Source organism: Macaca nemestrina, chromosome 10 (assembly GCF_043159975.1).
Source record: "Macaca nemestrina isolate mMacNem1 chromosome 10, mMacNem.hap1, whole genome shotgun sequence".
NCBI classification, from domain to species: domain Eukaryota; kingdom Metazoa; phylum Chordata; class Mammalia; order Primates; family Cercopithecidae; genus Macaca; species Macaca nemestrina.
Window position 1 is genome coordinate 107,785,347 of NC_092134.1, and position 144,179 is coordinate 107,929,525.

At 36.2% G+C, this 144,179-nt stretch overlaps 1 long non-coding RNA gene across 3 annotated transcripts; it reads left to right on the forward strand.

The window, feature by feature from the left end:
• Positions 1–4,617: 4,617 nt before the first annotated feature.
• LOC105496898 (uncharacterized) lies at positions 4,618–112,989 on the forward strand. Of its 3 annotated transcripts, none has more exons than XR_011608574.1 (6): positions 4,618–4,740; positions 5,911–6,092; positions 11,675–11,790; positions 108,037–108,172; positions 111,097–111,213; positions 112,529–112,989. It is a non-coding gene; the product is annotated as an uncharacterized lncRNA (long non-coding RNA). The 3 variants fall into 3 exon arrangements; XR_011608575.1 differs by lacking the exon at positions 108,037–108,172 and adding an exon at positions 25,451–25,501 and having other exon boundaries at positions 112,529–112,988; XR_011608576.1 differs by lacking the exon at positions 108,037–108,172 and having other exon boundaries at positions 112,529–112,985.
• The last annotated feature ends 31,190 nt before the right edge of the window (positions 112,990–144,179 follow it).

The window sequence follows — 144,179 nt, forward strand, 5'->3', positions numbered from 1 at the left end:
AAAGGAATGGAGTACTAATACATACTACAACATGAATGAACCTTAAACATGTTATGCTATGTAAAAGAAGCTAAACACAAAGGCCATATTTGAAATGATTCCATTTATATAAAATGTCCAAAATAGGTCAATTCATAGAGACAGAAAGTAAATTCGTGCTTGGCCAGAGTTGACTGGTTGAATGGCAGTGACTACTAGTATGTATGGTGTTTCTTCTTGAGATAATGAGAATTTTCTGGAAAAAAATTCTGGTGACAGTTGCAGAAGTTAATGACTATACTAAAAACCACTTGATATAGTTTGGTTGTGTCCCCACTCAGATCTCATCTTGAATTCCCATGTGTTATGGGAGGGACCTGGTGGGAGGAAAGTGAATCATGGGGGCAGGTCTTTCCTGTGCTGGTCTTGTGATAGTGAATAAGTCTCATGAGATTTCACGGTTTTAAAAATGTGAGTTTCCCCACACAAGCTCTCTCTGTCTGCTGCCATCCACGTAAGATGTGACTTGCTCCTCCTTGCCTCTGGCCATGATTGTGAGACTTACCCAGCCACATGAAACTGAGTTCTCCATTAAACCTCTTTCATTAGTAAATTCCCCAGTCTTGGATATGTCTTTATCAGCAGCATGAAAATGAACTAATACCTTAAATTGGTACCAGTAGAGTGGGGCACTGCTGAAAAGATACCCAAAAACGTAGAAGTGACTTTGGAACTGGGTAACAGGAAGGGGTTGGACCAGTTTCGAGGGCTCAGAAGAAAACAGGAAAATGTGGAACAGTTTGGAACTTCCTAGAGACTTGTCTAATGGCTTTGACCAAAATGCTGATAGCGATATGGATAATAACGTCCAGGCTGAGGTGGTCTCAGATGGAAAGGAGGAACTTGTTGGGAACTGGAGCAAAGGTGACTGTTGTTATGTTTTAGCAAAGAGACTGGTGGCATTTTGTCCCTACCCTAGAGATTTGTGGAACTTTGAACTTGAGGGAGATAATTCAGGGTATCTGGCAGAAGAAATTTCTAAGCAGCAAAGCTTTCAAGAGGTGACTTGGGTGCCATTAAAGGCATTCAGTTTTAAAAGGGAAACAGAGCATAAAAGTTCAGAAAATTTACAGCCTGACAGTGTGATAGAAAAGAAAATCCATTTTCTAGGGAGAAATCCAAGCCAGCTGCAGAAATTTCCATAAGTAACGAGGAGCTGAATGTTAATCACCAAGGCAATGGGAAAAATATCTTCAGGGCATGCCAGAGACCTTTGCAGCAGGCCCTCTCATCACAGGCCTGGAAATTTAGGAGGAAAAGTATGGTTTTGTGGACCATGCTCAGGGTTCCTCCACTGTGTGCAGTCTAGAGAGTTGGTGCCCTGCATCCCAGCCACTCCAGCTGTGACTAAAAGGGGTGTTGATCCTGCCAGGGCACAGAAGTCAAGAATTGAGGTTTGGGAACCTCTGCCTACATTTCACAGGATGTATGGAAATGCCTGGATGCCCAGGCAAAAGTTTGCTTTAGGGGTGGGGCCCTCATGGAGACACTGCTAGGGCAGTGTGGAAGGGAAATGTGGGATTGGAGGTCCTACACAGAGTCCCTACTGGTGCACTATCTAGTGGAGCTGTGAGAAGAGATCCGCTGTCCTCTAGACCCCAGAATGGTACATCTACCAACAGCCTGCACCGTGTGCCTAGAAAAGCTACAGACACTCAATACCAGCCCATGAAAGCAACTGGGGAGGTCTGAGGGGCTATATCCTGCAAAGTCACAAAGGCAGAGCTGCCCCATGCCGTGGAAGCCCACCTCTTGCATCAGCATGACCTGGATGTGAGACATGGAGTCAAAGGAGATCATTTTGGAGTGTTAAAATTTGACTGACTCGCTGGATTTTGGACTTGCAAGGGGCCGGTAACCGCTTGGTTTTGGCTAATTTCTCCCATTTGGGATGACTGTTGTTATCCAATTCCTGTACCCCATTGTATGTAGGAAGTAACTAACTTGCTTTTGATTTTACAGGCTCCTAGGTGGAAGGGATTTGCTTTGTCTTGGATGAAACTTTGGACTGTGGACTTTTGAGTTAATGCTTAAATGAGCTGACACTTTGGGGGACTGTTCGGGAGGCATGATTGGTTTTGAAATGTGAAGATTTGAGATTTGGGAGGGGCCAGGGGTGGAATAATACAGTTTGACTGTGGCCCCACCAAAATCTCACCTTGAATTTCCACGTGTTGTGGGAGGGACCTGGTGGAAGGTAATTGAATCATAGGGGTGGGTATTTCCCATGTTGTCCTTGTAATATTGAGTACGTCTGAGATCTGATGATTTTAAAAATGGGAATTTCCCTACACAAGCTCTCGCTTTGCCGGCCGCCATCTATGTAATATATGACTTGCTCCTCCTTGCCTTCTGCCATCATTGTGAGGCTTCCCTAGCCATGTGGAACTGTGAGTTCTCCATTAAACCTCCTTCCTTGATAAATTACCCAGTCTTGGGTATGTCTTTATCAGCATCATGAAAACAAACTAAGATAGTAAATTGGCACCCGTAGTATGGGGCACTAATATACCATTGATGTGTACACTTTAAAATGCTGAATTATGTATGTGAATTATATATCAAGAAAGCTGCAATACAGAAATAAAGGATAAAGAGCAATGATATAACTCAAGTTAAAGAATGAATAATGAGTCGGAAAAGCAAAGGGAAACTTTCCTGGACATTGAGGGCATGTACTGAGGCATGAGTCACGAAAAAATATGAAAGTTCAAGAATAATGAGAAATGTAGCAAGAGTTGTTCATGGGATGAGGGAAAGGAAAGGAAAGGTGAGAAGATGAAGGTAGGGGAGCTAAGTTCAGAAAAATATGTATGCTCTTACTGGTAAAGGCTCCTGAGATCATGAGAAAGGGTTTGGATTTTAATTTGTCATAGAGTACAATGGGAAATACACAATGATGAGGAAATGACTAGGAGTAAGAACCAGTTGAACCTCTTTAAAAGTTCCTGGATAAACTAAAGAGAGTGTGCATTGCGGCACGAGGTAAAGAGGTAAACGGGTGTCAGGGCATATGGTTTAGAGGACTATGTATTTATGACGTTAGAGTAAGAGATGGTTACAACGGAATTCCTGAAATAGAAATAGTATGATAGAAGAATAGTTAAAATTGGGAAATGAAGAGGGAAAGACAAAAGATGACGGAGGTTTCTAGCTAAAAAAAGGAAATAAAATTTCAGATTATAGGAAGAAGAGAAGACTTAAGGATAACAAGTTTATTTTGGAGGATGTTAAGTTTGAGATTCTGTGAATTTTCCAATGGAGATTTTTCCTTCATGTCTTCAGCATATTTTGATTCACAAGTTTTTACTAAAATGAGGGAAGCTTTTCTTCAGAATATGAGTAAATGGGTATAAATGAGACAGAAATAAATGATCTTTCATTCTTCCGAAGTCTCATGCACTTTAACACTTACTGTAGAACTCTCTACATCTGTATTGTAATTATGTATTGACGATTACAGGATGTCGGCTTGAAGTTTTGAAAATTTAGAATTCCTCGTGCAGAAAATCATCATATAAAAATGAATTTATGTCTCATTTAGTATTTTGCCACAGTAGGGATTCTACTTGTGCAAGGAAGCTGGAGTACTGAAAATTCAAATGCATTTCCCAAGGTTATCCATTTAGTCAGGGAGAAAACCAAGACTCAAAACAAGTTGTTTTGTTTTGTTTGTTTAATCTGCTAGACTAGTGATATTTTTACTGTGTTTCTCTGCCTCTTTCAAAAGGCAAACTACACTGGATAAAGAGTCGCGAAAGAGGTGGTACAAAATGTACATTTAATGCTGAGGTTTGATAATATGTCACTTTTGGTAACTGCTTCGGCCTTCTGAGCATCAGTTTTCTTCCATTAAAATGAGAATGTTTACCTAACCAATATTGACGAGGAACTCTGAGATTCTTCTTAATTAGCTTTTTAATTCGAGATCTCTTTTTTTTTCTAGTGAATGACTAGCAAAACAAGAACAAACCAAAATGAAACAAAATAAAAATTAGCAACTCATATCAAGCACACATGTGGCAGATATATTTTGTGATAGATGACCATTCTTATATAAAAACATACAGGTATGTATAGGTACTAAAATGTCCTGGACAGAAGCAAATCCCATCCCTTTCCCTCATGTCCCACCATCTTTATTACATGCATCTCTTTTTTACATTCATTTTTAAGATTTTGTCTTATTCATGCTGGCATTCTTTTCTCTAAGACAAAACATTTTTAAGCAAAAATGAGAGCATTTGTGTGTTTTTTTTTTTTTTTTAGTTTTACAAATTCATATAATTAATATTTTTCAATACTAAAGGCTTTTTTTGTATTTAAAAAGATTTTCATATTTCTTGTTAGATAGTCAACGAGATATTCTGAAGCCATATTGTGGATCTGTTTGGCAACTGTGGAATGATATGTAAGCACTTTGGTGCTTTAATAGCAACATTGACATCAGTACCTGGAAAATTATTTTTAGCTAGATCTTCTTCTTCAATATTTAGAACATTATGACAACGCAAGAAGCAGAACTACCATTATGACATCTCATTTCTCTAGTTCTAACATTTAGCATTTTCTTAGCACACAGGGCAAGTGAAACATGACATGGAGGTGGAACCTATATACAGATTGAAATGGAGAAATTGCCTCCAACCAAAGCAGAAACAGATGGGAAAGCCCCAGAGGAGCTGTATCCTAAAGGGAAAGGTACAACCTGCCAATCCCACTTACTGTTGCAAAATTGAATGCTAATTAGGATAGACTATTTTTTTTGCAAAAGCTTTGTAACAAAAAATAACTATTTTGAGAAAATTATTTTCATGTCCTTTTTATAGCATTTTATTTTAAAAAAGTGTCTAAATTTGTTTATGACCATGAGAAAAGGATTCAATACCACCACACATAAAAATGGTTATTATTCTGATTCCTATAGATTTTAATTTTATATCTTGTTAGATTAGACAGATATATAATGAGAACATTGTTTCAACTGATACCTTTTGACACGTTTTGGGGCCCAGATTTCATAATTTATTTTCTGTATCTTCTGATCTGTTCTCCCCATTATTTTTATGTCTACCTCCTTCCAAATATCTTTCCCTTTTGCTAGAGTGATCTTTTAAAAACAAAAAGCTAGTCATGGGCTTTTTATGTCTTGCTTTTATAAACCATCATAAATTTATTGACTCAATTATTTATTAAATGCCTCCAACTATTAGGATTCAGCTAGGCAATGTAGAAGACACAAATATTGGTAGAATACAGTATTTTTTTTTTTTCCAAAAGATACAACATACTAATAAACACACAAGAGATACCCAGGTCAACATTAACCTTTACATTATGTAGTACTTCATTATTACAAATGTCTCTTGTATATTATTATATGTGATGGTTACAATCTTTGAGGTAGGCAGGGCGAACAGATGTATTCATTTAGTTTTCCTGCCCACCGATATTGTGAGCACCCACAATGTGCCAGGAATTAAGGTAGATTCTTGGGATGGAGAAAAGGCAGAATCCACATTCTTTATGAGTTTAGAGATTAGCTGAGAGAAAGAAGAAAAGGACAATGACAGTCCTCCGTGGCAAGGGCTCAATAGGGGGTGCAGCATCTTGTAGGAGCATGCAGAGGCTCTGAATTCTCATCCAGAATTGAAACAGGGCTCTGCTCCTTAGGAATCACAAGACTTAAAACAGGACATTTCACTTCCTCCAGCCTCAGTTTCTTATCTGTAAAATGTACCTATTTCATATAGCTACAATGAGGACTAAATAAGGTAATCTAGGCACAGTACCTGATATATGAGTTAGAACCAGCTCATCGTATCTCAAGGAACCTGTTGATCTACTTGAACTCTCTCTCTCTTTCTCCAGCTCCATCTAGCTCTAAGTGCTTTGTCTCTGCTCTCAATTGTCAGACATTTTGCAAGATAAACAGCAGCATGCAATGGGCTGGAGAAAGAAACAGCAGAAAGCAGAGTCGGAAGAGCCCAGGGAACCATCCATCACAAAGCCATCCTGCCTTAAAGTGAAAAGTGCAATTCCCTAAGACTCTGGTAACACCCATGACTGCACAGCCTGCTAATTTTAGCAAAATAATAAATATGAATAAGTCTTGTTTATGAAACTGACTGCAGCCAAATGAGAGTGGGAAACGTTAGCTTGCAAAGAAATAAAAACCGGAAACTCTTCCCTTTCAATTGAAACCATGATTAACAAACATTTGTGAAATCCAAGTTGCTCTCGAAAGATCAGAACTGGTATGATTCAGTGATGGTAGCTTGCTATAAAATTTATTTTGTGCTTACAAAACCAGTGTCAATGAGGTAGGAGAGTTGAAAGAGGCAGAGAGGATTAGTGAAGGAGACAATTTGTTTAGGCTGGTATGAGCTAAAAACCCAATGAAATAAAAATTGTAACCAAGGAAGAACAACAGAATATTAAAGGAAAGCATTTTCTTCAATGTTACTGTCTGCTCAGCTTCTTGGAGAAAAAAAAATGAATATTTTTAGATCAGATTTAGAGAAATGAGTAATAAGAAAATGGATAACGATTTCTTTTTTAAGTGATTGTATCTTCTTTCTTCAACTGTGTTATAAGTTCCTGGAGGATTGGGTTTACAAATTTCTTTCTCTGTTCTTCTGTAGTGCCTGGAATAGGCCTGACATACAGTAGGGGTTCAACAGTAAGTCCAGCTTGGCAGACAGCTATTAATAGAAGATAAGCAAAGCACTGGACATTGAATATTATCCTTTTATATGAATTTATATTGATGTTACGTTCTTTTCATTGAAAAGGAAAGAGGACAAGAAATAGAAATGAAGCTATGTCTTGTTACTTTATTTCACTTAGCACAGAGATCGGCCCACAGTGAATGTTGAGTAAACATTCATTGAAGGAGTTAATAAGGTAAACAACAGTATGCAGATAAACAGACAAGAAACACTGCATTTCTGTTGCTTTGGTAAAAAGACAAATCCTCCTCTCATTTCAGCAGGTGGACTGGCAGCAACAGCAGCAGCAGAGGTAAATGCAGCTGCATATTCTTAAAATAGGACCATGGGTCTCCAGGTTAGAAACTGTGACCTCCTGAAGGGTGTGAGTCACCAGTTCTGCCAGTGGCTAGCACCCAGCTGGGTTCTTGACAACACCTGTGGAGTTGATTGAGTCATTTATTGTAGTTCACCTTTCCTCATCTCATTTCTTATCTGCCCACGTTCATTCTCCAGGTTTACCTGAAAATTTCTCCATTTACTCCAGTAAAAGCAATCAAACAAAAATTTCAACTTTTTAATATTATATCCTTGTAGATTTATTGTCTTTCTTTCCTGATCCTAATATGATCTTTTGGAAAGGAAGCCTTTTGTGAGATATGGAACATGGACCTCCCATCCACTTTCAAAGCCTCACACAGCAAAAGCCTTGGATTTATGATGTGTTCACCCTGGATTTCAGGCATGTCTGGGAATGTCAGGAGGACTTTTTGTTTTGTTAAAAACAAAGATCTACTTACATGAGTTATCATGTCTTTCTGATCAGAGAGTTCATTCACTCAGTAAACAAGTATTTATTGAGTATCAACTAGGTAGCAATGTGCTAGGCTTAGAAAGCGATGACCTCTACCCTCAGAGAAGATATAAAATGAACGAGTAAAGTAAGTATTTCAAAGAATTATGAAATACTATGGAAGCATATTACAAGACAATCTAAGCTAGTTTAGGGCAGGGGGTCAGAAAATACTTTCCTAGGGAAATGATATTTATGCCGAAACCTGAAGAGTGAACTGAGTCTCACAAGTGTGGGTCAAAGAAAGGGCAGTGCGCCATGATTAAGAGATGAGATGTGGTTTTGAGGGCAGGATGATGTCTGTCATGTCGGTCCTATCCTGGATTAGTTTATTTCAATTGACACCTGAGACCAAGTGCAATGTCAAAATAAAGAGGGTGAGGGCAGGGAAGCTGGGGGCTGGGACTAAATCTGTAAAAACTAGAGACTCTCCTCTGAGTCCGGTGTCTATGGCTTCCATGTTGAAAAGAAATTATTGCAATGACTTTTGTAACTCAGAGACACAGTGCACATATTAGTGGGCAGGAGGGCTCACCTTTTGTAAGCACCAATTATAATACATTTACCACAGCAGCAAGTCAAACAAGTGCAGGGAAACAGACAAGACGGTAGTGTGATGATCACATACTTCAAGGCGATCATTCTCACATGCTCCACATTGCAGTCACTGATATTTTAAAAGCACAGATGTGATAACAGATACATTGTCATGCACCTGCTTATTTGCCCTCTCTTTGCTCTAAGAATTAATTCCAAACATGGCTTATAGTTCTCTTTATAACTTGGTCCTTTGATACATTTATAAATTTGAATATATTTAATATATATTCATAATAATATAAATATATTCCTTTTATGTATTAAATAATATATTAATATATTCAAGTATGTAAATATCAAGATTTATTATTTATTAATTATCTTCCACTTTTCTATCCATCCACCCAACATACACACACACACACACACACACACACACAAAGTATATCCTGTATTTCATTATTCATCCGTTTTTAACTCTGTTTACTTCTCTGGAATCACCATACTCTCTCAACTGCAGACTTGTATTTGTTGCCTCCTTTCCTTAGCGTTTCTCTGTCCATCCTCCCCTCTGGCCCCTCTGGCTTGACAAACAACTACTTGTTCTTTAAAATCTCCTCCAGAAATCCTTTCCTTCAGCCCCAATATTAGATATGGTACCCTCTTCCTGCTTTCAAAGCACCCTGCACACATTTCTCATAATGTGTATGTTACATCATAGTAATTGTAGGATTACTTGTCCATATCTCTCATAAGACTATAAGCTCCCAGAGGACAAAGGCAGTGTCTTATGATTCACAGCATCATTCCTGTCACATGGTAAGTGCTTCCTATATATTTGTTGGATACATGTCTGACTGACTCCCCCTACTTTTATGACAGTTACTGCCATGCCCCATATCTGACTTGATTCCATTTGTATCTGCTTGTATTTGCTGCCTGCTTGTCCATGTTGGAGAGAGGGAGCCCAGAGCTTTGTTTGCCTAACAGAAAGATGGGTATAGTTTTAGTTGTTTTTCTAAAACTGGCATCTAGTTCTGCCAAGTTATCTTAGACATTCTGTCAGTGCTTCAGAAAACATTTCTTTGTTGGAAATTTGACCTCATCATCAACAGATATATTTAGCTCTCAGATCTGATAGATGTCTTTTTGAAGGACTATTGAGCAAAGATAACTGAAATCTCCAGGTGTGCCTCTCCCAAAAAGACCTACTAAATAAATCTGTTAGCTGGTGGAGCTTCTTCCACTTGTGCTTCCTGGGGGATGCTTCTTGCCTCTCTTTGTGGCCACCACCCCTGAGGAGCTGGGGTGACTCACTTAAGTGGTAAATTTGGGAAGAAAAACCAGGATACTTGGTTAACTGTGACTGTTTTCCTCTTGGGTGCAAGCTGCTCATAAGGAACAAAATGCTCACAGGAAACAGAAGCTCTGTTTTTCATGGGGCCAGGCCCTGTCTCTGAGCTGGTGGTAGTAGAGTTGGCTTGGGTGAGAAGTCTGTTAAATTCTGAGATTTGCTATTAGAAAGGCCACTGGATGTCAAAGTAAGCTATGTGCTCCAACTTGGCCTTTACCAAGGTTGTGCTTCAGTTTCCCAGCTGCCGTTTGTCTTGTTTCTCAATTTGTTTAAAATATAAATGAGAAAGACACTTTCTCAAAGACCCCAAGTAAAGTCCAATCTTTAAAAAAAAGTGCTTGGGAACTCTGATGATTTTGCTCCTAAGCTGCATGTCCTTTCTTCGGAAAGTTACTCATGAACAGACATCGGACTTCCTATATCTGGGAATTTATTCCAGCTTCAGCAAAAGGCAAACATTTGGCTTATGGTGTATACAAAAGTAGGATTTAATTTCATTGACTCCAGCGTCTGCTGGCTTGATGGGTATCAGATTCTTTGCCTTTACTTAAACTTCAAGGTTTGTATGCACCTAGTACATGAACACTTGGCTGAGTTCTAACTCATTGCCCTGTCTTTATTACTGATCTCCCGGCAAGTCTCAGGTCCCGACCACCTCCGTATTTGCTCCAAACATTTGTTCTGAGTATTTTCCTAGTCCTCCTGGAACTGACTTTCCACATATCTGTATTCCATCACTCCCACACACCTGGCATAGTGAAATTAGAGACATCAGCTGTTATGTTGCTTTTTATAAAAGATAGCATGGCATAGAGAGAAATACCAGGGACTGCACCACCAGAAACATCTAGTTTGAATTATATTCCAACATTTACTTGTTCCACGATCTTACACAATAGTAATGGCAACCACCAATTACTGACTGCTTACTCTGTGCTGGGCATTTTCTGAGATGTGTTATGTCTAATATCTGTCAATCAGATATGCCAGCTTTGCAATATATTTATATCATCACCATTTAAAAATGAGAAAGCCAGAGAGGCTATGGATTACATATACAAAGTGTTTTAGCATAGCTCCTGCCACATGATAGGCATTCAAAAGAACAAAAAAGATTGCTTAACTTTCCTTCTTGTTTTATTTTTATAATAGTTTTACATGTAGCAAATTCAAAAATCATAATCGTAAGCAATATATGTCCTAAGAAATTTTGATCCCTTCCCTGTCCTCATTTATCCTATTCTCTTTCATTCCCTTTACATAATCATTTTGTATTTTAACCATTTTGTATTTTTTGTTTATACTTATACTATTTATTTATGCAATATAGGAAGATATATGTGCATACACACATATATTTTCCACCTTTGAAATAAGTTGCAGCACAATATGTTCTCTATAAAATATCACTGTTTTTTCACTGGAGAAGTCCAGTATCTTTGTGTTAACCCTGATTTCTCTTTTCCCTCATTCCCAACATACAATCTTTTAAAAATCTTGTCTACCTTCAAAATGTAAATTCTATGACCATTTGTCACTTCCTCCACTCTGGGCCAAGTCACCACCTTCTCCATCCTGGATTGTTGCAGTAACATTCTCCTTCACTCTGGTCCAGTTCACTCCCATCTCTATCCTGGATTACTGCAGTAACATCCACAACAGTCGCCATGGGTGTGCTTGGCCTCCACAGTTATTCTCACAGTAGTCAGAATAACTGTTTCAAACTCAAAGACAGATCATGTCACTATTCTCCTAAATCTGACAGTAAAATGTACCCCATTAAACTCAGAGTAAAATCTAAAGTTATTACACTGGTATGCCTGTTAGTTATTGCTGTGCAAAAAACCACCCCAAAATTTAGTGGCTTTAAACAGCAACCATATGTTTCTTCATGATTCTTTAATTTGGGTTGGATTTAGCTGGGTTTAGTCTTCTGCTGGACTAACACAAGGGCCCCATGGGGCTGCCAGGAGTCACTTGTCTAGGATTCACCTGGAGCTGATGATTTCAGAATAGTTTTATTCATATATATGGCAGTTCTCTAGGGTTGTTGGCTCAGATGCCTCAGTTCTTTCTTACATGGGCTTTCCAGTAGGATAATCTCTAGTAGGATCACTTCTTTGTATGGCCTTCTTAACTTCTTCATAACTTTTTTTTCCCCATAACTTCTTCTTTCAGGAGTGAAAACATGAAAGTAGCAAAGTCTCTTGAGCCCAGGCTTTGGAACTCAGATAACATTACATATGCCACATTCTATTTGTAAAACCAAGTCCAAACTTCCAGCTACAGTCAAGGTTTGTATAAATATGCTTCATATCTCGAAGAGAAGTTTCAATCTACCACAACTAGCCTATGAGCACTTCATGATCTGCCCCCTGTGACCTCATCACATATTCTCAGCCACACTCACTCTGTGCTAGCCACACAACTAGCCTCACCGTTGTTCCTCATAATGACCAGGGGTACTCCAGCCTCAGGTAAGTTTCTTCTGCATGGGCCGGGGTTTGTCTGCACATGGCTAACTTCCTCATTTCCTTTAAGTCTCTGCTGATATGTCCCCATTCAATGAGGTAAACCGTTTTAAATCATAGGCGTCATTCATTGAACATCCTATATACATGTTCTTTATTTCTTTTTTATTCATAACACCTACTGTTTTCTTTTATGTAGGATAATAGCTTACTTATTATGCCTACTTTTCATTTTTTCCTCTTCCTGGAGAGTGTGAATATTTTTTAAATTTTACTTTAAGTTCCAGGATACATGTGCAGAATGTGCAGGTTTGTAACATACACATACATGTGCCATGGTGGTTTACTACACCTATTGACCCATTCTCTAAGTTCCCTCCCTTTACCCTCTACCTCCCAACAGGCCCTGGAGGGTGTTCCCCTCCCTGTGTCCATGTGTTCTCATTGTTCAACCCCCACTTATGAGTGAAAACATGCAGTGTTTGGTTTTCTGTTCCTGTGTTAGTTTGCTGAGGATGACAGCATCCAGGTTCATCTATGTCCCTGCAAAGGAGATAATTTCATTCCTTTTTATGGGTGCATAGTGTTCCATGGTGTCTATTTACCACATTTTCTTTATCCAGTCTATCATTGATGGGCATTTGGGTTGGTTCCATGACTTTGCTATTGTGAACAGTGCTGCAATAAACATACATGTGCATTGTCTTTATAGCATATGATTTATATTTCTTTGGGTATATACCCCGTAATGGGATTTCTGGGTCAAATGGTATTTCTGGTTCTAGATCCTTGAGGAATCGCCATACTGTGTTCCAAAATGGTCGAACTAATTTACATTCCCACTAACAGTGTAAAAGTGTTCCTATTTCTCTGCAACTTCACCGGCATCTCTTGTTTCTTGACTTTTTAATAATCCCCATTCTGACTGGGATGAGATGGTATCTCATTGTAGTTTTGATTTACATTTCTCTAATGATGAGTGATGTTGACCTTCTTTTCGTATGTTTATTGGCTGCGTAAATGTCTTCATTTGAGTAGTGTCTGTTCATATCATTTCCCTGCTTTTTGATGGGGTTGTGTGTTTCTTTCTTGTAAATTTGTTTAAGTGTCTTGTAATTTCTGGATATTAGACGCTTGTCAGAAGGTTATGTTGCAAAAATCTTCTATTCTGTAGGTTGTCTGTTCACTCTGATGATAGTTTCTTTTGCTGTGTAGAAGCTCTTTAATTAGATCCCATTTGTCAATTTTGGCTTCTGTTGCAATCGTTTTTGACTTTTTCATCATGAAGTGTTTGCCCATGTCTATGTCCTGAATAGTATTGCCTAGGCTTTCTTCTGGGTTTTTATGGTTTGGGGTTTTACATTTAAGTCTTTAATGCATCTTGAGTTAATTTTTGTATAAGGTTTAAGGAAGGGGTCCAGTTTCAGTTTTCTGCATATGGCTAACCAGTTTTCCCAGTACCATTAATTGAATAGGATATCCTTTCCCCATTGTTTGTTTTTGTCAGGTTTGTTGAAGATCAGAAGGTTGTAGATGTGTGGTGTTATTTCTGAAGTCTCTGTTCTGTTCCATCGGTCTGTATGTCTGTTTTGGCAGCAGTATCACGCTGTTTGGTTACTGTAGCCTTGTAGTATGGTTTGAAGTCAGGTAGCATGATGCCTTCAGCTTTGTTCTCTTTGTTTAGGATTGTCTTCTTTGATTCCATATGAAATTTAAAGTAGTTTCTTCTGATTCTGTGAAGAACGTCAATGGTAGTTTGATGGGAATAACACTGGATCTATAAATTACTTTGGGCAGTACGACCACTTTCACAATATTGATTCTTCCTATCCATAATGATGGAATGGTTTTCCATTTGTTTGTGTCCTCTCTTATTTCCTTGAGTGGTGGTTTGTAGTTCCCCTTGAAGTGGTCTATCACATCCCTTGTTAGCTGTATTGCTATGTATTTTATTCTCTTTGTAGGAATTGTGATTGGGAGTTCATTCATGATTTGGTTCTCTGCTTCTCTACTGTTGGTGTATAGGAATGCTTGTGATTTTTGCACATTGATTTTGTATCCTGAGACTTTGCTGAAATTGCTTATCAGCTTAAATAGTTTTTGAGCTGAGTTTTGGGCTGATGGGGTTTTCTAAATATAGAATCATGTCGTCTACAAACAGAGACAATTTGACTTGCGCTCTTTCTATTTGAATAGTCTTTATTTCTTTCTCTTGCCTGATTGCCCTGTCCAGAACTTCAAATACTATGTTGAATAGGAGTGGTGAGAGATGGCATCCTTGTCTTGTGCCAGTTTTCAAAGGGAATGGTTCCGGCTTTTGCCCATTCAATATGATATTGGCTGTGGGTCTGTCATAGTTAGCTCTTGTTATTTTGAGGTTTGTTCCATCAACATCTAGTTTATTAAGATTTTACATGAAGGGCCGTTGAATTTTATCAAGGCCTTTTTTTTTTTTCATCTATTGAGATAATCATGTGGTTTTCATTTTTGGTTCTGTTTATGTGATGGATTATGATTATTGATTTGCATCTGTTGAACAAGCCTTGCATCCCAGGGGAGAAGCTGACTTGATTGTAGTAGATAAGTTTGTTGATGTACTGCTGGATTCTATATGCCAGTATTTTATTGAGGATTTTCACATTGGTGTTCATCAGGGATATAGGTCTGAAGTTTTCTTTTTTTGTTGTGTCTCTGCCAAGTTTTGGTATAAGGATGACGCTGGCTTCATGAAATGATTTAGGGAGGAGTCCTTCCTTTTCAGTTGTTTGGAATAGTTTCAGAAGGAATGGTACCGGATCCTCTTTGTACCTCTGGTAGAATTCGGCTGTGAATTTGTCTGGTCCTGGGCCTCTTTTCGTTGGTAGGCTTTTAATTGCTGCCTCAATTTCAGTACTTCTTATTGGTCTATTCAGGTCTTTGACTTCTTCCTGGTTTTGTATTGGGAAGGTGTATGTGTCCAGGAATTTATCAATTTCTTCTAGATTTTCTAGTTTATTTGTATAGAGGTGTTTATAGTATTCTCGTATGGTAGTTTGTATTACTGTGGGGTGAGTGGTGATATTGCGTTTATCATATTTCATTGTGTCTATTTGATTCTTCTCTCTTTTCTTCTTTATTCATCTAGCTAGTGGTCTATTTTGTTAATTTTTTCAAAAAACCATCTCTGGGATTCATTGATTTTTTTGGAGGGTTTTTCATGTTTCTGTCTCCTTTAATTCTGTTCTGATCTTAGTTATTTCTTGTCTTCTGCTAGTTTTTGGATTCATTGGCTTTTTCCTATCTCTTTTAATTGTGATGTTAGGATGACGATTTGAGATCTTTCTGTCTTTCTGATGTGGGCATTCAGTGCTGTAAATTTCCCTCTTAACAATGCTTTAGCTGTGTCCCAGAGATTCTGGTACATTGTCTCTTTGTTTTCATTGGTTTTAAATAACTTCCTGATTTCTGCCTTAATTTAGTTATTTTCCAGAAGTCTTTCAGGAGCAGGTTGTTCAATTTCTATGCAATTGTTTGGTTTTGAGTGAGTTTCTTAATTCTGAGTTCTAATTTGAATGCACTGTGGTCTGAGAGACTGTTTGTTATGATTTCAGTTCTGCATTTGCTGAGTGTTTTGTTCTGCATTTGCTGAGTGTTTTACTTCAAATTATGTGGTCAATTTTAGAATAAGTGCCACGTGGCACTGAGAAGAACATACTCTGTCGATTTGGGGTGGACAGTGCTGTAGATCTCCATTTGATCCAGAGCTGAGTTCAAGTCCTGAATATCCTTGTTAATTTTCTGTCTCATTGATCTATCTAATATTAACAGTGGAGTGTTAATGTATTCCATTATTATTCTGTAGGAGTCTAAATTCCTTTGTAGGTCTCTAAGAACTTGTTTTATGAATCTGGGTGCTCCTGTATTGGGTGCATACATATTTAAGAAAACTCTTCTTGTTGAATTGTTCCCTTTACCATTATGTAATACCCTTCTTTATCTTTTTTTCATCTTTGTTGGTTTAATGTCTGTTTCATCAGAGACTAGGTTTGCAACCCCTGATTTTTTTTTTTTTTTTTTTTTTTTTGCTTTCCATTTGTTTAGTAAATGTTCCTCCATCCCTTTAATTTGAGCCTATGTGTGTCTTTGCATGTGAGATGGGTCTCCTGAATACTGCACACCAATGGTTCTTGACTGTTTATCCAATTTGCCAGTCTGTATCTTTTAATTGGGGCACTTAGCCCATTTACAATTAAGGTTAGTATTATTATGTGTGAATCTGATCCTGTCATCATGCTGCTATCTGGTTATTTTGCACACTAGTTGATACAGTTTCTTTATAGTGACATTGGTCTTTGTATTTTGATGTGTTTTTGCAGTAGCTGGTACTGGTTTTTCCTTTCCATATTTAGTGCTTCCTTCAGGAGCTCTTGCACGGCAGGCCTGGTGATGACAAAACCCCTCCACATTTGCTTGTCTGGAAAGGATTTTATTTCTCCTTTGCTTATGAAGCTTAGTTAGATAGTGAGGATGGGAGATTCCAGTTAAACTGAGTTAGCAGGATTCTTGCTAAAACTGGACAATAGAGAGACAAACACAGAAGGCCAAAAGCCAAGTCCTAGTTACAAAGATAACCCAGAAGAGCCTGATCAAAGTTTGATTTAGGGGAGAATCTTTGTTAGTAGTCAGAAATATTGAAGCTAAGTAAGATTTCCAGAATGCATATGCATGCCTAGCCACCTAACTGAAATGATGTCATTTACTACAATATTTTCCACAGTTCAGCTTTTAGAACATATTTGTTTAATTTGTGATGCTCTTCTTAAAGATTTAGGAAACTGAAGCCAAACAGTGTTTTTTGGGGGAGTGGGGGTCTTTCTAGTTGTGTTACTAGACAGAGGCTATGTAAAACACTGATTATGTTTACAGTATTTTTACTGATTATTCTTTCAAAGACAGGAATGTAGCATTTTCTATAGGTCATAAATGCATGCACTTCAGAATAAGCCGAGGAATAAATTTATATTGTATAAATGAGGTAGTCAAAGCCACTGTGCAGCCTACCCTGAAACTTGTGGAACAAAGAGCATAATTCAGGGCAGAGGTGATTCTAAAGGAGGCACCAGCCCCAGAACATTTCATCAAAGAGAATGCTATGTGAAAGGCTAAGTACTCTGTTGAAAAAAGCACAACTGAAAATACTAATTAATTCACTCTAAGATTAAAAAGAGTACTGATGATTTGTTGTTCAAATTGATTGAACTTAATACAGCTAGGACATTTTCAAGCCCTGGGAAACTAGCTTCATTTTTAAAAATTATTGTGCATGATTTTTTTTTTTTTTTGGCCATTTCTTTAATGACTAAGAGCAAAGGGATTAGACTAGAGAGATTTAGAGAAAACAAGTTAATATCAAACTGAGAGGCACCACTTTTCTTCTGTACTTGTTCTACAGGTTTCTGGGAAATTAACTTCAGCAATTCACTAAAGCCCTAAACACAGTAGGGTTTTTCACAAGAGCAACCATAAAGCCACACCTTAAAGAAGAATGGAGTTAATAGGGCAGACTATTGAACATCTTAATTTACACTAAAGATTTCCCTTTGTGAATAAAAATGTACTGATTAATTAACTGGCTATGTTGAACAAAAAAGAAATAGAACCGAGTGAGAGAATTAGGTGTGGAGATACCAGATCAGAACAAATCCATAAGACAGTCACACAAGCACAAGCCTGCTAGTCACACATATCTAGCATATGAGTTCAAATAGATATTATTATTTTCATATATATTAACATTACTAAGAAATAATTTATCTTTAACATTAAAAGTAAAACATTTTATAACACATTTTTGAGGATTCTGGGATTACTTAAAGTTGGATTCTGTTGTTTATGTTTTTTAAGTTGAAAGGTTCAATACAAGAGTCAATAAAATACATAAAATATAAAATAAAAACCACAACTCACCCATTTAGTGACTGTCATAGAAGTACACTACAACATTGAAATGTGTTACCAGTGTGGTGATCTAAGATGCCTACTCTTTGATACATTGATATAAACTATTTAAAAAATTAAGATACAAGAAACTGAAACAAAAAGAAGGCAGAAAATGGGCTTTTGAAATGAGAATTTTCAAATTGTAAAGACAGGTTCACTGTAGCCTCTCAATCAAACATGTATATTACCTAAATATTATGTTGTAAAGATAGATACATTTTATGTTCTGATGACTCCTGCTTATAAAATATGTATATAATAACAAAACAGAGCAGATCATCAAATTGAGGCATTAATTGACAAACATACAGATTTTATTTCACTGTAATTTCAGGGTTTATAGCTACAAAGTTCATCAAGCCAATATTTTGAATGAATAACTTTCCTTCTGAAAGGCTAATAACATTTTCTGTTTAACAGTATAAGACTACAGTATTCAAAATAGTATGGTGCAACTCTGGGCATATTGCCCATGGGTGAGCCTGCTCCACAAAGTGTAGTAAATAATAATAATAGTAAAACAGTATAAGAAACAGACACATAAACTAGTGGAATAGAATAGAAAATCTAGAAATAAATTTGCACACCTATAACCATCTGATATTCAACAAAATTAACAAAAATAAGCAAAAGAAAAAGAACTTCCCATTCAATAAATGGTGCTGGGATAACTGGCTAGCCATATGCAGAAGGTTAAAACTGGGCCCCAACTTCTCATCATATACAAAAATTAACTCAAGATGGATTAAAGATTTAAATATAAGGCTTCAAACAACAAAAATCCTAGAAGAAAACCTAGGAAATACCCTTCTCAACATAGGCTTTGGCAAAGAATTTATGGCTAAGTCCCCAAAAGCAATGCAACAAAACCAAAAATTGACAAGTGGAGGCTAATTAAATGGAAGAGCTTCTGCACAGCAAAATAAATTATCAACAGAGTAAACAGCCTACAGAATGGGAGAAAATATTGCAAACTTTGCATCTGACAAAGGTCTAATATCCAGAATCTTCAAGGAACTTAAACAAATCAACAAGAAAAAGCAACAACAACAAAAATCTAGTTAAAAAGTAAGCAAAGGACATGAATCAGACATATCTCAAAAAAGGATGTGCAAGTGGCCAACAAATATATGAAAAAATAACTCATTATCACTAATCATTAGAAAAATGCAAATCAAAACCACAAAATAATCTCACACTAGTCATAATGGCTATTAAAAAGTCAAAAAAACAACAAATGTGGTTGAGACTGTAGAGAAAAGGGAAGACTTATACACTGTCAGAGGGAATGCAAACTAGTTCAGCTACTCTAGAAAGCTGTTTAGAGATTTCTTGAAGAACTTAAAATAGAGCTACCATTAGACTCAGCCATTCCACTACTTTGGGTATACTGGTATATACCCAAAGGAAAATAATTCATTCTATCAAAGACCCACACACCTGTATGTTCATTGCAATGCTGTTCACAACAGCAAAGATATGGAATCAGCTTAGGTACCTGTCAAAGGTGCACCGAATAAAGAAAATATACATATACACAATGGAATACTATGCAGCCATAAAAAAGAACAAAATCTTGTCTTCTGCAGCAACATGGACGGAGCTAGAGGCCATTAACCTAAGTGAACTAATAATGCAAGAACAGAAAACCAAATAGTGCATGTTCTCATTTATAAGCAAGAGATAAACAATAAACACACATGAACATAAACATGGGAACAATAAACACTGGAGACCACTAGAAGGGGAGCGAGGGAGTGGGGCATGGGCTGGAGAACCACCTGTTTGGTACTATCTTACTGCCTAGGTGATGGAATCATTAGAACCCCAAGCCAGAATGTCACGCAATTTACCCATGTGACAAATGTGCACGTGTACTCTTTAACTGATAATAAAAGTTGAAATTAAAAAAAAATAAGTGGACCAAAAATGTCAAATAACCTTTCTCACTCAGCAATTAATTGTCCATTGCTAATCCAGTTGATAAATTCTCTCAGTCACTCCTACTACTGAGATAGAAGTTTAGTTACCTTTTTTTTTTTTATTGAAACTTTTTTTAAGAGATAGAATCTCACTCTGTCACCCACGCTTGAATGTAGTAGAGCAATCATAGCTCACTGCTGCCTCGACCTCCTGGGCTCAAATAATCCTCCTGCCTCAGCTTCTCAAGTAGCTATGAAGTTAAGCAACTTTCAAAGACAGTCAAATTATAAAACTTTTCAGTTTTTTCTTGAGTCTGACCAAGGATTCTCACTCTTGCATCCTTTCAGTTTCCTTTTACCCGACTCCCCCCACCCCCAACATTAGTAAGACAAATGGAGAAAGTTCTTTTAGAGTGGAACAGAGAGGAGACAGTTTTTGCCAACTCCACAGTACATAAAGGATTTGGATTACAGAATAAGGATAAGTATAGAGTCAAAAAAGTTCACACTAGTGAAATTTCAAATGTGTAGCCAGAGGAATGTTACTGTCACATAGATGGGGTTTCAAACTTGGCTTTTTTGGTAAGGTTTATGTGCACATTATGCACTATCGACCTTTGAAATCTGCTTCTCTTTTTTAGGCAATTTTTATAATTCAAAAGAAATTAAAGCTAATGTCTAATGTATGCAGAAAGATTGACGGGCTTTCATGTTGAACCTATGCCTTAATTTTCCAGCTCGTAAAAGTATGCCACCCATTTTATTATTTTAGGATGTTCATATTGTTGATTTACAAGATGTATGAGACTATAAAAAGGATTCAGTTCTGTTATCTGGCCATGGACTTGTCAAACTTCCCATGCAATCAAACGACTGCATAAACAGATGGGTATTGAGTTTTGTCAAAATAAAGTGGGAGGCTAGTTCTGGAGATAGAAATCATCCTTAGGGAAATACTACTCTACTGACAGTATTGTAGAATACAAACTTTGGTATAAGAAGTGTGTTTGTCTGGCTTCAACTCTTTAAGGTGTTATAGAGACAGCAATGTGACTTAGCCAGTTAGCAGCCCTGACCACAAACATGGAGAATTTAATGATGAAAATGTGTATCTTACAGTACATTGAAATTAAGTCAATTTATAAATTTTTTAAAAAGTGTAACAATCAACTTTGATTTAAATGCTCTGGTGAGTAGGTACAAAAATGATATGACAGTCTGTTTTTTATAGTTTGAAAAACATGTAAATCAAAGTATTAGGCTGGTGTCAAAGTTATTACGGGTTTTGCCAAAACATTGGCAAAAACCAATCTAATCTAATGCATAGTACGTAAGCTTAATTAAGGTGTGCAAAATGTGTCCAACATAGTGATTTAGAGAAAGCACAGAAAAAGCTCTTGCTCCAACCAGATGGGCCCTGTTCGCCCAAATCTACTCAAATTCTGAGGGACATTAGGTCTCTCTGTTTTTCTAACCTAAATTCTCTATTTTATCCCTCTCTCATTCACAATTTCTGGCTTCTGATTTTTCAATATAAAATTCCAACCACTTCTAAGGCATATTACTTTAGCCCTCCATAGTCTCTCTCTCTTTAGAAACACTTAACATTGTACCAAAAAGAGGACTTGGTACTTAGAAGGCACTCAAGAAATATTTCCTGAATAAAAGAGTAAACATACATAGTGCTTTACAAAGTGGTCTTATACATAACTATGTTTTTGATACTAAGAGCAATCCCACATGCTGGGGATAAGACAGATATTATTCTTTTATTTTTATACTGGCTAACAGATTCAGATAGCTTTATGCCTTATCCTAGAAAAAGCACAGCCCAGGCTGGAACATAGTTTTTGTAAAACCTAATATAGTTCTCTCACCCCTTCTCCTGCTAGCCCTTCGACCTGGATTATTTGCATCCTGAAATTGCATGCAATAATGTATTCTTTTAAGAATGAAGTTATTCTGAGAGCATCCATTTTTTTCTATGATATTTTTAGAGACTAAATAATTTAAGACATTGCCTCATATGGAAGTAAAAATAGATATATTGAGGAGAAGAATTCACAAGTCACATTATTTAAAAAAAAGATATATCAAAGATTGACATGGGAGAAGCGTATATCTTTTAGGGAGCTTTCCTCTTCATATCTGTTCGTGCTTTTCCAAAACAGACACACACACACACACACACACACACACACGCACACACACACAGAGTTGAAGACAGTATTCAGCCCAGAAGAGAACCCAAGAATTATGTACAAAAAATGTAAATACAGAAACAAGAAATGAAAATGAAAAACAATGGACCCTAACTGCATTCCAGGGAATGATTTCTACTCGGGTGTAGAAAAAATGCAGAACATAATAGAGGGAATTTCAAGGTAACTCTAATGACCACGAAAGAAAATAAAAGTCAGCAAAAAAATAATAATGGAAACATAATTTTATGCAAAGTGGAATGAACATAATAAAGCCTTCCTTATGCTAGCCATGAGTCAGAGAGGGCAAACGTCTCATTTTGATTGTCTGCTCTACCCCATGTATACCAGAGGGAAGTCTGCCTTTGGACATAATCCATTCTTTATAGAGAAGCCCCAGTCAGTTCCCATTCAAAAGAGAGACCCATTTGGGAAACCCGTCTATATAAATATACGGGGATCCTTTCTAAGCTATGTAAAATAATAAACCTGGTCTTCTATTTGTTAACATAAGCACAAACCAAGAATAGCAGTCTTGAGGAAAAACAAAAACCCAAAAGATGGTAGGGGATCCTAGGTTGAATCTGGGAATAGAAGAAGGACATTAGTGGAAACACTGGTGAAATCTGAACAAAATTTGTAGTTGAGTTAATAGTAATGTACCAATGTTTATTTCTTACTTTCAATAAATGCACTTTAGAATCTTAGAGGAAGATGAGTGAAGCATATAGGGGAAACTCTACTATATTTGTGATTTTTCTGTAAATCTAAAATCACTGCAAAAACAATTAAAGATTTTTAAAAATCTGAAAGAAAGGATTATGTGAACAAATGGCTGATGTTTATTAAAAATATAGATCCTAAATTAAAAATAAGTCTAACAGAATGATAACCATTCAAGTTTAAATTAGGGACTGAAAAATCAAAAGAAAGTCTCCCAAAATATAAAACAAGAAGAAAAATAAATAGAAAATATTTAAAAATATTAAGAAGCATAAATAGTTAATTCAGAAGGTCCAATAGCCATCTAATAAGAGTTATATAGGAGAGACCACAATAAAAGAAAAAGTATATTAGAAGAACATTAATATTGGGAATTTTTCAGAAATTAAAGAAGAATAAATCCTCAGAATTAAAGTTTCCATTGAGGCAGTATAAATAAAGATACACATTTATATATTGGGTTGCAATTTCAAAACCTCAAGGATACGCACCCCCCCCAAAAAAAAATCTTAAAGCTTTTGTAAGAGTAGAGGAGGCAGCTTGCCTGCACATAAGCCAAAATCAAATAGTTATCAAGAATGTGACTTGACCTCTATTTCAGATGACACTGGTTTCAATTTCAATTGTACCACATCTTTGTCATAAAACAGTGAACAAACCACTTCTCTTTTTAAGCCACATTTTTTTTACTTTAATTATGGATAATAATAGAACATATTTAATTGGTTTAAGTATTAAATGATATCAATTTATATGCATAGTAACCTCGCTCTTTGTGAACTGTTGATAAATATTACCTTTATTACAATGATTAAGAATTCTGTTGAGTGGAAAAATATTTTTTAAAAACAGGAAAAATGATTTTGAAGCTAAATTTCAATAAGCAGCCAAATTATTACCAAACATGAGAGAAGAATAATGATAATTTAAATTATAAAGAGGCTCCAACAGTTCAACATTTGCAGACTGTGTTAATTCCCTACAGATTTATAATATCCAGATGAAGAATGAACCCAAGAACGAGAAAGACATGCAATATGTAGATACAATAAAGTGGCAAAGTCAGAGTTGACGCTTCCAAAGATAGAGAGAGAAAAAAATCAAACCATGAAATAAAGGAACAAAAAGACCATTGAAGAAGGGAGACTACATAAAGGTCTAAAATGAAGGGACAAATATGAGCAATTGCTTCTAAAGTATATAGAACGAATTGCAATGGAAAAGAACCAAACACTTAATGGAAGAAAATTATTTATAAATGAATGAAAATCAAAAGCTTCAGATTGAAAAAATCTATAGAATTACAGAGAAAATTAATTTTAAAATCTTTAAATTTCAAGATATACCTTAGTGATATTGTTAAATTATAAATTTTAAAAGCTGCATAAAAATAAGAAGGTGTTCACTTAGAAAGTATATATGGGGTGGTGTGGCTAGTAGTAGTAGATTAGAGAGTTATTGTCAACAATTTTGGAAGCCAGGGACAATGGAGCACCTTCTCTAGATTATAAGTTCTTTAAATTTGCTACATCCTTCATGATTTGTCTAAAATATATTTCTAGTGAGGTTTAGTCTGATCATTTACCATTTAAAACTGTAGTTTTTATATACTTTCTCACATTTCACTCTTTAATCTCTGACCCCATGCAAGTTGTTTTCTAATATGTAATATTATTTACCTATTTTCATGTGCATTGCTTTTTGTCAGTTTCACTCTACTACAATGCAAGCTTTTGGGGGAATGTGCAATATGCTTAGGACCCGGCATGAGTAGATGTGCAAGTTATTTAGTTATTCATTAAAGGAATGATTAAATAAGCATACACTGTTGGGAAGAGTATAGGAAACGGGTTCCCTCATACATGGCAGGTGGGTGGAGTGTGCAAATTGTAAATTATTAGAGGCTTTCAAATAGCAACTTGATAACATATTAAACTTTAGAAGTGCTCATATTCCCCTATTAAGCTTTTATGTTTCTAAGTCTGCATTCTAGAAAATACGCCACATCTACAGAAAAACTTGTAGGATGATTTTTCATTGTAGCATTCTTTGCAATTGCTAAATATTGAAATCACCCAAATGTTCATAAAAGGGAAAAAAAACTATGGTATATGTAATCTAGGTAAAACACTGTAGCATGTTTAAATGAACTATTTACATGAAAATAAAATAAAGCTGAATTATCTGGATATGCATATACAAACAAATATAAGTGAATAAAAAAGATCAGGAAGGGCACAGACCAAATAGTTAAATGGTTGCTTGGAACAACACTAGAAGGGTAGAGAAGGATTAAGTGATGAAAAGTGTAGGAAGACTTCCACCATTTACTACACATCCATATATTTCTACATTGTCTGAATTTTTTACAATGAGGATTTTTCAGATTTTATTGTGTAATGTTTTTGTGATTGAAAATAAAACAAAGCAAATTCTCCGTCATAAGAATGTTTTCTAATGAATGATAAAAATGTTTATGATAATATTAATGTCTATTGTTTATAGTAGCAATGTTACAATAATATATAGCCATTATAATATTATTAATTCTAGCTTTCGTTAAATTCTTATAGTAAGGCTCCTTGCAAATGAATGTATCTACATTATTTCATTTGGTCTTTAAAACCATTCTGATACTATTGTAATCCTTTTTTACAGGTGAGAATACTGGGGTTTAGGGAGGTTAAATAACTTACCCAAAGTTCCATGGTAAGTATGCAGCAAATTAAGGTATGAGTTATATGCCATTTTTTTTAACTTTCGAAAATCCTACCTCCTAAGCTGTTCTAGTTTTTGTGTTTTTTGTTTTTGTTTTGTTTTTTTGGTTGATTAGGAACAAAAACTATATCTTATACAAAACTGTGCCTCTACATATAGGAGAACTAAATAAAGGTCTTTGGATTATGACTTGAAAAGTGCATAAAGGATATCTATACATTTTTATGAACATATATTGCACAATATGATTCAATGCAGGTCTTTTAGAATGGCATGATTTTCTCTATTTTAATAATGTCATAACAAAGATTGACTAACAGTTATATCTACACAAGATTAGGATGCTGTTGGCTTTCCTCCCTAAAAGTTTATATTTTCAACCTGTGGTTACAACACTGAGTTAAATGTACATTTTTTAGACTTACATTGAACTTTTCTGATGTTCCTAGTTAAATAATGAAACTTAGAATTAATGCTTTAATTTTCCTAAGCTATTTAGTTTGTCTGTACTTTCTCTTAATAATGCTTTAGTAATAAATTAGATTCCAAACTGTATATCTTACTTACACTTAGTTGCAATTTGTGGGATTTGCTTTTTCTGTTTTAAGTGTGTGCATTGCTTTAGAAAAGCAATAAGGAAATATTAAAAGCATAAATTAAGGCAAACACAGGGTTCTGAAGGAATTTCCAATATTAGATTTGAACACATTTTAAATGAAGAACATGTTTCAGGCTCTGAATAGAACCAAATGATAGAAAAGAAACAGCACATTTATCGTCAACCAGTGGCCTCAAGTTGAGGTTCAAATATTTGAGATGATGAATATTGAGTCATCAATCAAACTTTGATTAGTGGATACTTTCACTCCCATTAATTTGGCCAATAAAATCAGCGACTATTTCATAAGCATTAATAGGTTGTATTTTCCTTTTCAATACAGTGAGTTTACGGAAGGACCATGAGTACATTTTTGTATGTTGCTTTTTTGATATCGACAATTGCTTCCAACTATATTGTGAGTTTCTTGTTGGATCCCTGACAAGTCTCTTGACTGGCTGAAGTCAGAGGTTGGACCCTTGATGATGAAACTGGGTAAAAGTGACTGGTTCCCAGAGGTTTTCATGGCTAACCTTGACTTCATTGGTTAGAAACTAAAATCATCTAACTGGTTTGTAATAACTTGACTATTTTTATTAAGATAATTTCCTTCTGAAAGGAGGAATACTTTCTTTCCTCTTTGTAATTTCTCATATTCTTCTATCTCACTAGGTGAATGAAAATATATTTAACATAGTCCTCTTTAAGCCTCCCTTTGTTCTCTGATCAAATAGGATATCACTTTCTCATTATATTCTGAATTTATAGGACCTTAAAAGAAAGTTAAATAAAATCTGAGTTTGATGAATTATCCAAATATACTGAGTTAGGTGGTATGGGAGTTGAGGGAAAACAAACAGACTTTTGTTCTCTATTTTCCTCCTTTTGGCCTCTCCATTTCTTGGAATAAAAGATGCAAAATAATTAAAGGTAAAACTTTATCTTTTAAAAAGTGAGATTCAAGTTTTAAAGTATGTAGTAGGAAGAAGAGGGGGGAAAGGGGTGATGTAAGAGATCTAGATCAATGATTTATGCCATAGTTCTATATTGCATCTCCTTGTTGTAAGACTATTTCCCATGTGCTAAACATCTTTTCTGCAATTTTTAATATGGGTACTTACTTCCTATTGTTAATTCCTTTCTAATTCCCAGAAATAGATCAAGAATGTGAAAAGAAGTCTAATACAGGAGCAAAATAATCAACAAACAGTTTTTGAAAATGCATTAACTTTTTTTAAATGATAGAAATTCAAATACTGTCTGGTTTCTTGATTCTATGAATAAATGTAGTCAAAAGAGTGATGCATTAAGTATGTGTGGACAGGAAGGCTGCTAAGGAGTGTCTCTCCACCCATGATCATGCTAGGCAAGGAAAATTGATCTGAGATCAAAATGGGTCACAGTGTCTCACTTGCATTTGTTTCATGAGGATATTATCTAGGTTGTGATTTTAGGAGAGTCAAAGTGCTTGCTTCAAGTCAGTCTCTGGAATTATCTATAATTAGAAAACATTTTTAAATGATTCAAGATATTTTGCTTTCATAAAGCTTTTGGCTAAGTTTTCTGTCTTCTATCTTTTCTTACTTACTTTTTTCTTCCTTTATTTCTACTCACAAACACTTATTAAGTATTTGCTCTATGCCAGAATTTGATTGGAAGTGAGGACAGGAAATCATATAAAGCCCCTGCACTCAACTGTAGAATACAGAGTGGTTCAGATTTGTAAAGAAGTAAAAAGTAACATTTTATCTGTGACAACATGGTTGTACCTATGTAGCACATCAGAATCTTAAAGGAGAAAGGAACCTGAAAGTGTCCTCTAGGAGAATTAGCGTATTGTCATTAGTGAAGCACAGATTAGCTTTCGTCACAAAACTAGCACTAATTAATTTTGGCAGGAGCTAAAAATATTTGTTTAGGAAATGACGTAAGGAATAGGTTAGGGTGGGTCAGTATCAGAGACATTTACAAATAGATGTATTTTGTACCCCCAAAAGTGATTAAATTAATAAGAGGTTTCAGAAGGATGCCATCAGAATGCAAAGGAGGAAGAGGTTCCTTCCAGCAAGGAAATATGAAAAGACTGTACACAAGAGGTAGAATTTTTCTCTGGATCTTAAAAATTAGAAATAATACAGATTTTTGAAATTGAGAAAGAGAACTTTTAGGCAGTGGGGAGATTACCAGAAAAACATACAAACCTATACATTGCCGCATATGCAGCAACAAATAAAATTGTTCATTTTTTCTGAATAAAGGATATAGAAAGCAGCATAGTAGGGAAAATACTTGGAAAGGATAAAGGGAAATTAAGTTATTTGACTGATTGCTTGATAGTATGGCACCTAGTGTATATATTGATTTTAGCATTCATCATATTTGATTCACCATATCTTAGGAATCATATTTGTAATTACTTGTTCATATATCTGATTTTCTCTCAGAACTGGATATTTTCTCAAGATTTGGGGCTGACTATTCTTTGTTAAAATTATAGAACCCAGCTCAATCTCACAAAAATTGTTGACCACTTACTATGATGGAGAGTGCTGAATACATTTAAAGGGACAATTTAAAAAAATGGAAAAAACTTCCTACTGGGAAAATATAGAAAACAAAAATAAATGATTAAAATATATTTCAAGGGTGGGAAAATTATACCTTTAAATAGAAAAGACCTCACCATTAAGATGCCATTTGTGCTAAGACTTGTAAGAGAAGGAGTTATTCATACAGGTATTTAGCAGAAGCAAAGCCAGGCAATGGGAATAGCAGGCACAAAAACTCTGGGGCTTAAGTCTGGCTAACATCTGAGGTTGATCGAGAGACTGGTATTGATTACATCAGTTGGTAGGTACCATAAGATGAAGTTCGAGAGATAATGTGTAGTAAGAAAAGAGGGTAGCAGATCGTGTATGTTGATTAAAATGTGATTCATTTTACTCTGTAATTCAGAGTAAAATGTGGCTTTTACTCGGAATAAGATGGGAAGCCATTGAAGAAGTTTCAGGAAAAAATAAAAAACCAAAAACAAAAATTGGTTTGACATATTTTATAAAGATTAGTCAAATCTTTATAAAGGGGTAGATGGCAGCTACAGCAATGTATGTGTGTGTGTGCCTGTGTGTGTGTGTTTATCTCCTTGAAGCCCTCCCTGTACACACACACACACGCAAAGATATAGCAACTAGAATAGCAAAACCACAACCCATAGACAGCATCTGCAACTAAACCAGGGGATAAGATTTCCATACAAATTCCAAATCATGAACGAATGCAGAAAATTCACTGACAGCAACAAGGTCTGCAGTGTATCAGCAACTATTCAGAAAAAAAAGAAAAAATGGAAGGCAAGCAAAAGCATTATGCAAAGCCTGAGAACTAGAAAACTCCCCATTTGAAAGGTTTTCACAGGAAAGCTCAGTGGGTCAATTTGCGGTCAGCATCCAAAACTGGGAAGTGGTTTTGTCAGGTTATATTTCATGGATGAGTGCAAGCTTGGAGGAAGATGGAGTTGTCTGCACCCTGAGAATTCTCCTTTCTAATCTAAGGCGCTGTATTGAGGAGAAATTCCTGTGCGCTGGCCTTTAAGGCAGACCGGGGCAAGGAAAGAAAAGAAACAGTTAAAAGTAGGGGAGAGGACAGAGCTAGAATCTTAGAATATCTTAGTTACTTCCAAGACATTTTTGAACACTTTAAGATAACTGAAGAGAAATCCCTAGAATGCGAGGCTTAAAAGCCATCCTGCCCATGTTTTCCTTTGAGAAGAAAAGCCCATTTTCACTTAAACATGAATAGCCCATGAAGATGCAATAGAATTTCACACAAATTAGTTTTTGGAGGAGGAGAGAGATAGAGAATGAGAGAGAGAGAGAGAGAGAGAGAGAGAGAGAGAATAAGTAGAGTAACATCTCTTCAGTCTCTTATGTCTTGGGACATAAGTCATGTCCCAAGTTAGTTGTGTCCACTGAAAAGTACTAGAAACAATATCCGTCAAAGAACACTAGTAGTGCCTAGATTATTATCTCCATAGCACATTTACCACTAAAAGGTAGCAGGGCTCATTTAAATGACTGATTCTAGGTTCAGAGCAAGAAATGTGCAAAATGAGCCTGGAAACTGTCATATCAGAAATTAAGGAAGTTAAAACCTACTAGGCTCATGCAAAATGACTTAGGAGCCATCTTCAACAGGTGCCTACTGACCAACTATGTTACAATTTCAGCATCAATAAGAATAATAACTTCAATAAATACAAACCTTATAATTTGTGAATTTGTATTGATTTAATTGCCATTCAGAATGGCAATTATTAAAAAGTCAAGAAACAGCAGATGTTGGCAAGGTTGCAGAGAGATAGGAACATTTTTACACTGTTTATGGAAATGTAAATTAGTTCAGCCATTGTGGAAGACAGTGTGGCAATTCCTCAAAGACTTAGAACCAGAAATATCATTTGACCCAATAATCCCATTACTGGGTATATACCCAAAGGAAAATAAAGCATTATATTATAAAGATACATGCATGCTTATGTTCATGGCAACACTATTCACAATAGCAAACACATGGAATCAACCCAAATGCCCATCAATGAGAGACTGGATAAAGAAAATATGGTACATATACACCATGGAATACTATGCAGCCATAAAAAGGAATGAGATCGTGTCCTTTGCAAGGACACGGGTGAAGCTGGAAGCCATCATCCTCAGCAAAGTAATGCAGGAACAGAAACCAAACACTGCATGTTCCCACTCATAAGTGGGAGCTGAACAATGAGAACACATGGACACAGGGAGGAGAATATCACTCAGTGGGGCCCGTTGGGGGAGGGCAGGGAGGGGAGGGAGTATTAGAGAAAAGAGCTAATGCGTGCTGGGCTTAATACCTAAGTAATGGGTTGACAGGTGCGGTAGAGCATCATGGTACACGTTTACCTATGTAACAAACCTGCACATCCTACACATGTCCCCAGAACTTAAAAATAATGGCATATAATTGTAAGTAAAAATTTAAAAATTGCTTATTAGAGTCGAGCCTCATTCTGTATTTTCCCTTTGAGAACACCTAACCAAAAGTCCAAATGTATGAAATACCTTACTTGTGAAGTGTTTACCTACTTTACAAATTTATTACTATTTCTTTGTTGTAAAAATTAAAAGTAATATCAATATATTAATATCAATATATTAAATATATCAATACTGTATTGATAGATACAGTATATTGATCAATACAATATTATGTATCAATACTGTAATATTGACATATATATACCAATATAACAGTCTTGATATCAAATATTCACTGTGACAGGATATTTGAAAAATACAACTTTTCATGAAATAACTTCACTTGGGGAACTGATTTTAGTTTTTGCCTAATCACAGATATATTTTTTTTTAGTTCCAATCATAACATGATACAATTTTGCAACACATCTGTTTCTGTAATAATAATATAAAATAGACACTATTATAAGAGGTCAGATGATCTTTTTGGTCATTGTTTTAATATCACATAACCTTGGATCAAGTATAGATATTGATTAATAATTTTCCTTTGATATTTCTGGTGGCTATCATTTTTCTGTAATATTAAAAATAGCACCTCTCTCTTCCTCTCTCATTCATGCAGGTATTTTAAAAAAATTCTTTAGATGATTTTCTCTAGCATACATTTTCTAAAACTTAGCAGTTATAAAAGTGTTCGTGAAATTATCAAATTATTTTCTAAAAGGTTGTGGCCATTTATATTCCCTTACAGCAATGCATGTGTACTAATTTGTCTGTACCTTTGCCAACCTTGCTTATATTGTTAAAATATGCTTTCACAATTTCAGATTTTAGCTCAATGTTTTAGTTGTATTTATTTATTTATTATTTATTTAATTGTAAGACATAACCTTTTAAAATTATTATGTTTCCTCTTGTGAACCTCATGAACATTATCTATTAGTACGTTAATGTTATTTCATAGCAACTTGTATGCTACCTTATATTAATCTTTGTCCTGCTTTCTGAGATATTTTTTCAATCTTAGCAGGGAATTATTTATTTTAACAAAAGATTCATAATTAACTTTCATAGTCATGTAAAACCTCACCCTACTTAAATAATAATGTATACACAACTTTCCATATACTCAGCAATTGTAAAAGATGACATTTATAATCTATTATATCATCTATGTAGTGACTTTAGCTCAAAATTCACAAGTATTGTAATGGCAAAAATGTATGGAACACCGGTGTAAATCTCTTTCGTGTATTAAAACTCAAATATCACAACAACCCTTTGAGCTAGGTATTATTAACACTAAATATGTCAAGGTTCCCAATTAATAATAGAAAATAGATCATCAGATGCCATGGATACATAAGTACTCAAAGAATAATTAGACAATACAAAAGTCACTTTTTGGAGGAAAATTTTAAAAGCATTTTTATTGCTGATAGTCTTTTGTACATAAAGAAAAGAAGCAGAATTTGAACTGCAGGAATCTTGTCCTTTTCTTATTAGGATGTAGTGGCCTTTAAACAAATACCACCCTTGTTCTCATTTCAGTGTTTTATGCAATAATAGCCATTTCTCCAATGTCTTCCTTTACTGATGCTTTACTTTGTACTGCTGATTTGCAGTTGACAGAGAAGTTAGATATACTCTAAATCAGGCAGTTAGGAAAAACTTTGAGGCCAGCCATTTGCCATATAAAATACTCTCACTGGGGCTCTTTATTTTTTGTTTATAAACAAAGCTTCAGTGTGGAGAATGGTCTCATTTAATCCTCTTTCTCTGGTTTATCTGGAATGGAAAGTACTGACCTCAGTGCCACTGAGCACTGAGAGGAAAAGAAAAAGATTTGGATCTCTTGATGTCACTGGGAGTGAATGAGAAATGAACATTTTTAACTAGGACTTTGGCAAACTTGTCAGATAAGCAAACTCCTTTAAAAAAAAAATGCCCTTTAAACACGAACTACTTTACATAAATAAAACTGCTTGACTCCCTTTTTAGTAACATTTGCTAAATACTGCAATCCAAAGTCAGATATTTGTAAAATATATTTTTTATTTGAGACTGAAGTCCTTGCTATTTTGTTTCTTTTCTTTGGCTGAAAACATGTTGGATACTTTTGCAGTGAATGGAATTAATTATTATTAATCCAGTACTGTTGGCATATTCTGTGCTGTACACGACTTAATAGAGGAGCCCTAAATACCTTTTATTCTGTGTTGGACAAAATGACAATACACTTTGTACCCAGTCCTGGTAGTATTTTTACACTACAATGTGGTGTAAGATTGTCATTTCATTTGGCTCACACCCATAGTTTCCTTTATTGGACAATTGCTTGGCAGTGTTCAAGGACATAAATTGTGAGGAGAGTTCTGAACAGTAAAGATGAAAACAAAATCAAACAAACAAAAAGCAGTGTCTGAGGTTCCCAAAGGAAGATACTGGGTCATGAGTGATGTAAGTAGGAGGAGTGGTGAGAAAAACCTCAGCTAAAGTGGAAAGGAAGCATCGAAGCGATTATGGAACAAAGAATGAGGTGTTTTCTTACTAGACGTTGAAGAAAGAAAAGTCTTATTCAGAGGTTGTTTTTTAATTCTTTTGCCTATCTCATCCTCTGTTTATTTAATTCCTTCTGCCTGTTATGTAAAGTATCATCATCTAAGAGTGCTAAGCATTTTACACAGTTCTCATCATTTCTTAATGTTTAATTTTAAAATATCTTTTAAATTTAATCACAATTTTTATCAAGATAATATCTGCTTAGTTAGGAAAATCAAACAGTAACACAGGCCTGTAATAAAAATCAAAAGTCTTCTATAATGGCCACTCCCAGAGATGACAAAGTATAATTTTCAAAAGTGGTTAAATCATGTCCTTTCATCCAGATATAAAATGAATATATAACAAATATTTTATTTAATTCATTAATTACTAAGGCAATCATTTTTAAAGGAGAACCACAAAACCAGACAAATATGTAAACTCATTAGAAATTATTTGCATTATTGTTAGTTTCCTGGAAATTTCTTCCTTCTCTACAGAGGTGCAAAATAGCTGAAAGTCAGTGAAAGGCAAGAGCCCTGTGGAATTTTATTATCTGGAAGGATATGCTCTGAACAAGGCACATTCATTTATTGATGTCACCTCATGATTTTTTTTTTCAGTCCTTCCACAGTCTTTCACAATTTTTCCTCACAGAGACCACCATATTCTATTCTTGTAGCTACTTTAGTATTTAGCTCTATATTTATTTTATTTTATTTATTTTATATTTTCAACTTTTATTTTAGGTTCAGGGGTACATGTGCAAGTTTGTTATATAGGTAAATTACATGTCAAGAGAATTTGGTGTATAGATTATTTCATCGCCCAGGTAAGACACATAGTACTCAATAGGAAATTTTTCAATCCTTTCCTTCCTCCCACCCTCTACCCTCAAGTAGGCCCCAGTGTCTATTTTCCCCCTCTTTGTGTCCATGTGTATTCAATGTTTATCTCCACTTATAAGTGAGATCATGCAGTATTTGGTTATCTGTTCCTGTGTTAGTTCACCTGAGACAATAGCCTCCAGTTTCATCCATGTTGCTGCAAAGGACCTGATCTTGTCCTTTTCTATGGCTGTATAGTGTTCTATGGTAAATAGGGACCACATTTTCTTTATCCAGTCTATTGTTGATGTACCCCAGATTTTATAATAGCACACTTTATACAGTTTTTCCATAATTGTTCCAGTTTGCATATGAGTTATTGACATTTGTTATCTAGAAAATGAGGATTAACTCTCATATGTGACTCTTCACACAAGCTCTTCTTTCCCTATCTCAATCATCATCAAATTATTGCCAAATTTGGTCGATTCTCTATGTGGCTGCCATTTTGGGACTTTTCTTTACAGAATACATAGGAATTAATTCCTTCTACCTGTTTCTTCTGCTAGGCCCTCTATTTTCGTGATCCTGTATCTTCTTTTTTTTTGGAGTGAATTTTTTTTTTTTTATTATACTTTGAGTTCTGGCATACATGTGCAAAATGTGCAGGTTTGTTACATAGGTATATATGCGCCATGTTGGCTTGCTGCACGCATCAACTCGTCCTTTACATTAGGTATTTCTCCTAATGCTCTCCCTTCCCCAGGTTCCCATGCCTGACAGGCCCCTCCCTGTGTCCATGTGTTCTCATTGTTCAACTCCCACTTATGAGTGAGAACATGTGGCGTTTTTTTTTCTGGCCTTGTGATAGTTTGCTGAGAATGATTGATTCCAGCTTCATCCATGTCCCTGCAAAGGACATGAACTCATCTTTTTTATGGCTGTGTAGTATTCCATGGTGTATATGTGCCATACTTTCTTTATCCAGTCTGTTATTGATGGACATTTAGGTTGGTTCTAAGTCTTTGCTATTGTGAACAGTGCTGCAATAAACTTGCGTGTGTATGTGTCTTTACAGTAGCATGATTTATAATCCTTTGGGTAGATACCCAGTAATGGGATCGCTGGGTCAAATGGTACTTCTAGTTCCAGATCCTTGAGAAATCGCCACATGGTCTTCCACAATGGTTGAACTAATTTACACTTCCACCAACAGTGTAAAAACATTCCTATTTCTCTGTATCCTCTCCAGCATCTGTTGTTTCCTGACTTTTAAAATGATAGCCATTCTAACTGGCATAGGATGATGGTATCTCTTTGTGGTTTTGATTTGCATTTCTCTAATGACCAGTGATGATGAGCTTTTTTTCATAGGTCTGTTGGCTGCATAAATTTCTTCTTTTGAGAAGTGTCTGTTCATATCCTTTGCCCACTTTTTGATGAGGTTGTTTGTTTTTTTCTTGTAAATTTGTTTAAGTTCTTTGAAGATTCTAGATATTAGCCCTGTGTCAGATGGATAGATTGCAAATTTTTCTCCCATTCTGTAGGCTGCCTGTTCACTCTGATGATAGTTAATTTTGCTGTGTGGAAGCTCTTTAGTTTAATTGGATCACACTTGTCTATTTTGGCTTTGGTTGCCATTGCTCTTGGTGATTTAGTCATAAAGACATTGCCCATGCCTATGTCCTGAATGGTATTGCCTAGGTTTTCTTCTAAGGTTTTTATGGTTTTAGATCTTACATTTAAGCCTTTAATCCATCTTGAGTTAATTTTTGTATAAGGTGTAAGGAAGGGATCCAGTTTCAGCTTTCTGCATGTGGCTAGCCAGTTTTCCCAACAGCATTTATTAAACAGGGAATCCTTTCTCCATTGCTTGTTTTTGTCAGGTTTGTCAAAGATCAGATGGTTGTAGATGTGTGGCATTATTTCTGAGGCCTCTGTTCTGATCCATTGGTCTATATATCTGTTTTGGTACCAGTACCATGCTGTTTTGGTTACTGTGGCCTTGTAGTATAGTTTGAAGTCAGGTAGCATGATGCCTCTAGCTTTGTCCTTTTTGCTTAGGATTCTCATGGCTATGCAGGCTCTTTTTTTGGTTCCATATGAATTTTAAAGTATTTTTTTCCAATTCTGAGAACAAAGTCAGTGGTAGCTTGATGGGGATAGCATTGAATCTCTAAATAACTTTGGGCAGTATAACCATTTTCACAATATTGATTCTTCCTATCCATGAGCATGGAATGTTTTTCTATTTGTTTGTGTCCTCTCTTATTTCCTTGAGCAGTGGTTTGTAGTTCTCCTTGAAGACGTCCTTCACATCCCTTGTAAGTTGTATTCCTAGATATTTTATTATCTTAGTAGCAATTGTGAATGAGAGTTCACTCATGATTCAGCTCTCTGTTTGTCTGTTATTGGAATATAGGAATGCTGGTGATTTTTGCACATTGATTTTGTATCCTGAGACTTTGCTGAAGTTGCTTATCAGCTTAAGGAGATTTGGGACTGAGACGATGGGATTTTCTAAATATAGAATCATGTCATCTGCAAACAGAGACAATTCGACTTCCTCTTTTTCTAATTGAATACCCTTTATTTCTTTATCTTGCCTGCCTGCCCTGGCCAGAACTTCCAATACTATATTTAATAGGAGTGGTGAGAGAGGGCATCTTTGTCTTGTGCCAGTTTTTAAAGGGAATGCTTCCAGTTTTTGCCCATTCAGTGTCATATTGGCTGTGGGTTTGTCATAAATAGCTCTTATTATTTTGAGATTGATTCCATTGATACCTAGTTTATTGAGAGTTTTTTTTTTTTTTTTTTTTTTTTTTTTTTTTTTTAGCATGAAGGGCTGTTGAATTTTGTTGATGGCCTTTTCTACATCTACTAAGATAATCACGAATTTTTTGTCAATGGTTCTGTTTATGTGATGGATTACATTTACTGATTTGCATATGTTGAGCCAACCTTTCATCCCAGGGATGAAGCCCCTTGATCATGGTAGATAAGCTTTTGATGTGCTGCAGATTTGGTTTGCCAGTATTTTATTGAGGACTTTTGCATCAGTGTCATCAGGGGTATTGGCCTAAAATTCTCTTATTTTATTGTGTCTCTGCCAGATTTTGATATCAGGATGACACTGGCCTCATAACATGAGTTAGGGAGGATTACCTCTTTTTCTATTGAATGGAATAGTTTCAGAAGGAATGGTACCAGCTCCTCTTTTGCCTCTGGTAGAATTCAACTTGAATCCGTCTGGTCCTGGATTTTTTTTGGTTGGTAGGCTATTAATTACTGCCTCAATTTCAGAACCTGTTATTGGTCTATTCAGAGATTCGACTCCTTCCTGGTTTAGTCCAGGAATTTATCCATTTCTTCTAGATTTTCTAGTTTATTTGCCTAGAGTTGTTTATAGTATTCTCTGATGGTAGTTTGTGTTTCTATGGGATCGGTGGTAATATCCCGTTTATCATTTTTTATTGCGTCAATTTGATTCTTCTCTCTTTTCTTATTTATTAGTCTTGCTAGCGGTCTATCTATTTTGTTTATCTTTTTTTAAAAAAATATCAGCTCCTGGATTCATTGATTTTTTGAAGGGTTTTTTGTGTCTCTATCTCCTTCAGTTCTGCTCTGATCATAGTTATTTCTTGTCTTCTGGTAGCTTTTGGGTTTGTTTGCTCTTGCTTCTCTAGTTCTTTTAATTGTGATGTTAGGGTGTCAATTTTAGATCTTCCCTGCTTTCTCTTGTGGGCATTTAGTGCTATAAATTTTGCTCTACACACTGCTTTAAATGTGTCCCAGAGATTCTGGTATGTTGTATCTTCTTTCTCATGGGTTTCAAAGATAGCTTTATTTCTGCCTTCTTTTTGTTGTTTACCCAGTAGTCATTCAGAAACAGGTCGTTCGGTTTCCATATAGTTCTGCAGTTTTGAGTGAGTTTCTTAATTCCGAGTTCTAATTTGATTGCACTGTGGTCTGAGAGACAGTTTGTTGTGATTTCTGTTCTTTTACATTTGCTGAGGAGTGTTTTACTTCTAGTTATGTGGTCAATTTTAGAATAAGTGTGATGTGGTGCCGAGAAGAATGTATACTCTGTTGATTTGGGGTGGAGAGTTCTGTAGATGTCTATTAGGTCTGCTTGGTCCAGAACTGAATTCAAGTCCTGGATATCCTTGTTAATTTTCTGTCTCATTGATTTATCTAATATTGACAGTGGGGTGTTAAAATCTCCCACTATTATTGTGTGGGAGTCTAAGTCTCTTTGTAGACCTCTAAGAATTTGCTTTATGAATCTGGGTGCTCCTGTATTGGGCGTATATATATTTAGGATAGTTAGTTCTTCTTGTTGAATTGATCCCTTTACCATTATGTAATGGCCTTCTTTGTCTCTTTTGATGTTTGCTGGTTTTAAGTCTGTTTTATCAGAGACCAGGATTGCAACCCCTGATTTTATTTATTTATTTATTTTGCTTTCCATTTGCTTGGTAGATCTTCTTCCATCTATTTATTTATTTATTTATTTATTTATTTATTTATTTTTGAGACGGAGTTTCGGTCTTGTTGCCCAGGCTGGAGTGCAATGACACAATCTCCCCTCACTGCAACTTCTGCCTCCTGGGTTCAAGTGATTGTCCTGCCTCAGCCTCCTGAGTAGCTGGGATCACAGGCATGTGCCACCATGCCCGGCTAATTTGGTATTTTTATTAGAGATGGGGTTTATCCATGTTGGTCAGGCTGGTCTCAAACTCCTGACCTCAGGTGATCCACCCACCTCAGCCTCCCAAAGTGCTGGGATTACAGGTGTGAACCACCGCACCTGGCCCCGTTTCTCTATTTTGAACCTATGTGTGTCTTTGCATGTGAGATGGGTCTCCTGAATACAGCACACGAATGGGTCTTGACTGTTTAATTGTGCCTTTTAATTGTGGCATTTAGCCCATTTACATTTAAGGTTAACATTGTTGTGTGTGAATTTGATCCTGTCATTGTGATGTTAGCTGGTTATTTTGCCCATTAGTTGATGCAGTTTCTTCATAGCATCGATGGTCTTTACAATTTGGCATGTTTTTGAACTGGCTGGTACTGGTTGTTCCTTTCCATATTTGGTGCTTCCTTCAGGAGCTCTTGTAAGGCAGGCCTGGTGGTGACAAAATCTCTCAGCATTTGCTTGTCTGTAAAGGATTTTATTTCTCCTTTACTTATGAAACTTAGTTTGGCTGGATATGAAATTCTGGGTTGAAAATTCTTTGCTTTCAGAATGTTGATTATTGGTCCCTACTCTCTTCTGGCTTGTAGAGTTTCTGCCGAGAGATCCTCTGTTAGTCTGATGGGCTTTCCTTTGTGGGTAACCCGACCTTTCTTTCTGGCTGCCCTTAACACTTTTTCCTTCATTTCAACTTTGGTGAATCTGATGATTATGTGTCTTGGGGTTGCTCTTCTCAAGGAATATCTCTGTGGTGTTCTCCGTATTTCCTGAATTTGAATGTTGGCCTGCTTTGATAGCTTGGGAAAGTTCTCCTGGATAATACCCTGAAGAGTGTTTTATAACTTGGTCCCATTCTTCCTGTCACTTTCAGGTACACCAATCAATGGCAGATTTGGTCTTTTCACATAGTCTCATATTTCTCGGAGGCTTTATTTCTTTTCACTCTTTTTTTCTCTAATCTTCTCACTTTATTTCATTAATTTGATTTTCAATCACTGATATCCTTGTTCTGCTTGATCGATTCGGCTACTGAAGCTTGTGTATGCTTCACGAAGTTCTCACGCTGTGTTTTTAGCTCCATCAGGTTGTTTATGTTCTTCTCTACACTATTTATCCTAGTTAGCCGTTTGTCTAATCTTTTTTCAAGGTTTTTAGCTTCCTTGCAATGGGTTAGAACATGCTCCTTCAGCTCAGAGAAATTTGTTATAACCCACTTTCTGAAGCCTACTTCTGTCAATTCATCAAACTCATTCTCCGTCCAGTTTTGTTCCCTTGCTGGCAAGGAGTTGTGATCCTTTGGAGGAGAAGAGGCATTCTGGTTTTTGGAATTTTCATCCTTTCTGTGGTGGTTTCTCCCCATCTTTGTGGTTTTATCTACTTTTTGTCTTTGTTGTTGGTGACCTAAGGATGGGATTTTGGTGTGGATTTCCTTTTTGTTGATGTTGATGCTATTCCTTTCTGTTTGTTAGTTTTCTTCCTAACAGTCAGGTCCCTCCGCTGCAGGTCTGTTGGAGTTTGCTGGAGCTCCACTCCAGACCCTATTTGCCTGAGTATCACCAGCAGAGGCTGTAGAACAGCAAATATTGCTGCCTGATTTTTCCTCTGGAAGCTTCGTCCCAGAGGGGCACCGTCAGATGCCAGCCAGGGCTCTCCTGCATGAGGTGTCTGTTGGCCCCTACTGGGAGGTGTTTCCTAGTCAGGCTACACGGGGGTCAGGGACCCACTTGAGGAGGCAGTCTGTCTGTTATCAGAGCTCAGACTTCATGCTGGGAGAACCACTGCTCTCTTCAGAGCTGTCAGGAAGGGACATTTAAGTCTGTAGAAGCTGTGCCCACAGCTGCCCTTCCCCCAGGTGCTCTGTCTCAGGGAGATGAGGGTTTTATCTATAAGTCCCTGACTGAGGCTTCTGTCTTTTGTTCAGATATGCCATGCCCACAGAGGTGGAATCTAGAGAGGAAGCGGACCTTGCTGAGCTGTGGTGGGCTCTGCCCAGTTTGATCTTCCCAGAGACTTTGTTTACACTGTGAGCATAAAATTGCCTACTCAAGCCTCAGTAATGGTGGACACCCCTCCCCCTGCCATGCTTCAGCCTCCCAGGTCAATCTTAGACTGCTGTGCTAGCAGCAAGAATTTCAAGCCAACAGATCTTAGCTTGCTGGGCTCCATGGGCATAGGACCCACTGAGCCAGGCACTGGAGGGAAGCTCCCGTTCTGCCAGTTGTGAAGACTGTGGGAAAAGCACAGTAGTTGGGCAGGAATGTACGTTGCACCTGGTATAGTCTTTCATGGCTTCCCTTGGCTAGGAAAGAGAAATCCTCCAACCCTTTGTACTTCCTGGGTGAAGCGACGACCTGCCCTGCCTCGGCTCACCCTCTTCGGGTACACCCACTGTCCAACCAGACCCAGTGAGATGAACAAGGTACCTCAGTTGGAAATGCAGAAATCACCCGTATTCTGCGTCAATCTCACTGGGAGCTGCAGACCAGAGCTGTTCCTATTCGGCCATCTTGCCAGAAATCCTTTCTACTTTTGCATTTTAGCTTGTCCACTTCTGTCAGGTTAGTTACAATTTAAAGTATATTGCTTATTGTAGAACTAAAGGTATAATAAGAACTGATGAGACAAGATCTAAATGAGTATGAGGTTTTCTCAAGTTCCTGAAATCATCCCTGTAATATGATGTTACACCTACTCTGCCTACATGTGACACTGAAGATGTGGAGACATCTGAGATGTCTGAAAAGGAGATCTCTGAGGCAGAAAGGAACCATTCCTGCCCATGCTGGTAATGTGTCTCAGAAGAAATGGTCATTAAAATGGTTTTCAATATGTATTTTGAATTTTTCCATTTCAATATTACATATCCATAAACTCCTCCTTTTTCAGAGGAGCATATAAAAAAAATGAATTTAACAAAATTAACCCAAATGAGTAGAAATGAGCTGCTGTTCCTTTGGGCCATGTATTATAGAAATACAAATGCTGAGAATAGATTCTTGGAAAGGGAAGATAGCAAGGTGCTTCACCTATTCATACCCAGGCCAAAGAGGATAAAAATAATTAGATAGACTCTTACAGGGATTCTTTACTCTTAATTAGGAGCGTGAAAAGAAACCTGAACAAGGTGTATTTGGTCTGAAGATAACAAGAAAAAATTTTCAGGGAAACAGTGAAACTTTATATCCTGAAAAATGTAAAATTATTCTGAAGAACATACTGAAAATTATACAATAATAAGTGATATTGCCTTGAAGATAAAATGAAACAAATGTATTCACTCTTTTTCTTCTTATATTTGTGACTTAATAATATATAAAAGCTTGAGTGCTTTTCCACAATAGCCTCTCCAGCCTCAGCTTCTTTCCATTATTGTGCTTCCAGTCCTTGCCCTGGGCATTCCATCTGCACCACGGGAAAGATGAGGGACAGGGACTCGGGGCAGTCCTGTAGCGAGTGGATCTAAGGAAGGCTAACTTGTTTGGTAGTTGAAAATCATCAACTACAGATAATTAGAATGTGAGAAACACATCTCCATGTAGCATCCCATCTGGCATTCTCTCCATTTTATTATGAATACAAATCTGGAGTTGTTAGTGTGTAATTCCAAACAAATATTTAGAGTTGTTTGTAGTTATAGAGCTGTTGAACATATTTATTTTGTTGTTTAATAGAAGTCTTGGGAGAGAAGTGTTATAAAAGTCATCATGGAGAAATGTTGGTAGTATAGTTAGTAAATTATTAGCTACCAGAGGCATTATCATCATTTCACAAATCTTGTAGGACTTACCTTTTGGTTTTAATTTGCTTTCTTTACACATCTCGATTCTAGTTTCAAAGGTGCTTGAATCTTGTTCAGAAAACTAGTACTATTCCATAAAATTTCTTTTTGCTTTCTCCTGTAAAAAGGAAGCTCTCTGGGTTTCCAGAGTGGTATCACACATCTCATGTTTTACCTTCTCTTTTAGATATTTTCTTTAGTTACGGTGTTTATTCATCCTTTCAATAGAGAGAGAGAGGGAAGTTCTGTTGGCTGCTATTGACTTAGCATCAGATAGATATTCAGCTGCATTTTTTTAGAAAGCAGTGCAGGTTCCCATCCAAATATTTCATTGGGGATTTATTTACTTACACTCAAAGTACACCAGGAGCAAGATATTTTTCTACATTCGATATGGTCACCCCTGCCATGGCACAAGCCAGGAGACCCTAACCATACTACCGGTGTCCAAGTGCTTGAATAAATGGAAACTAGCTATATGAATATGATTCTAGGAGTTACAAAATTGCTTATCAATGTGAAAGAAGTAAAAATAAACCAGGATCCCAGTATTGGAGAGTCAGGAAAGTATTCACTGAGAAAATGACATGAGGTAGCTTTTGAACAATGATGAGACATTTCCCAGGCAGAAAACATAGGCTGAATCTATCCTGGGCAAAGAAAGTGGTGTGAGAAAAGCAGGGAGGTATGAAACAGCATGGCACATTGAGGGAAACGGAAGCCATTTAATGAAGCTGGAAAGCAGAGGGGAGGAGAGAGTTGGCAAGAAAAGAGGCCAAAAAACTGAATGAAGACTGGATCATGCAGTTCTCATAAAATGGGCTACTGGTATGTTAAAACATGGGAATACTTCCGATTGGCAAGCAAGTGTGTTTGTGTGTGTGTGTGTGTGTGTGTGTGTGTGTGTGTGTTGTGTGGTGTGCATGTGTTTGAGATAACCTACAGTCACATTTGTCAGGTGTTCAAATTAACCCACCCAGGGGATGTCTTGTGATTCATGGAAACATCCTGTCTCTGAGTAAAGAATCTTATTGTGAGTTCCCCGAATTGTTGGCATACTGATTAATTCATGACCTGCTGACATTGAAAAGGACACTGATTTGTTTATGAATCATGAAGCTTTACTGATTACTTTGCAGGTGAACATTTTAGCTTAGCTATTTTCATCTATTAATATATGTTACAAGATGTAGCTGATGATTGTAACCTCAGTATTGTACCCTCCAATGAAAAGGACAGTTCCAGTATCTGGAGTCCTCTTCCCTTCTAAACTTTCCTCTGAAAGTTTTCCAATATGTAGCAGACTCTGGAACTCCCAATTTTGTTGGTGTCTTCCTGGGTTGATAGTCACATTTGGGTTCCAATAAATCTTTATCAAATTATTTCTGTTTCACCAGTCTTAGTTTTGGTTGACCTATATAAAATCATATATTATCTATAATTTATATAGAGTTTATAATGCAGAATTTAGCTTATTTAGAAAATAAATTGGAATGTATTTATTTTCTATTGCATTATTTGTTAGTAGTACCATAAATTTTGTTGAATGTTGTTAATATCCTCTGTTCTTAGCCATACCAGGGGTAGGGTGACTAAGCCTCTACTGTGCCATCTTTTAACATTTTGAACACAGTGATATATGCACATGGGTCACCCTTCAAACTTTTTTAGAAAAGGTTTGTACAGAAAAGCATTAATTTCCCAAAGGTACTGTGGAAGGGATCTTTCCTAATTCCCAGTCTCCCTTCCAACCTCCAGACATGCTTCCTTAGGAAAAGCATACCTAACTCTTTCAGTAGTTAATTAAGAGAATACTCAGATAGTAAGAAGAATTTTTGCATGGTTGTTAAAATATATAAAATTATTTCCTTTCTGTATCTCATTGAACCAAAATCCCTCAGTACGTGTTTACCTAAATAATTACAACATGGAGGTATGTTACAGAACAACTTATTTTAAATAAATGTGCAAACATTGATAAAAATTTGGGGCCAATGAAAACCAATATGTGCCCTAATTACACAGTACATAACACTTATTGAAGTTCTGTGTGTGCCAGGGACTACATGAGGCATCTTTCTTATATTTAATATTTCATTTAATATTTGTAATTATCACATGAACTAGACTTTATAAGCACATTATAGGTCATAAAACCTGTTCATTGTGTAGTAAGTCATTACTTGATTGTTGGTCTGTCACTTAATTTCTTAGAACTGTTCCATTTTCTAACACTATCCAGATGGTCAACAGTATGTCCACAATTGGTTGATCTAATTCCTCTCCCCAGGACCCTAGACCCTTTCTAGGACCAGAAAGATTTCTGTACTGTTTGGCTCCTGCCAGCCTTGCTTCTCCAGAGTTGGACCCTGGGCCGTATCGTCCACATGAATGGAAGAGCCTGTAATTTTCTGGGTATTTTCTAACATAATTACCTGCCCTCATGACTTACAAAGAGAGTTTGCACCTGGGATGTCTCTCTTGACAGTTTCTGTTCACCAGATTGGACATCTTTGTATTGATGATGGCAAAAAACCTCACCACCTTACTTGAGGATTTTTGTATTACCCAGTTACCTTCTCTGCATCTCATCTCTAAGGAGGGTTCTTTTCTACAGATCAGTCCTATATTCTCCACTCAGTGTTAGCTTCTCCCAAGGCCCTGTCAGCCGCAGAGATTGACATATGAGAATGTTTCATGTTCAAACTCATCCAAGTCTCATCAAGCAGAAACTGCCACATGTCACATGCTAAACATATTGTTTTGCTTATCTTTTCTCACAATTAATGATTATTTTATTGCTAGTAAACTCCTTTAAAAAATTGTTGACTTTTCACTTACTTTTGAATGTCCTATTGTTCTTTTCCTACAGGTGGTTCAGATGAACATATTAGGGTTTGTTGATTCACACATTTCCACTAGGGTTTGCTGATCTGGAAGAGTTTTGTTGTCTTCAAGTGGTGCTTTAGTGTGTGTGTGTGTGTGTGTGTGTGTGTGTGTATACACAGTGGTGCAGTCCCATGGTCCTGTCTTGATTTTAAGCTTCTAGAAGACAGGAGTTTTACACTTTAAATGATGCATATTTATATGATGACCTGAAGTAGGTGTTTTTTTTTTTTTTTTTGAGATGGAGTTTAGGTCTTGTTGCCCAGGCTGGAGTGCAGTGGCACCATCTCAGCTCACTACAACCTCCGCCTCCCATGTTCAAGCGATTCTCCTGTCTCAGCCTCCTGAGTAGCTGGGATTACAGGCGCCTGCCACTGCATCCGGCTAATTTTTTGTAATTTTAGTAGAGACAGGGTTTCATCATGTTGGCCAGGCTGGTCTCGAACTCCTGACCTCAGGCAATCCACCCACCTCGTCCTCCCAAAGTGCTGGGATTACAAGCACGAGCCACCACGCCCATCCAGTATTAGTATTCTTACCCTGGCTCTACCATTAACCATCCTTGGGTCTGTTAGGATCCCTTAAATTCTTTTGATGTAAGTTTTATTATGTACAGAATAAGGTATTTCTCCCTCATCCTCCTAATTTCCCTCCAGCAATACAGTCCAGTCCTTCCCATAAGACTGTTTCTCCAAAACATTTTTATGAGCATCATGAAATTGGAAGGCTTAAATACCAAGTCACAACAAAGATGGTTAAATATTATATTAACCATTCCTATTATTTATATGTTTCAATTTCTTTCAAAAGCATCTGGCTTTCCAGAGCTCAGGTTTTGTTCCCCCGTTGTATCCTGTGGTTCAGGAACCATATTTTTAGTTTTGCTAAACTGCTAAGCAGGTAGCCCAGAGGATTTAGGCTAACTGATAAGCTAAAAGTAAAGTTGCTGGTGCCAAAAAAAAAAAAAAAGTTTCTCCTTGATTTCCTCTCATAATCTTCCTAAGAAGACATACAATCTCCAGACAGGCTGGTTTAAGAAAAAACCTTTTGTCAAGGCAAAACACCTGCCCTGGAACCAACTGAACAGATTGTGCAGTTCTACTCCATGACAGCTGTAAGAAAGAAGCTTGGAAACTGCTAATTCAATCAAGATCAGTTTAATGCAATTTGAAAGATTTCCAATATAAATCAGGCCATGTTGCTATTTGGAAAAAAGTGTCCCTTACAGAAACGCATAGCTTAATGACAAGCACTGGCAGACTGAAAATTTTGCAGGGACTCTTGATGAAAATGAGAGTTAATAGACCTGGTCTCCATCCAAAGCAAATCTATAATGAATTGGAATGAAGTAATTAGAAAAGTATCTGATGGGGAAAGCCAGAAACTTTCACTACATATAAAGACAAAACATTTGATGAACTGAAAATTCCACTAAACAGTTAAGCCCATGCACTCTCCCCTTCATATTTCCAGGCCCCAAACCAAAGAGCAAATCTGTTTGGTTTACACAATATAAGATAATAAAACCACCGGAGAAGTCAGTGACTCATGATCTGGGATCAAGAAAGAATAATAAATGAAAAAATAGACTCCTTCTATACAAAAGTACTGAGTATCTCAGACATGTAGGGAAAGTTCCTGAGATTGAATTGTCTCTCTTCAGTTGATTAGCAAATACCTTAACCCAGGAATTGCAAATTTAAAGGTCGAATTGGTAAAAATAAATGAGATAAGCATAGAGATGGTGGGACCTGCTGGCACAAAGCCTGTCTCAAAGTGACAGCCACTACTTAGTTCCAGCTGTTTGTGGTCAAGGGTATATTTGTCCTCAGTGTGCCAGATCTTCTGAAATTTTAAGAGAAACTAGGAACCCATAATTTCTGTGAAACATTCACATTTTAAATGTTGGCTTAAATTTAGAATATAACAGAAACATTTTTTGAGTGAAACCAAGCACACTTGTGGCCCTCTAGCTGTGACTGCTCCAGCCTCTCTACTTCACAGACCTCATTCACAATAGGGACAATGCCTTCTTCACATTTTTTGCAAAAGAAATTTCTAGGTTTGAAAGTGGTGGGGAAAGAATTTGCATGTTTTAATACTTTTGTTGTATATTGTCATATTGGCTCAGCAACCGCAAAACAGTTCATACTCCCACAAGCAGTATAAAAAATAGCTACTCTTCATTCTCTGAACAGTACTGGTACAAATGGGCATATATGTAAATTCATTAATGATTTTTTTAAAATTAAAGCATCCTTATTTCTAATTATAATTTTTTTTCTTTTTTATTATACTTTAAGTTTTGGGTTCATGTGCAGAACGTGCAGGTTTGTTACATAGGTCTACATGTGCCATGGTGGTTTGCTGCACCCATCAACCCATCATCTACATTAGGTATTTCTCCTAATGCTATCCCTCCCCTAGCCCCCCAACCCCTGACAGGCCCCACTGTGTGATGTTTGCCTCCCTGTGTCCATGTGTTCTCATTGTTCAACTCCCACTTATGAGTAAAAACATGCGGCGTTTGGTTCTCTGTCCTTGCGATAGTTTGCTGAGAGTGATGGTTTCCAGCATCATCCATGTTCCTGCAAAGGACATGAACTCATTCTTTTTTATGGCTGCATAGTATTCCATGGTGTATATGTGCCACATTTTCTTTTTCAGTCTATCATTGATGGGCATTTGGGTTGGCTCCAAGTCTTTGCTATTGTGAACAGTGCCGCAATAAACATACATGTGCATGTGTCTTTGTAGTAGAATGATTTATAATCCTGTGGGTAGATACGCAGTAATGGGATTGCTGGGTCAAATGATATTTCTAGTTTTAGATCCTTGAGGAATCGCCACATGGTCTTCCACAATGGTTGAACTAATTTACACTCCCACCAACAGTGTAAAAGCATTCCTATTTCTACACATCCTCTCTAGCATCTGTTCTTTCCTGACTTTTTAATAATCACCATTCTAACTGGCATGAGATGGTTTCTCATTGTGGTTTTTATTTGCATTTCTCTAATGACCAGTGATGATGAGCTTTTTTTCATGTTTGTTGGCTGCATAAATGTCTTCGTTTGAGGAGCGTCTGTTCATATCTTTCTCCCACTTTTTGATGGGGCAGTTTGTTTTTTTCTTGTAAATTTGTTAAAGTTCTTTGTAGATTCTGGATATTAGCTCTTTGTCAAATGGATAGATTGCAAAATTTTTCTCCCATGCTGTAGCTGCCTCTTCACCCTGACAATAGTTTATTTTGCTGTGCAGAAGCTCTTTAGTTTAATTAGATCCCATTTGTCTATTTTGGCTTTTGTTGCCATTGCTTTTGGTGTTTTAGTCATGAAGTCTGTGCCCATGCCTATGTCCTGAATGGTATTGCCTAGGTTTTCTTCTAAGGTTTTTATGGTTTTAGGTCTTACATTTAAGCCTTTAATCCATCTTGAGTTAATTTTTGTATAAGGTGTAAGGAAGGGATCCAGTTTCAGCTTTCTGCATGTGGCTAGCCAGTTTTCCCAACAGCATTTATTAAATAGGGAATCCTTTCTCCATTGCTTGTTTTTGTCAGGTTTGTCAAAGATCAGATGGTTGTAGATGTGTGGCATTATTTCTGAGGCCTCTGTTCTGATCCATTGGTCTATATATCTGTTTTGGTACCAGTACCATGCTGTTTTGGTTACTGTGGCCTTGTAGTATAGTTTGAAGTCAGGCAGCATGATGCCTCTAGCTTTGTCCTTTTTGCTTAGGATTCTCATGGCTATGCAGGCTCTTTTTTTGGTTCCATATGAATTTTAAAGTATTTTTTTCCAATTCTGAGAACAAAGTCAGTGGTAGCTTGATGGGGATAGCATTGAATCTCTAAATAACTTTGGGCAGTATAACCATTTTCACAATATTGATTCTTCCTATCCATGAGCATGGAATGTTTTTCTATTTGTTTGTGTCCTCTCATTTCCTTGAGCAGTGGTTTGTAGTTCTCCTTGAAGAGGTCCTTCACATCTCCTTGAAGAGGTCCTTGTACGTTGTATTCCTAAGTATTTTATTCTCTTAGTAGCAATTGTGAGTGCGAGTTCACTCATGATTTGGCCCGCTATTTGTTTTTTATTGGTGTATAGGAATGCTTGCGATTTTTGCACATTGATTTTATATCCTGAGACTTTGCTGAAGTTGCTTATCAGCTTAAAGAGATTTTGGGCTGAGACAATGGGGTTTTCTAAATATACAATTGTGTCATCTGCAAACAGAGACAATTTGACTTCGTCTTTTCCTAATTGAATACCCTTTGTTTCTTTCTCTTGCCTGATTGTCCTGGCCAGAACTTGCAATACTATGCTGAATGGAGTGAAGAGAGAGGGCATCCTTGTCTTGTGCCAGTTTTCCAAACAAATGGTTCCAGTTTTTGCCCATTCAGTATGATATTGGCTGTGGGTTTGTCACAAATAGCTCTTATTATTTTGAGATTTTTCCATCAATAGAGTGCATTGAGAGTTTTTAGCATAAAGGGCTGTTGAATTTCGTTGAAGGCCTTTTCTGCATCTATTGAGATAATCATGTGGTTTTTGTCATTGGTTCTGTTTGTGTGATCCATCACAATTATAATTTTTTTAAAAGAATACTCATTGGAATATAGAAAAACTAGATGAGAAAACATTCAAATCTTTCATCTTTCCAAGTGACTCCCTTCACATATATTTAGACACACATACACACACACACAAATACACAGATGAATTTTATATCAATGAGGTTATTTTGTAAATATTATGTTGTTATGTGCTCTTTTTCACTAAGTAATACGTCAGAAAGTTAATTCTGTGTCACTACCAGTATAGCTATACCTTATTATTTTAATAGACTTTAAAGAATTCCAGGATAAATATCTTTACTCAAATAAATTAAAATACAAGACTATCATGGCTGGTTATTTAAGCAGACCCTGTTTGTGGACATTAAGTTTGTTTGCAATAGTTCACTGTTAAAACAATGTAACAATAAGCATTCATATATTAGACATATTTAATCACTTGGCAATTATCTCCTTGGAATTATTTCCTGAGTCATAGTGAATATATATTTAAATTTTGGTGAATGTAGTCAAATGATCTTTTAAAGGTTTGCATTAATTTACATTCTTACCAACAAGATAGGATACATTCAAAATTTTGTGCTTTTGTATATCTTTTTGTTCTTTAGGGGGAGGTGGGTCCATCTGATAGATGAAAAGTATGTAGTCAATCTTGTATTTATTTCATTTTCTCAGTTAGCCAAGTTGAATTTTTAAATAGTATATTAAAATTGCAATTTTTGGAAATTGCCTGAATGTTTTGTGCTTTTTATTTTAGAGCTATTTGTATACTATACTAGAATTATCAATTTCTTGTCCATCAAATGTGTAGCAAATATTATTTTCCAAATTTAGTATTTGTATTACAATTTTTTTAAAGTCATACATTTGCCATAGATAAATTTAATTCTTATTTACTTATTTTTATAATTAAGTCTACCAAAGTTCCTTTGCTCTCTGTATTTAGTGATATATTAAAAAGCCCTTCCTCATCTAAATTCTGCTTTAAAACTTACCATATCTTGGGGAAAGATTTCTGACCAAGTTCTGAAAAGTAACTGCGACGAAAACAAAAATTGGCAAGTGGGATCTAATTAAAGTTCTGCATAGCAAAAGAAACTATCAACAGAGTGAACAAAAACCTATAGAATAGGAGAAAATATTCACAAACTATGTGTCTAACAAATGTCTAATATCCAGAATCCATAAGAAATTTAAACAATTCAGCAAGCAAAAACAACCCCATTATAAATGGGCAAAAGACATGATCAGACACTTCTCAAAAGAAGACACACAGTGGCCAAGAAATACATAAAAAAAGTTCCACATGATTAATCATTAGAGAAACGCAAATAAAAACTACAATGAGATACTATCTCACACCAGTCAGAATGGTTGTTACAATAAAGTCAAAAAACAACAGATGCTGAAGAGGCTGTAGAGAAAAGGGAACATTTATACACTGTTCATTGGGAATGTTAGTTCAGCCAGTATGGAAAGCAGTTTGGAGATTTTTCAAAGATAAGATGGAACTACCATTTGACCCAGGAATCCCATTACTAGGTATATATCCAAAAGAAAATAAATTGTTTTACCAAAAAAACCACAAGCGCTCATATATTTATAGTACCACAATTCACAATGGCAACAATGTGGAATGAACCTAGGTGCTTAATGGTGGTGGGCTGAGTAAAGAAAATACAGTATATATACACCATGGAATACTATGCAGCAGTAAAAGAGAACAAAATCATGTGTTTTGCAGCAACATGGATGCAGTTGGAGGCCATTGTTCTACGTGAATTAACACAGGAACAGAAAACAAAATAACATACGTTATCACTTATAAGTGGGAGTAAACATTGGATAATTGTAGACATGGTGATGGCAACAATACACATTGGGGGCTATGGAGGAGCAAAGGAGAGCAAGGTTGAAAAACTATCAGGTACTATACTCAGTTCCTGAGTGAAAAAATCCCCTGTACACCAGACCTCATCATAATGCAATATACTTAAGTAACAAACCTACACCTGAAATCGTACCCCTGAATCTAAAATAAAAGTTGAAATTATAAAATAAAATAAATTATCAAAAAACCCTCATATTTTTTCCTGTAATTTTTGTTTTAATATTCACATTTAAATCTGTATTCTTTTTTAAATTTAAAAACTGTTTTATTGAAATCTCTTTTGTCCCATATATGTCTATTACAGTACAAAATTAGCTTAATTACTAAAATTTTACACAGTGTATTTTATAAATGAGGAGAGACAGACTTAAAGTTTTTCAGTTTTTCAGAATTTCCTGATTTCTCAAAAATGTATACTTTTGGCTGAATTATAATTTTGTCAGGAAAAAATTACATCTTTTTCACTGAATTTTTATCATGCTTAGAGATTAACAGTCATGTATTTATATTTATTTTTAACAGTGTTATATTTTATGCTTTAATATGTTTATTATAAGCACTGTATATTTATAGTGTTGCATCTTTCTTGTCAAGAATAAGTTATATTTCTCTAGTGATAGACATATGTATGTCCCTTAATACATTTTAATAATTTTCTTCATATGAGTTGTATATGTTTCGGTATGTATTTGCTGAGTTGTTTTGTTATTTAGAATGACATATTTTACAATTTCTTTTAAAATTTGCAACTGGTTACTTTTAGTTAGTAAGCACTTTCTTTTGAATCTTTTAAAGTTTTTCTGTCACAATTAAGTGGTTTCACATATATATTTTTTTATTTGAGCCTAATTTAATCAGAAGATGGTATAGTTGATATAACCACACAAACGACTTTCAAATATATGGAAAGTGATTTTAATTATATGCTGACTGCTCATATTAAAATTCTGTAAAATTAATTATAGCTACCATTCATGATCCAGTAAAGTCAGTAATTTATAAAGAAAGCAAGAAAGAAACATATACACCCACACACATAATATATACGTACACATACAGTCCACTTGTCTCTCTATTTCTTATTCTCAGTTGTGTAAGGGTGAAATGATGAAATTAAATTATCTTTGTTTCAGAAAAACAAGGGAGGCAGCTGCCTCCCCATTCTCTCCTTAGAGTGTCTGTTTGTAAACATGATAGGCTTAATATGAAGCTTGAACTTTTTATTTTAAAGCGCAAAGTCTTGGGCCTGTCTGTTCCTTGGGACTGCAAATATACTTCCAAATCAATTCATGATTTCATTATGTACTTTACAGGAGATAATGACCAGGTACATCTCTTTATCGAAGATACGAGACATTTTCATGTGTTTTTCTTCTACTTTACTCAGTAAATTTGTGTGAAATTCAGTCCAGAGTTTGTAGTCACTTTCATGCTACCTTACATCCATATAAATCTGACAATGCTTCTCAATAACAAATTGTGTTCTTTCTTCTGTATTGGTATGAAAGAATTTTTTTGTTGGCAATATTGTTTTATTTTCCCAGCATTTGATAAGATATGCATGTAGTGGCTTTAAAACAAACATCACATGTAAGAGTAATTTGTGGAATCAGAACATTAGATCCAATCAACATTATTTCAGATTCTTCTGATAATATAATCTAATAAATGTGATCAATTTCATTTTGGAATAGTCATTTTTTCTTTAATAATATAATGCTCCTTACAATTTTATTAGTGTGTATATATGCACATCCTTGTTGTAAATGTATCCTAAATAACATAAACTTTGCCTTTTATATTTTCTGTTCCAGAAAATATTATTGAAAGTTAATGGTGTGTTTTCCTGCAGCACTAATTAAGTACTTACATAAGCCAAAGCAACATCATTATTACTAAAATCCCATATTTTATCTTCTCAAAAGAATTCCTCTTGGCCCAGGCAAATAACTGAAACTTCCAAAGCAGTGCCCAATTCAGATGAACTCTGTGGATCACATAATGAATTTTTAATTGCATTGGGTAAAACAAATGCCTGGGAGCACTCAAAAGAAAAACAAAAATGTCTGGGTGGGTTTAAAACAGATGAGGAGAAAAATCAAATTACACAAAAATGATTAATGATTAAGCTAACTCTGCATTTTTTTTTTTTTTTTATCACTTTGGGGCTTTGAGCTGTCATCTTGAGATAACACACCTTTGGAATATGGCTCCCATGTTGAATCTGATGGGTTCGATAGTGACAGCTGTAAAACTTTGCCCAAGTAGCAATAGGTTTTTAATCCTCACTCACTAAGAGATCTCAAGGAGAACCACATTCCATCCCTAGACAGCAGTGTTTGTTGTTCTTCTTTCCCCTTCTCTCTTTCATAATTACTAAAAGTAAAGAGTGAGTCTCAGAATACAGTACTATGTTATAGGAGTCAGATACTCACAATTGGGAAAAACAGCTTCTTATGATGGAGCTAACTAGAATTCATTCACACATGAGATTAGTTGATTACATATATCTTTCAAAAAATAATATACTTTGAAACATGACTTATGTGTATATTATTAATGAGGTGGATGTGCACTCCTCAATATTTCTAGGCAATCAGGAAACTATCAATTCACATATAATGATACAATTAATGCAAAATAGGTTGAAATCCTGAAAATGACCACATGTACTGGAGTCATATTAAAGTAATGGAGAAGGTTTTGTAATAAAAGAAGAAATACATATTGTCATATACTAGCACTACTAAAAATGGGGATCTATGGAAAAATGATAATTATGTAGGTCCCCATTACCATCTAGAAAATATTTTTGCTAACTAAGTGATATTAGGATTTTTGTTTCTTTTCCAAGTATTCTTACAGGAAACGATGATGTACCAAGTTGCCACAACATTATAAAAACATTTTTAAAGTTTTCAACCACCTTTTGCTCTCTGACATTGTTTTTCCACTGTTGGAGGAATGTTCTGGAAGAGAATTTTACACTTGCTGATATGTGTGTTTGGTTATTTTGACAGTATTAATTTCAGAGGAAACAACTACGTTGTTATATTGGTTTATGAATAAGATTCATCTGAGTTGAGAATATGATCAGAAAATGATCAACTTACAACTTAATAAGCTAGCATTTTGCAAACTTGCTGAGTAAAGGAAGTGTAAGATAGCAATAAAAGAGCAACATAAAACAACCCCAACACACGTGCATACACACACACAGAATAATACCTAACACTAATATGACACAAATTTGTAGACATTATTCTAAACTGTTTTTCTTTAAATAATTTGTCTAATCCTTACAATAACCTTGTGAGTTCAGGGCTAAATTATTAGTAAGTAATAGAACAGAATTCACACCCAAAGTAACCTGGTTCCACAGTCTACACCAAACAAGAGACTCTACTGTCTCACTTCCATATAACTCACTTTTTTCCAAAATCTGCAACTATACTATATCTCTGGCAATAACATAAATATAAGTCATGGGGTGCAAAATAAATGTTTGATAATAGTCCCCTCCACTCCTTGCAAAATAATCAAACCTTCTTTGGTATTCTTTTTTCAATATTGAAGTTGTTTGAAGAAAGTCCACATTACTTTTTATTGTTAATTCTTATCTTCTTTTGCAAACTTCAAAATCTGTGTAGGTCAGCTAAATCACTGAACAGTTCTTGGAACTTTTTGTGGCTAGAAATTGATATAAAGCATTGTAAAACTTATTTTCTGACTTCTTTCAAATCCCAACTCTAAATCATAAGGCAATCCTGTTGCTCCTACCTTCAAAGTATATCCACAAACAATTTACCACCATCCCCACTGCTATCCCCTTGTCCAAGCCTCCATAATCTCTCACCTCTGATACTCTAATCACTTTCTAACTGGTCTCACTGTGTCTACCCTCACCTCCCTAGAGAATACTCTCAATGCAACAGGCAGTGGGATCTTAAAACATCAATCAGATGGTGATGCTTCATCTCTTGAATCCTCCAATTGCCCCCAAGTGTAGGTCTTTCCAGGGATTTACAAGGTGTTCTCGCTTTGAATTCACCTGTTGTCACTGTCCTCCTGCTCCGTCTGCTCCAGGCAATCTGAGATCTTTAATACTCTCACACTGTAGGTGGACTCTTGCCTGAGAGTTTTTGCACTGGCTATTGCCTCTGTCTGGATAATTCTTCTGCTAGATATGTGCATGGCTAACACATTTCTTCAAATCGTGTGTTAAATTCATCTTTTCAATTAGACTTACCCTGACTACTCTGTCTAAATATGTACATTTATCTCATCCCTAATCATAACACTGCCTAGGCACTCCTCCTTCCCTATATTTTTCCCATGGTAATAATCATACTCTCTCATTTATTAGGCTTATTGATTATTGTCTGTCTTCCCCTTCCTCAAACTAGAATATAAACTCTGTAAGAGCTGGAATCTTGTTTGTTATGTCAACTTTTATAGCCTAAAGCCTTATAACAGTGCCTGGCACATGGTACGTGATAAATTAATTTGTTGAGTGAGAATGATACTAATGAAAAAGTAGTAATACTGATCAGTGCTTACTTGTTTTTGGAAGAGTTCTAAGATTCTGTCTCTGTAACATTGTCTAATCTTCAGAACAAACCCCCAAAGTAAGTGTTATATTACTCAGTTTCCAGATAATAAAACTGGCACAGATGGGGACAAATGTCTACCAATTAATTATTAAAATTAACTAAGGTTTTGAGTAGAGTGTTAAACACAGAGACAAAATAATAAAAGGAAGGAATAATTATCAAACGAGATGTCTAAATTTCTGGGTCCTGGATCTGAAAAGTGTTATTTTAGTCTATTTTGATTTGTAAAATATGATAATTTTTAAACATTGAAAGTATAGAATTACTATATTTATATGTACTCCAAAGAACAGCTGTATTCTAAACCTAGATGTCCCACTTACTTGTTTCATAGACTTGACCAAGGACTCTGCTTTGGCCTGAATGTTTGTATCCCCCAACATTTATAGGTCGAAATCCTAACCCCCAAGGTGACGGTGTTAGTAGGTGGGGCCTCTGGGAAGTGATGAGGTCATGTGGCTGAGCCCTCATGAGTAAGATTAGTGCCTTTATAAAGGAAGTTCTGGAGAGCTTGTTGACCCATTCCACTGCGTGAGGTCTCAGGGAGAAGTTGTCATCTGTGAACCAGAAAGTGATTCCTCACCACACACTGAAGCTGCTGGTGCCATGTTCTTGGACTTCCCAGCCTCCAGAACGGTGGGAAATAAATTTCTGTTGTTTATAAGCTACTTGATTAAGGTTATTTTGTTACAGCCATCTAAGCAGACTAAAGTAGACTGCTTTATTTCTTGTCTGTTAACTGACATGAAGACACATAGTATAAAACAAAAAGGAAATTTTTGTGCCACTTTATAAGTATAAAATGCCACAGGTAGCAGATGTAAATTTAATCTTTGATCGGTTTGTCAGAAGCAAAGAGTTATATATAATAGAAATAATAAAAATTGTATTATTTTGAAAACATTTTGGTTTACCATGTGCTTTCATGTATGTTATCTAATTTTATCACAGTAATTCTTTGAGAAAATTAGTAAGCATTGTCACTTCCATTTTCTAGATGCAAAAATACAGGTTCAAGAAAGCTTAAGCTGCTTCCCTAAGATCACACAATCGGCAGAGCTAGACTCAAAAATCAGTGCTTTTTCCAACAAACCAATCTCACAAAGACTATTAGAAAATATCCTGAAACATATAACTGCATTTCTTGCTCAAAGTTATAGGTGGAATATCTTGAAATGGATTTGACTTTAAAACTCCAAAGCATATCTACTAACAAATATTTATTAAAAGAATGAAGCTGGGAAATAAAGACATTCATAGAGAGAAGACTGGATGGCTTAGGTATTTTCTCAATGGTGGTAGAAATGACAGCTATGGTGTATGTGGGAGGTGGGAGAGAAGATATAATTGTTGTGTGTGTCAGGGTGTTTGGCTCTGTCTAAGGAGTTTACTGACTAAGAACATTCCCAATCTGTCATTCTGACTGTTTGCCAAATGCAATTAGGAAAGGGAAGCTTGGTTTCTTCTTTGCATTCATAAATAGCAGGGGACTCAGGAGAAACAGATTTCTGCTGCATTCACACAAAAAAATGCCACTTGTGCAGCATCAAACTTGTTATATCTGACGATCTGGGAGAGAATTTTTGTTCTGTTTCTTCTGAATACTAAATGCACTTAAATTTTTTCTTCTATATGTCTAAGATGCCGTCTGCACATTGTCCTCCACAGAACACCATCAACATATTGCACTCCTGATTCCATATTTGCAAAGCAGTGGACTTAAATGAATCTTCTCATTCTAAAAAGAGAAAGAATACATTTATGATCAAGAGACATCATTATCCATATTGTACACTATGCACTTTTTCATCCATCAGGGCATCCCCTTGGTAACTAAAGAACCATAGTGTTTTGTGTGTGTTTGCTTTTTAGCATCTAACATAATAAAGGGGGTTACTGAGGGACTGTTCTATTCCCTTTCATTATAATTAAAGTACCATTAAAAGTCATCAATTTTTATGCTGTATCTCAAGGGTTGGTCTGTTGCATTTAAACTAAAGCCATTAAAAGTCAGAGTTTATTAGGTTATTTTTTTCTGAAGTAAGAACAAATGCCATATGCTTCTTCTTTTCTTCTCCTGTGGAGTTAGTAGGAAAGATATACTGTAGAAGGAGTCTCTAGCTTTAATGCTGGCTCAGTTGAGCCCATGGCGAGAAGCAGGAGCAAACCTCCTCCCCATCAGTATCTGAGGCAGTCCTTGCATTGACTGAGCTCCAGAGTCAGCTTGTAAGTGCACCAATGCAGGGAGTCCCTCTAATCGCTCCACAGCCTTCTCTTCTATTAGGATAACATGACATATATCAGAATGTACAAGCTGCTTTTCAGAAACTGATTTTCCTTAAGGCTGTTTGTCTCTATGGCTCAAAGTATAGGTCACCATCGTGACTCATTTTAATGTGTAGTCTGTGATCAGGGCTTGAAACATTCCCCACATGATTTTAAAAATATCACAGGCAACCTACTTTGCTGATTCCATCAGGAAAGCAGTGGGCTGTTTTAGGGAGCTTACAGAATTCATAGTTTACTCTGTACTATAAAACTTCCAGTATCAGAAGCTAATACCTCCCCACTTCAGAGTCTTCCATAAGAAGTATTGGTGTGGAAAACTTAGAATGTTATTTCAGATTATGTAACTCCAAAACCTTTCTATTTTCAAGTATTTATAGAAAGCTCTGATTAGTCCCAACTACTGTGATAAGCACAGTTATATTGCCTAGAACAGCGATTCATAACCTGGGATTCAAGAACACCTAAGCGAGTCCTTGAATGGGTTTCATGAGGTCCATGAACAGCTGAAATTTTACATGTATTTGCCCATGTGCATTTTTATAAGATCCATAGTTTCCACTGAAATCTCAAAAGGCACTGTGACTCTAAAAATGTTAAAATCACTGCCTGACGCCTAAGTTTTAAGAAACATGCATTTTTAACTTCTTACTCTAAACAATTCAGAATGAAATGGCCAAGTGTTCGTGATGAGCAAAAGCCGTTCTCATAGTGCCCTAGAAATTGCTGTGTGTTTTTTTCACAGCTAAAAAAGATGAGAAATGTAATATTAAATCTGCCAAAAGAAGACAGAATACAATTTTAAAAAAGAAGCTTTAATTTATTGGAAGAAAAGGGCATGTTATTCAAGAAACGTAAATACTTACTATTTCTAAGTAATACAAGCATGAATGAGTGAATAGGAAGGTTGTCCGTTTCTGTGTCCCCGAATTTACTATTCATCTAAAGAAACAAGAGTGAGTGTTGTGAAAGAAATATTAACAGTAAATATAACAGAGTATATGTCTTACTCTGCTCAGGCTGCCATTAAAAAAATACCATGGGTTTAGTGATTTAAACACCAAAAATTTTTTTTTCTCACAGTTTTGGACGTTCCAAGGCCAGGATCAAGGTTCTAGCCTATTGAGTTTCTTCCAGGCTGGCCCAGGGCACATGGCCGGATGTGGGAAGTGGGGCAAGCGGGGAAGGGTGCGAAGCACTCTCTGGAGTCTCTTTTTTATGATGACACTAATCCTATTGGATTAGGTCTCTACCTTTATTACTTCGTTTAACTGTAATTACCTTTTTACGTGTCCTATTGCAAAATAAAGCTGTACTGAAAATTAGGGCTTCAACATGAATTTTGCAGGAGATATAAACATGCAGTCCAGAACTGATCTGTAATAGAAAAATATCTTTGGAACAAGCAAAACAAGGTATAATGGCTAGAGAAAATTGTGTGGAAGGGGTAGTACTCAATTTGGGCTAGTAAGGTGAGCTTATTTCAAAATATTCTCTTTATTTTAAATGTATGACTTTCCTTCTAGAAAGTATAGGTATGTTTGAAAACCTTTAACAAGAACTTCTCATCAGTTTCCATGGAATATACTTAACAAGGAAAAGCACCTCACTTTATTGGACAGAAGCCACATAATGTGGTGATGAGAGAGGTGAGATATATTAGAAATAAGCTCCTCATACCTCCAAATTTGGGATAACAAAAATGCGTGTACGTTCGTGACACACATGCATACATGTACACATGTACGTAGGCATACAGAGGCAGTTTCACTTGTTTTAGGGTTTTGAAGACAGAAATCTTGGCTTGTACAAAATTTTAATTTGCGTCTAAAATACGTGGATTAACAATTTGTTCATTTATGCAATGTTCAGACCAGTATTCACTGAGTACTCATTATGTCAGAAACAATGAATACAGTATGTAAATAGATGAAACACAGTACAACTCAGTGAGTATATTATTGAAGCCTGAATATTGTGAGGAGAGGACATAGAAAATAGGCCAAAGCTCTGGCGAGGATGTAGAAAACCCAGCAGAGAAGATGGCACTTCAGCCAAATCTGGTATGAAGGGCAGGAAAGAATAGGAACAGCTATTTCAAATAGCAGAACAGCCTAGGCAAAGCCGCAGTCATGAAGCGTAGGCCTGGGTAAGACTGTACATGTCTCCCAGTTGTAACAAGCCCCAAACTCTATTTGTATGCCCTTAATTTACATCCATATGCAAAACAAGGAAAAGGGCTTAGATTTTCACTCTTGAATACTTCTGGTGTGTCACTTAAAAGAACTACCTATAAATTCAAACTGCACAGGTTTAAAGCGTAGTCTTAGTATTTAACCTCTCTGGGCCTATTTTTTAATACTAATGAAAATGATGACTGTAAATGGAACATACTTTGTTTTATTAAGGAAGTAATATTTGAAAGAGGACCCAAAAAAGGTGGTTGTTAGACAAGTGGGTATTTAGAGGAAGAATATTCTAGAAAGAGGGAACCCTGGAGGGAAGGTCATAAGCATCTGGTGTGTGCATGGTAGGAGACTACTGTGGTTAGGGCCAAGCAAACAGGGTGAATGGCAGTGAGTGATGAGGTCAGATCACATAGAGCCTGATGGAGCATTGTAAGGACTTTGGTGTTTGAATGAAATGAAGAATAATTGTAGGATATTGACACAGGAGAGACAAGATACGACTTAAGTTTTTAAAGGATCACTGTGCTGCAAAGAGATTGGGATAAAAGTAAGATTAGAGTAGAAAAAGGAAGACCCATTACAAGTCTATTAATCCAGGCAAGACGTCTGGTGGCTTCGACCAAGTTGAAGGCAGTGGAGATGATTAATGGGCAGGTTCTAGATGTATGTTAAACATACATGGACAGGTTCTAGCTGTATGTTTATGGACATGGATTTCGACAGAAAGAGAGTAATCGAAGATCACTCTAAATTTTTGATACAAGCAACTGGAAGAATGATGTTGCCATATATACATGTGTGTATGTATGCATGTGTATACATACGCATGCATATATATATAAAATCTACTCAGAGACATTATACACATATATTATATATAATATATATATATACTACTTCCATATATATGATTTACTCTTTACCCATAGGGTTATTGTGATGACAATTTAATTACTTAGCTCATGTAAATCACTCAGAATAGTGCTTGGCACATAACAGGAATTCAATAAATATTGGCCATTTCTATTCATGTTTGCCTTATTATACATGTCTCTTTAGGGCCAACTTAGCTATTTTCTTGTGGGACTTTGACTCATTAATAGCTTCTGGGGCAGAACAAAGCTACCGTATGACCTAGAAATTCAGCCTGCTGAGTGAAAAAGAAACTGTAAAACTTTGCTTTAGCAGGTATATTTCATAGCAGGTCTCCTGGAAAGAGCAAAAAAAAAAAAATCACCTTTGGAAAGGAAATGCCAATACCTAACAGATAATAGCTCATGGGCTGCTTCATCTATAGAAACAGTGTTGCTGTTATCATCACAAAAGAATAGGAGAGAAGGTGAGGTTATGCAGCTCACAATGAAGGCCCTGACATGAGCCACATGATTAAATTGGTGTTAGAGGAAGTCTCGTATCTTTTTACTCAGACAGGAAATTGAGAGAGTGATATGACACTAAGTCAAAAAGTCAAAGGTCGAGAATCCAAATAAACTGATACAAATGTCAACTCACAATCCTAGACCACTAACATAGCCATTTGGGATCTCACCTGTATTTTTGGAATACCCATATTTGTATTTAATCCTCACTTGTATTGTTTATGTCAAATAAAGTCACAGTATCATTTCCCACACCTACATAGAGGCAGCTGCTTTTTTTTGAGACAGAGTCTCGCTCTGTCAGCCAGGATGGAGAGAGGCAGTTGTTTTTATATCTTGCATGGGAATACTCTGAATAACTTGACAAAGCAACATAATGCTTGGAAATTTCACACATGGTTTCAGCTACATAAACACCACCTAGACACTACCAGAAAGGATCAGGGACAGATTAGAATGTTTTCATGAATAGCCAGATCAAATCTAGTGTGTGCTTTCTTTAAATTATGAAACCAGAAGTAAGAAATTGACCCCAATTTGAGCAATATAAAGAAGAAGCTGCAAATAGCTAGCTAAAATTCAGCCCAGAGTAGAAATCAAACAGATTATTAAGTCACAGAAGAAACTCTAAACACTCTTTAGTTTTCAAATTATAGATCTATTAGCAGACCTCCCTCCTAGGCAACTTCTCTGGACTATATATTATACTCTGAATCACATATTGTTCTCTTGACATTTTAGTGTCGTAACAGGGGGTAAATTAAAACTTGAACTACCTGCATAATGGATTTTTGTTCTGGTAATTAAAAATAGCAGCTGGAGTTTTGACTTCTATTGACATATTTAGGAAGAGAAAGAAAAATGATCCTTGACCAACATGCTAGAATCTCAGTGAGGTAAAGTGGTTTTCCACAGGTGTAATGATTAATCTGAACTCAGAAGAGTTCTTAAAATGCTTACTTCTCTGTAGATTTGATAATTTTGTGTTTCAAAATATTCATCTGTGACAGAGTTTACAAATAACATGGTCTTGTAAGATGCATGATAATCAGAATTTACATTAAAAATTTTTCTATGTCCAAAGGATTTGGAATACTGATTCGCAAAACAAAGCTGGATCATCCTAAACATAAGTTGATTCTATCCATCAATCTCACAAATAGAACTGTGAATTTATTTTTTACTGCAGCCATAGGAAAGAAGAACAACATGATGCTCACAAGGAAATTGTCTTTCCTCTCTCCTTTTTGCAGCCAACTGTTTCTGGAATCTAGATTTCAGTTTTATTAATATAATTGGTCAGATGGTAAAGAATGTCGGAACATCAATCTGATTAATTCAAGTATGTGGATGGAAGAGTGACACTCCTTGGGTTACCTTTTATGCCATCATACTGCAAAGGTTAAGTTGATTTGACCTGCTATAATCAAAAGCAGCCTATCGACCACTTCATTTTAATTACAGCTCTTTAGGACTATTTTGATGCTAAGGAAGATTCTGCACTTGCTTTACGAGGAGCACAATTGAAGTTGTCAGTCCTCAGACATCAAAGTGCATGAAAACAGGAAAGAATGGGTTGCTTTAGGTTTCTATTTAATTGAGACATAAAAAGAATTAAATGTAGATGAGGTATATTCAAGTATTTGATTTGCAAAATGCTAGGGACTCTTGAGATAAAAAGGATTGTATAAACCTAAGTTATTATCACTGATTTTCTGAAAAAAATGCAGAAAAAGATTTGGGAAAAAAACAGAAGCAATGAAAAGGAATGCATACTAATGGACTCATGAGTGAATGCTCGTTTGACTTTCTGGTGCATCCCCAAAATTTTGCAATCCCACCCAAAAGTCAGGAGCATTGTCGGACTAACTTTTTTTAACTGATGGAAGTTATTTATATTACTTTCTACTGCCATTGCAATTCTTCTGCCTCTAAGATCAGTGATAATCTTTGGACCCATGCATGTTTTTGAGAAGACCTATGAAAATGAAAGCTTCTGGATTCCATGGTAGTCCTATTTTAAAATTTTTGTGTCTTCATGGTTATTTTAAAGAGCATGGAGAAATTTAAATATCCTTGAATAAGAGAAAAATAATGGAAAATTTAAATTACATTCACTAAGAGTATCAATATTCACATGAATCGACAAGCAAAGAGAATTATAAATTATCATCATTCATTAAATACAAATTAAACACTTACTAAATGGTATTCCCTTTTTAGAAGCAGCAAACACAAATGAGTTAGATAATATCCTTGCCCTTAAGAATATCATTCTTTCAAAGAGAAAACATACAGGTTTTCTAAAGGAAGCAAGAATTAAAATCTAAGAGTGGCTTGCCTTTAAGGATTTTTGTTGTTTTGATTAATGCAGAGCCTGAAAGTCCAACTTCTTTCCCACCAAGACAGAAAAAGGCATGAGGAATAGATTTAAGAAAAATAGCTCAGGATCCAGAAGAGCCAGAAAAACAAAACCTAAAGAATTCCTTGAAACATGGGATTTGATAGTTTATGGTAAGTAGGTCAAGGACTCTCACTAAGGAGAGTTTTCAGAGTCTTAATAAAATACTTCCCGTATTCCACAAACTGTAAATACATTGACTTCTTTTCACCATGTGGTCCAGAAAAAAAACGATTCTAATTTCTGATTAAATAAAATATGAGGCAGAAGTTTAAATTTATACATAAGTTACTGGCACCAAGAGAAATGACACTGATAAATAAGGTAGAGCCAGTAACAGCATCATAAGCCAGAAAATATTTCCAAGGTAGTACAGTTATGGAAAATTGATCTTAATAAGGCCAGGGTAAAGGTTATGTCTTCACTGTGTCCTTGTGAGAAGTATAACCTACAATGATAAAACTCTTTTAAGTTCTTTATTGAATCTAGGAGGAAGTCAGATTTGAGCTTAAAAGTTTACTCTTGCATCTGCTGGGAAATTTAGCTATGGATTTTACTCCCCAACACTCTCTCCCACCACGTATTCATCTAAGTCAAGATTTGAATACCTAGTGCATTTACCTACTTAGTGACTTTTAAGAACCCAGATCAAGAAGACTCCTAAACTCAATTTCCTTCTTGCTTCTGGCTGGCATTAAAATGTCACTGAGTTTTTATGTTCTCCATGTAAACCATGTTTACTGACTACTTCATTGGCTAAAATGAATAAACAAATCCTGACGTATACATATAAATACACTTCAGGTACCCTAATCACTCAGGCAACTCAAAAAGATAGCTCCACTGGGTAGTTTGACAGACTCAAGAGTGAGATGTGAAAGCAGAGAGCCTGCTTTGTCTGCAGAGTGCATAAAATGCTATAATCACATGTAAGTGTTTTCTTACTGGTTGCTAAAATGAAAACCAACTATGCAGGTTTCATCATTTAGATAAGTTGCTTGGGGACAGATTTGTGATTCTAACACATCCTTGTTGAGAAGGAAGGCATGTAAAAAGAAAGACATGAAGAAACTCTGTTACTCTTACCACTACTACTGCAACTAACAATAACTGAGTGTTTCCTAGCTTCCTATCTTCTAAGAATTACATGCATATCATCCTGTTTAATCCTTACAATAACCTTACATGGTAGGTATTATCATTACCTTTATTTTTAAGATGTGGTAACTAAGGCACAGAAAAAGTGTGAATTACTTTACTCCAGATTAACAAAGCCGCTAGATGATAGAGATATGATTCCAGACATAGGAAGTCTGACTCTATTCTTACCTTTATTTTGCTAAAATCTCTTGTAATCTGTTTTATTTTGGCACTAAATATTAACAAGTACTCATAGACAATTGGTCTCTGAAGGAAAAAGATGAAACCAAGTTATTTTTGCTGTTTTTAAATAATTATTCTCTAGGACTAACTTACACCCCACAGCAGAGGACATATGTCAAGTAAGCAATGCAGATTGCTCCTCTCTGGAATCTTAGGATATTGTCTAGAGCAAAAGAAAGACTTTGTGTGGGATCCTTTTCTGATGCCAGAATCAAGGCAGGGAAGATGCTCTGTTTCATCACTTCCCTTTAAACAGTACAGGCAGTTCTCTCTAAGGCACATGAAATTGGGCTAACTGATCATTAATAGTAATCGTTAGGATTTCCTTTGATATTAAGACAGGGAAGTGAGACTCCATATGCTGAATCTGTAAGACTTAGGTATTTTGAGAGAAGACATCATTATATTCTAAATTTTATTCAGCTGTTCTAATTTCCAAAGTCAGTGAAACCAAGGAAATATTTTCTACATTCTTTTGATTCTAGAAATGAGGTCTTGATTGCTTGACTTGACAAAACTCATCCAGTAAGTTGTGAAATCTATGATTATACCCAGGTTGAGGCAATTCCAAAAAGAACAGGAAGAACAGTATAGGTGGTGTCTTAGTTCTTCTTCTGCCGTGATAACAATACATGAGACTGAGTAATTCATAAAGAATAGAAATTTATTTCTCACAGCTCTGGAGGTTGGAAAATCCAATACCAAGATGCTGGCATCTTGTTAGGCCCCTCTGGCTGAACCCTCATATGGTGGAAGGCAGAAGGGCAAGTGATAACAGCATGCTGCGTGAAGTTTTCAAATGCCTTAATTCCATTCTTCTTGAGGGAGGACCTGTAGTGGCTGATCACGTTTTGAAGACCCCATCTCTTAAAACTATCATACTGGCAAACCTGAATTTTGGAGGGTACATATGGTAAGGATCCAGTTGTACTTAAGAAAATAAATAGAACTGACAATAAATACATCTGTGAATGCCAATCAGAAGATACAGCAAGTTAAGAGTGGAGTCGTTATGCTGGGAATATGATTAAGAAGTAAAATCAGATATGACAGGGGTTAATGAGGAAGTTTGTAGATTGCATACTCTGTGCCAGGCTTCACTGAGTTGTTTTTGTTTTAAAGACATGCATTTTGACTTTTAATATTCCCATCAACCCGGTGAGATACCTATGATTACTATATCCATTTTATAAAGAAGGAAACTAAGACAGTAGGTGGAAGATCTAATATCCAAACCTAAACTAATTCCCGTAACCATGGTAGGATGATGACTATTATACCAAATAGCTTTTGCAGACAAAAGAGAATTGCTTTTCAGTGAGCTTCTTCATACTCAACAAAATTGTCTAAGACTGTGCAAGGGTTAGGAGTGCAGGAGCTGTAAGTAGTACATATGTTTATGGTGAAACTGTCACAGAGTCTAATTCCCACTGACGTAGTTATAGAAAATCTCAGAAGTTTAGCACTTCACATTTTGAGGTCACTTTAAAAAGATTCAGATTACTTAGCTGCAAGGGAATCCCATCATAAATTGATGATAACTCTACTTCAAGGAAACAAGGTCATAAATGTTTAAACAACAGTAAATAATTCATTAATAGTTGAGCTTTCTGCATTTCTCTATTTGAGCAGTGCCAATTAAATAGCACCTCGGAACCCAACTGCTTGAATTGATCATACTAAATGTTGAGACTTCAGTCTCAACACATACTTCTTGCAACACAAGCTTATGGGAAAGTTGCAATGCATTGTTGCATTGGAATGTTGCAAAAGAACACTTTAGAATTGGTCAAACTGAGTTTGAATGTCGACTTTAACACTAGTAGCTGTATAATATTAATGAGTTTTATTCTCATATCACAATTTATAGTACTCATTCATTGTTATAAGCACAGATTAAATTAAATAGCATGTATGCTTATATAAAACCTGGTAAATAGTAAGCAAGAATAAACTGTGACTATTACTATTGGACAAATGCTAAGGTCTAAAAGAAATTAGCCTAGGGGAATCTATTTTAGTATATGACAGCTTCTGGGTATGTCTATTACCTCCTGGGTTTATCAAGGGTCAAGCATGGTAACTGGTTCTCCATAAATTCTCAATAAATGATGTGGAATAAATGAATAAATAGAGATGGCTGAATTGCTCAAAAGTACAGTAGTAAACCACATCCTAAATTAGTGTCCTTCACTTAGGGCAAACCAGCAAGTAGGTTAAGAGCAAGTGTGGATTTGGGAGCTTAACATGGATTCAAATCCTGGATTGCCGTTCCCAGCTCTGTGACTTTGGTGGAGTCAAAGTCTCTGTTCCTCAGTTTTCACACCTGTATAAGGAAGATGCTAATATTAATAATCTATATCTCTTAAGATAGTTATAGGGGTTAGGGATATAATCCCTGTTAAGTCCTTGGAATAGTGCTTGGTACATAGAAATTGCTTAATAAATGTTAGCTATTCAGTAGGAACTGCAAATTCAGATATGAAGCAAAAAACTGAGACTACTGTCTCAAAAAGTTGGAAAAGAGTTTGCTGTTCAGTTAAGAGCAGTGGCATCTGTTGTATGAGACTTAAACACAGTCCTTGGTTTACTGTCCAAGGGACCAAAGGATGGTCTGGAGACAGCAAATAGCACATTCAGATAAATGATAGCATGAATGCTCCATATGAAATGTAAAACTGTTTGGAGAAGTTTCCATTTAAACTAATTATTTCCTGAAAAGTATTCAGTATTTTTCAGTCTACTTTTGGCGCTGTCAGGTAACATTCTAATTAATTTTTCATTCCTGTAGAAACTATAAAGGTAGTTTGTTCACCTCTCATCATGTGGGAATAATGGGGACTTCTTAGTACTATGCTGACTTTTTAGAAAGTTCTTTGAAATGGAGAAAATGTCTAGTCTGCAGGCAGAGCAACATTAGAAACTGACTGAATTAAATGCTAGATTCTTGCTCTGTTTTCACCAGAAAGATTCCTTCCTTACTGGTTGAGAAGCTGGAAAAAGTAACCCCTAAGATGTATTTCAAAGACAAAAACTTTAACTATGATACAATTCTATGGATTTCCATAGAAATCTTATTTTCTAGAGGGATCAATAAAACCAAAACAAATTTAAAACTTAGATGAAAATTTAATTCCAGATATTTTTAATAGAGGGGATGGTAAGTTTGACTACTATTATCTATTTTTTTGAACCAAAAATGTTTATACCAATATAAGGCAGACTATATACATTCATATGAATATCAGAAATTTAGACAAATGAACAAACATGGAAAATGCCAAGTTTAAGCAGATAATTCATAGTATATGCAATTAAAGCAATAAATTCCTGGGGTATCAGCTCAGAGACTGAACCTCACTCAACATCTCTGGATAGTGATTTCTCCACCATTAAAAAAGAATAAAAATATCAGCCCTGCTCACTTTACAGAGTTATTAGAGAAAAGGTAATAACAGATGGAAATTCTTTGTAGTGTTACCCATGTGCAATCTGGGTTTAGTGTGCCCAGCCTTGAAAATCAATGAGGAGTAATTATGTCTTCATGGAAGATAGAATATCTCGACTCCAAATCTCACTGCTCTGGGCTCTTACTCAACTTGATATCAGTATGTTCCTGTAATTATTTGCCTCCAATATTCCTGGGAATTCCCAGATGTGTTTATATATGTAATAAAAATGTTCTCTATTTTCCACCATTCGAGGGTCTCGGAGAAAGACATTAACCCACAAGAAATCGCTGGGAGCAGGTGTAGGTAGGACATAGACAAATAGCTCTCAGTGAGTGGGGGTGGTCGTCTCATGCAGAATCAACCCACTGCTGTTGCTTTTTCTCCTCTTCTGCTCTCCTTGGTTGCTCTGCTGTGCATGTACTGCCCATTTCCTCTAAATCAGCCAGGAACATGCTGATTATTGCTCTCCTTCTGTTTGTGCTTTCAGGATCTCTGGGTTCTTCCCAAGTCTAGGATTTCCTTCTGGTCACTCCCCAGTAGAGTTCTGCAACTCCCGCCCATGGTAACCTGAACTATTCTTCAATGTTAGGGCCTTACCCATACTCAAATCATAAGAGCTCTTGCATTGGTTGATAAGCTGGGAAACTGGAGGGAGCAGAACAGGCCCCCTTGAGCAAGAGCCTCCTGTAGACATGCTTTCTGAAACTGTGCTGGCTGATGTCATCAACTCTTGTTCACTCAGAGTAATTACCTTTGTTCTCCTAGGTCCAAGTGCCATCTTCTTCAGGTGACCTACATTCAGTACAATTACAAACTTCCCAGGTGTGAATGGGATTAATGTTCTTCATCTCTTGGGCCCATACAAATCACAGAAGCTGTTGTAAACACCAAAGCACATATTTTGCATTCTGACATTGCAAACACAATGTGTGAAACATTCTGAGAGAGGAAATTCTTCTGCCCAGGGCATACAAAGGGCATCTGGGGAATGGTGGGGGCTTATCAGAGTCTATTTAACCTAATGACCTTATATATATATCATCATACACATGATTATTATTTTCATATGAAGAGGTCATGTGTGACTCTAAGACCTTTAGTAACAGCCATGACACAACTTGGTAGCACAAATTCTCCCCTCTTCTTTCCATGCTGTGAAACCATTTGCATTTATTGCATAACTCCTACTTACGGCCAAATACCAGAGTAACATATTGCCACTCCCCAAAACCTTCCAGCCAGAAAACTAGACATCAAGTAAGCAAACCACAAACCATTTTTTGTTTTAATCTATTTTATCTATTTTCCCATATGAATAAAGGTTAGATTGTTGACTTAATTTAAGAAGAAAAAGACTTATGTTAAAACAACCTGGAGTTCACAATGGCATTACAATTTTTTTTTTTTTTTTTTTTTTTTTTTGAGACGGAGTCTCTGTCACCCAGGCTGGAGTGCGGTGGCCCGATCTCGGCTCACTGCAAGCTCCACCTCTTGGTTTCCCGCCATTCTCCTGCCTCAGCCTCCCGAGTAGCTGGGACTACAGGCGCCCACCACTACGCCTGGCTAATTTTTTTTGTATTTTTAGTAGAGACGGGGTTTCACCGTTTAGCCAGGATGGTCTCAATCTCCTGACCTCGTGATCTGCCCGTCTCAGCCTCCCAAAGTGCTGGGATCACAGGCGTGAGCCACCGTGCCCGGCCTGGCGTTAAAATTAAATGTTAGTACTAGGTTGTAGGATGCAAACTGAAGCTTGGTCTCAAGGAGTTAAAAAGCTAATGCAATTTAGTTTTACAGTAATGATACTATCAAGATAGAAAATGAAATTACTTTGATTTGAAAAGTCGTGATGGGAATAGGCACTTATTACAAGAAATAAAAGACTGGAATACTTAATTCCAGTTGACACCAAGATCCATTTAGATATGGCACTCCTTAATAATCTCATCACTGAAATGTGAAGGAGAGTTACTACTTACCCTATACCTCAAGCAATTTTAGATGTAGACAGGCATGGTGCTTTGATAATGGCACGATGTATTCAAAGACTAAGTCATTCTCCACTTATCCTATCTGTAGCTGGCGGCTCTGCGGGAACAGCTTCTAATAAAATATAAGAGAAGAAAAAGTAGAGAAACTTTTCTCTTAGACACCATCAGTACTCTGGGATTACTGGCTTCTTATTTTTAAAATATTTTTCCAAGGAACTATAGTCATCAACATTAATTCACTTCTAAATTGTGACTGAATAGTCCTGCCTGGGCTTTTTATTACCTTCTGTTCTGCAGTCTAAGGGTACAAAAAACAGGTAATTTTATATCATTTTTAAATTGAGAAGGTAGATATGGGAGGTAGAATATTCCTAGAAAAAGAAAAAGTTTAAGTGTCTCCTTATCAATACTTCATCTAAAGTTCATCATGATCATTCTATCACTCTTATTCATATGTTCATATTTATTTTCTTCAAAACTCTTAGGTCTATCCAAAATTACAATGCTGTTTACTATTATCTTCTCTCACTGTTCACTGGAAGATTTGATCCTTGATTGCCATGGGCTTTTAATTTTTTCATTATTTCTCTAGTTAATAATACCTTCAGTAGAGTCTCAAAAACATATTGAATAAACAAATGATAAATGAATACTTAATATGTTCAAGAGAAAAATTGCATCGCAAAGGAGCACTGTCACTGCAAATAGCCTCAGTGCTAAGTTAAAAAAAATAATAATGTCAGGGATCTCGGCTTCTAAAGGTTTCTTTCAAACTAATATACTGATTTATGATTAATTGATCAACTACCTGGAAACTACTTAATTTATTATTCAAATGTCATTAGTTCAATTGTACATTATCAACTCTAAATATTATGATGCTTTTAAAGTGTTAAGATAAAGCCTTATGCAGCTAAATAGAAATGTGTACATACTATAGTGTTAAATACAATAACTGTATAGTAAAAAATGTTGCCCAATCTTATAAAATTATAGAAACGAGAAAGTAAAATTAAATCAAAATGGTTCTTTTTGCTAAAGTGATGATGCTCAGGATGACTTCCTGTTTTCATTTTTTAACCTGCTATTTTTGCAATAATGCTTATTTGTATTTTTGAAATATGGGCATTAAAAATCTCTTGGGACCTGTCCCAAGCTGATTCAGCATTTGAATTGACCATATATATGTGTGTGTGTATATATATGTGTCACTTATATATATAATTATTATATATAATATAATATATCAATATTATATATTATAGAATTGTCATATAGAATTATATATAATATATAATAATTCCACATTATATATTATATAATATTTAATTATATATTATATAAAAATATATGTAATATAATATAGAATATAAAATTATATATAACTCTATATTATATATAATTATATATAGAATTATATATAGAATTATATAATATAGAGTTTTATATATAACTCTATATTATACATAGAACATAGAATTCTATATATAATATAGAATTATATAATATAGAATAACATATAACTCTATATTATACGTAGAATTATATAATATAGTTATATATAACTATATTATATATAGAATTATATAATATAGAATTATATATAACTATATTATATATAGAATTATATAATATAGAATTATATATAACTATATTATATATAGAATTATATAATATAGAATAATATATTATATATAACATATAATATGTTATATAATTCTATATTCTATATATTATATATTATATAGAATTATATATAATAAATATAGAATTCTATATAATATGTAGTATAGAATTATATAATTCTATATTATATATAATAATTCTACATAACAATTCTATAATATATAATAATATTCATTACAATATATGTAATTAATTTATATTAATTTAATATAATTTATATTATAAATTATGTATTATATAATTTATATTAATATTATATTAATTATAATTATATATATTATATGTAATAATTATATATATAATTCTCTAAAAATCTCTAAAATTGACTACTTTCTTATATATTTATCTAAGCAAAATATCTGTTGCCTCCAATTTTGGTGGACTAACAACTGACATTTATTTAATGCTCTCAGTGTTTTTATCCCATAGCAATTAACTCCATTACTGCCTCTTTCTACTGATAACGTCCTCCCTAGTCTTTCTTGTTTTTACTCCAAGAATAGCTGTCACAGACATTATCTTCTTAAAACCGTCATGGAAATTATGTATGTGTGGGTCTATGTGTGCGAATGTTAAGAAACGTTAAGAAACACCTGCCCGTAGAAACAGAGCAACCCATGTAATTTTTTCTCCAGGAGCTGTTATCAATTTCAAAAAAAAATTCCTTTAAACATAAAATATTGATAAAATGCAAGTGATTTTTCCAGTAATAATAAAAATGATAATAAATACTCCATGTTTGGCATTATCTTATTGAACACACACCTTCTTGATGTTTTATTTTCTTTGACACAATAGCCCCAGGAGAGAAGTGAAGCAAACATTAATTAGTTTTTCACAATGATTTTAATAAATATATCCATACATAGGTTCTGTAATATATTTGTTCTTTCTACTGTTTGCCACTGACTTTCTTTTTCTAGTGGATATTATATAAATACATTTCTCTAGTACTGATGTCTTATTTGCTCTTTAAAAGATCAGCTAGAGCACGCTGCATTTGCATGAAATTTGTTATTGTGTAGACTTTAACATTAATAAACCTGAATGATTTTATGAAGCACTTGATTTGCACTCTCAAGAAATTGTGTTATAATTAATATCACTATGGATAATTTATCTTCAAGATGATTTAGATTGGAATATTAAAGTTGTTGACTGAAAAGTCAGGGATTAATCATTTTGGCTGCAATTATTTATATAAAATGACTGGAAGGACTCTCAGACCTTCAGTGTATTTCTGCAAAGGAGACCTTTATATGAAGATGGGATAAATTTGATCTCACATGGTTACCCACTAGTTTAATTAAGGTTTATAGTCCTCTAAGAAGAAAATAATTGACATTCATAATTGCCAAAGAGGAAAACTGAGACACAAAAGAATAAACTTCAGAGAAGGTCATACTTTGAGTAAATAATGGCACTCTGAGATTCCACCCTTTAGTCTGCCTCTGTCAGCTTTCTGAGGGTGATAACTATGCTGACCTCCTAAATGTACAGCACTTAATCTATAGCCACACATATCCTAGACTCCTAATAAATGCCACTTGTCACCTGGATACTGCGTCCTTCATGGGAGCTGTGCTGCCTAATTAATTCTGTTATACTCTCCTTAAGTGTCCTTAGCCAATCCTTTCCTCTTCTCTATCCTGCTCTCAGGTAACACTAAATACGCCCAGTCATTGTTCCACAAAGTGGGTTGTGTGGTGGCCCCAAGAAACGTATGTCTACATGGTAATACCCAGCCCCTGTGAATGTTATTTTATTTGTAAAAAGTGTTCTTTGCAAATGTAACTTAATTAAGGATCTTCAGATGAGATCATCCTGGATTATTTGAGTAGGCCCTAAATCCTGACACGTGCTCTTGTAACAGATGGAAGAGGAGAAGACACAGACACAGAGGCGAAGTCCATGTGAAAATGGAGAAAAAGATGAGACTTTCCCAGTCATAAGCCAAAAAGTGCCTAGAGCTGCCAGAGGCGAGGCTAGGCAAGGAGGATCCTCCTCTAAAGCATGAGCAGAAAGTGTGGCCACCCACACCTTTGATTTTAGGCTTCTGCTTCCAAAATTGTGAGATAATTAATTTCTTTTGTTGTAAGCCATCCAATTTGTGGTACATTGTTGCAGTGGCCCTACAATACTAATATAAGTGGCAATGACAGCTGATAGAGAAATGGTTTTGAATAGGTAAAATAGGAAATATTCTAAGATTTATGTATTTAATTTAGGCAATAATCCAAGAAAAAAGCACACAGGTATATGTAATAAAGTAGAACAGAGCTACATTTTAATAAATTGATCTGAGACAGGAATAGATTTGCTGCAGATGTTCAGCCCACTTTTACAATTGGTTAGTTTTTCTCCTTAGCAGCCACTAGTCTGCACTGAGAAATCAAGCGAATAAAACTTCTCTATTGCTCTAAATTAAATAATAAATGGATATTTAGTATCTTCAAATAATGTTTCCTCCTGCTTCAGATTTTTCTGGCTGTATGCATAAGGGATAGTGGTTACCATGATGATCAAAAGTTCTCTTTTTTTACTGGAGAAATAAACTTAAATTTGCTCCGCAGCAGAAAGGTTTGAGGATTGTCCTGTATAAAAATGAAGCTAAGAGGTTGAATTATTTACTGTGTAAAAGGTATTTGTTTCCTAAGGTTGTGGTCTCTTGATGTTATTCCTAGAAAAGGGCACAGTTGTCTGTATATTTTAGAATATAAAACTAAAAATAACATTTCTAAAAGTAAAGTGATTATTTTTCCATCTATGAGATGCACTTTTAAAAACTATAATCATGACATACGTTGATTTACAAAATAATAAACCCTCAACTGGCCACTCTAACGTGAGCAAGTTACTATAAAGATAGAACATTGGCTAATCAAATAAGTCACTGGCAATTTTTTTTGAGGGGTGGTGCATAATGGTGGTGTCGCTGAAAGACTAGAGAGCCCAGCTGTATCTGCCTAAGCGTGTTTAACATATCTCCATCAAGCGTGAACAGTTCAAGTGGAGTCCAGAGGCACTTCCCAAAGGGTTCTTTGTCTATGATTTTCTTGCTGTGGTCATTTGATCAGGAGACTCAATTTCCAACACTTTGGGACTCCCCTGCTGAGAACTCCTGTGCTAAGAGTACAGCTGTGCAGGGCACTTGCTAATCGTGCCGTTCATCGGTTATCTCCATGTCGTTGTCTTTGCCACCAGACTCTGAACTCACTTTTTATTCCTATATTGCTATGCTCTTATAACCCACTTTTGAAAATTATTACAACATTGTCACTTTAACTTTTAACGTTAAAATGGCAACAGGAAACTCATGAACAAAGGAGATGTACATAGAGACAGCCTATTCATTAAACCCTGGGAGTTGCATACATTTCCTCCCCGCCTCCCTCTACTGGCTCTTCCAGGGCCCTGTGCAAGATTTCCCTTTTCTATTCCTAGTGAAGCCTTTGACATATGAACCAGCCCTTAAGGAAAGCTGACAACGTTGCTAAAGAAACAAATGAACCAGGCAATTCAGAAGAACCAGAAGCCAAATTTTCCGTCAGGATAACAAGTTCGGCTCCAGTGACAGTTCAACTGAAATTACTAGAAGGATATTAATTCCCTGTTGGTCTCTTTAAAATGAAATTAACAGTCTAAAATCAATAATTTCAAATCTATACAATGATAACCTACCACATGTGACAGAAATATAGAGATTCCTCAGTTCTAAATATGGTGACTAATTATAAATATTTCAAAGCCTCCAGCAAGACTCCAGGGTCCAGTGGACAATGAGTCTCTAGGTTATTGAAATTCCTCTTGCACTTGGCTGCAATCATGTTTTGCCCAAGTGGAAACAGAAGGCTTATTTTGGGGTCTAGGGTGTCTCAATCTATTTTTCTTAGTAAGATCAAAGGAGAAGGCTTCTCAGACTGGGATTATGACTTATATAGATTTTAAAGAAAAAAAGTGGAGGTCATCCTGCACTGGGAAGTTTCTACAACATACAAAGGAGAGGAACTTCATCTGTCAACCAGTACTTAATTAGATCTTAAACTCTTCCAAGAAGAGAATGATGTCCTCTTCCACAACATACAAAGAAGAGGAACTTGATTCGTCAACCAAGACTTGATTAGATCTTACACCCTTCCAAGAAGAGAATGACATCCTCATTTTCAATAATAAACCTGTCTTTCAAAAAGAAATAATCTGACTGTATGATTCCCATTTTAGGAAGACTTTTTACATATCTTTTTTCATCTGAAACATAATTAGAAGATTTTCATGAGCAAGTTAAGCCCTTCTAAAGCATATCCAGAGCATATAGGGTTTGACTGTATTTCTGAAACCCTAGGTTTTAATATCAGATCTGTTGTAGGTAATGTGTGATGTTACATCACTACAGGATCACACATAACCTATAGCAGATCTGACATTAAAACCTAGGGTTTCAGAAATACAGTCAAGTGCAGCCACAATGTCTAATCTCTGGTAAGAAATTCTTTTTATGAGGATCTCTATGAGGCTCCAATTGTATTTTTTTTTCTTTTTGAGTTGGAGTTTCACTCTGTTGCCCAGGCTAGAGGACAGTGAGGTGATCTTGGCTCACCGTAACCTCCACCTCCCACGTTCAAGCTATTCTCCTGCCTCAGACTCCTGAATAGCTGGGACTACAGAAGCTTGGCTTTTTTTTTTTTTTTTTTTTTTTGTATTTTTATATTTTTAGCAGAGATGGGGTTTCACTATGTTGGCCAGGCTGGTCTCAAACTCCTGCCCTCAAGTGATCCACCTGCCTCGGCCTCCCAAAGTGCTGAGATTACAGGTGTGACCCTCCAGTTGTATTTGAAAGATAATTTGACACAATAATATTCCAGGTCTTGACCTTAGCGTCATCTTCTTGGAAACCTCAGTGCCATGAGAGCCAACTGGAGGAAGAAGCAAATGCACGAAAGGAAGAAGTGCAAAAGAAGAAAAATGAGGCAGCGGTCCAATAAACTGCTTAGCTTGTGTGCCCATGAAAACCACAGGAGCAGAAACATGGAATGCCAGAGGCTGGAGATGCTGTTACAAGTTGATGGGCTGCATGCTACTTGCTATAACTTGTCTCTCAATGGATCTAGAATGTCCATCGCCATCTGGTTACTGAGACCACCTCTGAGAGAGACCATCTCTGAGAGATCCACCTTGCTCATACTCAAACAGTCCCTGTTAGTCCTTTGCCGTGGACCTGCGATGTTCTGGACTGTTTCTGTGTTCAGTTGTGGCCAAGTGTAACAAGTATACAACAAATCACCTCTTTTGCTGTCTTAGCTGAAGAATCAAAAAAAAAAAAAAAAAAAAAAAGAAAAGAAAAAAGAAAAGATTCTTTTATTATTATTTCAATAGTTTTGGGAGAACAGGTGGTGTTTGGTTACATGGATAAGTTCTTTAGTGGTGATTTCTGAGATTTTGGGGAACCCACCACCTGAGCAATGTATGCTGCACCAAATGTGTAGTCTTTTATCCCTCACCCCCCTCTCACCTTTACCCCCAAGTCCCCAGAATTCAGTATATCATTCTTATGTCTTTGTGTCATCATAGCTTAGCTCCCACTTATAAGTGAGAACATACGATGTTTGGTTTTTCATTTCTGGGTTACTCCACTTAGAATAGTGATCTCCAACTCCATGCAGATTGCTGCAAATGCTGTTATTTCATTCCTTTTTATGGCTGAGATGTATATCTATCTATCTATCTATCTATCTATCCATCCATCCATCTATCTATCTATTTATCTTTATCACATTTTCTTTATCCACTCATTGGTTGATGGGCATTTACACTGATTCCATATTTTTGCAATTGTAAATTGTGCTGCTATAAACATGTGTGTGCAAACATCTTTTTCATATAAAGACTTCTCTTTTTCTGGATAGATACCCAGTAGCAAGATTGCTGGATCAGGCGGTATATATTCCTTAAAGAACTAAAAGTTATTTAAGGAATCTCCATACTAGTTGTACTGGTTTACATTCCCAACAGCAGTGTAAAAGTGTTCCCTAGAAAAAGAAGATTCTAGTTTAACAAAGATCTTGAGAAATGTGCTAGCATTTCATTTATTTAGCCAGAAATCCTTGGTATCTTAAGTATTTTATGTCTCTAATGTTTTTCTAAATCAAAGAAACCAATTTCTTTGTGAATCAAAGTGAGCAAAACTCACCTACTACACAAAATCATGTAAGGTATTGTTAAAAAAGTTCTTGAAAGAGTTGAAAAGGAACAGACTGTGTGTTGAGGACTTAGTGTAGACCATCAAGTTATCCCATTACACCATTCAAAACACTGGGATGTGTTAGTCCTTATTAATTCTTAAGCATTGGTCATTTTTTGTGTTCATCTTGTTCTCGTTTTTCTACCAAGACTGTCAAGAGATTCATTTGTGAAGGTACTGAAACAATCACCTGAAACATAAAGCACTGGGGTTTTCCTTTTTAAAATGAGCCACCAGGGACATTTTCTTCACTCTCCTCCTAAAACGAGCAGTGATTTAGGGACAGCTGAGGAGGCCAGAATCTGGAAGTCTGCCTAACAGGTCATTTGTTTCCAGTTTTTGGAACATGAGACAATCGCAATGATTGATGCTCTCACGTACGGGCTTTTTTGTTCTCGTGCAGTAACAGTGAGGGCATGATTAGCCATCTTCACCAGCTGATGTCTTGTTGGCACACCTGCCTTGTTACCACTCTAATTAACAGGCCCGTGTCAGCAGCTCCGCTTCCTCCTGACAAGCTCCGAGCACAGAGGACAACCTGATCTGAAACTCTTACGGATACCAACAGCAACAAAAATGAAAGCGGTAATGGTGGGGCAAGCATTAATCTAAAAATTTTATTAAAAGGCAAGCTTTTTTATATTTGACTCCTTCTAATAATAAGGATTTGGTGGGGGCAGGGGGGAAGAGAAAATAAATGTCAATAAGATTTTTCCTCAGGGGAAGCAAACTTGTTGAAGTTTAGATTTCCTATGTACTGAGAAATTAATATTTTAGTAACTTATATTCAATTGAGCCAGAGGGAACATCTTTTGAGAGAATATTCTCCTTTTTACTGATAAATACTGCTTTTTCTTTTGAGATGGAGTCTCACCCAGGCTGCCAGACTGGAGTGCAGTGGGGCAATCTCAGCTCACTGCAACCTCCACCTCACAGGTTCAAGTGATTCTTTTGCCTCAATCTCCTGGGTAGCTGGGATTACAGGTGCCCACCATCATGCCCGGCTAATTTTTGTATTTTTAGTAGAGACTGGGCTTCACCATGTTGGCTGGGTTGGTCTCAAACTTTTGACCTAAAGTGATCCATTTGTCTCAGCCTCTCAAAGTGCTGGGATTACAGGTATAAGTCAATGCCCCTGGCTCAGAAAAAATCTTTCAATTTTCATAATTTTATATAAGACTGTTAAACTCCAAATTTTATCTTCAGGAATTTAAGCTAAAGCTAAGTACTCTCCTAGCCAATGGAATTTCTTTTTCTCCCTTTCCTCTCAGTAGTCGTAGATTTTCTACTAATTTAACCATTTTATTTCTTTTTAATTTTATGTTTTTATTGTGCTCTTGTACAAATTGATCATCAACAAATAAATCAGTCATGAAATATTTATTGACAGACACTGAGACAAGGGAGAAAATATGGACTCTGAATTCAGAAGACCTGAGTTCAAGTCCCACTTTGTCATTATCTGCTTGTGTAATTTCAGGCACTTACTCTCTTATCAAGTTCCTCATATGTACAATAGTGAAGAAAAGGAAGAACTTCCACTTCTTATAGTTACTATGAAAACTAGATGGAGCAAAACTAGGTGTCTTAAGTATAAAATTAAATAAGATCTATGATGCATATTATGAATTATACAGTATACATAGTTGTTAATTTTCTCTATCAACTTGATTAGGCTATGGTGCTCAGTTATTTGGCCAGATACTAGTCTAGATATTGCTGTGAAGGTATTTTGTAGATGTGATTACTATTTACAATCAATTGATTTTAAATAAAGCATGTTACCCTCCATAATGTAAAGGGCTTTATCCAATCAGCTGAAGGCTTTAAGAACAAAAACTGAGGTTTCCTGGAGAAGAAGAAATTCTCCCTCAAGACTATAATGTAGAAATCCTGACTGAGTTTCTAGCCTCCTGGTCAGATATTGATGAATATCAGAGTCAAGACTGTAACATCAACACTCACCTGAATTTCTAGACTTTCTATCAACCTGCCCTACATGTTTTAGACTTGCCAGACCCCACAGTCATGTGAGATATGAGCCAGTTCTTTATTTAAAATCTCTCTCTCTGTCTGTCTGTCTCTCTGAAGAATGCTAACTGATACAGTACTTTTCACAATTAGCCAAACCTTATTGAGTCCTTGCTCTATGATAGACATTATATGAATATCATTTTTTTAAAGTCCTGCATGGTAACTACTAAGTAACAGAGCAACTTTATTTTTTTTATTCGTAACTGGTGGTTACACCAGATTTAACCATTGTCCCAAAACTCCAGATATTTTCCCTTAAAACATATTGAAATAACAGAACTAACTCCATGGTCTTGAGCACAATTTATCTCCAAGCCATGTGAAGAGAGATGGGACTTCAGAAGAATTAATTGAAGACATTGGAGGTGCACATGGGAAGGAGACGTTGGAGGCTTTTGCAATTCAGCAGCCCCAGTACTTGCTGCCTTCCATGTGGGGAGGGTGTGAAAGAGTTTAGAGTGTTTGTGAAAGCATGGAGCTTTTTTCTAAACACAAAGACTGATGTTTGCTTCTCAGCTGGAAATTCCTGAAGTAAGCAGCTTGTTGAAAAAGTCCCAGAACCAGAATAACAAAGTGCTGTAGTGTAGAATTCCCCAGGGGGCTAGAGGTGGTTGGGGAAGATTAGGGCACCTCTATCCCAGTTATCCACAGTCCTTGGAGAGGGTACAAAGCCAATTTGTATGGCTTCGCATATAAGAGAAAGAGGAATAGAAGGAGAAATAAATCCATACAGCTGTAATGTTGATCACAGATCATGTGAGAAGATACCATACCCTGTAAGGATTTGGTGCTGTGGTCAAGATTAAACGCTAACATAAATCTCTAAGAAGAGCTTCTTTCATCAAGAGCACGAGGTCAATTTGAACACGGCCCTAAACAACCATACACATAACTGCAAAGGTCACTAGCACCACATAGAGCCAGAAAGAACTAGAGTAATGGTGACATTACTTACTATATACCACAAGGGCACATTAAGAATGATCAACACTTCTAATAACAACTTTTCATTAAACTCTGATGTTGAATGCTTTATATGCATTATCTCATCTAACCACATTAACATACTAATGCCAAACCTGTGGATAGGTAGGTTTTTCCTTGATTTCACCTTCCTGCCTTCTTCCTGTCATCTACAATCAAACAACTTAGCTACATAATAGGAGATAAATATATGTGGTTTGAATATATTCATGAAGGATTAATGAAATAATAACTATAAAGTTGACAAGCAGCACATATTGACTTTCATGCTATCATTTAATCCCTCAAATAAGCCTCTGCTTTTTGAGTACTCAGCAAATATTTGCTGAAATAAATTACAAAAGAGTTATCATTACAAAGAGAAATCTATCCTATTTTAAGAATTGCCCAGAAGAAATCTAAATCATTTTCATTTTCAATATATTGAAATCGTATATTTTTAAGTTGGTGTCATCCCCTCTGCTAATCTCAGTAACTAAGATTTTAAGTGACCATAATTATCAAGGGCCCCATGACTTATCCTATGACTCTACATTCTTTCTCTGAGCAAGTGAACACACAGTTTATTGAAAAATAATATTATTCTTCATGGATGAAATTCAACACATTCTTATACCAGCTTCATTAATCAAATAGTTCTTTCTTATGCCTAACATAGTTTTTCTTCAAGTGATTTAAGATCTTTCTTGTTCTTCTTTGTTAATCAAATTAAAATGATCAAATAAAAATCATTTTTATTTCTCAAATTCAAACTAAAATGTTTTTTAGTTAGGCTACGTTCAATTTCAAGCAATAGAAATTTAACTCTGGCTTAAACAATGAGGAAATTCATTATTTCATTAAACAGGAAATCCAGAAGAAAGGCAGGCTTCAAACTTGGTTGCTCTAACAGCTCAGTCTTCCATCAAAGACCCAGGTTCTTTTTTGTTATCGTTTTTTGTCTCCCTACTGTGCTGGCTACAGCCCCCAACTGAATCCTAAATCAAGATCTGGCAATTAAAATTAAAGCCACAGTATGTAGGATGGATGCAACATCTTTGTGATGCTTACCATCCCCTTGACTCTCTCACCTCATCTCCCTCTGCTCCCTCTCCCCTACTCTCTGCTCCCGGTTCAGTGATCTTCAGGCGACACTGTTGCTTGGGGCCTTTGCTCTATCTGTCTCCTGAGTCTAACACACTCTTCCCTCACATCGCATATTCATTTGCCCAATTCCATCATGTTCTTCAAGCCTTTGCACAAATCTCACAGCCTTATTCTGACCACTTAATTTAATTAAACAACCTATCCCAGGGCACTCTCAATTCCCACTCTCCCTTTATTTTACACAGTACTTGTCACCTTCAGATTCATTACATAGTTTGCCAATTTATTATGTTGACTGATTATTTTCTTACTCCTATGACAGAAAGTCAATCTCTGCAAAGGTAAGGCTTCTTGGTTTACTCATTAGTATATCCCAAGTGCCTAGAACAGTCGTTAGGAAATAATAAGTGCTCTATTCAATATTAGTTGAATATTGTTGAATGAATGTTTAAAAAATGGCTGCCTGTACTAATTAGGTCCATAGGCTTCCTTGTTTATTTACAGGAGGAAAAGAGAACTGGCTTCTTTTGTTCTGAAGAAAGCAAGGAAGCATTTTAGACTAAGGCTCTTTAGAATGAGAAAGCTTCTATTTCAGAAAGAACAAGCAGGACTCTGCTTAAGTCTCATTGATTAAAAATTAGATTACACACCCTTTCCTGAACCACTCCAGTGAAAGAAATATAATTACCAATATTGGTTTAAATTAATCAGAACCTACTTTCTAAGTTTGGTAATGGGTTGAAGTCATCTAAACTGAGTCACATGGGTTTTGTGAGGAAGAGACAGATACCTTTACAAAATGCAGCTTTTATAGGAAGAAGAGAATAGATCCCAGTTAGATAATCAACCATGCCCACTACATTTCCCACTTGTGATGCTTAATTGTTCTTCTAATAGTTCTTATTTCTGTCATGGTCCCTCAGAAAATAAACCTCAGAATTATTTTTTTTTTTCAGTCCTCAGTCCGGCTACATGTTTTAATCACCTGTGGAGTTTTCAAAACTCCCACTGCCTAAGCTGTACCCAATAACAATTAAGTTAGGATCTGTTGTGGTGGTACAAGACATGAGACATTTTTTAAGCTCCCAAGTGATTCTGCAAAAGAAATTGAAATGGACCCAGTAAACAAACAAGACTTTATTTAAGGCTATTGCAATTAGGAAGAGATTGTATCGCAACAAAAGAGAGACACTGAACTCAGCTTGCTGAAACAAAAAGCAAGGAGCATTACTAAGCACTGAGGTGAGCTGGTGAAGGGAGAAGTGGTACTGGAGGATATTAGGGGAGAGATTGGTCTGTGTGATGAGGCCCTCTTTGTTTGCTAGTTGGTGCTTATTAAAGTTAGGCTCCCACCCTCCTGCAGAGACAAGAGAGAGGGGAACTATCTTTCTTGATGATTATGTTTCAAAGGGATGGTTCCTCTGTCCTTAAGAAAGACATTCCTGGGTTGCAGAAGACTTACATCTCAAACAGACAGAAAAAAGATTCATTTGCAAGTGTTTTGAAATAAATCCTCTATCAAAAGGGAGGTCAGGGATCCATCTTCAGGAAAAACCCTGTTTAAAGTTTAATCAACCTGAGGGTACTATTAAGGCCATCTGGGTCAATTCCAGTGTGCAGCTTGTTGAGAGCAACCACTCTGCGCCTTCTTCTTCCTCAATAACCATACACATTCAGTTACTGAGTCTTCTTAATTTTATAATTGGTTGGTAAAATTGGGTATCTCTAGTTCGATTCCTTCTTGTCATACGTTTTTGCCTGGATTCCTGAAAGGGATTCCAAACTATTCTTCCTAGCTGGGTTATCTTGCCACTTCAGTAAAATTGCAACTGACTGCAAGAGTTATCTTATTAAATTAAAATATATCTCTTTATATCATTTTCCTACTTAAAACCCTTCACTCCTTCCCATTAGCCCAAGGATATCATCAGATTCTCCTAACATAGTTTGCAAGGATCTTATGACGCAATCTATGCCCTCTATTTATTTGTCCTTTTCCAAATTATTGAAGGGTTACTATTTCCTTTAGATCCAAATCCAGTTTCAGCTTCTTTGAGAAGTCTTTCTAGACTCTGCCCAAATTCCCATGACAGGTGTTATTATTATGACAATGATAGTTATTTGCCTTGCCCTATGTTTTCCATGCAATTTTTGTGAGCTCTTTTAAGCTCAGTATTCCTCCTCCACATCTGTTTGTTTATCGCCACACGCTCCTGCCTCTAGGGCTAACACATGTTTGATCAAATGGATTAAAGGTAATTTTGACATTACACTATATCCCATACATGTATATATAGCTAGTAAGTGGTAGAGCTGAGATTTGAACCTAAGAAGACCATCACCAGAAAATGTATTTGTAATAAAAATCTCTATTGTTCAGGAGTGAAGATGACATGGAACAAAGACTAGGCTGCAATACAATGTGAATGAGAAATCAACGTTTGTTGTTGGCTCCATTTGTTACTGAGACATAACAGCCTAAGCTCATTGATACAACTCCCTTTAGCTTTGTGTGTGTGTATGTGTGTGTGTGTGTGTGTGTGTTTTAATGTTGTTGTTTTCTTTTTTTTTTCCCCCATGGTGGTTTTGGCTGTTGTACAAGTGGTAAATTCTTAACACATTGTTAAAAGACCAAATTTACAATTCAGTTAATTAATGTTTTAATTTTGCAAATAATAAAAGAATTTCTTATGAATTAGTTTTTCTTTCTTTTATTTAGAATTATAAACATAAGAAACTAATGAATCAAGCTAGGATTCTATCTTTTCTTTGCCTGGTTACACGGGTGTTTTCACTTTTAAGAAATTTCAGGGAAGCCTGCTTACCAAATGTCTGACTTCAGTGCTTCATAAGTAGCTAATGGAATCACAACTATACATTTTTTTTTCACTGGGGAAACAGTTTTTTATATGTGGGAGTTTTGAAGTTATGTCAGAAAGTTCACACCTTTACTCTTGGATTGGCATTGAACTTGAAATTTTGCCTTCTCCAGACTCCAAGAAAAGCTGACTTGAGTCAGAAAGGCAATTGCCATAGAATGTACTAAAAGAGAATAGCCTCTTCAGCTTTTATCTGTGCATTCACTGCTGCTGACTAATTCTGTTCTGCTAATTGCTGTCAAAAAGAAATGCCCATGTTCTTCTGCCAACCTGGAAAGGGCTGACATATTTCTTGGCTCAGATTCACAATAGCCTTTGTAACAAAATATTTTGATCTCCCTTGAAGTGAATCTGACATAGAACTATGTAGCTTGCAGTTAGATGCTTCATACTCCTACATATAGACAGAAACTTCTCAAATACTACTAGCTTCATTGTAGCTAGTCTGTAGCAAAAATTCTTTTACCCTCTGTTGACATATGAAATCACCTATGGTATTTTACTTATGTACTTTCTTGACATCTTTCTTTTCAACAGTAAACATTTATTTGGCTTAATTATTTTTGGTATGTGAAAATCTAGCACTCTCTACTTTTTTCTTAAGTGCTTTTTATTTCTAGCAGAAACTTGCTTTGTAATTGAAGCCTATAACGACTGTCCATGCTCCAAAAAATATATTTTTAAAAAAATTGCTGTGCTTGGCTCTTGTCTGAGCTTGGTGTTTCTGCCCTGGCAGCTGGGAGAATATAATAATGGTTGAATACTCACTTTTCTTAAAAAGTTTTCACTGTGATCTTTTATTCTTTGATTTTTATGGGACTTAAAATGATATGGTCCCACTCAGGGTTAAAAATAAGAACACAATTAATGTGAACTACAAATTAATGTTTGAAGTGACCATCATTGTGTATTATCGATATAACAGCTCTCTACTTGTTCAAATAATTTAAAGTGACTATGTGTAATATTGTTCCCAGAATTCCAGTATCAATCAGTAAACAGCAGCTGTGCTGTGGAGAAAGTATGTTGAATTGAGGCAGGTATAGGGAAAATGGCTACAACATTATAATGGAAGATACTGCTGTAGAAAATCATTAGGCAGATAATTTTGGTTTGTGTTTTCATCAGAAGGAATTCTTGTGTTATTAAGAAAGTTATGGAACCAGAGCAAGCTCTCCATTATCCAGCTCAGTAATTATGTGAACCCAAACATCACGAAAATTGTCAAAGTCTTCCGTAAAACTTACAGGCTGGGTTAGACACAACTTTCCATCTTCTACATCCTGTTTCACTTAGAATGTTTTAAATCATGCGTTAATTTTTATTCTTGTTTGATTATACCTTATATTCTGTTTCTTAAAAAATAAAACTGCTATCTTTTCTATTGTCTTTTAGCCTCTAATTCTATGATCCTCCTCATTTTCAGTAGATCGTTTCTCCTTTCACTTTGTTTCTCCTTCCCATTTTAGAGCCCCTCTTCTCGAAGTTTCTCATTTTGTTTTCTATTTTATTCTAATCACTGGACCTTTCTTCTTTCCTAAAACTGACTTCTCCCTTGGAACTCTTGACCCTATGCCCATCTGTCAGTTATGTGATCATGCTGTGTTAGCTATCCGTCTGTTTCTTCATTTCCATTCATTCTTCAAAACCCATAGGACTTAATTTGCCTCCATGAATCCAATGAGACCATTCTTTGAAAAATCGTCAATAGCCCCACCAGTACCCAACCCGGCAGCAGGGTGTCAGCATCTGACCTGTTCAAACCCTCAGCAGCATTTCATTTACATTCTCCTGCGTGTCATTTGATCAGTTAAGCTGCCGAAACTTGGATTCCCATGAGCCTTTGGGATTATCTTAAGTTCATTTTACCAGTCTCTCATTTGAAAATATAATACGTATTAGGTTGCTTTAAGTGACCTCTCAGAGCCGCTCTGTTACCCTCTCCATTCCTCATGTTGGTGTGGAGCACATTCAGACTATTCTCTTTGTTTCAAATGCTGTCTTGTCTTCTCTTGCTCACACTATAGCGAGACACTATTGTAATATTCTTGAACACAGCTATGATTATTTCTCTCCTCTTCGCAAAACACTCAATAGTTCTTGATTGAATAGAAAAGAAAGTTTGAATTCCTAACTAATGTATGAAAATCCCTCAACAATTTGGGTCCAACTTTCCTCTACAGTCTTTTTTTCTTACTATGCTTCAACCCACACAACATATATGATACCAATCACCCACCTCAAGGCATTTCCCAAATATGACTTATGCTTTTTAATTCTTTTCCTTTGCTCCGTCTTCTCTCTTTCTTGAAATGTCCATTTCTTTCTTTCATTAACTGATAATAATCTTTGAACCCATGGGGCATATAAAATGTCTTGTCCAAACTGAAGCCTTCCCTGATTAAGCCAATGAAAATTAATGTTGCTCTCCCATAGTCTGCTAACATTTTTCATCAATTATTTGTTGAATATTATACTATATTTGAAGAACTAGCAATACAATGATAAACAAAATGTCATGATTCATGAACATTGATTGCTGATAGAAAATGTTATAGTTTGCTTTAGATTATAGTTATTTGTGTATAAGCCTGTCCATCTTACAAAATTATAAGGCATGGCTTCCTAAAGGATCATAATTTGCCTTTCACAATACAAAGCTCCTGTGTTAGATTAAATGCATTCAATAAATATTTGTTAAATCAATTCTCTTTAATTAATGTTCAATCATATGATTCATAACAAATAGGAAGACACTCAAGCAATCTGTATGAATGATTGACTTTAATTTGAAAATCTGAAAGATAAAATGAATAACTAAATAAAAAATGTTGATCATTAATTCATTCTGTACCAGCACAATACTAAAGATGTTTGATTTATTATCTTTCTTACTTTCACAAACAACTCTATGAGATCATCACTTTCATTTTCCTGTTTTATAAATGAGAAATAGAGAGATAAGGAAATACAGTAACCCTGTTCTCTGATTCCTAATCACTAATAGCCAATCACTAACTCTATTGCATAGACTGCCTATTAATATTTAATAGTAATAAATATTCAACTTAATTAAAGACACAATTTGTTTTTACATTCTGCCAGATCTCATCAATTTAATGTATCAGTCCAATTACAGATGAAACCTAGGTAAAAGTATTCTTAAAATTGTCTTTTTTCTGGGTCAGAACGAGTCATATGGCACCACTTAACCCCAAGAGGTCCAGGAAACACATCATCCTTGTGCCTCTAAGGCAGAAATTTGGAAAAATTGGTGATCAGCATTCCCTAAGACTACCAAAGTTTATACTCCTGGTCACCAAATATTAGACTACTGCCCTTCCTCCCCTAGGCAAAAAATACACTTATTCATCCCCAAAGGAAGACAACATTAAGCTCTCATCCAGTCTCAGAGTCAAACTGAATGTCCAAATATCTGAATGATGCACAGTACTATTTATATCAGATTCTAGTGGTATAGGGACAGAAGAATACCCTCCTTTGGAAGAGGGGGTGAATGAGGAACACAGAACTGTCACACATCCCTAGTAATTCTGAAACCCTGCTTGTCAGGTGGTATAAGGACTCTTACCCAGAGGGTGGTTAATGTTCCTTAATTAGACTGTGAATCTGCTTCTTGACAGTAACTCCTTACCCATAGTTTGCCATGGCCTCTGAAAGCTCCTTTAAGGAAATTTCTTCTTTTTCATCGTTTTTCTTGGTCATATCTGAATTGGGCATTAGAGAAAAAAAAAATCTTCCTTCATAAATTAGTAGTTTTCTCTAAGCACCATTTTAAGATAGTGACAGATGCTTTCGATTCAGCCTATTGATATTTTTGATAGTACAACTCTCTCAAAAACATATTGAATGTTTCTGATTATTTAATATTTTCTTTCACTATAAATATGTATTTTCCATAATATTTTCTAATCTATTATTGCCAGAGTTTAGGAAAACTAGAATTTTTTGTGTATTCATCTTCTATCTAGTTATTTTTTAAATATTGTTATTAATTTGATTAAACTCTTAGTAGATTTCCTTGTTATCTGCAATTAACACTTAACTGCTTTCCTTCTAATATTCTTTATTAGCTAATTTTCTTGTCTGATAACATATTTTTGATCTTCCAACATAATCTGGAATGTAGCTATGACAGCACATATTTGTGTTTTATTACTGATTTTGTCAATATGTCTAATGTTTCACCATACATTTTTTAGTTTCCCACTAGATTTTTTTTTACATTTAATAAATAAAAATTTTCTTTTATATCTTAGCTTTCTAGGAGTTTCAAATATGTAACAAATTACTTTTATCAGTTTATTTTGATTATGTATTTAGATTATAACATACATTTTCCCTTTAATTTGTAAATACACTAAATGACATGGTGGATTTATTTCCATTATTGAAGCATTCCTTTATTACTGGAATTAAGCAAAGTTGATAATTTTACATTTTTTTCTGACTTTGACTATGTGCACAAGTGAGATTTTCTCTACATTTCTTGCATTGCCTTTATCCAGTTTGCTACTGCAATTAGGTTAGACTTGAAAGATAACTTTTTATATTATGGAAATAATCTAATTGTTAGAATAAAATAGCCACATATTTGAATGATAGTGTAATTGAATGTGGAACTCTGGATTCTAAGCCATGGAAGATATAATTCCATAGTATTTTTGCCTCCCATGTGGCTGCTGAGATATCTGATAATAATCTGACTCTTGTTCCTTTACATTTAGTATCCCCCCTTTCTTTGGTACCTTTAAAGATTTTCGTTATCATTGATATTTTAAAATTTGACTATGATCTGCTGAGAACAGAGATTTGTTTATACGTTGTTTTGTTTTTGTTTGCTTTTTAATTTATCCCTTTAGCACTTAATCTTTCTTCACCATGGGCAAATTATTTGCCATCTTCTTTAAGTAATGATTTCCTTTTATTGTCTCCATTTTCTCTATCTGCAACATTTATAAGATACATTCTACAATTTCTGTGTATGTCTTGCATGCATCTTATATTTTTTACATATTACTTTCATTTCAGCTCAATATTTTGCTATTCAGCTATATCAATTTTGCTATTCGACCATAAAAATTGTATGGATTTAAGTCCCCACCTCTAATTCATTCTTTTTATATGTAACAGTTTTTTGGCATGAATGGCATATTCTTCCTGTTCTTTCTAAAAATTCTACTGATTATACATTCTGTGCTTATTTTTAATTAACTCTCCATCTTCAGATATATGTTCTTGTTTGAAATCTCTTTTATTCAATATGTTAATGCTACTCACATAGTTGGTGATGTGCGTATCATTTTAGATGCTGTAATTGTAGGCTGTCTGCTGCTGTGTTTACAGAACTTGCTCTGAATAGGGCCGGAACTCTTGCTCAGCTTGTACTCTATATCAAGATAGTGAATACTCACCATGAAATGATATTAGTGGTTCACTTCCATGGCTTATCTTCTGATTGTTGATGCTTTTTGTTCTTTTGAGATATCATCAACCATTTGGATCCCTGTCCTCTCATTTATCCTCAGGTCCGCCATTTATTACTCCTGTGTGTAGACAGTTAACCATTATTGCCTGGTTCACTTGGAGTTGGGGGTGAGGCATGTGTCCAGGAGACATCCATAGCATTTGAAAGTCTTGCGCGTTTCCATGGCAGAATACAAATGAATTCCCTGTGAGATCCCCCGGGTTTTCTCCGGCTCTTTTCTTCCACAACTTCTGTGGCAGCATTTTTTTCCTGCAACTTCTGACATCTTTTTCTTTAGTAATGTCTGCTTTCAGGATTCCAGGAATTTTGCAGGTTCAAGTTCTAGCAAATTCTCCTACTTGTGTTTGAACAGCTATGAAGCTTTTATGTAGAAAGGGGAATTACATCATGTGCTTATTTTACCATCCTAAATATTTTTCCAGATTGCTATCAAAATTTAAAAAATTCTCATATATAACCTTCAGATTCCTGAGGTCAGGTCCTCAGATCTAAATTTTTTAAAACACTGCACTTTACCACATGACCTCTAAGTTAAAATAGCACAATGCTTTTATTCTGCAATTGGAATTGTTTTAGTACTCTTTTGACAAGCATCTCAAAGCAATCTGGAAAATATTCCTTTTCATGAAAAATATTCCTCACCTGCACATCAACTTCTGAAACAAAGCAGGTGTGAAAAGCACAAAGCAGGCCAATTTACACAGATGGTATGGAGGTCAAGTGAAAAAATGTTACATTCCCCAGAGTTGACAGTTGTGCATAGTGTTAAAAAGCCAGTTATAATGTCTTGCTAATAATCAGTTATTTAACAGGTTTGTGTACTCAATGGCTCTCCAGTAACATTGTTCTTCAAAATCTAATAGTTGGAAATGGTGTGTTAGACAATATTGGAACTTCTTATAATGAGATGGAATACCAACCAGGGATAGTTGTATACAGAGACTATTTAAAAGAATAGAAATATTGGACCTAATTTAGTGAGTTTTGTGAAGGCATCTTGTACATTTTTCATTATCAAACAGCATTCCATTAATCATTTAGCCAAGATTCTTGAGATAGTCGCCAAATTGATGTATTGAGTTGCCAATATAAAAATGAGCCATTTATAATTAATTACCCCTAAAGCAATCCTTTTTACATCAACACATTTTCTTGGGCTTCTTAACTTTATAATAAGCCTATCAATATTTTCACTTGGTAACAATCTGCAAGAACTGGACATAAGCACATTTTGCTAGAAATGTTAGTAAAAATTACATAGTACCAAATTACCAAAATTTTAAAAATTTAATTCTCATTTAAGAAATTATATAAGAGATTTGCAGAATTATCTGCAATTTATATACTTTCATTAGATTCTTCCTACTTTGCTTTATGTACTTTCGGGTTACAGGCTCTGGGTAGCGCTGCCTTTTTGGCTCAACATCACATGGGTGCAGTGAAGCATCACAAAAATTTCTTCACTTTTATGGCTATATTAAGCTCTTAAACCTACTTTGGGAAGCCATCTATGAATATTCTTGTTGGAAAAAGCATTTCTCCTTTACCATAAAGTATTCACCATGGAGGATCAAAGGAAACATATCTCATCAAATTTTAGGGGAACATAAATTAGTATAAAATCATTTGGGGCATGAAAGTAATCTTGAATTTCTGTATAGTATGGTAAGGGGCAACCACATCACAAAATCCAAGAACTAGAATTTACAGAGGAAGACTGAAGCACAAAATGGTTTTACCATCAAGCATGGATATATCTGCCGTTTGAAACTGGTACTTATCTGGCTAGTTCATTCATCCATCTATACCCTTAAAGAAAATTTGTCATTTAACAACATCATGATGACTACTCATCCAACTGCATTTAGACCTAGAGATTTTGCAGTATGTTTACAAATTCTGATAAAAACTAAAAAGCTTTTGACGCTAAAGGCTTACATGGTGGTATTTATGTTATCTGTTACTGCTTATTTAGCCTTTCTCACAAAGGTTTGTTAAAGGTTTATGACTGTAATGAAAGACAAATACTTTGACTTTTGTTCGGAGATGTTTACTAAGTAGTTCATCTTCTCAATTTTAAACCAGGTTTTAGTTCAGTGAGCAGATATTATGTCAGCTCATAAGTGCTTTAATGCCAGTTTCTTGAGAGAGAAACATTACTGGCTCCCCCAGGAGTTTTTTGTTTGTTTGTTTTAGACTTGGGAAAGTTTCACAAGTATACAAAGTCTCAGATCCAAAATAATATTCTTGGAGTCAGGACAAATAGAAAACCTGTAAAATGGTCCCCGTCACTTGTTACTCTGCATTTAGACAGCCTCCGAGAGCACAACAAAATGGAATTAAAATAGATATTGTAACTGGAAAGTTTTTGTCTTAATTCCACATTTTGCTAGCTTTGTTATCTTGCAGAAACTGCTTGGTCTCTCTGGGTCAGTTTCTCATTCTGAAAAAATTAGTAGAATGTGTAATTTTCATGTCTGCCTGTATGTGTGTATAGATATAGCAATAGCTTCAAGAATTGTGAGTACTTCATACAAAATCTTGTTTCATATTCACAACACTCCTGTAGGTAACTACTATTGTTATATCCTATTTTACAAAGAAAGAAGCCAAGTTTGGAGACAATAAGGAACCTGCCATAAATCAATGAACAAATAATTGTTGACACTGGGGTCTATTTAGAGTGCCCTCACAATTTTCTTCTATTTTATGGTGCATATTTGGGCTTTGTAACCCCTAGGGCAAAGAAATTCAAATGACTTCTGCTTTCGACTGCTGTACATACAAAGATTGAGCCCATTGGATCTAAGTTCCAAGGGCCACAATATATCAAAACTGGCAGTCCTTGGAGTCAAGCAAGAGAACTGTATTTCCACCAAATGAAACTTTGTAGCAATATAGGGAGACATGTGGGAATGAGAATTACTTATGTCAGGATATGCATTGCCAGTGGGAAAAAAAACCACTTGCATTATCATTGTCTTTGGTCCTTCCCCATCCTGCCTCTTTCCATAAAATCTTATTTTATCTTCAAAACAATCTTATGATCCAAATAAACTTATTCCACTTTTTAGATTATAAGTAGACTCAAAAGGTAACTTTCCCACGGTCAGAGAATTGTCAATAATGCACTTAAAACTCAACTTTGATGACCTCTGTGGTTCTGTCTGGTCATGGGTTTATCTAAATATTTTTGAACTTAGCGTTACTTACTTACATATATTCTGAATGGTAGCACGTTTGAGAATTTTACTGCCATTATGAGAAGATGTGCTTTTATCTTTGGTTCTGAAAATTATTTCAAGGCGCTGATATGGAGGTAGAGGTAGCAACTAGAACAAGAAGAAAATAATAGAATTAATGAGATATGGTGTTATGATCGGAATATTTATGTCCCTTCACAATTCATATATGAAACCTACCTCCAAGATAATTGTCTTAAGTTGTGGAACCATTGAGAGGTGATTAGATCATGAGGCTTTACCTTTATGAATGAGATTAATGCCCTTATAAAAGTGCTTGAGGGAGCTTGTGTGCTCCTTCCACCAGGTGAGGACACAGCAAGAAGGTGCCATCTTTGAAGAACAGCAGTCTTCACTAGACACTGAATCTCCTGGCACCTTGATCTTGGACTTCTTAGCCTTCAGAACTGTAAACAATAGATTTCTATTGCTTATAAATTACCCAGTCTAATCTAAGGTATTTTGTTTTAGCAGCTGGAACAGACTAGGACATAAGAATTTTCTCTAGACCTTCATTCCATTAGGTATATATTGTTTATATATATATATAGTATATATATATACACCACATATATATGTGTATATATAGTTTTATATATATAAATATACAAAAATACATATTTATATATATTAGAAGAGAATTCAACTAGACCATTCAAAGTCCATGGAGATCTATTTGCCTGTGGAAGAGTCCTAGAAGGTTTGTAATCCTTCTGATAGAGGGAAAATTATATGTGTATTTAAATATCTGCAGTTGCTTTAGGGCGAGAAACCAAGTGTAAAACACATTTTTGTTAGATATCTAATGTGGGCTGTGAACTGTGTTTGTTCTAGGCTTATGGTGGTGACTTTTAAGAACTACAGAGTCTGAAATTTTACTCTACTTACAAGCTTACAAGTTAGCCTGCCACAGGTGCATGAATACTGGCATAACACATGAAACTCTGGTCAGAAACAAAGGGCAGTTCATTATTCACAATAATAACATTAGCTGAACTATAAGCATTTGTAGCAGCTCTCCAGGCGCAGATTGTCCTTGGGTGCTGTAAAGATTGCCAGGTAGGTAGCAAATGCACACATAGTGGAATGTGTTACAGGCAAGGACTCCTGAGCTTAGGAAATTCTAATCTTTTATAATGTGCAGTAAGCATGCCTGACCTTTGCATTATATATACTACACTGAACAGCAAGAATGACTGCTTGAGATACACCATGTTACATATCTTAGGAAACATGCTTGAAAGATAGGAGAAAGGCAGTCAATGTTTCTGCTATTGACATGTGCAGAAACCTGAGACACTCATGGACACTTGTTTCCCGATAATAGCCAAAAGACATTGGTTATTATTCATCTAGTTCCTGCCTTCATGGACACTTTTTTGTCTTGTTTTGTAAACAAATACCAAACAAATATATAGGGCCTCATATCGATGAGTTCTACATCCATGGATTCAACCAACCGCAGATCGAAAATTTTTGAAAAATAATTCTGATAAAAAGTAAAATGCATTTGACGCTAAAGGCTTACATGGTGGTATTTATGGTATCTGTTACTGCTTATGTAGCCTTTCTCACAAAGGTCTGTTAAAGGTTTATGACTGTAATGAAAGACAAATACTTTGCCTTTTATTCTGAGATGTTTACTAAGTAGTTCATCTTCTCAATTTGTACTGTATATGTTCAGACATTTTTCCTTCTAATTATTCCCTCAACAAATGTACTGTATATGTGCAGACTTTTTTCCTTGTAATTATTCCCTCAACAGTACAGTATAACAACTATTTACATAGGTTTTACATTGTATTAGGTATTATAAGTAATCTTGAGATGATTTAAAATATACAAAGGATGTACCTACAAAGTATTTGATAGGTTTATGCAAATACTGTGCCATTTTCTATAAGGAATTTCAGTATCCATTGATTTTTGATATCCACAGGAGGTCCTAGAACCAATCCCCAACAGACACTGAGGAACAATTGTAATTATAAATTGTGATAATAATTCAGAAGAAAAAAGAGCAGTATGCTATCAGAAATGCAGAAGGATGAGTTAGATTCAAGGAGCTTAGAAATGGCTTATCTGAGATAGGGACTTTTAACCTGAGGTGTGAAAAGAAGTTAGGCAGGTAGAATTAAGAAGAGAGCATCTTAAAGGTATTCTCTTTAAGAGAGAGCATCTCAGCATATTTGAAGGTCCAGATTCCCTAGAATTCAGAGATTGTTAAAACAGCCAGGATAGTCAGAATATTCAAGGGAGGAGATGAAGGAAGGAGATGTGATTAAATGGGTAGGCAGAAACAGATTATTATGTTCAAACAGCAATGAGAAAGCCATGGAGTGTTTAACTGGGGAGCCTTGTCATCTGATTTACATTTTAAACGATATTTATACTATGTGTGGGATGCAGAGGAGGAAAAATTAGTGGAAGAGGAAAACCAGATAGGAAGCTGCTGGACGATAGTTGTTTGGCAATGGTGACGGCAGTAAAGATGAAGATGAGTGATACTCAAGGCTGTCTTTTTTCCCTTAACCTTCTATTTTCTGGCTTTAAAAAAATTGAATATGTTTTAACTTTTCCATTTCCTTCCCAATTTTTCAGTTTACTACTGAATAGAAATAGTAAACCATGAGGGAGGCTAAGCCACACTAAAATGTGGGATCTGCAATGGCATGATGATCAGAATGTTATTATAAATCCAATTGTTAACAAATATTCCCAGGTTTAGGTCCAATTTGCATGTATGTTTTGTTTCCTAGTTGCTGCAACTAAATATTTTGTATCTTTATACCTCATTTCCTGGAATAATGTTTTGTTTAGTGACCTTAAATATTTGCAAAGTAAATTAATTAATTCATGAATCATGGATGAAAGCATAAAGGATCTGTGATCATCAGGATTTATTTTCCTGTTTTTATGAACACTCTTAAGAAACAGGATGGATCTCCAACTCCAAATTTGGTTCAGATATCAAAACTGATGATACTACAGTCATACTGTGAGGGTAATAAAAGATTTATTAGTCACACAATGAAGCTTTCTGGGTGGAGCAGGGCATGCCTAATAGCTGGTCCAAAAATGTCTTGAGAAAACAGGGGAAGGAGACTGGTGGGGTTTTTATGTAGTTGGGGGTGGGACTGAGGTGAGGGTTCACATGCATAGTTTGAACTTCCTGCCTGCGCAAAAGGAGGAAGCTGGGGGGGCTTTGCCAGCTGTAGGGCTTCCGGGAAGAGGATAGAGTGAAACTTAGACACTATCAGTAGTCGAACATCAAAAAAAATGGGATTGGACTCTTGATTATATTTATTTACCAGAATGAAACTTGAGAGACAAGTTTGTATATGATGTATATGTACTGGGGTACGGCAATTTTCACTCTAAAGTATAATGTAGTTTTTTTTCGCCATGAAACTCCTGGTCAACAAAGAGGACATTGAGTTCAAGTATCTCTCAATACTTCACAATAAGTAGTTATCTTGCAGAACAAAGTTGATCTTGCTAGCTAGATATTAGTTTGTTATTAACAAAATTACAGTCATTATATTCCTATCACAAAATTATATTTGTATTTAGTAGGGAGCCATTATTATGTATTGTTATCTTGTTGTAGGCACTAAGGAGGATTGGCAGGACTTTCAACTTAAACACCAGTGCATTATACTAGGAAATTTGGCTAGGGAACAAAAAGAAGCTCTAGTTGATATTTCTTTCCCAAAGCTTAATAATCAAAGCAGACACATTTAAATAGTTCACCTTTTCTGGGCAGTAAACAGGTTTGGCAGGACTGAAACAAATTGGATGTGCCCATCATAATCAACTTAGAAAAGAAAAGAATGGGAAAAATGCCTAGAAAGAAGACAATGTATTAATATCAAATCTTGCAAAAAAATAAAAATATTTAGAAACAGAATGTGTGCTCAATTACAGCCCAAAAAGTGGAAACAAAATAATTGAATGGGACATTTCCTCAGCACATTTGCATATTTGAAAAAACACACCTCCATTTTTTTCTGGTATGAGGATGTGACAGTCGTTCACATTCTTACAAAGATGAGACCATTGCAACCTATGATTATTCTGGAACTGAGTGTCGGTGTGGGGGTTCTCTACTCCTATTGCTTCTCTCTCCCTTCTCTTTTGCTTCCTGCCTTTTGGCTGCTTCTCTGACCACTACCATTTATTCAGTAGTGAGTATCTGCAAATGAAGTAATAAAGGAAATGAAATTCAAGTGAGTCTGTTGGCTACCTACTAGCATCTTGGCTAACAGGATTAATGAAGGTAAAAATGGGTTTTTCTGTCTGCGAAAAGATTTTACTTTTCTATGCTGTTGTCCCTCATGGATGATTTAGGGCTGGCTGCATATAACTGAACAAAGATTTTTGTCTCTTCTGGCTGTACAGACATTCTATGGGGTCATAGATACTGGTTTCAATGATTGTGTGATTTTGGAGAAAACAAAAAATCATAAGCGCATACTTATAAAACCAATCAGGGATTAGATATAGATACCTGTCAAATAGCTACAATTATAGTAAATTAATGATTTGGTGGTTTTATAATTGGCATAAATAGTAAAGGATACTTATAAATATTTGTATGGAAAATCCTTTGGCAAGAATTAATACTATTTCTCTAATAGTATTTTATGCAAGACAATCAATACTTGACAGGTAAGATCAGATACTTCTCTCTTGACTTCTTCAACATTTAGCTTAATGGAATTTACCACCATTGAGATGCACTGAGAAGTAAAATTGTAAAGAAAGACTGGAAAATGATATCTTAAAAAGAATTGATTAATGTTATAAAATGTTGCTGTATGTTAAGATTTTGTATCGTAAATTTGGTATTGTTTAATATTTTTACTTTTAAAAATGCGTAAGAGTAATAGAAATTACAAACAAAATATGTGGTTTTCCCTTTTTGTCATTTTCTTGGTCCTCCTTAGCTGCATCTACCTATTTGAAAGATGACATTCCTCTCCCTTTCTGTGAGCCTTTGGCTTCGGGCCATTCTTTGTCTTTACTGTGTTAATTATTAGCTACTTAACATTTATACTGAAGATCTGACAGTTCCTAGGTCTAGAAATTTCTTGAGTTTTCAATTTCAGGAACTTCCTCCCCATGTCATATCAAATCTTTATATGCATTGTGGCACTTTGAAATCATCCACATGCAATCTTTAAGATCTTAAATGCTGACATCTCTTTTTCTGACTATACCATTTGTTACCCTGATATCTAATGTCCAGTCTATGTTTATATTCGTTGTAAATTCCAGCTTCTAAGAAATAACAATGCTAAATTATTTTTAAAACATATACAATTTTTTTCTTTTGAGACAGGGTCACCCTGTCACCCAGGCTAGAGTGTAGTGGGGCAATCTCAGCTCATTGCAACCTGTGCCTCCTGGGATAAAGTGATCCTCCCATCTCAGCCTTCCAAGTAGCGAGAACCATAGGTGTGCACCACCACACCTGGCTAATTTTTGTCTTTTTTGTAGAGATGGCATTTCGCTGTGTTGCGCAGACTGGCTGCGAACTCCTGGGCTCAAGCGACCCACCCACCTCTGCCTCCCAAAGCGCTGGGATTACAGGGGTGAGCCACTGCATCCAGTCAAAAAAGATATATTTGAAAGTAAAAAATGTCCATTAAAGCCAACAAAATATATATTTATAGACAGGAATGAAATCTCATTCATTTTTACTCCTCCAATCCTGCTTCCAGTAGCAAAACATCTTTCTAAAAGTTTGAGACACCTCGTTTTAAAATTTGGCCGGTACAGATTTTGGAATCAATTTACAAATAATATCTAGATTCTTAATATAATTTTATTTTTAACCCTTTTTGGGGTCGATTAACCTTCCTTGTTTGGCTTTATTAGCTTCTCTAATCTGCTTGGACCAAGCAGCTTATCATTAATGCTATAGATGAATAGTATAAGAATAATCTGGGAGTTTATTAAAAATGCAGAATATCAATAGATGCACTGAATCAGAATCTGCATTTTTATAAGATCTCAGGGACTTTATTTGCATATTAAAATTTGATAAGCATTAATTTTTGCCATATTTCCACCATGCTCCTAAAAAATGTAACCACAGTGGTGCCAAGTACAAAATGTGAATACAAATCAACATAATACAAATTCTGCCTTCACCACATACAGGCCTACCCCAATTTATTGAGCTTTGCAGATACTGAACTTTTTACATGTTTCTAAAAGTTTTTGGCAACTTTGCCTCAGGCAAGTCTATGGAAGCCATTTTCCAATAGCAAGTGCTCAGTTTGTTCGCAATTTTTAGCGATAAAATATTTCTATTAAATTGCATACATTTTTTGGATATAATGCTACTGAACACCTAATAGACTACAGCATAGTGTAAACATAACTTTTACATGCACTGGAAAACCAAAAAATTTGTGTGACTTGCTTTATTATAATATTTGCTTTATTACAATATTTGGTTTATTGCAGTGGTCTGGAACAAAATGTACAATTTCTCTGAGTTATGCTTGTATTTATTTCATGACCCTGAAAAAGTTATTTCATCGTTCTGTGACTCATTGTATGCATCTATAAATTGGATGAACAATTATGGATGGTATAAAGATTGAGTGAGGTCATATGTATAAATATACTAAACAGTACCTGGCACATAGTAAATATACAACAAATAATAACCACTATTATAATGTTTATATTCTCCTTCTGAATGATTCAATCTTATGTTCCCCCAAACACCCTTAATTGTATGTTACTCAAAAATTTTCCTTCAAATCACTGCAACAAGAGAGAATCTTTAATAAATGATGTTGGTACAACTATTTATTTGGAATAAGATAAAATTAGATCCTCCATACCTCAGACCACACATAAGAATAAACTCCAAGTGAATTATGGAACTAAATGTTAAAAAAAAATCATACTAGAAGAAAACATAGGTGAATTATTTTTAAATATCAATTTAGGGAAAACCTCACTAACTATGACACAAAATCCAGAGACAATAAAAGAAAATCACAAATTTGACTACAAAAATATCTCAAAATTGCAGGGGCACAAAACTGTTAAAAAAAAGTAACACAACTGACAAGCTGGGAAAAAATACTTGCAACCTATATTACATAAAAATTGCTAATATTCCTAGTATGTAAAGAACTCTTTCAAGTTGAGGACAAAAAAAGACCAAAGCTTGTTTAAAAAAAGGGGGACAGGGCATGAACAGATAATTATTAGAAGATATAAAAATGTCCCATAGCCGAGGCACAGCTTGCAGTGAGCCAAGATGGCACCACTGCACTCCAGCCTGGGTGACACAGCAAGACTCTGTCTCAAAAAAAAAAAAAAAAATGTCCCATAGCCACATGAAGTATGTTCAAAGTCACTCAAAATTAGAAAAACACAAATGAAACAACACTGAAATGTGACTTCTCATTAATAACTTGAAAATTAAGATGTATGGCATGGCAACATATTCTGTTGCTTAGACCCTGGGGAAACCGGTACTCTCATACATTGCTAGTGAGAATGCTCACTGGCACAAATCTTCTGGAGGGAAATCTGGCAACATCAAACAAAACTACATATGCAGTTAGCTTTGGACATAGCATCCTTATTTTTAAGAACATATCTCCAACAATATAAAGATATATATGTACAAGAGTATTTGTTGATGCAACGTGTGTAATTTCAAAATAATTCAAACAACCTCCAACATACAAAAGTGATTCCAAAAATTGTGGTACATTCCATAATGGAATATTATGCAGTTGTAAAAAAAAATGAGGAATATCTCTATGAATTCATGAGGAGTGATTTACATGCTTTATTTTTAAGTTGAAAAAGGAAAGTGCAAATTGTTATGCTACATTTATGTAAGAAATAAATATGAATATACATGTATCTGCTAACCTGTACAGAAAGAAATACAGAAAAAAAAAACTAAGAACTATTGAGATTGGGGGGTAGGAACTAGGTGAAAAGAACAATGGTGTAAGAACAAGTTGAATGGGCTCAAGGAGATGTACTCTGCATACACCTTTTTGTATAGGTCTCAATTTTAGAATTATGATGATATTTCACTTATTCCCCAAAATAACAATCATCAGCATCATCATTGAAAATGTGGGAGCAAACCAAAATGAAATAAAAACAATAACGAATTGATATGGTTTGACTGTGTCACCACCGAAATCTCACCTTGAATTGTAGCTCCCATAATTCCTACATGTTGTGAGAGGGACCCAGTGGGTGATAATTGAATCATGGGGGTGATTTTCCCCCTACTGTTCTTGTGGTAGTGAATAAGTCTCACCAGATCTTAAGGGGAAACCACTTTCACTTGGTTGTCATTCTCTCTTTGCCTGCTGCCATGTAAGATATGCCTTTCACCTTCCGCCGTGATTGTGAGTCTTCTTCAGCCACATGGAACTGTGAGTCCATTAACCCTTTTCCTTCTTTATAAATTACCCAGTCTTGGGTACATCTTTATCAGCAACATGGAAATAAACTAATACAGTAAATTGGTGCTGGTAGAGTCAGGTGCTGCTGTAAAGATACCCGAAAATCGGGAAGCAATTTTGGAACTGGGTAACAGACAGCAGTTGGAACACTTTGGAGGACTCAGAAGAAGACAGGGAAATGTGGGAAAGTTTGGAACTTCCTGGAGACTTGTTGAGTGACTTTGACTGAAATGCTGATAATAATATAGAAAATGAAATCTAGACTGAGGTGGTCTCAGATGGACATGAGAAACATTTTGGGAACTGGAGTAAAGGTTACTCTTGCTATGTTTTAGCAAAGATACTGGCAGCATTTTGCCTCTGTTCTGGAGATTTGTGGAACCTTGAACTTGAGGTGATTTAGAGTATCTGGCAGAAGAAATTTCTAAGCAGCACAGCATTAAAGAGGTGACTTGGATGCTGTGAAAAGCATCCAGTTTTAAAAGGGAAATGAGTATAAAAATTTGGAAATTATGCAGCCTGGTGATGTGATAGAAGAGAAAAACCCTTTTTATAAGGAGAAATTCAAGCCAGCTGCAGAAATTTACATAAGTAATGAGGAGCCAAATGTTAATCACCAAGACAATGAGGAAAATGACTTCAGGGCATGTCAGAGACTTTGTGGCAGCCTCTCCCATCACAGGCCCAGAGGAATAGGGGAAAAAAATGATTTCATGAGCTGGGGCCCCAGGCCCTCATGCTGTCTGCAGCCTAGGGACTTGGTGCCCTGTGTCTCAGGTGCTCTAGCTATGGCTAAAAGGGGACAAGGTACAGCTTAGCTGTGGTTTCAGGGAGTGCAAGTGCCAAGTCTTGGCAGCTGTCACATGGTATTGAATCTGTAGGTGCACAGAAGTTAAGAATTGAGGTTTGGGAACCTCTGCCTAGGTCTCAGATGATGTATGGAAATGCCTGGATGTCCAGGCAGAAGTTTGCTGCAGGGACAGGGCCCTCATGGAGTACCTCTGCTGGGGCAGCACAGAAGAAAAATGTAGAGTTGGAGCCCACACACAGCGTTCCTACTGGGACAGCACCTAGTGGAGTTGTGGGAAAAGGGCCACCGTACTCCAGACCCCAGATGGCAAATCCACTGAAAGCTTGCACCATGTGCCTGGAAAAGCCACAGACATCAACACAAGCCACTGAAGGCAGCCAGGAGGGAGGCTGTACCCAGCAGCTCTGCCATATGGCAGAGTTGTCCAGGATCATGGGAACCCACCTCTTACATTAAGTGTCACCTGGATGTGAAACGTGGAGTCAGAGGAGATCATTTTGGAGCTTTAAGATTTGACTGCCCCACTGGATTTCAGACTTCCATGGGGCCTTTAGCCTCCTGGTTTTGGCCCATGTCTCTGATTTGGGATGAGTGTATTTATCCAATGCCTGTATCTAGGAACTAACTAACTTGCTTTTGATTTTACAGGCTTATAGGTGGAAGGGACTTGCCTTTTCTCAGATGAGACTTTGGACTGTGGACTTTTGAGTTAATACTAAAATGAGTTAAGGCTTTGGGGGACTGTTGGGAAGGCATGATTGGTTTTGAAATGTGACGAAATGAGATTTAGGAGGAACCAGGGATAGAATGATATGGTTCAACTCTTTCCCCACCCAAATCTATCTTGAATTGTAACTCCCATGATTTCCATGTGTTGTGGAGGGACCTGGTGGGAGATAATTGAATCATGGAGATGGTTTTCCCCATACTGTTCTTGTGGTACTTAATAAGTCTAATGAGATCTGATGGTTTTATAGGAAGAAATCCCTTTCACTTGGTTCTCATTCTTTCTTTGCCTGCTGCTATGTAAGATGTGCCTTTTTCCTTCCACCATGATTGTGAGGCCTCCCCAGCCACATGGAGCTGTGAGTCCATTCAACCTCTCTTTCTTTTTAAATAAATTACCCAGTCTCAAGTATGCCTTTGTCGGTAGCATGAAAATGGACTAATACACACATGAACTTAACTATACTAAAAATGAATAACATCAACACACAATAAGTTGTCCTGGAAAAACACTAACTTAAATACATTTGGAAAACTTTACTTTGACTATATACTGTAAGGCTAAAGACAAAGAGAACTGAACACAAATATTGCACTCCAGTTAATACATTTGCTTTTCAAAGGGACATGAGTTAGCAATCTTAAAATACTTTTACATGTATTCTAGAATTGAGAAAAAACATATTGTGAATAATATATAATAATTTTCTAAGTGCTGGATATTGAAATCACAAAAGAGAAAGAAAAGCTAGAATTAATCCTGTGCTCTTAAATTGGAATTTGAGATTTTAATATAAACTCATAGTTTTTAAAACTGATAGATTGATTGATTGATAGACAAATAGACATAGGAATAGATACTGAGGTAAGTGTATATATGTAGCAATTTTAAAATATGGCCACAAATTATTTGATATTCTTCCCTTGAAAAAGCAGAACATTTCTCTTCCCTTGAGTACAGACTGTACTTAATGACTCACTTCTAATGAATTGAGAATGTCAGCAGAAGTGACAATGTGTGACTCTGAAATTAGAACATAGAAAGCACGTGGTGTCTTCCATTTCTCTTCTCTTGAACATTTTCTCTGAGAAAAGCCTCTGCCATGTCATGAGAACACTCAAGCAGCCCTGTGGAGAGGTCCATGTGTCAAGGAACTAAGGCCTCTTGCCCTAGTCAGCAAGAAACTGAGGCTTTTTTGCTAAGCGTAATGTCACATGAGTAAACTGTATTGGAAACAGATCCTCCAGCACTGGATGAACTTTCAGTTGACCGCAGCTCAAATTGATATCTGTATTACAATCTTGTAAAAACGGAGTCAAAGCCACCAAACTAAGGCACTACCAGATTTCTGACCCATAAAAACTGTGAGAAAAAACTGTGAGAAAAACTTTTTAAGCTGCTAAAGTTTGGGGGTAAGTGGTTATGCAGTAATAGCTAATTAATACCGATATTGACACTAGGAAAGGGTGCTGCCATAACAGAACCTACAATGTTGGAATGACTTTAGAATCAGGCAATAGGTATAAGCTAGAAGAACTTTGAGGAAAATGTTGGTGAAAATCTAAACACTATTTTAAAGATTGTGAGTAGAAATCTGATGGCTTTTGAGGAGGCTGCCAATGAGGGCTTAAAGAAAGTGAGAATATTATTGGAAAGATACCGTTAGAAAGGGAGTCCTGCTAAGCAGTGGTGGAAAGTTTTGTGACATTTTTTTTCCGGTGGTAATGTGGAAAGTAGAAAATGTACCTAAGTGCTTTAGCTAAGGATTATTTCCAAACAGAGAGATGAAGATGTACCAGATTTCTTCTTGCTCTATACAGTAAATTTTAAAAGAAGAGAGATAAGGTAAAGTGTGGCTTGTTAACAAGGAACCAGAATTTGATAATTTTGAAGATTCTCCAGGTGGCAAACAATATTACACATAGGAAATGGCTTCAAGATCAAATCAAGGGCATGACAGGGAATATTTGATCTAGGGGTAAAGCTAGAAATAAAGGGTAGGACTCTATAATTCATGGGAAGACCTTAAAAAAAGGCAGTATCTCAGAAAACTGTTCCGTCAATAAGTCTTCTTAAAAGCCTAATAGTATTGGCCCTCAGAATTTTCAGCAAAAGGTCAAAGTAAAAGATTAACAAAACAGATTTTGGGGTTAGCTTTTGTTTAATAAATATCAGTATGATTTATAGAAGATCCACATGTTTTTAAGAGAATTATATTGTTATAAATTGAGCTAAAAGGGAAAGAGGCAGACAATAATATATGTACAAGCCATTTAGACCTCAAAAACTTTATAACAGCAGACATTGGCAATATTTTGTGGTATTTTTATTTACTATTTAATGTCACACTCCTTCAGGCACAAAGATACTCACAGGGCAAGTGTAGATCCTCACAGGTGCCTGGGGCATGAGGGGCACAATGTGTCCAGCTTCAACTCTCCTTATGCCGAGGCCAAGCCCACACTGCAGATGGAGGGCAGTAGTGGTTCCTAGGTAAGACATGGGAGTGGACAGCTGAGAACCTCTCCTAGGGAGGTGGGGTGGTGGCAGGAAGTGGGATTAAATGTGGGCCAGGGATGCAAGTGTATGTTTCATTGTCCTGTCAAACTTCATTTACAAAACAAAAAATTTAATAACAAATTTATTTTATTTTATTTTTGAGACAAGGTCTCACTGTCTGACCAGGCTGGAGTGTAGTGGCATAGTCATAGCCCACTGCAGCCTTCAGCCTTGACCTCCCAGTCACAAGTGATCCTCCTGTCTCAGCCTTCTAAGTAACTGGGACTATAAGAGTGCACCACCATGTGTGACTAATTATTTTTGTATTTTTTTTTTATAAAGACAGGGTCTCACAATATTGCTCAGGATAGTCTCAAACTTCTGTGTTCGATCAATCCTCCCACCTTGGCCTCCCAAAGTACTGGAATTACGGGCATGAGCCACACTTCTGTATGACAAATTTATTAAGAATATAAAGATATTGACCACAGAACACTAAATCCAAAGTGTGAGGTCCCCTCACAAAGAGCAAATGATGGCACATTTGTTTGTGTGTTCGAGAGAAGAGGAACAAGGAGAAAACCATGGGGCATACCACAGTTTATTGAGTAGAAATAAGTATAACAAGAAGACTAAAAGGATTGGTCTGAGAGATTGAGGCAGAATCCAAAAAAGGGTAGAAGCAGGAATAACAGTGAATTGAGATTTTCCAGGAAAAGATAGTGTTTACTGGTGCTTAATGCTGCAGAGTGGTTAAATAAAATGAGTACTGATTCTTGCCAGAAGAACTACCGCAGAGTCATGATATAAAAGCTTAATTGAATGGATTTTATGGGTAAATGGGCATATCACAGAAGTAGAGATAGCTCATGGAAACTGTTCTTTTAAGTTTGACTATGAAAGAGAAAGATATAATCCTAATCCGAGAGGGGCTTGAACATGTTGTTGACTGTAGGGAAGAGACCACTGGAGAGAGAGCCTAAAAATAAAGGTAAGGGAATAGTGGATGGAGAAAGAATCTAAAGCAAGGAAAATGTTGGATCCCACAGTGTAGTGTTTTTTGTTTTGTTTTGTTTTGTTTTGTTTTTTGAGACAGCATCTTGCTCTGTCATCCAGGTTGGAGTGCAGTGGTGTGATCGAGGCTCACTGCAACCTCAACCTCCTGGGCTCAAGGGATTATCGTGCCTCATCCTCCCCAGTAGCTGGAATTACAGGTGTGTGGCACCGTGCCTGGCTAATTTTTATATCTTTAGTAGAAATGGGGTTTCACCATGTTGGCCAGGCTGGTCTCAAACTCCTTACCTCAAGTCATCACTCCACCTTGGCCTCCCAAAGTGCTGAGATTCTAGGTGTGAATCATAGCACCCAGCCCACAGCATGATTTTTAACAAACAAAAAAGAGAGCACAGGTTTCCGTCTGGTACAGATTCCTTTTTAAATATGTGGTTAGGAATTTGAATAAATCTAACTCGATAATGTTAATTTTCCTGAAGGACCAGAAGACAAAATCATTTTCTAACTATGAAAGGGATGAGGATATGGTGAGGAGCTTTAAAGGGTTATTAACGTTTTGGAATAGCCATATTGAGGAATTGAGGAGGGGATTAGGATCTATTCAAAAATTGACAAATAGTACTGTGGCCCAGCTGATTTAGAAAACATGCTAGTGGAGGTACCACTGTTTGAAGAAATGAACTTGCACAAAAGACAAGTAATATAAGGCATTTAGAATTTACAAAATACTGGGCCGGGTGCGGTGGCTCACGCCTGTAATCCCAGCACTGTGGGAGGCCGAGGCGGGCAGATCACGAGGTCAGGAGATCGAGACCATCCTGGCTAACACGGTGAAACCGCGTCTCTACTAAAAAAATACAAAAAATTAGCCGGGTGCAGTGGCGGACGCCTGTAGTCCCAGCTACTCGGGAGGCTGAGGCAGGAGAATGGCGTGAACCCGGGAGGCGGAGCTTGCAGTGAGCCGAGATCGCGCCACTGCACTCCAGCCTGGGTGACAGAGTGAGACTCCGTCTCAAAAAAAAAAAAAAAAAAAAAAAAGAATTTGCAAAATACTGAAATATATGACACAGGTTAAAAACAAGCAGAAAAACAAAGTAAGGGAAAGCACCACAGCAAAAATCTTTCCTTAGATTGTATTAAGCAGACACTTGGATGCCAAGTGACCCCATCTCTAGCATAATAATATAAAAGGGAAAAAATTATGGATTCTTTGTTCCCTGACCTGGAGGATTCCTCAATTCTAGCAAGCTTCCTAACTTCGGATGCAACTCAGGAGGATTAAAAAATGTTCCCGGAGGCTGTGGCCATTCAGTCACCTTACATTCTTATCTGGTGAAGAGTCTGTTGTTTCTAGTCTACTTGAACCGAAGTGAATGTAATATTAAACTAAATCAGAATTGTCATTTTTACCAAATTCAAATACAGATGAGCCCCCTATCATGTAGCCTAGCTTAGATGAATAGAAATGGAAGCCAAGACATGAAGAAGAGGTGGACAAGAAGACAGTGGGGTGACTAAGTGTTGGAGAATTTCATGAGGTAGAGAAATAGCTATGGACAGAATGAAGAAGGAAGATTTCCAGGGGAAGAGAAATAGGTGGCCAGAATCTGAATTATAGTTTAAGATTTTAGGAAGTGACACTTAATGATAACATCCATAGCGTTTGGCTGCTGAAATAAAAGAGACATAAAAAATTACTAAAATTCTAGAGGTCAAAAAGCAAAAATCAGAGTATTTCATATAAATTGACCACATGAATATTGACTCAGGGTGCTAAAACTTCCTTTGGTATTTGGAATTTTTTTTTTTCATTGTAGCCTAGATTTTTCTTAAAACCTAAGTAAATGAATAGACAAATACTGAAATGTTTTCTGTTAGTCTAATTTCCTCTATTTCCTTTTCAGGAGCAAAGCCAGGAAAAATTGTTATAATTTCTAAGTCAATACAAAAATCCCTTATTCTTGGCCCATGGAAACAACATAGCACACATCTAGGACTCATGATCTTCATTATTCCATAAGGTACCCTCAACTTATTATTTCTTTTTCTGTCTTTCTTTTTCCTCTCTTTACTATTATCAGATATTTCCTCTGTATTATGCAGGCTTTACTTTTTCTAGTACTCCAAATCCCAAATTTAACCCTTTAGGAGTCATTTTCTAGATCAGATTTATGACTGCAATGCTCATATATTCATTATGTATACTTTATTACCACTTACACTTTTTTGCAAAATTAAGAAAAATACCATTTTTATTTACACAAAATATGTGTTTTGATTTACTTTTTCTCTTACAATTGCACCCAAACTATTAAGATTTATAACCTCATCTTATTTTCTCATGCCATAGAACTGCTTAAACATATTTTTCTCACATTCTCTGTAGGGAGGCTGAGGGCATATTTGTCAATGATATTTTCTGTCCTTTTTATTGTGTTTGCCATCTCCCTTGCTGTCATTTCAGCATTATTAATGGTGAACTACAGCACCAAAAGAGGTCAGGTCCAATACTTACGAATGTTTTGATTGCATTTCATTTTCATATGGATCTCTGTCAGAAAAGTCATTTTTCCAGGAGCTAGATCAAATTATGCCAACTAATTTAAGCCTTGCTCTTTCACACTATCCCACATATTCTCCTTTTTTTCTGAATGGAACTCCTTATTTCAGTCTGGTTAATCACTGGACCATTTATTGAATAAACATTGACCACCTCCTGCCTGCCAAACCCTTGCCAGCACTGGGAGTATAAAGGGAAAGATAACACAGATCCTCCCTCAAAGAGATCTCAGTTTATTAGGGAAGACCAATATGTAAACAAGTTTTTGCAATACAACTTAAATGCAGTTATTAAAAACATTGTTGTATCATGATTATTCATATAATTATGTTCTTTCTCCCAAGAGATTATATGCTCCTGCGGGCAGCAATTTCTACCTATTCATTTTGGATCTGAGAGTGTTTAAGCATAGTCTCTGGCCAGTGGTAGACACTCTCAGTAAGTGATGAGAATCCACAAGGCTCCTCCAATTCTACCCTTAATTAAACAGAATTTATTAATATTTTAAATATAAATCAGCTTTCTAAACATGTTTCATTACCATAGAGGCATATATTTCTACCATTATGATTCAGCAACTATACTCCTAGTAGGAATAACTGCTGCAGTGGGTACACTGCCTCTATTTCTTCAGCACACTTTGTCTGTATCCCATCACCTTCTGCCTCCCAGCCCAGGCTATATGTGCCATTATGGGCTTCCTTTTCATCCAGGCCTCAGATTGTAGATGGTTTTCAGGTCGGATATCTTACTCTACCCAAATCTTCCATTTACAGGTCATCAGACCTCTAATTCTACAACAGCTCTAATGATGGGAAACACAATAGTTGCTTCTCTGCTTTCATTCTCCCCACACAATGGAATCTACTCAGAGTGGCCAGGGAGCCCTGCATCTTCAATAACTGAAGTCATCTGTGGCCTATAGTAGTTAAATGAAAGAAGGAATTATAAGGCGGTCTCTTCCATTTCCAGACAGTTCTAATTTTTATTCAAGGTTTTAAAATTTCAGAGTAAGAATAGACTCTAAATAATATTCCACTACTTTATAATAAAAGTAAAATCTGCACTTGCTAAACAATTAAAATGTTACAGACAGCTATCAAAAGACAGAGGGGATCTTTTCCTCACACTTGGCTACATGAGGAGTGATTTTCCTCTAGGGACAACACTGATTCTATTTTCTCCTTTACTCATTCTGCTCTTGAAAAGACAAAGTGACCTGTATTGATAAATATGGCCGGAATGAATGGCATGTTTGGCTTAATTCTACCCTCCTCTTTCCTCTTTGGGTCTTTCCATCTTCAAGGAACAGACTGTTCATCGGTTCTCAGGGTGGTTACTCCTGCAGGTGGAAAGGGGTTGGAATGGGAATGGGATTTACCTGAGTAAGCTGGTTCTGAGATTCATTTAGCAGATATATTTGAGCCTCATATTCAACAACTTCCCCATATGGACATTTATCTATGTGAAAGTGGGATTTTTTTTTCCTTCATTATTATTTTGTTTCTCAAATTGCTGATGGCTTTGTATAAAGAAGACATCTGTTATCTCCCAACAATGATAATAACTCACCCAATCTGTAGTCCTCTTTCTACATTAAGGAATAATATGTATTCCCTTCTAAGAAAACAATACACAGATATGTATTTATATTTATATCAATTTTTATATACAGGTGGGATCAGTAGGATTATATCATTGATTCTGTCCATTATTAAGCTGGTTCTGAGATTCATTTAGCAGATATATTTGAGCCTCATATTCAACAACTTCCCCATATGTACATTTATCTATGTGAAAGTGGGATTTTTTTTTTCCTTCATTATTATTTTGTTTCTCAAATTGCTGATGGCTTTGTATAAAGAAGACATCTGTTATCTCCCAACAATGATAATAACTCACCCAATCTGTAGTCCTCTTTCTACATTAAGGAATAATATGTATTCCCTTCTAAGAAAACAATACACACATATGTATTTATATTTATATCAATTTTTATATACAGGTGGGATCAGTAGGATTATATCATTGATTCTGTCCATTATTGTAAAATAATTCATTTTGCGTGGCATATTATATCTTAGTGAGCTTTCCATAACACTCAATGTATATCTATAGCACTTTACTTTTTGTTGTTGTTGTTGAAATGCAATTCCAAACTTGGTTTTGTAAAACCGTCTTGAGGGCAAGTGGTACTAAAAGCCCTTTCCTAGGCTGCTTCTCTTTTCTTATCCTATTGCATATGGCAACTTATCTTCTCTAATTACCTCTTCCAAACACTTCTTTTTAATATCTCAAACATCCTCCGAAGCTATAACAATATTATCACTACAAAGATTCCCTCTGCAAACTATTTTATGCCACTCTTCAAGCAATGTCAGAATAAAGGAAGAGCTCTTTAAGAGTAGGATCCAGATTTTATGCATCTTTGCATTTCTTATCACAAAGACAAGAACATGAAAGTATGCATTTCCTTCAGAAAAACCTTATAGATTGCTTAATGCAGCATTTTCTCGTCTCTTTGTACTTTCAAGACAACTTTAATGTAGACAATATTAAAATTGCTAAAAAGCATAAATGAACCAAATACAATTGTACCTTAATCACAAGATCCATATTGCATTGGAAGAAACTGCATCCATCTGGGAGTAATACACAGCTTTATGCCTTACACTCACAGTCCTATGGGTAGGACTGGGTTTCAGATCCATGTTATTTAACATGGACTATTTCAGATCCACGTTACCTTCAAAGGTGTTCCTGATCTAGGACTGGAAGTAGGGATTTAATAATTTTTTGTTCATTCTAAATAACTTTTCAGTAAGAAGGTTGAGTCGAGGAGATTTCAGGGAGATAATTTGGAGACTATTTAGAAAGGCTCTGTGCAAATAATATCAATAGTAACATCAGCAGACATTTTTTAGTACCATTTAATAATTGTATTTAATTCTTACTCTCCCTTTTAGGTGTTTTATATTAATAACCCCCCTCTAGGACAGAATTTATTAGTTCTCTTTTTATGAAGGAGACAATAAATCTCAAAGACTTATTGCTGAATTAACAAGGGACATAGTCAAGATTTGCACTTAGGTTTACCTGGCTCTCCAAATTCATTCTGTTTGTATTGGAGAACAGAACAGTAAGCCGCATGTTAAAAATAAATTTAAGAAATTATGAAAGAGCTCCATGGATAAAGAAGAGAATCAGATAAAGTTAAAAGTTTCTATAATTTATGTGAAAATCCATTAGTTTAGGGCCCAGCAAAGCACTTCACACAACTTGACATTTAATAAAGGTTTGAGACTTCCCCTTTTCATGCCTGTATCATTATTAGCAGCAAATATTTAAATGCTATGAAATGTTTTTCCAAGAGGGGAATATCAAACAACAAATTTTAAAAACATTTTTGGAGTAATGTGTAAGGCACTGAAAATACAATCCTGAATATGAAAACTATCTCTGTAGTTAAATAATTTAAAAACTCATAAAAAAGATTAGAGGCATATCCTTTTAAAAAAAATCTCCATTTTACAACTGAGATGACAGAGAAGCTCAGAAGAGGCTGTGACTGTAAGAGAGTATTTCACAGAAGAGATGGATTTTGAGTTGAACCTGGAAAGAAGAAGAGCATAGCAAAGGCATGGGGCAAGGTTGGGAGAACTAAGACGTGTTTGAAGGACAATTTGGATACAACAGAGGGAAAATTCATGTTGGGAGTAAAAGAAGAAAGATACAAAGAGGTTGACATACCTTTTTATCCCTTTTAGGATTCTCCCTGGTACCCAGAATACATCTTCTGTTTCTTTCCTCTCTATTGTCCTTGGTATATGACCAAGAAATTTAAACCAATTTGTGTATCATGATAAGCAAAATACCAGAAAGTTAGCTAAGCTATGAAAATTATATAACCTAGTTCCAAAGCTAACCACAAATGACTTTTGGATTTTATACTATACTCCATTATTCATTCACTCTGTCTTCTCTACTATGAAGACTTTGGAGAAGTGCCTGTGTATTACAAATGAAAAGATTTCCAAAGAGAAAAAAATTAAAAAAAAAAATGAAAACAACAAGTAGCTGCTTTCTAACACCACCACTGTATTCTCATACAAGTATCAGGCACCTCTTTTTTTTAAGCTTATCATTTTGTGAAACACTTGCTTATAGAATAGTTTCTTTGTGGCCTCACATGTTGTAGTAATTAGGAACAGTAGTTTCCGTTCAGGAGAGCATGAGGTAATGATGGCTTTCTGGAAGCAAACTCAGAAATAGTCACTGTGCCCAGCAGAACTCAAAACAGGCAGGAAAGAACTCAGGAACCACACAGGCAGAATCCTTACTTTTGTTGTATCTGTTAATGGGAGGTATGTGTGTGTATGTTGGGTTGTGTGTATAGGGATGGGAGTAGATTTCACTTACAAAAGCAAAACTACAATAAAAAACCATTTTTCATTGTGGAAGGAAAGTTTTACATCAGATTTCTGCTTATCCTGGCATAGGAGACTGAGAGAAATTTAGTAGAGAATCTTTCACAACACTGGCTTTATGCTCTCACCTGATCTCACAAAGCACATTTCAGAAACCCAGATGGGAGCTTTTAACCCCTGGTGTGCATAATCAGCAACATGTTTAAAGGGATATATGGCCCCTTGCCTGACATTCCTTTATTCTATTGACATTGATTGATTTAGGCTTTTGAACTGTCCTCAGTCTCCAGCCCCAAAATCAAAGACTTCTCTCTGTCTCAGTGTTGAAGCACATTTTTGAATTGAAGAATCATGAACTCCTAACCGTTTTTGCCTCTTTTCCGCATTAAAATTTTAAAATTCCCCCTTAGGAGGCATTCAACACTGTTGCTGTCAAAATAATTGTTGTATAATTCCTTTTCAGGATTATTTATTGAACTGACATTTCAGTATTTTCCTTCCTCTTTCAGAAATTGATCACAGTGTGTCACAGAGACTCAGATAATACACGGTGCACATTGAAATACACATTTATTGATCTAGCGTATTAAACGTTGAGAGGACGAATATACAAAAAGACAGTGGCCAGCCTATTTGACAATAGAATTCTGACCTACAAGTTCTAAAGCAACTAGTCCAAAATAGTCAGGACTTGGTCAATAACTACCAGCTTTCCTAATGTTTGCTTCCTTTTCCAACTCAGAGCCAGAGAAAGCCAAATATGCTCCTCTAACCAATCACAAAAGGTGCTGACTTCCACTGCACCTGCCTTCAGCTTGCCCAATGTTAACTATCTCCAAACTGCATTCCTGAAGACTTCCTGTCTTTTATTATAAGGCTTCCCCACTCCCTGGCCTGACCTTGAATTTACATCAAATTCAAGTGATGTGGCTGACTGCCATAATATAGCAAACTCTGAATAGATAGCCTCTGTTTTTTCTCACTTGAGTTGTCTTTGTTTATGTCCAAAATGTTGTTAACTTAAGGACCTGAACCTATAAGGTCAAACAGCCCTGTAGGTACCTTAGAACACATATTAGGTCTTGAAAATAACTTTCAGGCAGCAAACATGAATTGCTCTTGTCTATCTGCCTTAGAAACAATTAGACTAAGGGTAGTAAGAAATAGAAGCCAAGTTATATTGTTACTCTAACTTGTGTTGATTTCTACTTACATCTTTTTAAAAATATTTTTTATTTTGATAAATGTTGGGGAAACAGGTGGTATTTGATTACATAAATAAGTTCTTTAGTAATGATTTCTGAGATTTGGGTGTACCCATCACCCAAGCATTGTACACTGTATCCGATGTGTAGTCTTTTATCCCTCACTTTTCTCCTACCCTTTCTCCCAAGTCCCCAAAGTCCATTGTGCCATTCTTATGCCTTTACATCCTCACAGCTTACACACTTAGCAGCTGGCAGAACCCCCACATTGGCTCCCTGACTGGTAGGGTGAGAGCTTTTATGGTGGGAAAGGCCAAATGGAAGCCATTCAAGCTGTCTCTACCTAGAAAAATAGTAAATCAAACAATATCGTATCCCTGTAGGGATTGTGAAGATTAGTGCCACCAGCAAGGACTTGAAAGACACAGGGGTGATGATTCCCATCATATCCCTGTTCAACTCTCCCATTTGGCCTGTGCAGAAGACAGATGGTTCTTGGAGAATGACACTGAATTATTGTAAGCTTAACCAAGTGGTGACTCCAATTGCAGCTGCTGGACCAGATGTGGTTTCATTGCTTCAGCAAATTAGCACATCTCCTGCTACCTGGTATGCAGCCATTGACTTGGCAAATGCCTTTTTCTCCATTCCTGTCCATAAGGCCCACCAGAAGCAATTTGCCTTCAGCTGGCAAGGCCAGCAATATACCTCTACTGTCCTACCTCAGGGGTGTATCAACTCTCCAGCTTTGTGTCATCATCTTATTTGGAGATTTTTTTTGCTTCTGAAAAATATCACACTGGTCCATTACAATGATAACATTATGCTGATTGGATCCAGTGAGCGAGAAACAGCGAACACACAGGATGTATTGGTGAGACATTCTCATGCCAGAGGATGGGAAATAAATCTGACTAAAATTCAGGGAACTTCTACCTCAGTAAAATGTCTAAGGGTCCACTGGTGTGGAGCCTGTGGAGATACTCCTTCTGAGGTAAAGGATAAGTTGCGGCATTTGGTCCTCCTACAACCAAGAAAGAGGCATAACACCTAGTGGGCCTATTTGGATTTGGGAGGCAATACATTCCTCATTTGGGTGTGTTACTCTGGCCCATTTATTGAGTGACCTGAAAGGCTGCCAATTTTTTGTGGGGTCCAGAATAGGAGAAGGCTTTATAATAGGTCCAGGTTACTGTGCAAGCCTCTCTGCCACTTGGACCATTTGACCCAGCAGATCCAATGGTGCTTGAGGTGGCAGTGGCAGATAAGGATGTTGTTTGGAGCCTTTGGCAGGATCCCCTAGGTGAATCACAGCAGAGGCCTCTAGGATTTTGGAGCAAGGCCCTACCATTTTCTGCGGAAAACTACTCTCCTTCTGAGAGGCAACTCTTGGCCTGTTATGGGGCTTTGGTGGAAACTGAATGTTTGTGTATGGGTCATCATGTCACCATGAGACCTGAACTGTCCATTATAAACGGGGTCCTTTATGACCCATTTAGCCATAAAGTGGGTCATGCACAGCAGCATTCCATCACCAAATGGAAGTGGTATATACGTGATTGAGCTCGAGCAGGTCCTGAAGGCACAATTAAGTTATAGGAGGAAGTGGTTCATATACCCATGGTATCCACTCCTGATACCCTGCCTTCTCTCCCCCAGCCTGCATCAGTGGTCTCATAGGGAGTTTCCTATGATCAGTTGCAGAGGAAGAGAATACTAGGGCCTTGTTCACAGATGGTTCTGCACAATATGCAGGCACCACCCAAAAGTGGACAGCTGTAGCACTACAGCCCCTTCCTAGAACATCCCTGAAGGACAGCAGTGAAGGGAAATTTTCCCTGTGAGCAGAACTTTGAGCAGTACACCCGGTTGTGCCCTTTGCATGGGAGGAGAAATGGTCAGATGTGCAATTATGTGCTGAGTCATGAGCTGTAGCCAATGGTTTGGCTGGATGGTCAGAGACTTGGAATAAGCATGATTGGAAAAGTGGTGACAAAGAAATTTAGGGAAGAGATATGTGGATAGATATCTCTTAGTGGTCAAAAACTCTGATAATATTTGTATCCTATGTGAGTGCTCACGAATGGGTGACCACTGAGGAGGAGGAGTTTAATAATCAAGTGGATATGATGACCTGTTCTGTGGACACCACTCAGCCTCTTTCCCCAGCCACCCCTTTCATCACCCAATGAGCCCATGAACAAAGTGTCATGGTGGCAGGGATGGAGGTTATGCATGGGCTCAGCAACATGGACTTTCATTCACCAAGGCTGAGCTGGCTATGACCACTGCTGAGCACCCAATTTGCCAGCAGCAGAGACCAACACTGAGCCCTTGATATGGCACCATTTCTTGGGGAGATCAGCCAGCTACCTGGTGACAGGTCGATTTTATTGAACCTCTTCCATCATGGAAAGAGCAGAGGTTTGTCCTCATTGGAATAGTCACTTACTTTGGATATGGGTTTGCCTATCCTGCATGCAGTGCTTCTGCCAAGACTACCATCCGTGGACTCACGGAATGCCTTATCCACCATCACCGTATTCCACACAGCATTGCTTCTGACCAAGGCACTCACTTTACAGCTAAAGAAGTGTGGCAGTGGCTTCATGCTCATGGAATTCACTGGTATTACCAAGTTCCCCATCATCCTGAAGCAGCTAGATTGATAGAATAGTGGAATGACCTTTTGAAGTCACAATTACAATGCCAACTAGGTGACAATACTTTGCAGAGCTGGGGCAAAGTTCTCCAGAAGGCCTATATTCTCTAAAGCACTATCTAAGATATGGTGCTGTTTCTCCCATAGCCAGAATTCATGGAGCCAGGAATCAAGTGGTGGAAGTGGAAGTGGCACCACATGGCATCCCCCTAGTGATCCAGTAGCAAAATTTTTGCTTCCTATTCCCACAACATTATGCTCTGCTGCCCTAGAGGTCTTAGATCCAGAGAGAGGAATGCTACCACACAGCATACACAGCTTAGCTCCCACTTATACGTGACAACATACAATGCTTGTTTCCCCATTACTGAGTTACTTCACTTGGAATAATAGTCTCCCATTCCATCCAGGTTGCTGTGAATGCCATTATTTCATTCCTTTTTATGGCTGAGTAGTGTTCCATTTTATATATATATATATATAATAAAAATTATATATATCCATTATATATATAAAATGTGATTTTCTTTATCCACTCACTGATGGATGGACATTTGGGCTGGTTCAATATTTTTGTGATTGTAAATTGTGCTGCTATAAATATGCATGTGCCAGTATTTTTTTCATATAATGACTTCTTTTACTCTAGGTAGATACCTTGTAATGGCACTGCGGGATCAAACAGTAGATCTATTTTTGTTCTTTAAGGAATCTCCACACCACTTTCCATAATGGTTGTACTAGTTTACATTCCCACCAAGAGTGTAAAAGTGTTCCCTTTCACCATATCCACGCCAATGTCTACTTTTTTTTTTTTTAATTTTTTGATTATGGCCATTCTTGTAGGAGTGAGGTGGTATCTCACTGTGGTTTTGATTTGCATTTCCCTGATAATTAGTGATGTTGAACATTTTTCCATATGCTTGTTATCCATTTGTATATCTTTTGAGAATTGTGTATTCATGTCTTTAGGCCGCTTTTTGATGGGATTGTTTTTTTCTTGCTGATTTGTTTGAGTTCCTTGTAGAGTCTGGATATTAGTCCTTGGACAGATATATAGATTGTGAAGATTTTTTCCCACGTCTGATAACTCTACTGATTTTTTTTTTTTTTTTTTTTTTGCTGTGCAGAAGCTTTTTATTTTAATTAAGTCCAATATATTTTTATCTTTGTTTTTGTTGCAGTTGCTTTTGAGTTCTTGGTCATAAAGTCTTTACCTAAGCCAATGTCTAAAAGGGGTTTTCCAGTGTTATCTTCTAGAATTTTTATAGTTTTGGGTCTTTGATTTAGGTCTATCATTCATCTTGAGTTGATTTTTGTAATGGGTGAGAGATGGGGATTCAGCTTCTTTCTTCTTCATGTGGCTTGCCGATGATCCCAGCACCATTTGTTGAATAAGGTGTTCTTTTCCCACTTTATGTTGCTTTCTTGAAGATCAGTTGGCTGTAAGTATTTGGCTTTATTTCTGGGTCCTCCATTGGTCTATGTGCCTATTTTTATACTATTACCATGCTGTTTTGGTGACTATGGACTCATAATATAATTTGAAGTTGGGTAATGTAATGCTTCCAGATTTGTTCTTTTTGCTTAGTCTTGCTTTGGCTATGTGGGCTCTTTTTTGGTTCCATATGAGTTTTAGGATTGTTTTTTCTGGTTTTGTAAAGGATGATGGTGGTATTTGGATGGGAATTGGATTGAATTTGTAGATTGCTTTTGGCAATATGATTGGTTTTGCAATATCGATTCTCCTCTTCCATGAGCATGGGATGTGTTTGCATTTGTTTGTGTCATCTATGATTTCTTCCAGCAGTGTTTTTTTTTTACTTTTTCTTGTATAGGTCTTTCAAGGAAAGGCCTTGGTTAGGTATATTTCTAAGTATTTTATTTTTATTTTTGCAGCTGTTGTAAAATTGGCTGAGTTCTTGATTTGATTCTTAGCTATGTTGCTGTTGGTACATAATAGAGCCACTAATTTCTGTGCATTAATTTTATATCCTGAAACTTTGCTGAACTTATTTACCAATTCTAGGAGTTTTTCTTGATGATTCTTTATGGTTTTCTTGGTATACAATCATATCTCAGCAAACAGCAACAGTTTGAGTTCCTCTTTACCAATTTGGATACCCTTTATTTCTTTCTCTGGCCTGATTGCTCTGGCTAGGACTTCCAGTAGTATGTTGATTAGAAGTGGTGAAAGTGGGCATCCTTTTCTTGTTTCAGTTCTTGGGAAGAATGTTTTCAGCTTTTTTCCCTCAATATAATGTTGGCTTTGGGTTTGTCATAGATGGCTTTTATTACCTTAAGGTATGTCGCTTCTGTGCCGATTTTGCTGAGGGTTTTAATCATAAAGGGACGATGGATTTCGTCAAATGCTTTTCCTGCATCTATTGAGATGATCGTGTGTTTTTGTTTTTAATTCTCTTTATGTGGTGTATCACATTTATTGGCTTGTGGATGTTGAAACATCCCTGTATCCCTAGTATGAAATCTACTTGATCATGGTGGCTTACCTTTTTTGATATGCTGTTGGATTTGGTTAGTTAGTATTTTTTTATAGATAGTATGAATATCTATATTCATCAGGGATATTGGTCTGTAGTTTTCTTTCTTTTTCTTTTTATGTCCCCTCCTGGTTTTGGTATTAGGGTGATACTGGCTTCACAGAATGATTTAGAGAGGATTCCCTCTTTCTCTATCCTGTGGAACAGTGTCAATAGGATTAGTACCAATTCTATTTGCATGTCTTATAGAATTCAGCTGTGAATCTGTCTTGTTCTGGTCTTTGTTGGCAATTTTTAAATTAGCATTTTAATTTCACTGCTTGTTATTTGTCTGTTCAGAGTTTCTCTATGTTCCTAGAGGTAGATATAGATCAACCCTTCTAGGAGGGTTGTATATTTCCAGGAATTTATCAATCTCCTCTAGGTTTTCTAGTTAAAGGTGTTCATAGAAGCCTTGAATTATCTTTTATATTTCTGTGGTATCAGTAGTAATATCTCCCATTTCATTTCTATAATAATTGAGCTTATTTGGATCTTCCCTCTTCTTGGTTGATCTTATTAATAGTCTATTAATTTCATTTATCTTTTCAAAGAACCAGCTTTTTGTTTCATTTATTTTTGTCTTTTTGTTTGTTTGTTTCAATTTCATTTAGTTCTGCTCTGCTCTTTGTTATTTCTTTTATTCTGCTGGGTTTGGGTTCGGATTTTTCTTGTTTCTCCAGTTCCATGTGGTGTGACCTTAGATTGTCTGTTTGTGTTCTTTCAGACTTTTTGATGTAGGTATTTAATGCTATGAACTTTCCTCTTAGCACTGCTTTTGTGTATCCCAGAGGATTTGATAGGCTGTGTTGCTATTATCATTCAGTTGAAAAACATTTTAAGTTTCCATCTTAATTTCATTGTTGAAATTAATTTCACTTAGGAGCAGGTTATTTAATTTCCATGTATTTGTATGGTTTTGAGAGTTGCTTTTGGAGTTGATTTCCAATTTTATTTCATTGTGGTCTGAGAGAGTACTTGATATACATTCAATTTTCTTAAATGCACCAAGACTTGTTTTGTGGTCTTTCATATGGTCTCTCTTGGAGAATGTTCCACGTGCTAATGAAACAAATGTATATTCTGCAGTTGTTGGGTAGAATGTTCTGTAAATTTGTTGTAGGGTATAGTTTAAGTCCGTTGTTTCTTTGTTGACTTACTGTCTTGATGACCTGTCTAGTGCTATCAGTGAAGTATTGATCTCTTAATATTTATTAGTGTGTTGCTGTCTATCTCATTTCTTAGGCCTAGTAGTAATCATTTTATAAATTTGGTAGCTCCAGTGTTAGGTGCATATATATTTAGGATCATGACTTTTTTTGTTGGATAAGGCCTCTTATCATTATATAATATCCCTCTTTGTCTTTTTAAACTGCTGTTGCTTTAAAATTTGTTTTGTTTTTTTTTTTTTTTTTTTTTTTTTTTTTTTTTTTTTTTTTTTTGAGACGGAGTCTCGCTCTGTCGCCTAGGCTGGAGTGCAGTGGCCGGATCTCAGCTCACTGCAAGCTCCGCCTCCGGGGTTTACGCCATTCTCCTGCCTCAGCCTCCCGAGTAGCTGGGACTACAGGTGCCCGCCATCTCGTCCGGCTAGTTTTTTGTATTTTTTAGTAGAGATGGGGTTTCACTGTGTTCGCCAGGATGGTCTCGATCTCCTGACCTCGTGATCCAACCATCTCGGCCTCCCAAAGTGCTGGGATTACAGGCTTGAGCCACCGCGCCCGGCCTAAAATTTGTTTTGTCTAATATAAGAATAGCTATACCTGCTCACTTTTGTTGTCCATTTGCATAGAATAACTTTTTCCACCCCTTTAGCTTAAGTTTATGTGAGTTCTTCTGTGTCAGGAGTTTCCTAAAGACAGCAGAGACTTGATTGGTGAATTATTATCCATTCCGCCATTCTGTATCTTTTAAGTGGAGCATTTATGCCATTTACATTCAATGTTAGTATTGAGATGAGGTACTATTCTATTCACCCTGGCTACTTGTTGCTTAAATACCTTTCTTTTTCATTGTATTATTATTATTATTTTTATTATTATTATTATACTTTAAGTTCTAGGGTACATGTGCATAACGTGCAGGTTTGTTACATATGTATACTTGTGCCATGTTGCTGTGCTGCACCCATCAACTCGTCAGCACCCATCAACTCGTCATTTACATCAGGTATAACTCCCAATGCAATTCTTCCCCCCTCCCCCCTCCCCCCTCCCCATGATAGGCCCCAGTGTGTGATGTTCCCCTTCCCGAGTCCAAGTGATCTCATTGTTCAGTTCCCACCTATGAGTGAGAACATGCGGTGTTTGGTTTTCTGTTCTTATGATAGTTTGCTAAGAATGATGGTTTCCAGCTGCATCCATGTCCCTACAAAGGACAAAAACTCATCCTTTTTTATGGCTGCATAGTATTCCATGGTGTATATGTGCCACATTTTCTTAATCCAGTCTGTCACTGATGGACATTTGGGTTGATTCCAAGTCTTTGCTATTGTGAATAGTGCCACAATGAACATACGTGTGCATGTGTCTTTATAGCAGCATGATTTATAATACTTTGGGTATATACCCAGTAATGGGATGGCTGGGTCATATGGTACATCTAGTTCTAGATCCTTGAGGAATCGCCATACTGTTTTCCATAATGGTTGAACTAGTTTACAATCCCACCAACAGTGTAAAAGTGTTCCTATTTCTCCACATCCTCTCCAGCACCTGTTGTTTCCTGACTTTTTAACGATCACCATTCTAACTGGTGTGAGATGGTATCTCATTGTGGTTTTGATTTGCATTTCTCTGATGGCCAGTGATGATGAGCATTTTTTCATGTGTCTGTTGGCTGTATGCATGTCTTCTTTTGAGAAATGTCTGTTCATATCCTTTGCCCACTTTTTGATGGGGCTGTTTGTTTTTTTGGTTTTTCTTGTAAATTTGTTTGAGTCCTTTGTAGGTTCTGGATATTAGCCCTTTGTCAGATGAGTAGACTACAAAAATTTTCTCCCATTCTGTAGGTTGCCTGTTCACTCTGATGGTACTTTCTTTTGCTGTGCAGAAGCTCTTTAGTTTAATGAGATCCCATTTGTCAATTTTGGCTTTTGCTGCTGTTGCTTTTGGTGTTTTAGACATGAAGTCTTTGCCCATGCCTATGTCCGGAATGGTACTACCTAGGATTTCCTCTAGGGTTTTTATGGTATTAGGCCTAACATTTAAGTCTCTAATCCATCTTGAATTAATTTTCGTATAAGGAGTAGGAAAGGATCCAGTTTCAGCTTTCTACTTATGGCTAGCCAATTTTCCCAGCGCCATTTATTAAATAGGGAATCCTTTCCCCATTTCTTGTTTTTGTCAGGTTTGTCAAAGATCAGATGGCTGTAGATGTGTGGTATTATTTCTGAGGACTCTGTTCTGTTCCATTGGTCTATATCTCTGTTTTGGTACCAGTACCATGCTGTTTTGGTTACTGTAGCCTTGTAGTATAGTTTGAAGTCAGGTAGCGTGACGCCTCCAGCTTTGTTCTTTTGACTTAGGATTGTCTTGGAGATGCGGGTTCTCTTTTGGTTCCATATTAACTTTAAAGCAGTTTTTTCCAATTCTGTGAAGAAACTCATTGGTAGCTTGATGGGGATGGCATTGAATCTATAAATAACCTTGGGCAGTATGGCCATTTTCACGATATTGATTCTTCCTATCCATGAGCATGGTATGTTCTTCCATTTGTTTGTGTCCTCTTTTATTTCACTGAGCAGTGGTTTGTAGTTCTCCTTGAAGAGGTCCTTTACATCCCTTGTAAGTTGGATTCTTAGGTATTTTATTCTGTTTGAAGCAATTGTGAATGGAAGTTCATTCCTGATTTGGCTCTCTGTTTGTCTGTTACTGGTGTATAAGAATGCTTGTGATTTTTGCACATTAATTTTATTTCCTGAGACTTTGCTGAAGTTGCTTATCAGCTTAAGGAGATTTTGGGCTGAGACAATGGGATTTTCTAAATATACAATCATGTCATCTGCAAAGAGGGACAATTTGACTTCTTCTTTTCCTAACTGAATACCCTTGATTTCTTTCTCTTGCCTGAATGCCCTAGCCAGAACTTCCAACACTGTGTTGAATAGGAGTGGTGAGAGAGGGCATCCCTTTCTTGTGCCAGTTTTCAAAGGGAATTTTTCCAGTTTTTGCCCATTCAGTATGATATTGACTGTGGGTTTGTCATAAATAGCTCTTATTATTTTGAGGTACGTTCCATGAATACCAAATTTATTGAGCGTTTTTAGCATGAAGGGCTGTTGAATTTTGTCAAAGGCCTTTTCTGCATCTATTGAGATAATCATGTGGTTCTCCTCTTTGGTTCTGTTTATATGCTGGATTATGTTTATTGATTTGCGAATGTTGAACCAGCCTTGCATCCCAGGGATGAAGCCCACTTGATCATGGTGGATAAGCTTTTTGATGTGCTGCTGAATCCGGTTTGCCAGTATTTTATTGAGTATTTTTGCATCGATGTTCTTCAGGGATATTGGTCTAAAATTCTCTTTTTTTGTTGTGTCTCTGCCAGGCTTTGGTATCAGGATGATGTTGGCCTCATAAAATGAGTTAGGGAGAATTCCCTCTTTTTCTATTGATTGGAATAGTTTCAGAAGGAATGGTACCAGCTCCTCCTTGTACCTCTGGTAGAATTCAGCTGTGAATCCATCTGGTCCTGGACTTTTTTTGGTTGGTAGGCTATTAATTATTGCCTCAATTTCAGAGCCTGCTATTGGTCTATTCAGGGATTCAACTTCTTCCTGGTTTAGTCTTGGAAGAGTGTAAGTGTCCAGGAAATTATCCATTTCTTCTAGATTTTCTAGTTTATTTGCGTAGAGATGTTCATAGTATTCTCTGATGGTAGTTTTTATTTCTGTGGGGTCGGTGGTGATATCCCCTTTATCATTTTTGATTGCGTCTATTTGATTCTTCTCTCTTTTCTTCTTTATTAGTCTTGCTAGCGGTCTGTCAATTATGTTGATCTTTTCACAAAACCAACTCCTGGATTCATTGATTCTTTGGAGGGTTTTTTGTGTCTCTATCTCCTTCAGTTCTGCTCTGATCTTAGTTATTTCTTGCCTTCTGCTAGCTTTTGAATGTGTTTGCTCTTGCTTCTCTAGTTCTTTTCATTGTGATGTTAGAGTGTCAATTGTAGATCTTTCCTGCTTTCTCTTGTGGGCATTTAGTGCTATAAATTTCCCTCTACACACTGCTTTAAATGTGTCCCAGAGATTCCGGTATGTTGTATCTTTGTTCTCATTGGTTTCAAAGAACATCTTTATTTCTGCCTTTATTTTGTTATGTACCCAGTAGTCATTCAGGGGCAGGTTGTTCAGTTTCCATGTATTTGAGCAGTTTTGATTGAGTTTCTTAGTCCTGAGTTCTAGTTTGATTGCACTGTGGTCTGAGAGACAGTTTGTTATAATTTCTATTCTTGTACATTTGCTGAGGAGTGCTTTACTTCCAATTATGTGGTCAATTTTGGAATAAGTGCAATGTGGTGCTGAGAAGAATGTATATTCTGTTGATTTGGGGTGGAGAGTTCTATAGATGTCTATTAGGTCTGCTTGCTCCAGAGATGAGTTCAATTCCTGGATATCCTTGTTAACTTTCTGTCTCGTTGATCTGTCTAATGTTGACAGTGGAGTGTTGATGTCTCCCATTATTATTGTATGGGAGTCTAAGTCTCTTTGTAAGTCTCTAAGGACTTGCTTTATGAATCTGGGTGCTCCTGTATTGGGTGCATATATATTTACGATAGTTAGCTCTTCCTGTTGAATTGATCCTTTTACCATTATGTAATGGCCTTCTTTGTCTCTTTTGATCTTTGATGGTTTAAAGTCTGTTTTATCAGAGACTAGTATTGCAACCCCTGCTTTTTTTGGTTCTCCATTTGCTTGGTAAATCTTCCTCCATCCCTTTATTTTGAGCGTATGTATGTCTCTGCATGTGAGATGGGTCTCCTGAATACATCAGACTGGTGGATCGTGACTCTTTATCCAGTTTGCCAGTCTGTGTCTTTTAATTGGAGCATTTAGTCCATTTACATTTAAGGTTAAGATTGTTATGTGTAACTTGATCCTGCCATTATGATATTAACTGGTTGTTTTGCTCATTAGTTGATGCAGTTTCTTCCTAGCCTAAATGGTCTTTACATTTTGGCATGTTTTTACAATGGCTGGTACTGGTTGTTCCTTTCCATGTTTAGTGCTTCCTTCAGGGTCTCTTGTAAGGCAGGCCTGGTGGTGATAAAATCTCTAAGCATTTGCTTATCTGTAAAGGATTTTATTTCTCCTTCACTTATGAAACTTAGTTTGGCTGGATATGAAATTCTGGGTTGAAAAATCTTTTCTTTAAGAATGTTGAATATTGGCCCCCACTCTCTTCTGGCTTGTAGAGTTTCTGCCGAGAGATCTGCTGTTAGTCTGATGGGCTTCCCTTTGTGGGTAACCTGACCTTTCTCTCTGGCTGCCCTTAAGATTTTTTCCTTCATTTCAACTTTGGTGAATCTGGCAATTATGTGTCTTGGAGTTGCTCTTCTCGAGGAGTATCTTTGTGGCGTTCTCTGTATTTCCTGAATGTGAATGTTGGCCTGCCCCACCAGGTTGGGGAAGTTCTCCTGGATGATATCCTGAAGAGTGTTTTCCAAGTTGGTTCCATTTTCCCCCTCACTTTCAGGCACCCCAATCAGATGTAGATTTGGTCTTTTTACATAATCCCATACTTCTTGCAGGCTTTGTTTGTTTCTTTTTCTTCTTTTTTCTTTTGGTTTCTCTTCTCGCTTCATTTCGTTCATTTGATCCTCAATTGCTGATACTCTTTCTTCCAGTTGATCGAGTGGGTTACTGAAGCTTGTGCATTTGTCACGTATTTCTCGTGTCATGGTTTTCATCTATTTCATTTCGTTTATGACCTTCTCTGCATTAATTACTCTAGCCATCAATTCTTCCACTTTTTTTTCAAGATTTTTAGTTTCTTTGCGCTGGGTGCGTAATCCTCCTTTAGCTCTGAGAAGTTTGATGGACTGAAGCCTTCTTCTCTCATCTCGTCAAAGTCATTCTCCGTCAAGCTTTGATCCATTGCTGGTGATGAGCTGTGCTCCTTTGCTGGGGGAGATGCGCTCTTATTTTTTGAATTTCCAGTTTTTCTGCCCTGCTTTTTCCCCATCTTTGTGGTTTTATCTGCCTCTGGTCTTTGATGATGATGGTGATGTATTGATGGGGTTTTGGTGTAGGTGTCCTTCCTGTTTGATAGTTTTCCTTCTAACAGTCAGGACCCTCAGCTGTAGGTCTGTTGGAGATTGCTTGAGGTCCACTCCAGACCCTGTTTGCCTGGGTGTCAGCAGCAGAGGCTGCAGAAGATAGAATATTTCTGAACAGCGAGTGTACCTGTCTGATTCTTGCTTTGGAGGCTTCCTCTCAGGGGTATACTCCACCCTGTGAGGTGTGGGATGTCAGACTGCCCCTAGTGGGGGGTGTCTCCCAGTTAGGCTACTCAGGGGTCAGGGACCCACTTGAGCAGGCAGTCTGTCCCTTCTCAGATCTCAACCTCCGTGTTGGGGGATCCACTGCTCTCTTCAAAGCTGTCAGACAGAGTCGTTTGCTTCTGCAGAGGTTTCTGCTGCTTTTGTTGTTTACTGCACCCTGTCCCCAGAGATGGAGTCTACAGAGACAGGCAGGTTTCCTTGAGTTGCTGTGAGCTCCACCCAGTTCGAGCTTCCCAGCGGTTTTGTTTACCTACTTAAGCCTCAGCAATGGCGGGCGCCCCTCCCCCAGCCTCACTGCTGCCTTGCCGGTAGATCACAGACTGCTGTGCTAGTAATGAGGGAGGCTCCATGGGTGTGGGACCCTCCCAGCCAGGTGTGGGATATAATCTCCTGGTGTGCCTGTTTGCCTAAAGCGCAGTATTGGTGTGGGAGTTACCAGATTTTCCAGGTGTTTTGTGTCTCAGTTCCCCTGGCTAGGAAAAGGGATTCCCTTTCCCCTTGTGCTTCCCAGGTGAGGCGATGCCTCGCCCTGCTTCAGCTCTCGCTGCAGCAGCTGACCAGCACCGATTGTCTGGCACTCCCTACTGAGATGAACCCAGTACCTCAGTTGAAAATGCAGAAATCACCGGTCTTCTGTGTTGCTCGCGCTGGGAGTTGGAGACTGGAGCTGCTCCTATTCGGCCATCTTGCTCCGCCCCCCTTCATTGTATTATTGTTAGATAGGTCCTGTGAGATTTATGCTTTAAGGAAGTTATATTTTTGTGTATTTCAAGGATTTATTTCAAAATTTAGAGCTTTTTTGTTTATTTGTTTTTAACAGTCTTGTAGCGCTGCTTGGTAGTGGTGAATTCTCTCAGCCTGTGTTTGTCTGGAACATCTTTCCTTCATTTATGAAGCTTGGTTTTGCTGCATACAAAATTCTTGGCTGAGTATTGTTTTGTTTAAGGAGGCTAAAAATAGAACCCCAATACCTTCTCACTTGTAGGGATGATAGGAGGAAATGTGAGCTCCTGAGAATAATAATTAGGAAAATTTAGGACCATGATCTTATATTTGGAGAAACCATTCAAAGACTTTTTTTGTTTTTTTTTTTTTAGTGAAGTGCATAATACAAAAAATACTATTCCCATAATAAAGAATATTTTGAGTTTCTTCAAAATGAATATTATGGAACTAACTAAACAGTGATGTTAGACTTTCCATAGTGGTTACATTATAACATTGTTCCTTCTTCTACTACATTTCTCCCTAAGAAACCTAAAGTTTCCCCAAGGAAGTTATATCGAATGATTTTGTTAAGGAGGTAGACAAAGAAGGAAAAATGAAGCTAGAGATCAGTTTTTAATAAATAGAAAAATTTTTAATTCCTAACACTCTAGAATTAGATATATTTCTGGAGCAAGGAGAAGAGTTGCAGGGTAACACAGAAGGGGTAATTTTTTTTTTTAATCTTAAAAAGACAAAACAGAATACCTGTTGAAAATCTACTTTCTGAAAAATCTAACTTGGTTAATGTGCTATATATTTTTGTATCATTATGATATTCTTCAAAATACTAAACTCAAAGATAACAACTTGATAGGAAAAGAAGGTAACTAAACTGTACTTAAATTTAGAAGTAAAATTCAGAAGAGAAACAAAAAAATTAATGGAAGTTTATCAGGAATAACCAGAATACTCCTCAAAACTTGGCTCCTTTCAGTTCAGATAAATGAAACACTTTACCAGCGATCTATAATGAAAAAAAAAAAAAATCAACTGAAATGGTTTCTTTTATACTTCTGTGCACAAAATGAACTGCTTTTTAAAAAATTTATTCTCCTATGAAGTAGCTATTTTTCACCTCTTTTTTCTGACCATAGTCTAAAATCACCACCTTGGAGAAAAGAAAAATAATCAGTTTGTGTGTGTGTGTGTGTGTTAGTGCTCCGATGTGCTCAGATATATCAAAGAAGTGTTATTTTTTTAAGGTTTACTGCCCAGGATTGGCGGATCTGAAACAAGAGATTGAGGTTAGATTGCCTTGATTTTCACTTCTTTGGTTGTACAGAATGATATAGGTGGATTAAAGGGGCCTGGTGGGAACCACGTAAGAGACACTTGCATTATGTGTCATCCATCACTCAACCTGAGTGTCCATTGTTGCATAGCTGACTCTATGTGCACTGTCTTTGCCAAATGGTCCATGCAGCCATGAAAGATGCTATCACTTTTGATGGTGGGTAGATTAGATAAATTGGGAAAATCCAGGTTAACACACCAGATACACGTTTAGTCTTTCATGAGCATTACTCTTTCCTGAGAAAGTTTCTTCATCCCTCTATGGTAAAATAAATAAATAAATAAATAAATAATAAAAATACAAATACCTACAAGGTTATTTTCACCAATTGGCTTGCAAAAGTGTTTATATCCTTAGATTTATGGGTTCTCACCATTGTAAAAAATAATGAAAGAAAATATATAAATTCAAAAATAGTTCAAAATTATTTTTACAGGTAGAAAAAAAGAATGCTTATCTCGATAAATACGTTATTATTTTCCTAAATTACATCTTTGGGTTCCTATAAAGAAGTTTATGGAAGAATACTAGTAGGTTACAGAAACATTTGATTCAAGTTCTATGTTAGAAATAAATTTTTGGTGCCGCAAAAGAAATAGCACTAGTAATTTTCTCTGCGGCAGTTTCATTTCTATAGAAGGGTGTGACTGATGGATGGAGCAATGGCAAGTGGACACCTAAACAAGGGAGGGGAAGGGGTTTTTATTCCTGATGCAGGTAGCCCCTACTGCTGTGTCATTCCCCTGTTGGCTAGGGTGGACCACAGAGTCTAAACTTTTCTGATTGGCTGTTTTAAAGACAGCAGGGATACGAGTCGGAGTGGCGGGGTAAGTAGTTTGGTGGGAAGGACGGTTACAGAACCGGAGACTTAGGATGACTCAGGATGGAGCAGATGACAGGGGTGACACAGGACGGAGCCGGTGATCAGTGGTGACTCAGGACAGAGCAGGTGATAGAGGCTAGGAGGAGGTTGTTTGCTAAAACTAGGGGCAAGGAGATGAAGAGAACGAGGAAGTTAAACTTTAATATGAAGAACAAAGAACAGGAGAGCTGAACATACTGATACATTGGTTCCTTGGAGAACATCTCCGAACTTATTGTACTTAACAATTTACAGGGTAAAACCTTTAAAGAGGAATTGATTATATCCTACATTCTATAATAGAAATATTAAATAAAAAGACATTTGGTTTACTGCAAAATATTCTAGGCAAAGAGAATACCATGTACAAAGACATAATAGAGAAAAATTCTAAGGTATGGTTAGAAAGCTATGAATTATAGGACAGGCATGGTGGCTCACACTTGTAATCCCACTTCTTGGGGAGGATGAGGTCACAGGATCTCTTGAGGTCACAAGTCTGAGACTAGCCTGAGCAACATAGTGAGATTCTATTCTCTATAAAAATAAATAAAGAAATAAAAACAAATTAGCTGGCCACACCTGTAGTCCCAGCTACTTGGGAGGCTAAGGTGGGAGAATGACTTGAATCCAGGAGATCGAGGTTTCAGTGAGCCATGTTTGTGCCACTGTACTCCAGCCTGGGCAACAGACCAAGACACCGTGTCAAAGAAAAAAATCTATGAATTATATTAATTACAGATGCTCCTCAACTTGCAGTGGGAATAAATCCTGATAAGCCAATTGTAAATTGAAAATATTATGAGTTGAAAATATATTAAATTGAAAATATATTTAATGCACCCAAACTACTAAACATCATCGCTTAGCCTAACGTCCCTTAAACATGCTAGGAATACTCATATTAGCCTACATTTGAGCAAAATCATCATTCAGTTTATTGAACTTGGTACTGAAAGTGAAAAGCAGAATGGCTGTATGGGCATTTATGTATAGCTTCTACTGAATGCATATTTAAAAATTGTAAGTCAAATTATTGTTATTTGAGGATTGTTTGTATTTGATATAGAGAATGGCTTGTACCAAGAGCCCCCAGTAACAGTGAAAACAGGATTTGATCCAACAGGACCTTAATATATCACATTGATATGAATGAATTTTGTTCTGGAGAGAAAAGAAAAGTCTTTGAAGGTTTTTAAAAAGAGAAGCACTATGACTGATGTAAATGTCAAAAAAATCATTTCAGTAGTAGAAGACATTAGAAGGAAAAGAGACTGAAAGTGACAGATTAGTTGAGAGGGTTTTCAATAATATGTTTGTGAGATTATAAGGACTTTAAAAGAATAGTAGAGAGATAAAGAAAAGGTGACATTTAAAGGTGACATTTAAGTAATGATAAGATGTGATCCACTCATCTTTCTGATAAATTGGTTGTAAGAAGTAAAAAGAGAGTGAGAAAACTAGAATAACTCAAATAACTCAACTTTCTGTCTTGAGAAACTAGTTGAATGATCATACTGGGGAAAGATGCTGAGTTTCATTCTGAACACAAGAATCACAGTGCCTGTGAAGAACTGAGTAGAAATATCTGGTGGATAGTCAGACATATATGAACCAAGGGGAGAAAACCGGTGCTGGAGATTGAGTGGGCAGTCATTAACATATCTGTGGTTGGGAAGAGTAATGGGAATGTATGAAATTATCCATCAAGAGGATGGAAAATGAAAAGGAGCCACATTCATGAAGGCAGATGAAGAGGCGGTAATGAAAGAAATTGATTGGGAAGCAATGAAGAACAGCTGGGAAAAAGTAATATGTCAATTGCTACACATAGGTCAAATAAGATAAAGTTAAGAAGTTTCCATTGGTTTTAAGAAGTTGAATTTGGCCACAGCAGTTTCACTAGAGATTGTAGAGGGCTGAAGTGTTAAGTGAGGAAGTTGAGACATTGACTGAAGCTTTTCTACCAAACGTGGACTACAGTGTAGGCAGTTTAAAATATGGACATTGGATACAGATTGCTTAGATTTGGATCTTGGCTCTGCATTTAACTGACTGATTTTGTGAAAGTTATATGACTGCACTGTATTTCAGTTTCCTCATCTGTAAAAAGTCATACTGTAGCACTTAATTAAGAGAACCAAACAGATTGATACATATGGAATGTTTAGAACAATGCCAGAGTACTAGTAAGTACTTAGTGAGCATTAGAGTTGTTATTAAGTAACTTGGCTAAAAAGTATAAAAGAGTTTAGAGTGACAAATGGAATAAAGTTTAAAAAGTGGGTTTTTTATTTTATTTACCGCTTTGTTGTTGTCACTCTTGTATAAATTGGAAGGGACTTGATGTAAAAGTCATCAGTAGGAAAAATAAAATAGGTAGAGACAGAAAAAAGATAGATGATAAAGAGGAAATTTAAGTTGGTTGAAGGGGATGGGATTTATTGCTGAGTTAAAATGATTATCTTGAAAAACTAGAATATCCTTCAATTGAGATGAGGAGGAGGGAGAGATGGACGGAAAAAGAAGGGAATATGTTGAAATATGGATATATAGGAAATTAAACTTCCACTCATGTGGCAGGCTGTATTGTTTAGACAGTGTAATGGGTAAAACAAGGACAGAGAAGGGGCCACAGTAGTCAGAAGACTTAATTGTATATGCTAATGTTGGTGAACAAAAATTATCAAAGGTTTCTATAAATTTAAGAAATTTGAGGAAAAATAAAAAAGAGTAGGTTAAAGCTTCCAGATGAAAAGGGTGACTTAGTTAAGAAGTACCTTGGTCCTCTTCTTCCCTCTGAGAGGGCAGAGGGAGAAAGTGAAGTTGCTTATTTGTGTATTCATTAGGGAACATTATCTATCAAACATACAGAACCATATACATATGAGAGCTGTTTTCTGATGTATTCTAGCTGATGAAAACCTCTTGCTAAATGCTTCTCTGTCTTAATTTCAGCAATTTTACATGTGTTCCTAGGTTTTACTTAAACATCGTTATTGGCCGGGTGGGTTGACTCACGCCTGTAATCCCAACACTTTGGGAGGCCCAGGACGGTGGATCACCTGAGGTCAGGAGTTCAAGACCAGCCTGACCAACATGGAGAAACCCTGTCTCTACTAAAAATACAAAATTAGCTGGGCATGGTGGTGCATGCCTGTAATCCCAGCTACTCGGGAGGTTGAGGCAGAAGAGTTGCTTGAACCGGGGAGGCGGAGGTTGCAGTGAGCTGTGATCCCGCCATTGCACTCCAGCCTGGGCAAAAAGAGTGAAACTCTGTTTCAAAAAAAAAAAAGAAAGAAAGAAACAAAGAAAAACAACATTGTTATTATACTCACTCCTAAACCCATCTAATTTTTGCTCTTTTTGTTTGTAATATCTCTTCCAGCAAAGACCATTAAATCTTGTTTCTCTTTTCCTAATGACTTGTGTCAGTTCTGGAGCATGTATTCTTTTCCCGCTGATTTGCTTATAGATCCTACTTTTTTTGTAGTTAACCAGCAGATATTTCGTAACTATAATTGAAGGAGAAGACTGGCCCCTATTAATTATTCTGTATAAGCTTTGCTCTCTTCAGGACATGCATAAGGTTTTATTCTGAAGTTACATACATCTCTATGCCATTTCTACAGAAAGAGAGAAAAAGCTTGAGGCAGTACAAAGATTCTCATTTTATCAGACATATTAACAACATACAGAAATATTTGTATTCCCCTGGTATGTCTTACTGACTTATGCTATTCTTTGTAACTCGGCAAAATCTTTGAAACAGAGAACACTATTTTTCACCTTTGAGATGCCTTGAAAGAAATCTTAGGCAGATGTTTGAATACCAAAACAACTCTGTGAAGAGCTGCGCATTCAAGGTGAGAAAACACTTTTTAACAATATTCTTTGGTGGTAACATTATAGAGGCAGCTAAGAAACATACCGTTGTCATCACATAGCAATCTAGAAAAGAAAGAAGACAGACTATAACAACCCAATTGTTTATATAAGGACATATATTAACAGCACTTCAAATGCTTTACAAACAAGTTTGCATGTGGGGGTGGCAGTTGCGGAGGAGTTTCCTGAAGCAGCGATTAGAATTATTTCCTAAGAAGGTAAAGTTTGAATCAGGTAGCAACTGAAAAAAGAGAGGAGTATGAACTGATAGATAATGAGTGACAAAAAGACAAAGAAGCAAGAAAAATGGAAGAGAGGGGCAGAGTAGATTTGCTTTATTGAATGCTATAGTAGGTGATATGATGGCTCAAGAAAATAAAGAAGTTTAAATAAGGGGCTTGATTATCTGTCTCAGATATATTCTTAGTTTTAGCATATCGATGGGAGTGATCAAAATAGAATTTGCGGGAAATGATTCTCACTTTAAGAATAGGATGGATTGAAACGAGGATAAGTTAGATACTAAGAAAGTGAAATACGAGGTGTTAGATATCAAATGGCTGAAAACTAATTAGGATTGAGCTAGCAAAATATCAAGAAAAAGAATGAAGAACATTGAGTCTGATATTTGTTGATGGATAGACAACATTGGGTGATGAATGAAAAATGGTGATAAAACAAAAAAAATGTATTAAATCATGTATTCCTTCCTTCAGTCTATCACTGATTTCTTCATTTTTCTAAGCATTCATTAAGACATTTTAGATTACTATAAAGAGAAAAAGAATTAGATTACTGATCCCTGACTACTTATAAGTTTCTTACAAATAGCTTAATCTGAGGCACAGTTTCTTCATCTACACTGTTTAAAATAAAATGTTCTCATCCATGAGGATCAAATTAGATATTCGCAGTCCTCAAAGCCCTTTCACATCTAACTGAAAGGTGCTCAGTCAACATGTGTAAACCCCAGTTTTCATGTAGATAACATAGGTAAAAATGTTATAAAAAGTATAAGGCCCCACATAAAGTTATTATGTATTATTCTTGTTATTTCATTACATACTTTGGGCACAGCATGGCAGTAAGTTCTGAGGGAAAGTAAAAGTAGGATAAAATGTGTTTGTTGCATTCCAAAAAAAAAAAAATGTACCTGAAATAATTGAATTCTATAGTAGGTAATAATAGCGCATATCAATATCTGATAAAGAGGAGAGTAGAGGCATAAAAACAACACATGATTAAAGCCTTGTCATCTAGGGTCCTTGGAAAGACCATAGGGAGGAGTTAGGATTTGAATTAGGGATTAAAATCTGAATGGAGTTTAGTTAGATAGATACATTGTAAAATATGATGACCTTGCAGATTTTCCATTAATGCCTTCAGAGAAGGGCTTGTTTACCTTTTTAAAAAATTTCATTTTCAAGTCTAATCAAACACTGCATATCTAAACCACTCTAGTATGTTTCAAAGGTAACAAAAATTGATCATTGGGTGAGGTTCAACCTAATATAGCTGTAGCTAGTCAAAGACTTAAATCAAAGGTGGAAAAAGATCTTTGAGTCACCCAAGTTAAAGACAGAATCATAAAGGGAAGGCTTCATTTGAAATAGAATACTAAATTTCCAACAGAACTGTCACAGTGAATGTTCTTAGCATGAGGTAAATTGCAATTTAAGTCATAAAACATAAATAGGGACATGGTATAACTATAAAATTTTCACTGTAAGAAAATTGGTGTTCAACTTTTAATTAAGGATGATTTCAAAAATGCTTGCTGTCTGCTAAACCAAGTTTTCCACTTGCCCCAATAGCATTGCTATCCGATGTACCATTCGGAGATTATGTAAGAACTTATCATGGGAGCTCAGTCTCATTGTGTTGCTAAGCAACAACTTTCCCTTTCATACATCTGACAACTTTGCAGGCAGGAAAACTTTGTTTAAACTTCACTGTTTTTCATTTAAAAAGAAATTGGGAGACCAATAAATTGTTCTCTGTTCTCTACTGAGTTATTGTTATAGTATGTAGTTAGCCATTTTTTCTCTGCTGATTCTGCAAGGAGACTATTTCTTTTTATGAAATCATGACTAGAATTTAATTTAATTTTTTTTTTCTTTGAGATGGAGTCTTGCTCTGTCACCAGGCGGGAGTGCAGTGTTGTGATCTCAGCTCACTGCAAACTTGGCCTCCCGGGTTCATGCGATTCTCCTGCCTCAGCTTCCAAAGTAGCTGGAACTACAGTTGCTCACCACCACACCCAGCTAATTTTTGTATTTTTAGTAGAGATGGGGTTTCACCATGTTGACCAGGATGGTCTCGATCTCTTGACCTCATGATCTGCTTGCCTCGGCCTCCCAAAGTGCTGGAATTACAGGCATAAGCCACCATGCCCATCCAGAATTTAGTATTTTTAAGTAACAGTATGTTTGGTTTGTTTAAAAATACAGGAAAATTTTCTTCTAAAATAAGTCTATTATAATATAGTTCAAGTATGGCGTGAATAACATGATTCTTCTTAGCTAATAATAAGCACTAAAATGTATTTGGTACTTACTACATGCTGTGTATTGTGTCAGGCATATTATTTTCATTATTTTGAGTTTCTGCTTAAATGTCACCTTATCAGAGAACACTACTCTGTCCACCTTAACTATTTAAAATAGCACACTCCTCCACTCATAATTATTGGTCCCTTTACTTGTCTTGCTTTCTTCATAGGACTCTTTTTTACCACTGGATATAGTATATGTTTAGCTGTTAAATTGCTTGTCATATGCTTACTCCCTCTAGAACTATGCTGTCCCATACCATAACCACTGGACACATGTGGATATCAAGCTTTTCTATAGAGTCTTTGTAATAACAAAAGCAATAGGTATATCATGCTGCCTCAATCAGTTTGGGATGCTATAATGAAAAACCCATAATCTAGGTGGACTAAAATGAGCAGAAATTTAATTTTCACAGTTTGGTAGAGTAGGAAGTACAAAAATCAAGGCACCAGCAGACTCAATGTCTGGTACGGGTATGCTTTCTGGCATCTAGATAGGCATTCTTCACTCTGTCCTCACTTGACAGAAGAGGTAAACAACTTCCCTCAGGTCTTTTTCATAAGGGCACTCATGCCATTCATGAGGAAAAAGCCCTCATGATGTAATCCCCTAGCAAAGGCCCCACCTTCTAACACTATCACCTTTGACATTAAGAGTTTCAAGCATGAAGTCTGGGGGTATACAAATGTTCAGATCATATCACACACAGCATAATATTAGTGAAATTGATGCATGTTAGTTTAAAAGTTCCATTATATGAACATGGTTAATGATAATAAAGTTTATTATTTCAGTGTCTGAGTATGCCAGTTTTGTAACCCATGATAATTAAAAATGTATTCTTAACCTTAATGTTATATTATAAAATGTTATGAGTGACACAAGAACACAAGAGACAGCAATCTAACAATTTTATAAGGGGAAACCCTGATCTCTTTTTCCTACATGAAAACTCCTCAAATTCACGTTCTTGCCAATGTGATAAAAAGAGCTTATTCATTATGTTAATAATAGTAACATAGTCATGTATTAAGATGGGGATAGCTTTTATTTGTTGCGTAAATTCTCCTAAAAGATTTCTTATTTGGGAGGTGTAGGGTAACACCTAACTCCAGTAAGACTCACTTAAGGTAGTAATAATGAACTGGCTTTCAAAATCTTTGAAATTACTGCCTCATTTGTGTAAAGATATTAAGAGACTAGGAGTTGTTAGGAGGAATTCGTTTTCATCAATCCACAAGATCCACATCTTTAATAGTTACGCCATTTCTACCGGTCTTTTCAAACTACATTTTGAATTTTATTTATCCATGTTCTCCTGAGAGGAATATAGAATATACTCTTTATATATTAATATTCAGACTATGAAAAGAACAGAGATCACTTGAGCCTGGTAAACCCTCCCTGACAGCACATCCTGTTCCTACTGCTGCCCACCATCATTGTAGACAAGATTCTTTAATCAGAACTGACAGCTATAGTCTTGTGAACAGTGACTCTCAAACACTCAAATAAGCAGAGAGAGGAAATATCACCAGATATTTGGGTCCCAGGAAAAGAAACTAGCCACAAACTTAATAGACCAAAGAACTAATACTGTTGAGAGAGAAGAACAAACACAAAGTTAAATTAAGTATAATGTGTTTAATGAGGTTTTATGAGGTTTTGTGTAGATTTTAAATCCGTGAAAAAGAAACAACTAGAAACAAAGGAATTTAAAATATAATTTTTAAAGTCTCATTAGTTGTCTTCAATTATAAAAATAGATAGAGCTAAGAAAGAAGTTATAGCTGGAAATGAATATGAAAGGTTTCCACAGTGTGAGGTGCAAATGTACAGACTGATAGTAAAAGGTTATATACATGAAGAAAAAAATCAGAAGTTTTGAAATCTATCTGGAAGCATATACAGAATTCAAAGCAGAGAATGAACAAAGGCAAATAATAAAATGGAAAAAGTATTTAGTGGCTATGTGGTAATTTAGACAGAAATGCTTTTTAAATCTGTGAATAGGGGTTTAAAATGATGCCAGAATATTTAGGATAAATGTCAGAGCAACAGGAATAAAACTGAAAATTTAAAAGCTGCTATGGGGGAATAAAAATATTGAAACCAATAATAAGTAAAATATGTCCACAAAGAAATAAAAAGCACAGTGGCATGAAAAGCCTCAATGATCACATTTGTGATAGAAGATAATGGAGCAGCCACTTCAAATTCCAAGGTTGAAATTATTTTGACCATAAAATACATATTCAACTAAATTAGTGCAGTGACAAAATAAAGAAATCATTAAATATGTGAGGATCTATAAATTTTCCACAGATGTCTTTGAAGAAATTAATAGAACAAATAATGGAGAAAAATGGAAAATAAGAATGAGGAAGATGTAGTAGACAATAAATGGTTGTAAGGAAATAAACCAATGTAATACATGTTAAAGCTTAATGAAATATTAAATTTAAAAAGGAAACAACCTGATATTTACTACTCAGATGATCTAAAAAAGGACTGAGGAGTAAAGAAAATAAAATTATTCTAATACCCTTTTATTAGGGGGAGAATATAAATACTAATTATCCTTAGTGGGTTCGTTTGTTAGGGCTGCCATAACAAAGTACCACAGACTGGGTGACTTAAACAGAATGTTTTTACTTTCTCACAATTCTGGAGACTAAACATCCCAAACCAAGGTGTTGACAGTGTTGTTTCTTCTGAGGTCGCTCTACTTGGCTTGTAAATCACTGCCTTCTCCCAGAGTCTTCACAAGATCCCTCCATCTGATATGTACTTGTATCTGAATGTCCTCTTGTTAAAATGGACACCGGCCATTGGATTAGAACCTACCTTAATAACTACATTTAACCTTAATTGCCATTTTAAAGACCCTATGTTCAAATAAATTCATATACTGTAGTATTAGGAGTTAACTTATTAGGGGAACTTCAACATAAAAATTTTGAGGTGTGGCGCAATTCAATTCCTAACAATTGGAATGGGTGGATTTATATGACATACTAAACAAAGTAAACATGTATGATACAGTTATTGTTAGAGAACCAAATATATATAACTTTCAAACAACTAGAGAAAAACATTGAACAAACAACATTGAGTTAACAAAATAAGAAGTAAGAAAAAAGAATTAAAAAAAAAAAAAGCAGCAAGTACAGCTGACCCTTGAACAATTCAGAGGTTATGAGTACCAACTGCCCTCACAGTTAAAAATCTGTATATAATATTTGACACCCCTGAAATGTAACCAATAGCCTACTACAGATTGGAAGCCTTACCAACACATAAACAGTTGATTAGCATATATTTTGTATGTTATCTGTATTATATACTGTATTCTTACAAACAAGTAAACTGGAAAAAGGAAAATTTACTAAGAAAGTCATAAGGAAGAGAAACTATATTTACTGTTCATTAAGTGGAAGTGGACCATCATAAGGTCTTTGTCCTCATTGTCTTCATGGTGAGCAGGCTGAGGACGGGGAGAAAGAGGAGGGTATACGTGTATAACTGGATCTGTGCAATTCAAACCCATGTTGTTTAAGGGCCACCTGTATTCTATTACAAAATATAAAGTATGATAGTATAAATTGATCCAGACACTAGCAATTCGGCTACAGTAGCCAAAATAGCATGGTACTGGTACAACAACAGGCATATAGAATAATGGAACAGAATAGAGAACTCAGAAAAAAAAAAAAGTACATCTACAACCATCTGATCATTGACAAATCTGAAAAAAATAAGCAATGGGGAAACCATTCCCTATATAATAAATGGTGCTAGGACAACAGGCTAGTCATATGCAGAAAGCCGAAACTGGACCCCTTCCTTACATCTTATACAAAAATTAACTCAAGATGGATTAAAGAATTAAATGTAAAACCCAAAACTATAAAAACCCTAGAACAAAATCTAGACAATACCATTCAGGACATAGGCATGGGCAAAGATTTTTTATAAAATCGCAAAAAGCAATTGCAACAAAAACAAAAATTGACAAATGGGATCTAATTAAAATAAACAGCTTCTTCACAGCAAAATAAACTATCATCAGAGTGAACAGACAGTGTACACAATGGGAGAAAACTTTTGCAATCTATCCATCTGACAAAGGTTTAATATCCACAATCTACAAGGAACTTAAGCAAATTTACAAGAAAAAAACAACCCCATTAAAAAGTGGGCAAGGGACACGAACAGACAGTTCTCAAAAGAAGACATTTATGTGGCCAACAAACGTATGAAAAAATGCTCAACATCACTGATCATTAGAGAAATGCAAATCAAAACCACGATGAGCCATCTCATGCCAATCAGAATGGCAATTATTAAGAAGTCAAGAAACAACTGATGCTGGCAAGGTTGCAGAGAAATAGAAACACTTTTACAGTGTTGGTGGGAATGTCAATTAGTTAAACCATGGTGCTTAAAGAACCAGAAATACCATTTGACCCAGCAATCCCATTACTGGGTATATATACCCAAAGGAATATAAATATATTATAAAGATACTTGCATGTGTATGTTCATTGCAGCACTATTCACAATAGCAAAGACATGGAATTAACCAAAATGCCCATCTACAATAGACTGGATAAAGAAAATGTGGTACATTTACACTATGGAATACTATGCAGCCATAAAAGAGAATGAGATCATGTCCTTTGCAGGAACATGGATGAAACTGGAAGCCATTATGCTCTGCAGA